This window comes from Leptodactylus fuscus, chromosome 4 (assembly GCF_031893055.1).
Source record: "Leptodactylus fuscus isolate aLepFus1 chromosome 4, aLepFus1.hap2, whole genome shotgun sequence".
NCBI classification, from domain to species: domain Eukaryota; kingdom Metazoa; phylum Chordata; class Amphibia; order Anura; family Leptodactylidae; genus Leptodactylus; species Leptodactylus fuscus.
This window is the reverse complement of record NC_134268.1, coordinates 168,476,828-168,598,723: the sequence shown is the minus strand read 5'-3', so window position 1 is coordinate 168,598,723 and position 121,896 is coordinate 168,476,828. Positions and strand designations below refer to the sequence as shown.

Below are 121,896 nucleotides of genomic sequence, written 5' to 3'. Positions count from 1 at the left end.
TTTCAGTATTTCACTACACATATAACTAATGGCTGCTGCTTGGTCATTATACAATGTGCCTCATCCCCGCAGCCTGTGAAAATATTACAAATCAGCAGCTTCAATTAATCTGCCACATCATCTCTTTGTAGCAAATTTGGCAAAAAAATGATTATAGGTCATGAAGTCGGACCTATAAAGCACAGATGTGGCTTATTGCACAAACATCCTGAGTTCACAGACTCACATTGGGAGACGGCAGATACTACCTAGTATTTGTGGAGGCCACACAGCCCAGAAAAAAAAAAAGACAGGTTATTTTAGTAGAGGCATATATCATATATCTCAATATTGTATGTGGCATTTTACAAAGGCAGGAAACTAGTGAACAAGAAAACTGTATATTCTACAACTAAAATACTTCTTATGGCACTAGTACACGGTGTGACCATGTAGTCAATTGTGGTAGCTGAGGTAACTCATGTGTTGTATGAAGGGATATTGAACGCCAAAGCATGTAACAGCAATGGCAAGGAAGGATTTTTTGTTGTGCTGTCAATTGAACAGAAAAAAAATAAAAAAAAAAATACAGGTTTCCTATTATGATGGTGCTACTTGTGGGTTTGGCTAAAGTAGTAATTAATCCCCAAAAAATACTGGCTTAAAAAAAAATAAAAAATAAAATAAAAAGCAGATTTGCATCATACAGCGATATCGTAAAAGTGGGTTCTTCATGGAACGTATGGGAATGACAAATGGAGAACTGTCCGATGGTTTGGTTCTAATACTATTGCTTGATGGCAAGTTATTAAATATACAATAAAATCAATTAAAACAAGATCTATAAAAATTTCTATTGAATAAATAATTGCTGAGTGATCATTCTGTGCCATATTACAATTGAGACCGCCTGCTTTAGACCCTATACAGTATTTACAGTGCTAATAATTTATGAGGTGCATGTACAGTATTCTGGAAATGTTTTCACGCTCTGATGGTCTGATATTTATATCGGGTACATTCACACACGTTACATACACCCTCACGCATGATTCAACAACATTCTTCTTCTCGACGCGGTTTTATAGGGAGGTTTCGGCATCCACGTATTTTCGGAAACTGTCATCTTCGAGGGTGATTTTCACACTAACTGGTTTGTCAGGACTGAAAAGAATAAGCACATGTTCAATATTAATACTAAGAAAACTTCCGTAACAAAAAAAGCGTCTATAAACGGTTAATAAAATAAAGCGTATGAGCACAGATCATATCCTTATCCTCCACACACACACACACACACAACAAATGGCGCACTTAATGCATCACAGTAAGCAGAAAGCCAATGCATTTGCTAGGGAAGACAACGCCGCTGTCCCTGTCTGTGGTTTGGGTTTGTCTCACTAGTTTCATTAAAAGGTATCCATAACATCCTAAAGAATTATTCATTCCAAATTTTTGGCAACCTGTTGGTGAAGCCTCTTTCCTTCACCTATGGCAGGGTATTACAGCCGCACAGACCGCTCTATGCCTAGCGTGTACTGTAGAGTTATTTTCCTGTACAAGAGGATTTATGGCCACAGAAGTCATGAATATTAATAACACTATTATGATAGCCGACAATGAGGATGTACCCCAGGGGTCGGACCACTTTTTGCTCAAGCTTTGCAAATGATCTACGTAAATTATCTTGTGTATGTTCCTGAAAGAGAAAAATAGCCAAAGCACTCCATATATCATGTAGGTGTTATAACTAAAGCCAGCCGAGTGAAATACATGAATGACATAACATGCTGCAATAAGAATAGGCATCAGTATAACAAGAATACATATGGAAAGTGAAATAGAAATTCATTTACACAGACAGTTGGCAGCGTGTGCAAATACCTGGTGTGATGGGATGATACAGATTTCGCAGTATGGAAAATTGAGTTGCCCTTTTTTCAGCCACAGGCAGACATATATATATAGAATTCCTAGCTACAAACATTATAATACTTATACTGCACTGGCCCAGTCTTCGTTTTCATCCTGTTTCCCTAAGGCTAGTGTAAGACTGCCATCATAGGACTATTTTACATCCACATTAGGACAAGACACTGATCCTTCATCTGTTCTGACCTGAAGTTATATCACCATATGATTCTCTGCTGAAGTATGGATCAGTGTGGCTGTGGGAATATTTACAATGACACAAAGCCATACTAGAGATCATCACCTTCCTCAGATAGGAGGAACATATGATTTTAAATGTTGTCTAAGTGGCTTTCAAACTACTCATACTTTGCATAGTTAAAGAGAACCTTTCATCAGATTGGGCACAGGCAGTTCTATATACTGCTGGAAAGCCGACAGTGTGCTGAACGCCCCCTCCCCTCCTGATAATACTTTTCTATGGATGAGCACTGTGAGCAGACAGAGGAGGCGTTCCTCCCCGCTCACACTGTACAGCGCGATAGGTGCTACTGTGCAGAAGGACGTTCCTGACTGTCAGAAACGCCCTTCTGACTGTAAAGCGCTACGGTATGGGGACCAATAGCACTTTACCCGGGGCACAGATCGGGAAAGCCGACAGTGTGCTGAATTCAGCACACTGTCGGCTTTCCAGCAGTATATGGAACTGCCTGTGCCCAATCTGATGAAAGGTCCTCTTTAAAGGTTTTGTATGATGGAAACAAAAATCTGATAAACTGCATAACTGGAAAGAAAAAAAAAAAAAGTCCTAGAAAGTTATATCTACAGCTAATGAACATGTGATAAAGATTTGTTAGGTGAGAGGAACACTTGTCATGCAGATTATGTTACTGTCTATAGCAGGGGTGGGCAATTAATTTTCCCATGGGGCCACATGAGAAATTGAAACTGTTCTAGAGGGCCATGCCCGCCACTGCAAATTTAGCTCCACCCACTTCTATGCTGACTCCGCCCATTCTCAATCATTTTTCCATGTGCCCCCTACAAAGTATAATCCTCCTACAGTCACCCTAACATTATACACCCCCACATTATAATGTTCCCCTCCAAATGTCCCACAGTATTAAGTCCCTCTCCTGGTGCCCCAGTTTATACTAGAGGGGGACATTAAACAGTGGGGATAGTTGGAGGTGAACATTAAACTGGGTGCAAAGAGAGGCAGACATGTCCCCCTCCAGCTACCCCCCACGGTTTAATATGCTCCTCCAGCTGCCCCTTAATGTCCCCCCCTCCACCTACCCCCTAGTTTAAGGTCATCCTCCATCTGCCCCCTAGTTTAATGCCCCTCTCCATCTGCCTTCAGTGTAACTGCCCCAAGTTCCCTCCTCTTACTCACACATACTGTCTCTTCTCTCCTTATCTTCCTTCAGTCTCCATTCCCGGCAGCTTGTTCTTTCTGTGTAACAGCAACCACACTGCCCTGTGTGACTCCGCCCACTAACGAGTCTTAGCCTATCCTAGTGAGTTAAAGGACCTGTGATTATGTCATCACAGGTTCTTTAGCGGACTTCCTATTCAGCATCTACTTTTATCCCACTAGCTATACGGGCTGGACAGAACCAGTCAGAGGGCCGGATGTGGCCCACGGGCCGTATATTGCCCAGGTCTGGTCTACAGGGTTAAGGCCCCAGGAAGCGGGCTACAGCAAAAAAGCACTGTGGGAAAAATTCTATAAAAACACATCACTGATTTTCCCACAGCACTTTTCACAGAAAGTCCGCAGAGGAACTTTCTGCCTCCAATATACCTACTGGGTGAACCACTGGCGTTTCTGTAGGTACAATTAACATGCTGCGATTTTGAAAATCACAGCATTTCTGCTGTGCGTATTTTTCTGCAATGTGTGGATGGAATTCTCTAGAATCACTAACCACTTTGTAGTGACCGTAAAACGCATGCATTTACGTCACGGAGGACCCCGGATTAAAATAGGTTTTCCATAGACAATTGGCTGTTAACAAATGTAACAAACAGATGTATTTCCTTTCAATAACTTCATGCGAGAACAAACAGGTACTCTGCATGCTGAGAGTCATTGTGTCTAGGATGTAGGACACCGAGGGACATGTATAAAGTTTCCTATAGATTAAATAAAGGTAATAGACCTTACATTATAGAATATTGTATTGGGGCTATTTATCAAGTAATTTACATGCCTGCAATACAGGATTTTACAAAACTTTAAAAGGGGTTTCCAGGATTTAGGTCATCAATATCAGCTCACTGGTGGTCCAACTCCTAGTACTCCCATAGATCAGCAAACTAAAGGGATCATGGCACTACCGTACATTATCTGGTGGCAGTGAATGGTACTGCAGCTTTCTCCCATTGACTTGAATAAGAGCTGCAGCACCGTTCACAGCCTCTACACAGTGTACAGAGCTGTGTCTGCTGCACCAATCAGCTCATTGGTGGAGGTGCTGGGAGTTGAACACATAGCCATCAAAATTACATTGATGACCTATCGTAAGCATACACCATAATTATTACAAAAAAATACCCCTTTAAAGCTTCTCTCTCTATTTTAAGGAGGATCTGTCAAGCTCTCCTGACATGTCTGTTTCAGGAAATACTTGGTATCACCTAAGTATTCATCATGAAACAATCGTGATCCTCAAATTATTCATATACTTCGAGTTCTAATGAAAGATTCCCCAGGAAGTTTATACCATATCAGAAGAGATTACCAGAGATTACCACAGGATTTAACAAGATCCTCAGCCAGTCCTGTTTATAGATGTCCCTCTATGTTCTTCAATAAACTGTTTCACTTACCCATACTTTACATCACTGACAAAAAATGAAGATTTTACATTACTTTGACAACCTGCCAGAGACAATTTGGTGTTAGCCCAACTGCAGGGGTCAAAATTAAGACTAATTACATTAGGTCAATAGGAACCAAACCGGTCAATAATACATGTATGTATACACTGTAACTGTCTTATGTGATACTTCATAATGTAAAATCTTGTCCAAACCAGTATCATCCTTCATTTATTGTTCTTCATCTTTATCAGATATACTCCTGTATGTAAACTTTGTCAATTGTTTCAAAAATATTTCATTAAAAGGGTTTTCTGGGCCAAGGATAAGTCATCAATACCAGATCAGAGGGGCCCAATACCAGAAACCCACACCAATTTGTGACAGACCCGCACAGTTCTGATATTAATGACTTATCTTTAGAATACACATTAATATTTGTAGCCTGGAAAGCCCCTTTAAAATGGGTTGGCCAAATTCTAAGTATTTACTCTAAAGTCCCTCAACTATTTATAGTGTTGCATACATCCATATAAGACATCATATTAACCTCGCCTCTCAGAAGAAAGGCCCTGGGTTCCCACCTATCGGCTACATAAATATGATTCAATTGTATGACCACTTTCTAAGTTGTCCCTGGACTGGTCCTCTTCCACACAGGTGCTGAATGGTAACGGAATTCTTACTGCGCCCGCACAGAAGAGGATCAGTCTAAGTATAGCCATGAAAGCAATCAGGTGGGTGAATTACATGACTGTCTATCTTGCACCTTATGGATGCCATGTTCTAGGCTTGCTGTACTTTATAGACCATAGATGGGGAGGGCAAGGGTAATGTATGATGTGACACACCAATACAATAATAATTTAGGGCTCTACGTAAATATTTTTAGAAAGTGACCAACCCCTTTAAATAAGGTGTGTCTAAATAATCCACAGAATGAACACTACTCCATAACTGGGCAGTCACACGCTATACTTTCAATGCAATGTGCATGCAGAGAAGCAGGTTTTGTGACTACGTCTTCAGTAGTCAAATATAGTTAGTTATACTAAATCATAAAAGGCATAAAAAAGCAGCAAAATATGAATTAAAAGTATTGCACATTATATATATATATATATATATATATATATATATATATATATATATATGACTTCTATATGAACTACCCCGAAGTGCTATTAGACAATGGATACGTGAACTGGTGATAGCTACCTCTGGTTAGACTTGGTTACTTTGGCATTTTCGGGGTTCATTGAGAGAGCCTTCCACTGAGCAGTTTTTGCCATCTCATCTGATATGTTTACAACTGATGGGTCAAGGCTAGAGAATAAACATAGGTTGTGGTTAGTAGCCGCTTCTGCAAAAGCATTAATGTAGAAGTATGTGGCAGCAAAATGCAGGCAAATGCCAGAAAATTATTATGCAAAAATAAAACCATTGCTTAGTAGTTAGTCAACCTGAATGTCGGAACTTTCCAATGAAGTTACTTGAATTTTATGATTGCATCATCAAAGGAAGTCAAGCCGTAGAAAACGTGTAGTCAGAATTATTAGACAAGGCCAATGTTGTTGCAAGTTGGACATTTCGGTCCCAATGGGCTTCCTCGGCATACGTGTAGTGAGGCCAAGCAGCTGAAAACGTGTGCCTGTGCTCCCAGTCTAATAAATCTACTGCCTGTCAATAATAAAAGTTAAGTAACTTCATTTGTTGTGTATTAACATTAGGCTACAAGGGCTACAAGGATCATCACTCCTTAAAGAGGACCTTTCACCATTTTGCACACAGGCAGTTCTATATACTGCCGGAAAGCTGACAGTGCGCTGACTTCAGCGCACTGTCGGCTTTCCCGATATGGGCCCGGTGTGAAAAGCTTACGGCCCGGTACCGTAGCTCTTCTATGGTCAGAAGGGCGTTTCTGACAGTTAGCCAGAGACGTCCTTCACAGCACAGCCAATCGCGCTGTGCTGTGAGAGCCGGGAGGAACGCCTCCTCCCTCCCTGATGATGCTTGTCTATGGACGAGTACTGCGAGCAGAGGGAGGGGGCGTTCCTCCCCGCTCCACAGCACAGCGCGATTGGCTGTGCTGTGAAGAAGGACGTCTCTGGCTAATGGTCAGAAACGCCCTTCTGACCATAGAAGAGCTACGGTACCGGGCCGTAAGCTCTTCACACCGGGCCCACATCGGGAAAGCCGACAGTGTGCTGAATTCAGCGCACTGTCAGCTTTCCGGCAGTATATAGAACTGCCTGTGTGCAAAATGGTGAAAGGTCCTCTTTAAGGAGTGATGATCCCATTAATTTCTACTTAATGAACCATAGGGCCCCATCTATGAAAGAAGTGTAAAAGCTGGCACGACGTCAGGTCTCTGCCTCCACAGCATTTGGTGATCTGCACAAAACCATATCAATTGGAATCTGCTTACTGGGAAATAAACATGCACATGATATGAAACGTTCGCATAAAAAGCTGGATAATACAAAGAATGTCCTCCGCCTGTTACCTTGGAAATGAGAACAGGTCTCTACTTTTCTAGGGTGAACTCATTTGTGTGGGATGCTATAAACAGAATTCAGAGACAATATGGCAGCAGAATGAAAAGGGATGATCAATGAACAACTAGAAGTTGTAGTAATATCAGCCATCTTTAGATAAAACAAAGACTTCACCACCCGCCAAGTCACAATAAGCTCATGACACTGACAGTTCACAACTCCATAGGAAAGAGAATTTTACCCACATTGTGAATGGCCATTGTTAAAACAAATTGTCTATATACTCCCTCTACACTGCCATGCATGTTACTACCTAGGGCCTAGAAAGAAATATTAAAACACATACATGCTCACTATATCATCACAGTAGTAAAGAATGCTTTAGAAAGTTTTAATAACTCCTTTGTTGTATGCAAATTATTTTTCAAGTCTCCGCTAGCAATGTCTTTGATAGAATAATAAGCTGCGATCTTGGCAGCAATCTCTCCCATCCTGGCTTCATTGGCATCACTGACGCCTCCAGCGTCATCCACTGATTCCTTGCAAAATCAAATCAAGTGCACCACCACCCCTAAAAACAGCATTGTCTTAAAGGGGACATTTGAGTCCCAAGGGTATTACATTATTAGACACCAAGCAGCTGACGGGGCTGAAAGCTGTATACATGGTAAATGGCAGGAACTGCAGCTTGACGATAATGTAGTGAATCCGAGCATAGGTGCACATCCCCACCACTGTCACTTTGGTGTATACTGTAGCAGTGGCCCCAGGGGAAATAGAGTAGAGCTGCTTATGGCCATATACAGCCTCGGAAACCCGGAGGAAGCCAGATCAGTGCGGGACCCAGGGGTCAGACCCCCATTGATCAGATATTGACGGCCTATCTTGTGGACAGATCATCTGTATCTAATACCCCAGAGTCTTGGACAATTACTTTAACTTGTAGAAAATACTACATAGTAAAACTTACTGGCACCAAAACCGGTTTTTATTTGCAGTCTTACTAATAAAATACATGCTCACAAGAATAACCTCATTTCATACCTGTATTTCAAGCTCTTTACAGGAATCTGAAGAAGGTTCCTGCCCTCGTAGGCAAGCTGCACACTTTCACGGTCCTCTGCTTGGAGCATTCGTTCAGCTTCCTAAAAAACCAGGGACATAGAAGTCACCACAGGACAGAGCACTGACATAACATACAATTTAACCAGAATGAGATTTGCATCACAATGTTTCAGTTTGCCTATCATGGCCTATTTTGACATGCTTTCAGCCAAAATTGCAAAAAAACACATGCTTAAAAGAACATGGACATTAAAATAGGTAAAACATCTAAAACATACAATACTCAAAGCAACCACGGAAGAATCACTACTTATAGGCTCATAGTATACAAAGCAGGTTAAATAGATCACAAGAGTCATTCAGAAAGAGATTTGTGCCAATATTGAAATTAAATTATTTGGCTAGTGGCTCCAAACACCAGGGAACAGTTATACCATAAGCAACTCAAAAAGCTGGGGTATTTGTGGTTTATTATAACCCCCCCCCCCCCCCCCCATGCCCTGGACTAGTTCCTATTCTTCTAAATATAGCAAATATGATCTTCCATGAAACCACTTTATGCTTTCAAGTCGCCTGTCTGGTTCAAAGCACAAAGTACCATAGCTGCTTATTTTCACTTGCAGCCCATTAAATGGGTTGTACCGTGAATAAAACGGATCCCCTATCCCCTTATCCACATGAACCATGACAATAAGCGCCCAGAGTCTCCCTGTTGGAATGGAGCGGTGGTTGCATAAGCATGCTGTCTCACATTCAATATTTTGGGACTGCCACAAGCAGTCAGAGAAAAACTTCCAGCTACAGGTGCCAAGCACAACTGTCCATCAATTTAACCAGGGGGATTAGGGATAAATTGACATATATATACACACAATATAATTGAAAACGTGTTTTTTTTTTTTAATAAATATTATATTAAAATTATTAAATATAATAATGATTATTGTAATATATAATATTATATATTAGTCTGTTCTTTAAAGTAAATAAATGACCCTACTAATAAAAGATGCATTTGTCAATGCCAGCTATACACTATTGCACGCATATAATAATCTCTAGATGCATTATCATATGCATGGCAAATTTTCCCAATGAATCAAGTAAACAGAATGAAAAAAAAAACTATGGTCTGAAAGTCGCCTTATGTAGTGCATTTACGTACAAAGAAAGCTGCCAAAGCTGGGCACCATTTTTATCAAAGGCTTTCGCCATTTTGTTCCCTACAATAAGGAGGAGTGGTCTACAAATCACACCCTGCTACTACTTTTCTGCACAATAGGTACTATGTACGGTACTTGTTGATTATTACACCACGTGCTGCATTAAAATCTCATATTTTCATACTTGGCATGTACATTAAAATTAGTAAATAAGCATCACTGCACCTATGTGAAACTTAATACAAATACAGCTTACCCAGAAACCAACAGGCACCTCAAAATAACACTAAAGTCACATTTATCATGGCAAACTACAATAATCTGCATTTTCAATGGAAAACACATTAAGGATGCAAGTTAATTGATCCATCTCTAGATAGCAGAATACGTCTGTGCACCTCACACTTTACAAGGCCATCCATGTTACATACCTCATGTGAATCATCTTCAATCTTCTCGTTTTGTAAAGGAGAAATGAAGAGGAAGGTCAAAGCCAAATCACTCCTTTGCAAAACTAATACAATGAGCTGAGCATACCTACAGTATATGCAGCAAGCTAGAAAGCACAATAACCTAAGGAATTCAAGCTAACCTTTCCGAGACACGTCCAAGTTCTAGCACACACAACGACTTTCACAATCTAACGTTCTAGACACATACCTCCTTCTCTTGTTTCTTCTTATCATCCTCTTTCTTTTTCTTACTTTCAGGCATCAGATCATCCAGCCAGCTCAATTCACGCTTGGTAAAACAGAAATCTAACAGTTTGCGGATAAATACCAGTGCGAGAACCTTAAAGACAAGAATATAATTTGTGATCATTATAAATCTTCTTTAAGAAAACCATTGAAAACCATTTCAATAATTCTTGAAAGCAACATTTACCATCATGGGGAAGACAACAGCCGCCTGAGATGCTTTGATCACCCATAATAGCACAAGACAGGTGAGCTGTATAACCGTGAACACATGGACTTTCCAGAGGGGGACATAACGGAGATAGATAAGGTCTGGCTGATGTTTGGCAGGCATCCCGAACAGTTTGATACGGTCAAAAAACTGCAAGGCACAGGTTGAAAGATTGGTTTAGAGTTTAGCAGAAAAAGAAAAGAGGACTTAGACATAACTGAACCTTATCAGATGATTTATTCTGCTAAGTACAGTATGGCAGAGAGAAGATGAGTTACGATGTATAGATTTGATGAAAAATTTCTTGGTGAGAATCAGAGTAAATTCTGACATGACTCCTAAGGGCTCATTCACACAGGCAAGTGGGGGTGGATTTTGGCGCTAAATCCACGTCAGAATCCGCCCCCTCACAATAGAGGTCTATGCAGACCACTAGCTTCCTTTTTTCCGTGAGAGGTATGTTGCCGCTCATGGAAAAAAAGAAGTGAGTTGCCCTTTCTTCAGGCGGATTCTGCGGCTGATTCAGCCCCGGCGTCCGCCTCGCGGCAGCACCCTCCGGTCTGGGCCCATTCGTTTGGGCCCACTCCGCAGTGGGAAGCTGCGATAGCCGCAGCAGGTGCATTTTGGTCCTATTCGGACATGGCTTCCCACATCAAAATCAGGACCAAAATACGCCATCCCGTGCACTTCCTGATGACCCTGCTCATGCAAAGTCATTGATAATTTTCCCTGTATCAGTGTGTAAAGAGAATGTGTCTCTTAGGATTTACACAGATGACCTGATCAAATCTATCTATCTATCTATCTATCTATCTATCTATCTATCTATCTATCTATCACAAAGCTACGCTTCTTCTCTCTCTTGGATTGGGTAGCAGAAATTATATAGTAGATTCACTTTTTATGGCTATAATGGGACCTAGATGTTACTGTTGCATTTTGACATAAGTAGTAATGACACATAAGGCATAAAACACTTTACCAATCTGGTACATTTCCAGTGCACATACCCATTGCAGCCAATGTGACAACATCACTGCTGCCAAGTAGACAAGGACCATCAAATAGGGTAGTGGTAATAGAGTTGGCAATTCAACGGCAAGTATTGCTTATTTTATGCCCAATTTGTGCTAACCTCAAACAACCCCTTTAAACACAACGGCAGAAGGAGCATAGAGCATTCCAGGAACTACTGACAGAGGAACAGAAGCTTCACAAAATTACTGTACATCAACAATGCTGTTAACTCTTAAAGAAGATGCTTTGTAAAGGACTTGGTTTATATAGACTATATTGCAGAAAATAAGCACATCCATGTACAGGATTGGGGGAGGGAAGGAGGACTAACCTGGATACCCTTTAGTGAGGAAGCGCCCATATACAGGAACACGCCATACAGAACCGGCATTGGAATAAACTGGAAACACATACATTATATCATTGTATTAGTTGAATACATCTATTTTTTACTTGTCAAAAGCAGTTAACACAACATATTGAGACCATGAAATCTTGAAAACTTTAAGCCGTCTTATGTGCACTGGTATAATCACATCTCCTCATAACACGTGATATAGCCATGTAAGACACTCAGATTTTTTTCTTTTTATGGAGATTGTGAGCCCCACATAGGGATCACAATGTACTTTTTTTTCTCCTACCAGTATGTCTTATAGAATGGGAGGAAATCCATGCAAACATGGGGAGAACATACAAACTCCTTGCAGATGTTGTTCCTGGTGGGATTCAAACCCAGGACTCAAGCGCTGCAAGGTTGCAGTGCTAACCACTGAGCCACAGTGTTGCCCCGACATTTGTTAAGCCGTCAATACTTGTGTGCCTCTTCTTACCTTCAATACAGAGGTCATGAATACAGACAGTCCCATCAGAACAAAGATCAGAAGACCTGTCACTCGCTGCTCTCTGATGCCCAGGAATTTTGGCTGTTCTCCTGGAGCAGAACATTCAGATTCTACTTTTAAGCTGTTAACATGGCTGATGGACAGAACAGTTGCAGCTACAAACCAGGGTAAGCCCATGATTGAACAGATGCCCAGCATGATCGCGACCATGAACAAGTCAAGATGATAGCCGCACCCTTTCTGGAAAACCAAACAGCATACAGAACCCATCAGAGACAGTATTCCTAAGACATCGAGCTGCCACATCATCACGATAAAATGTAGCGTGTGACAAAAATGTTAGGGCCCAATGTATTGTAACTTGCATTCAATCTATCTAATTGAAAAAGGTCGCCTTGGCCCTCACAGACGGGCTTACACTATTTAATCAAACTGTTAGCCAAGAACCTAGTTTTTATGTATTTTTATGTAGGATTTAACAGTAATGCTCTTGGTGCAACTTTTTCTGTTCAAATTTCTATCACAGCCAGGGCAACTTGCTCCTGCATAGTCCATATTGTTTGCAAGCGCCGACTGCTTTTGTCCATTTGTTCTATGTAATAATCACTAACTATGGACCAGCCATATTAGTATGATACGCAACAAGGTTACAGTAGCTTAACATCTACTAGGGCAGTGTGGTACTGTTTTTGGAATCCAATACATCTAAGTCATTTGGACGTCATACATCCAACCTATGAGATAAATACCTTTAGCTTGTGTTCCTTCCGGTTAATAATGACAGCAGTGATTTGCTGATCCATGAAGATAAGAATAGTGCACAGCAAGGCTGGGATGGCAGCAGCTAGTAATGTCCACCATGGATTTTTCCCAAGGGGATCTATGATCCATCCTCTGTCTTTTAGAGTGGGCTTAATAAGGAAAAATCATCATTTGTAATAAAGAGAAAGGAAACAAGCTACTACATATAATGTATTGAAGATGCAATGACTCTTATTGTAAAGTAGAAAATGTGATTTATTTACCTCAAACTTTTCAGGAACGTGGAGCTTTGGTGATGGAACACCCACAAGGTAATCGATGAGGACCATAATGACTATAGTCAGGAAGACGGCAAAATCACTAATTGTAGAACGTACCTAATGGAAACATAGTTATAAATTCGCTATATAATCGCTTAAATTGTAATCCTTATGAAAGTCATCAGTTTACAGGCAATACACACAGGGAAGGGAGCTGACTTAGCCATTCTGGCTAGACTACTCCATCTTTTAGCTTTTTCTGAGATTCCTTTTACACAGTGACCTTTGGATCTCCTAAGACGTATCATGCCTTATCATGACCATGTCATAGTTTTACTGTATATAGTATTTTGATTGAATGGTTTTGACTTGAACAAAACCCTGTTTTGATTGAATTTCATTATGTGATGTACATTTTCTCTCTGCCCTCTTTATGTACCCACCCGTCTTTTTTGTTTTGCTACTGCAGTATCTTCTTTACTACTTACAAATTACGGATCTGTCTTTAAGGGATACTATCACTGGATAACCTTTTTTTTCCTCAATAACACATAGGAATAGCCTTAAGAAAGACTATTCGTCTCCTACCTTAAGTTGTCTTCTCTGTGCCGCCGTTCGGTAGAAAACCAGCTTTTCTTCAGTATGCAAATTAGTTCTCTTGCAGCACTGGGGGTGGGCCCCAGCACTCAAACAGCACTGGAGCGTCCCCAATGCTGCAAGAGAACTCTCCAGCGCCGCCTCCATCATCTTCAGGAACCCACCTCTCTGCACGTCTTCTTCTGTCCTCAATTTTCAATTATCTAGGCCTTGGGCAGAGCAGACTGCGCATGCCCGGGCCTCAAGTAAATGGCCGCTTACACAGCTTACAATGTAAGCGGCCATTTTCTTGTGGCCCGGGCATGCGCAGTCGGCTCTGCCCGAGGCCTAGATAATTGAAAACCCGGGACAGAAGAAGACGCGCAGAGAGGCGGGTTCCTGAAGGAGATGGAGGCGTCACTGGAGAGTTCTCTTTCATCATTGGGGATGTCCCCAGTGCTGCGTGGGAGCTCATTTGCATACCAAAGAATACCCGGTTTTCTACCGAATGGCGGCGTGGAGAAGACAACTAAAGGTAGGAGACGAATAGCCTTTCTTAAGGTCATTCTGACGAGTTATCGAGAACAAAAAAAAAAAAGGGGTATCCAATGATAGTATCCCCATAAGGTGGCTGAGGAATTTCTCATTTCTCAATTTGACAGGCTGCAAGTCACAACTCAACCACTGGGTGGCAATATATTCACATATAGTACAGATATTTTGTGACAGGATATCACAAAAACATGTTTTAGAAAGCTGGTCATCTCATGATACACATATTTGGTCTTGTCTAGCCAGGATGTAAGGTAAAGAAGAACAGAAATGTATTCAAATCAACCATGCTTATAGGGTAACGTGTAGTTACTAAAATGCTGACAATTGTGTATTTTATGCAGAATATCGGTTTTCTTACTGCTACAGCGGTGGTTCACCCATGTACCCATGACAACTGTTGCAAGATAAAGCAGTTATTACAATGGTGTAAAAACATGCCATACACATTACACTAGGTTCACACTCCTATTCAGCTCTCTGTCGTTCGGGTCATGTCTGTTCAGTTACCCGCGGAACCCATTGACTATAATGGGGTCGACCTTGCAGGAATTTTCTCTCCGACGATTTGAAGATGGTCCTACAGCGACTCCAATACAGATAAGAACCTAGCCTTAGATAAGTGTTCGCTAAAACCACTCAACCATCTACGTTTCTGGACTCTTCTCCAATGGCAGATTTGAGGGGCAAAAGGGCTAAGCAAGCTGGATTTCAATATACCTGATTGTTTTGTTCTTAAGGTCTGGCAGCAGTTTATTTCCCTCCCCCATTGAAAACATATGTGCACTGCACTAACTTCAGCTTGCATGTGTAAGGGGACACCATAAGGTTACCCACTTTCTGAACGAATGTGTGGCTGTCATCTACTTAAGGTTAAGGGTCACCGTAATTTATATACATATATGCAATCCAAATGAATTAGTTAATTTCTATAAAATTTAAAAAAAAAAAAAAAAAAAAAAAAAAACACAAGCAAAAAGTCTGTTATTACCTTGGTTGGAAAATAATTCTTAGTCTTGAATTGTTTCAGGAAGGATGAAAGGAAGAATGTTGTGAAAAATAAGATGACACACCAGAAGAAAACATCTGGTATATATGGACCATGTTCACCACAAGCTGTCCCCTCAAATGAACCATGATGTGCGATACAATCCTAGGAGGAATGGACATCAAAATGTATAAATAAAAAAAAATCTGAAAAAGGGTTTTGTGTGTCGCCCCTGTTGATCCTCCCAAACCACAGACATTGCCGAATGGGGGTGACAAATCTAGTCTAGACAATTCCATCCTGTCCAAAAGATGCGGGCACTGGAGGGTTGTATGTATTCAACTCTTGTTCTACAAATAGGTGGTAATCCTTTACTTTATCAAAAAGATCAGGGGTATGGCAGCAATCACATGATGTACATCATTTTACATTTTGTACAAGGTGACGGGTCCTCTTTAAAGGAATCTTCCAATAGTCTGGTGGGGGTCCAACCTCTAATATGATCACTGAACTCAAGAACTCAAGTCCCTTTTAGCAGTGCCAAAGATATGAATGGAGGATCTGTGCTCATGCTCAGACTGTTGCTCCATTTAAATAGGGATACAGAGGTCCCCATTTTGCATTTGGTGATTCTTTATTAGGACACACAGGGAGAATCAACATGCAAAGTCTTCTGTTAAATTTAGGAGACTACAGGAAAGCAGATCTGCCCTTGTAATCTATAGGCTAGCGAATCAAGTAACAAGATCTGCTCATTGCTATCCACCCTAGTATAATGTTATCAGACTGACTACACAATACATTTGTATGCACACTTACAGAGACTGTCAGATTACTCCAGGGTACTTCGCTGGCAGTAATATTTTTCGTCTTCCACACAGATAGGGTATGATTGCTGGGCATGGATGGCTCTGCGCAGACACACCTGGATGACAAAGAAAGGTAGATGTGGGGTTATATTTTTTTCATATTGAACTACAGTATTACTATTGGACAGGCAGAACAATCCTGAGTATCACCCCCTCCCCATAGTACACTTCTTTTTCACTCCCTTTGAGTCTAGGGCAGACTGTTTTCCAACTTTGTTTGCTGGAAGGAGAAGTACAGCAGCCCTAAGATGGCAATAGACATATAACAAAAGTCAGCCAGTACTGGCCAACTAACTCAGCCAATTGCCCCCTGACAGCAGATTCAAGGGTGGCATCAGGTGGCATGTGGGATATGTCCAATGCTTTTCCAGATCTGAACAATCTAAACTTTAAACCTTAATGAGAGTTCTAACATATTAACATAGATTGTAACATTGAAGAACGGCCGTCAGACAGGCCAAAGAACCTAGGGAAAAAGCACATAAAGTCTAACAAGTATTTTGCAAAAGGAAATCCTGCCAATGGGTGGGAGTGTGTTGTTTTCCCGGCCATACATTAAATCTACAATGATTTATGTGACTTGAGGCACTGGGTTCATTCACAGCACAAGAATGTGTAATCGATGTCACACAAGCCATAAACTCCGCGCATGACCAAAAGTCTGGACTAAAATAAAATACTTACGAGTATTTTGTAAGCAACTCAATATCGTTGTGCATATTAAAAGCATATTTTTCTCCTAAATGGTAGAGTTTCTCCAATGCTTCATAAATAAATATAATACAAATAAGAGCAGCAAATGCTTCTTCTGTAAACCGCGTGATGTAGCAGACTAGACTACTTGCATCTGTGGCCACCAGCAGTAAGCACAAGAAGGCTGTCCACAGACCAATGCTGGTTCGTAGGGACAGATAGGACAGGCCATAGTCCCTAGAAGGAAAAAAAAACAAACATGATCACAAAATATCCCATGACATCTCAGAATAAAAACTGAAAAAAAAAATCTGTATAAAATCCAAGGCCATGTAGTCAGGAAAAAGTTGGCGTTGGAAAATGAATTACTAACTTTAGCTTTAAAATAAAATGATTATTTTCAATGATGTACAATTATTAAAGGGGTTTTCCAGGCAGAAAATCTTTTTCTGCCTGGAAAACAGCCCCGAGATCGATTATCTGTATGGAGCCACTTTCGGAGCCTATCCTGTAAACAATACAAGGGCAAAAGGAGAAGCCTCATCCGCTGTAGTTCAGCTCCCATGAACTTCAAATGGAGCTGAGCAGAAGTTAAGGCCCTAGGGCTGTTGGGACAGCTCTGTACAGATGATCGGTCTAGGGGGAGGGGTATGTGTCAGCCTCCTATCGATCATAGAATTATGGCCTATACTAAGGATAGTCCATAAATAAATAACAGACAAACCCTTCAAATTAGTTCATTTGGTTTAGTTCTGGGGTAAAAAAAAAAAAAGTTTTAAATTTCGCAAGGTGACAAGGCTTCCTCACTGTAAGGACTATGAATCTGTGGAATAGCCTACCCCTGAAGCTGATCACAGCAGTAACAGCTGATGCCTTTTCAGAGAAAAATAGCATTTATGGTTATGGAAAGAAAACTTATTTCCTTCACTTGTCCCTTCAGTCACGCCCTTTGCCGTTCCCTTGGTAGAACTTGGTGGACACAAGTCTTGCTTCAACCGTACTATGTAAATTTGTTCCTCTTGCGTAAAGCCTCATTATTTTAATAAACGTCTGAGAATTTCCTGAAAACCTGTATTTAAAGTTAATTCCCTTAAGAACTGTATGGTTTTACTCATTGACAAAACAATGCAGGGAAACTGGTTTGTGAAGAAGAACACTGAGTCATACACACTTGCAGAATTTAAACAGGATCTTCTCAAACACCAAGACGGGTCCGGTGCTTCCCAATATCGTGAGAGGTTGTCCAGCAAAGAGAGAGTAGGCAATGCCCGTTAATGATGCTCCAAAAAGAGACTCTATTGCACTCTGAGAAAAACAAAAGGAAAATTATGTTGTGTATATAGTAAAAGCCTGACACACAGCGGTAACAAAAAAACCCCATAAACAACAAATCCAACCACAATTCAAGCTAGACAAAATACACAAGTGTCAACCTGAAAACAAGACAAATACTCTTTTTTGTTCTGAACTACAGATCACAAAATACCACAATTAAATATAATACATGAAAGAAATAATACATGAAAGAATTTAAGGTAATTTTATACTACAAGTTGGCTAATACCTCACCATCAGTTTTCTATTATTTTTAGTTTTTCTTAGCTCTGATCTGGAGACATTTTTAATATTTTACCAACTACATGAAATACACAACAGAAAACATTTGTCTCACAACAACCTAACAAATTACTATATGTATTTCAACTTTTTACATCTCAGTCTCCTTCACTTATGAGCTGCGTCTACACAACTGAAGGCACCTACTAAGATTGTGCATAAAATTACCTTATGGCTGGCACATAGATCACATTTTCTGTTAAGATTTTGACTTTTTTTCTTTTTTTTTTTTAATCCAGTCCTTCTCATACCAATAAATTTAACAAGTCTTTACCATGAAAACATATCATGGGTGTCACTACTTGACTATACATACCCTTACTGTATAGCACTATTAGAATTTCAGGCTATCACATATCACCATAAGCTATCCATAAATTCAGCAGTATGAGAATCATGAGCTCACTGTATATAAATGTATCACATTACAGTTAATAGTGATACAGCAGTTTGTATTCTCCTTTCTGATAAGTGCAACTTCCCAGCATGCAAGTGCAGCTCTCCACCTCATGTGGCGGGACGTCTGGACAACCCTCCTGGCCACTTTCACACAATCAGTATTTGTAATCCCAAACCATATTTAGGTTGAGGCCCCACGTTGCAAAAACGCAGCTTTTTTTGTTGTTGTTGCAGATCTGTTTGCAGTTTTTGGAGCCAAGGCCAGGCGTGGATTGAGCAGAAGGAAGGTGTATAAGGCCTAGTTCACATGGGGCAGTGGGGGCGTATTTTGGTCCCGATTTTGACACGGGAAGCCACGTCAGAATAGAACCAAAATATGCCTGGTGCGACTGTTGTGGCTTCCCGCTTCGGAGTAGGCCCAAATGAATGGGCCCAGACCGGAGCGTGCAGCCGCAAGGCGGACGCTGCAGTTCAATCAGCCGCGGAATCCGCTTGAAGAAAAGGCAGCTCGCTTTTTTTTCCCCGTGAGCGGGAACAAACCGCTCATGGAAAAAAAGGAAGCTGGTGGTCTGCATAGACCTCTATTGTGAGGGGGTGGATTCTGACGTGGATTTAGCGCCAAAATCCGCCTCCTCTTGCCCCGTGTGAATGAGCCCTAAGAGCATCCTTTGTATTTCCCATTCCTTTTGTAGCCAATCTTGACTTTGGCTCAAGAAAATGCAGCAAAATCTGTAACAAAAAACAAAAAAACAACTGCGTTTCTGTAACTTAAGGCCTCAGCCTAAAGCTCACCACCATTTATAAACCTTCATACATACAACTCAATGTGAAATCCTTGTGTTCCTATCTGTCACTTTTAGGGCAGGCCCTATTCATATCTGTTAGGGAAAGGGAAATATCAGAATGGAACCAAACATCGGCTTGCACACTCAGTCATATGCGTGAAGGAAAGAGGAAAGATTTGCACAAATACTGACTATGAGGAAGTAGCCTTAATATAAGCAACTGATTTTGCTGTGGTTTTTTTTTTTTTTTAATAAAAAAAAGCCAAAGTCAATAATGGCTACAAAAGAAATGAAAAATATCTAGAAGTCTCTTATACTTAACGCTGCAAAATCCTCAACAAAACCTCAAAAGCCAAGGCCACACGTTGTGGAAATGCAGCTTTTTTTGTTACAGATTTTGCTGCGTTTTTTTGAGCCAAAGCCTGGAGTGTATTAAGCAGAAGATAGAAGTATAAGAACTTGCTATATATTTCTGATTTCTCTTGTAGCCATTCTTGGCTTTGGCTCAAAAAATTGCAACAATAAAAAAGCTGCATTTAAGCAACATGGGACCTTAGCCTAAACCAGATTTTGCACAGCCATAATATGGCATCTCTATTATAGCCATAATACCTAGACCACACAGCTCTACTTGAACTAGGTTCAACTAGGTGATCTACAGCTAAGAAAACGTGGGCGCATTATGTCCACTGTGTGTAGATAGCTTATACCTGAAACAAAAAGCTGTGTGGGGGAAAATACCTGTACAAGTTAGCTTATTAGTTAGAACAGAAATATCCAAAAAAAATTACACAATCCAAACAACAAACATGACCTGGTTGTAAAGAAATATTTCAAGAAAAACTTTGCCTGGTGTGGTACTCTCTGCAGATCGCTGTTGCCCCATTTCTTGTTTATGGACTCTCTGACGTCAGGGATAAAAAAAAAAACTTTTACCTTAAACCTTGCATCTTCTGTTCACTTGGTCTCCCCCAAACTGTGTCAGAGCTGTAAGCAGGGGGAAGGTCAAATACTGTGGGGTAGACTCTTTGGATCAAGCATGAACACGTGAGACAAATGCACAAGGACACCTTCCTGAGAAGGCCTAATAAAAAGCCTGGGCACTACCAATCTTTCTTTTGTACTCACTATTCTGTTTTGTGTGGCTTCTCCCAGAAGACCTCCAAAAGTGATTACAGGAGACATACAGGCACAGTATAGGAAAAGAACGGAGGCCAGGCACTGCAGGCTTAATGCATCCTTGAAGTCACTCAAGAAAAAAGGTGCTTTCCTTTTGATGTCAAGCATCAAACCACCAAAAAGCCTAAATAGGTGAGATGAAACTTGTCAAACTGTACACTGCAGGAGGCTAACTACTTGCTTAGTTATGCTTCTGCTTTCCTTTCTAATGGAGGAGATGTCTACCCATATGAATGATATTAACTACACCCTGGAACCCAAGGGTCTGATGTTCTGTATAACTTCAGGTCAGGAGATACTCCATCTTGGAAATATAGGATTCAACCAATGCAACACAAAGTTATATTCAATGCGTCCCACACAAGAGAAGGAGGCCTTCGATATAACAGTGCAAAACATAAGAAAAGAGTATAACCCGAGTGAAGTCTCCAGTTATGGTAACCCTTGCTGATGGTTGCCAACCCTCTAGGGTATCCCTTCTCCTATGGGAGGTGAGCAGGTAATTTTAATATGGGTATACGTCTCCATAAGTCTTGCTTGCTTTCCTCATTTCACACCATTAGTTTAGCATTTTTGGGATGTCACTGTATTTAAAACCGGCAAAAGCCACAGTATTCCCACAATTTACTATACTGACTGCAAAAAGGAAAATATATGCAACATGAAATTACACAATATTACACAACATGCAAGAGTTGCCAATGAGTATCATGGAAGCTATTAAGTAACAAAATGCATCAAAACCATACAACGTGTTCACCGGAAAAGTCATGTGATGTTCTGAGAAGGAATAATACAGAAAAAGTCTTCCTACAGCTTACTATAGGCAGCCAAACCCACCATTTTTAGGAGGGGCTGGTCAATTATCTTACATGTATGGGGGGCTCCCCAACCACGTGAGCCTTTTGTTATCAGTTTAGCAAAGCCAAAAGCTTACTCCCGTGGAAGACACAAGTGTACATGCACATACACGTGTACAAGGGTATTTGTAGTGGAATACGCTATAGATAGTATAGCGGAGGGTGAGATACTCAGCAGAATTCACATCCACAATCTGATGTACCTGAATATTTACGGTTATTCTAACTGTTCCTCATTGTAATCTAATGTATAGTGTTTAGTATAGGACAATCCAATTTGTCCTAAGTGAATTCTTATGAATTCTTAAGATGTCTAGATAGATAAATGCTGCTGCCATTCTGATGCTGAATAGATCCTTCATGGGCTCTCCACACATAGGAAGTGACCACCCAGCTAAAGACTGGACCACACCTGAGGCTACGGAGTGGTCATGACTCATTTCCTATGTGTGGAGAGGTCAGGATCGCTTTTTTTTTCATGCCATTCTGATCCTTCTTTAAAAAACACTAACTGGTCAGACAACCCTTTAAAAATGAAACCTTGCTTTTTTTTTTTTTTTTTTTAATTTCCCTGTCAGAAGTGAAAAACGCTTTTCTGTAACTCTGGTTGTCCATTTTATTCCTTTAAAAACAAGCCATGACCTTTTCCCATTGACATAGTTTTTATGGCAAACAACATGTGCCCTTTGTGAAGCAGAATATACAAAATGTGCAGAAGAACCTGAAAAGCTTGTTTCCTAAACTGGGAAGAACCAACTAAGCTCCATTAGAAATACTTAATGGAGACTTTCAGAATAGTAAAGTCTCAAAGAAAAGACCATTTCCGCCATCTTATTTTTACCCTTGTCTTTTCCACCCTCCCGCTATTAAAGTAATAAGTACAATTTTGTACTTAATGCCAAAACCTGAGAGACTCTTGTTATGGGTTTACTTGACGGTCATTACATAGAAATGCTGGAAAGGAAAACCTTCCTGCCATAATATCAACTGAGAAAAATCAGTTTGGAAGAATGGAAAATTCTGAATATCCATTACCCTTGGGTCTAGTGCTCTCAATGTAACGGATGGCATAGCATCTTTTATGTGTAGACATATTTTGTATATTGTGTGCTGAATTTTTGCATTTTGTTATAATAGTTCCATCAATTCTTTATATTTGCTTATTATTGGCACTAGATACATTATACACACTTCTTGACACCAGTTATAACTACTGCAATAGAAAAATCCTATGGGGTTTCTCAAATAGGGCCACAATTAAAACAGAAGGCTAACGCTCACTTCTCCTGTGATGGGATTGGGAACCAGCACGTATTTGAGAAATCCTTAACGCATTGACTCCTCACACTAGGACAACACACAATGGTAGTAAGGTATCTGAAGAGAAGCAGGTTATAGATACACACCTTCCAGTTCTCTGAAGCTCAGGGCCAGCATGATGCTGCTCCTCCTTTATCGTCTCACCTGTTGGGGTAGAACCATTTGGTATAGTTGGGATCTTGCGCTTTTCCTAAAGGAGCACAGAGAAAAAGGTCAACTGGTGCTCACAGCAAATATATGGAAAAATATACACAAAGGATGATGTTCTAAAACCATAACAATATGATTGACTAGAAAATAGACTTTCAGATACAGTACATGAAGAAACCGGAAAATTAAATCTTTTGCTTTCTATAACATTTTTATTTCAAAATCCTAATTTAGAATGAGGAAAATATTTCAGTTCCAAGATGGCAGAGAACAGAGAGTTCCTACCTGTGAAGGAACACTTTTGGGTGGCTCAATACGAATGGATGGATCCCACTCTCCTGGAGGTAGGACTGTTACTTGGTCTAAAAATTCATCTATCCCTGCAAGTAGATCATTTCTATCTTTTGCCTTGTAGGCTACATCATGGAATATCTGTAACAGATGGACACAAATGGTCAGACTTGTTCAAGTACTTAGAGGTAAAGAACACCATAGAAATTCATGAAGTTATGTCCTTAGAAGAGTTAAAAACACATTCAGTTTTTTATTACGCAGTTTTTCAATCCTAAACCTAAATCCGCAACGGTTTTTGGAAAATGTAGTGTGCCCGCAGCACGTATTTTTTCACAAGGTGTGGATGGGAAGCTGTGACTGTAAAACGCTGTGTGGGGGCCTGAACATAAAGGGGTTGGCCACTTTCAGACCAATATTGACAAACAAATGTACAATAAAAAGATATACAATTTTCCAATATACTTTCTGTATCAATTCCTCACAGTTTTCTAGATTTCGGCTTGCTGTCATTCATTCTGTTAGGGCTAGTTCACACGTGGGCAAAGGGGAGGTTTTTGACAGCGGAATTCGCTTCAAAAACCTCTCCTTTAACATGGTGGTCTATGTAGACCACTAGCTTTTTTTTTTCCTCCTAGCGTTTTCCGCCTGAAGAAGCGACATGACCTTTCTTCAGGCGGAAAACGCCTGAAGAATTGCATAGAAGTGAATGGGAGGCGAAAACCGTGCGGTAAAAAACCGCGCGGTTTTTTGCACACAAAACCGCGCGTTTTTTTGCAAAAAACCGCGCGGTTTTCGCCTGCAGTTTCTATAGCACATATAGGAAAAAAAAAACCTAGCGAAAACCGCTAGTGAAAACCGCGTCAAAAACCTCGTCAAAAACCACGTGGAATGCAAAAAACAGCGTCAAAAAAACTCCTCGAGGTTTTTTACCTCGCACAAATAAGCTAGGCGGTTTTCACGTGTGAACTGACCCTTACTTCTAGAGGATAAAACTCTGACCATGGTCATGTGATTTACGGTCCATGGTCATGTGATGAGCACACAGGTGCACAGCTGATTACCAGGCAGATGTCTGATTATTGTGCTGTGACTATAACGAGCGGCAGCTGTGTACTCATCACATGACCATGGACCGTAAATCACATGACCATGGTCAGAGTTTTATCCTCTAGAAGTAACAGAATGAATGACAGCAAGCCGAAATCTGGAAAACCATGAGGAATTGATACAGAAAGTATATTGGAAAATTGTACATCTTTTTCTTGTACACTTGTTTGTCAATATTGGTCTAAAAGTGGCCAACCCCTTTAATGGTGTAGAGCAGATGTTCCCAACCACCGGGCCGTAGACCAGTACTGAGTCGTTTATCAATTGGTCCCGGGCCGGCCTGATCATCGGGAATCTCTGTCTGGTTACTAGGTGTCCCTGATGCTCCTATGCTGAGTGTAATACATAGCATAGGAGAAGTGGCAGACATCTGGTACACAACCTATTTTAGACACTGAATTGCTGGTGTAGCCTACACCAGCAGATCACTTTCCATTTACTTAGTATTAAGGCAGCTGCCGGGATCTGTTCTGACTCACAAGATGTGTGCATATTCTAAGTTACTGCCAGAACCTTCACTTTGGTGATGCTCGTAGCTGGGGAACAGAGTAGAAGATGCACACAGGTAATAGCCCCCATCCCTACATGTAACGGGGCACTATTATAGTAATACTGACCCCCAGTCAATAACATTAGCTGTGTGTGGGGGGACTGTTATTAAATGTTATAGTAACCCTAATAGTGCCAATCACTGCCCTGCCAAAACCCCTCCCCATGCTTGGCCACAGGAAAACTGACCTACTATACATGTAAGTGGTCATTTGTAGAAAAAAAGGTTGGGGACTGCTGTTGTAGAGAGGGCCTCATTTCAGTCTTTCTCCTCTTACTCTCCTCTTACTCCACTCTGCATAGGTTACTATGTGTCCAGGGAGAGCTCAATCAATAAGTGCTCCACTTCCTGGAGAGTGGCTTGGAACACGGCAACACCCTAGATTAGCATTTAACACATTCCCTCATTCTAGAGTTTCATAAGAAAGCCCCTTCCCACATCATTTAATGTCCCTTCAATGGCCCACACCTAAGGAAGCAGATAAAGTAGAATCTCCCTGTCACCCTGAACAACACCCAAAATGTGGCACTCTATTATCCCACACATCCCAAAAATAAACACACAAATAAATACTAGGTACGGGGTTGGCCTAAATTTTAATGTTATCTCCTACTGTTGTGTCCTGACCAATCAGCATGTCATCCTCTGGATAAGGAATACAATTAAAATAGGACAACCCCTTTAAAAGGAATTTTTCAAAAAAAGAGAAAAGCTAAAAATCACTTACTTCATCTGTCATTAATGTAGCAATTGATCTTCCTATTTCATGGTATTGTGCGGCCTTTCCAGTTGGACCCAATAATACGAACAGGAACCTGATGGGAAAAGGGAATTCATAAAGAATGGCCTACTTATCTACAATCAATCTGTTGCATACTTCACCTCAATATTAATACTTAGAGATGTTCGTCCAGGAAAAAATTTATTTATTTTATATATTAGACCAGAGAAGATGAATAAAACAAAACCAAAACACATACTCCCTTGTCCGGTCCAGTCCTGAGGCTCCGCAGTCTTGTTTTCCGCGAAGTCCCTGCCGCACTGATGTCCTGTGTCCCTTTCCTTAGGCCGCTGAGTTCAATCAGCAGCCTATGGAAAGAACATGGGATGTCACAGGCGATGTCCTGCGTCCTTCACAGAGGCCACTGACTTGCCATTCAGCAGCCAAAGTGGTCACATGCAGCGGGGAACTCTGCCAGAAGATAACACCGGAGCAGCCGGACCAGATCGTGTTGGTAGACACCTGAACACCGTGGATGGGCGATGAGGTTTTTTGCTTTTTTTTTGCCACCTTCCCTGGCCTAATATAAAATTATTTTTTACACTAGACAAATTGTTTAAGCGCAGAATAGTTAATGCTAATAAAAGAGAACCCGTCGCCTCCCCCGACAAGTCTATTTTAATAAATATTTGTATAGTAGTATACTAGTAACAGCAAGGTGTCAATTTATTAAGAAAAGTTTGTGAAGAATAACAGAAGCAGCATCGCAGAGTTACGACAAAGGATCCTCCAGAATTGTTCTTTTCCAGGTAATACAAGTATTTACTAAAACTAAAGACATTAGGAAAGGTGACAGGTCTGCTTAAAATAAGTAGGCACATCTAAACCAACCCAAAAGAGGGTGGCAAAACAATTCTTCTTGTCATGTGTAATATACAACTGTATGGTTGTAGGGATGGTTCTACAATCAGAGGGAGCCAATACATGCATATGAAAGGGAAAGTATCACCTATCCGCTAAGACTAAGTATAACCAGATATTGCCACGCTATTTCATAGTATGGGTTTATTTTCTAATGGTTTTTATTTATTTGTTTTCAGTAAATGACCATGGGGGGCAGCGATCAGAGATCAGATCTACAGCGGTGACATGAACCCCAGAAAGTTAGAGACTGGATATGTTCTCAGAGGTCTATGGGAGAGTTTTCTGTGTATAGTCTGTATAGTGTAGGTGAACTGGGACTATCTATATATAGAGGACTCCTGCCATTGTATTTCTGCCTGTAATGATAATGCAATGATTATTGAAAAGTTATCTCTATAGAACAGGAAATGTCAGACTACTATGAAACTGGTGAAACATTTCTAAATTTAAAGATGACCTTTCAAGTCCTTGGTTACACGCTGTTTTATATACTGCTAGAAAGCAGACAGTGCACTGAATTCATTGCACTGTCGGCTGTCCCGTTATGTGCCCCAGGGCAAGAGATATCAGTGCAGTTACCGATATCTCTTCACTGTCAGAAGGGCGTTTCTGACAGTCTAGCTGTGAGGAATGCCTCTACTGACAGTACTGTCCATACACCGTATTCCTCACAGCCCTGCTAGACTGTCAGAAACGCCCTTCTGACAGTGAAGAGATATCGGTAACTGCACTGATATCTCTTGCCCCAGGGCACATAACGGGAAAGCCAACAGTGCACTGAATTCATCGCATTCATCGGCTTTCTAGCGGTATATAAAACCCCGTGTGCCCAAGGACATGAAAGGTCTTCTATAACATAAAAGCTTGATTGAAACAAGGGTTCATTTTTTAATGACAACAGATCAGGATCTTTCTGCACTTTTATACTTAGCTCAGGGTATTGCATGTTGTGTGACCAAACGGTGGCAGTGAGAAGTCTATCAAAGTACATTCAGCAAGCAAAAAAAAACATTAAAAGTAAAGTACACTTTAACCTCATAGACGTGTCCTGACTAAACAAACTGTGTGGATAGAAACATTATTTCGGCACTACTCAGCAGTATCCAAAGGCAGTGTATCCCGCTGTACGGGGGCTATGAGCACAAGACAAATTGCTTTTGATTTAATTAGTTTATTGCTTGGACACTTTGCATACATAAAAGGCAGAGTAACATAGATTTATGGATTACAGCTGCTGATAAAAGTCCACTTGGCTGGGAAGGCGCATAATACAAATGTGAAATGCTCAATTGATTTTACATCACATGGATTCCTTCAGCGCTGGAGCGGAAGTATCCAACTTCTTTCCCACAGAAAACATCTGAAGGTTTGCTACTGTTCTAATAAAACTGAAGCAGCCTCAGCTCACTCACACAAACACACATTTGTAAAGAGTAACACTAACCATATACAGTGGAGCAAAAAAGTATTTAGTCAGTCACCAATAGTGCAAGTTCCACCACTTAAAAAGATGAGAGGCGTCTGTAATTTACATCATAGGTAGACCTCAACTATGAGAGACAAAATGAGAAAACAAATCCAGAAAATCACATTGTCTGATTTTGTAAGAATTTTTTTGCAAATTATGGTGGAAAATAAGTATTTGGTCACCTACAAACAATCACGATTTCTGGCTCTCACAGACCTGTAACTTCTTCTTTAAGAGTCTCCTCTTTCCTCCACTCATTACCTGTAGTAATGGCACCTGTTTAAACTTGTTCTCAGTATAAAAAGACACCTGTGCACACCCTCAAACAGTCAGACTCCAAACTCCACTATGGTGAAGACCAAAGAGCTGTCAAAGGACACCAGAAACAAAATTGTAGCCCTGCACCAGGCTGGGAAGATTGAATCTGCAATAGGCAACCAGCTTGGATTGAAGAAATCAACTGTGGGAGCAATAATTAGAAAATGGAAGACATACAAGACCACTGATAATCTCCCTCGATCTGGGGCTCCACGCAAAATTTCACCCCGTGGGGTCAAAATTATCACAAGAACAGTGAGCAAAAATCCCAGAACCACGCGGGGGGACCTAGTGAATGAACTGCAGAGAGCTGGGACCAATGTTACAAAGCCTACCATCAGTAACACACTACGCCGCCAGGGACTCAGATCCTGCAGTGCCAGACGTGTCCCACTGCTTAAGCCACTACATGTCCGGGCCCGTCTGAAGTTTGCTAGAGAGCATTTGGATGATCCAGAAGAGTATTGGGAGAATGTCCTATGGTCTGATGAAACCAAACTGGAACTGTTTGGTAGAAACACAACTTTACGTGTTTGGAGGAAAAAGAATACTGAGTTGCATCCATCAAACACCATACCTACTGTAAAGCATGGGGGTGGAAACATCATGCTTTGGGGCTGTTTCTCTGCAAAGGGGCCAGGACGACTGATCCGGGTACATGAAAGAATGAATGGGGCCATGTATCGTGAGATTTTGAGTGCAAACCTCCTTCCATCAGCAAGGGCATTGAAGATGAAACGTGGCTGGGTCTTTCAACATGACAATGATCCAAAGCACACCGCCAGGGAAACGAAGGAGTGGCTTTGTAAGAAGCATTTCAAGGTCCAGGAGTGGCCTAGCCAGTCTCCAGATCTCAACCCTATAGAAAACCTTTGGAGGGAGTTGAAAGTCTGTGTTGCCAAGCGACAGCCCCAAAACATCACTGCTCTAGAGGAGATCTGCATGGAGGAATGGGCCAACATACCAACAACAGTGTGTGCCAACCTTGTGAAGACTTACAGAAAACGTTTGACCTCTGTCATTGCCAACAAAGGATATATAACAAAGTATTGAGATGAAATTTTGTTACTGACCAAATACTTATTTTCCACCATAATTTGCAAATAAATTCTTACAAAATCAGACAATGTGATTTTCTGGATTTGTTTTCTCATTTTGTCTCTCATAGTTGAGGTCTACCTATGATGTAAATTACAGACGCCTCTCATCTTTTTAAGTGGTGGAACTTGCACTATTGGTGACTGACTAAATACTTTTTTGCTCCACTATATATATATATATATATATATATATATATATATATATATATATATATATTTATTTATTTATTTATTAGATAGCAGTCGGCCCCACCAACCCCTCTTTCATACACACCCATCTCAGCCCAAGTGTGCATCTGCAGTGAATGAGGAGAGGGGGTGAGTCAATCCAACAGAAATCCCTGGACCCTTTTCTGCCCCAAGTAGTCAACAAGTGCCATTGGGCAAGAGTCAGGAGTCCCCCATGCACATTAGATGGATGTCTGGTCCTCCAGTAATCAGGGGGGTTATCCGATATGCATCTAATACCATCCACCCCACTCCCCTGCCATTTTGGAGCTTCCAGAGTTCCCAGCTGGTCACTGGTCTTCCAATGATGAAGTGTAAGGGTGCATTCACAAGGAGGAAAATGGCGCTGAATTTGGGGTGGAAGTGGCGTCAGATTTAGCGCTAAAAAAAAAAAAAAAAAAGTCTCCCATTGACTTCAATGAGTTGCCTTTTAGAAAAAGAACCCATTGACGTCAATGGGAGGCTTTTTTTCAACGCTGAATCTGATGCAGATTCCACACTAAATTCAGCGCCATTTTTATCTGTGTGAATGCACACTTAACCTGACGTATTACCACTGCAGCCAGTCATTTGCTGTAGCAGTGATGTATGTACACCACTAAGGTTACCAATATGTTTAGTAAAAGAAAGACTGGCACTTCTGCTTATCACTACGGATCAATTGTTACAATCTTTATTGGACCCAATCAAAAACTTTGAGCTGCTCTGTGACCCAAGAGTTAAAGGGCATAAAAATGTCCAATATCATGACTATCCACTATAATGGGACCAATTTAAAATGGTTGTCCAACATGTGAACATCAAAAACAGTGACAGGACAGTCAGAGGAAGCAGCAAATCTGTCTCTGTCAAGCACGTTTGACAGATTTGGCACGTTAGACTTTGATAGATTTGATCTTTAGTTCACTTGGAGGTTGATATTATTTAGACTAGTTATTTGTGCAGGTATAAATACGGACACTCACAACCCTGGCTGCATTCATGTCAAGTCTTTCACATCCGTTTAGCAGATCCATTTAACACATGTAAATAACGGAAAGAGGTCATGCTGAGCTTGTTGTACCCATGCTCCCTGTATTACATTGAAAGTGATAGGGAACCTTGCAGTAAGGACTGTCGCAGCCGATCTGTTATGTGAATTGCGAAACTCGAAGCAAATCATATAGTTGTGCATGCTAGGATGGAGACATAACCCTCTGTGGTTTAAGGGCCTTACTACATAATTGGCCATGCAATTGCTTGCACAAATTTTCATTCCAATTTGCTGCCCAGGTAAACATGTCTAGCAATAAAACAATAAACTATTATTCACTTGTATGAAGCGGATCAAATCTTTTATGATGACATAAAATCATCACTTACTGACATCACATCCCCAGGATGACGACAGTGGAATCTGCATGAGAGTTCAGAGATCATTTGTATGATCATGACCATAGAAATGTAAACTAACAGTCAACCTACTGCATCATCCACCGGCACTTGTTATCAGGCCCATGTAAAGGGACCCGTACAGAGGAGGAAATCTAGTCTGCCATGCATGTAGCAAATGAGGCAACAGCCTATTAACTAAATTATCTAGTAGCTATATACTAAAGAACAGTGCACCAATATCAGTGTAATATATACAGTCATGGCCAAAAGTTTTGAGAATGATACAAATAATTTTTACAAAGCCTACCGCTTCAGTTTTTCTAATGGCAATTTGCATAGACTCCAGAATGTTATAAAGAGTGATCAGCTTAACAGCAATTACTTGCAAAGTCAATATTTGCCTAGAAAATGAACTTTATCCCCCAAAACACATTTCAACATCATTGCAGCCCTGCCTTAAAAGGACCAGCTAACATTGTTTCAGTGATTGTTCCATTAACATAGGTGTGGGTGTTGATGAGGACAGGGCTGGAGATCAATCTGTCATGATTAAGTAAGAATGACACCAATGGACACTTTAAAAGGAGGCTGGTGCTTGGCATCATTGTTTCTCTTCTGTTAACCATGGCTATCTCTAAAGAAACACGTGCAGTCATCATTGCACTGCACAAAAATGGCCTAACAGGGAAGAGTATCGCAGCTAGAAAGATTGCACCTCAGTCAACAATCTATCGCATCATCAAGAACTTCAAGGAGAGAGGTTCCATTGTTGGCAAAAAGGCTCCAGGGCGCCCAAGAAAGACCAGCAAGCGCCAGGACCATCTCTTAAAAGTGTTTCAGCTACGGGATCGGGCTACTTTTGGCCATGACTGTACAGTAAGTGTCTCAGGTACCTTGTTGGGATCGGGACTTCTGTTAGACCAGTGAGCAGAACTGCTGGACTTAGTCTCACAAAGGCAATAATCGGCCGATCCAAAAATTCCACTTCTCCCACCAAGACATTTGATGCCTCAGCTCCTGGAGGGATTTTCTTCATGAAGTTCATGTCAACCTAAAAGGTAAAAAATAACATACTGTAATTGGTACATGAATAATACACAACACCTAATACCTATGGCGGGAGGAACACATCCCATATCTAGCCCCATATATAAAGACCAGGTGGATTTGAAGTGGAGAGCAATTTCCATAGTGGACATATCTGTCAGCCATAAATCTTTTAAATCATTTTTAAGGTTTTTCTACAGTAAAGATTTGAAATGTCAAATAAAATATTAAATAGATCATTATTTCTAGGCATAAATATTACTCAATTTGTATCTGATAAAGAAAGGAACAGGTTTTGTGGTCATGACTAAAAAGATACTACAGTGACAGACATACTCACCAATCACATATGGTAAAATACACTTACTATACATAACATAAAATACTTAAGAAATAATACAAAGTGTTGGTATTATACACAATATGCATACTAATATTGATAGTTTTGCCACTGAAGAATGTGACTAAAAAAAATGGATTTCATGGTTTACATTTGTTGAAAATGACAAGAAACATACAAATTGAATGAATGGATTTGTCACATGTGTATAATAACAGGGGCTACAGCACAAATGAGTCTTCACCAGCGGACAATGTGACATGATTTGCACTGTAGACTAGAAATTACTGACATGGTTATCTGCGGAAACTTACAGCGGACCTCTTGCGTCCCATAACAAACGTGCCACAATTACACGGCCAGGAGTTATAATCCTGCTAGTTGAGGGGAAGAAAGAAAGGGCCAAGCAAAAAAATCAACACTATTATAAATGTATTGTCAACTCATGGACAATACAAGAATCCAACCCATAAACAGAATATACTTTATTTTACACAGGACTAAGAGCTAGTTCACACCGGGCTCGTGTTGGTGTATTTTGGTACTGATTTTGACGCGAGAAGCCGCGTCAGAATAGGACTAAAATGCGCCTTCTGCAACTGTCGCGGCTTCCGGCTCTGGAGTAGACCCAAATGAATGGGCCTAGTCCGGAGCTGTCAGACACTCACTGAGTCCAGTGTGCAGTCCCTATTAGCCCTAGAAATAGAAAGAACAGAGAAATAAATGGACAGAGCAGGAAGACTGGAGCAGATCGTGTGAGAAGGTGACAGGCAGTGTCGGAGTCCCAGTAGTTCTCCCCCAGATTCCAGACTTGTGTGGTCCAGGGCAGATCTTGAATAATGTACAGCCCAGGTCTGGGTTATAGGCGCATTACTGGGCCATAAAAGGCTGCAGAGCCTGCACTTCAGGCCTGATCCTGGGAGGAGAGGAAGTGGCTGGGTCTGTCCTGACACTGAGAGCCTTGTGCTACGGTACAGTGTTGTTTTGGTTGATTCCTGTGGCTGGTAGTAAGCCCCACGTACAGTTAGTATTTTCTGTTTAGTTAGCGCTCAGACGAGCAGGTTTTTTTTTTGCCTGAAATTAAGGCTGTATTTTATGTTGCTTATCCTGTGCCTGACGTAAAGTTTTACTTATTTTGCTGTTTTTTTGTTAAATAAACCAGTTTTTGCTGCAAGATTTGGGCCCCTGTCTCTGACTGGTTGGGTCCACACCACTGCTTCCACCAAGGTATCTTCCCCACAACTGATACATATAGTTTTCTAGGAAAAGATTCAGTAGAACTGGACATCTGCATACACATATCTATCTATCTATCTATCTATCTATCTATCTATCTATCTATCTATCTATCTATCCATCTATTCTATGTCTTTATCCATCTATTTCAATATATTTTCTCAATCCCCATTGTTGAAAGTTGACAGTTTAGTTGCATGCCGAATGTAAGTTGGTATATGGGATCTTCATACAAATTATTCGGATTGTCCACATTCTAGCTGATCAGAAGCTTATGTGCCAACTTTATACTGCATACAGCTGACATCTGATAGATAACCAGGAGGTATATAACAACTCTTGTATCTAGCTTATCATAGGGTAATTCCCATTTACTATTAATCATTTACCTACATATACACTTCTATGTGTGTAGTTATTGAATATGAATATAGTCATTTTAATTAAAAGAAGCAGTTCTCATGAAATCACTGTTTTTTATGCAAAGTTTATAAAAATTAAGATTTATGCTTAAATAGTACCTTTCACCACCTTTTCCAACTATCGGAATACTTCAGTAGATGCCCCTCTATTGATTCCAATACTGTGATTTTTTTTTTTTTTTTTTCTAGAACGTTCACCATTCCCAAGCAATGAAACATTGTGCTTACTTTCTCCACAAGCATGCTCTCTGCTGTCAGGTGGGCAGTTCTTAGCTGAAGAAGACAGAAAGGAACCGCCCACCTGACAGTGGAGTACAAAATTGTGCTTAAACTAACCAAATGATTGCTCAGGAATGAAGGCTATAAAAAAAAAAATAAAAAAATTCTAACTGTGCCAGAATCAGCGAAGTTGCATTTATTGAAGGATGCAAAGAATTGTGATGAAAGGTCCTGTTTAATAAGGGTGAATTCACAAGTGAAGCTTGTTGCAGAAGGTTCTGATCATCTAAATGCCAAAAGTCATGCGCTCGCTTCCATTCAGGAAAATGTAATGTAGTCTTTCAGTTACAGGTATTTCTGTCACAAACTTGCCGCAAGCGAACATGCCCCTATTGTTTCCAGATGAAGATTCGGATTACTAAACGTGAATCCCATACTCCATACCCAACACATAACTATTTAGAAAAGGCAGACCCTGTGAATGCAGCTGTAATACACTATGTAAGTCAGAATCAGTACAATATAGGTAATGCAAAACATTGACCAAATTACTCAAATTTGAGAGTAAACTATATGTAAGGGGGCATTCCCACTTGTGCCGCTATCTGCCCCCGTGATTCTGCCGAAATTCCAGGAAAAACAGCTCAGGGACGACTTGCCAGTGGTCAGTTTAAAAACCTGTTCAATTCAATGGGTTTTTAAAGCAAACTGCCGGTGTCCGTATGCAGTCTCTACACTGTGAAAGTTTTTTTTGTTTTTTTTTTTTTACAAGGAAACAAAAAAAAAACAAAAAAAAAAAAACCACACACTGAGTCCATGCAGAAAAAAAGGGTTTTACGGCGGGGAGGCTGAATACAGACGTCAGTGGTTTGCTTTCTATCATTAATAACTATATCTAAGCTAGTCATCTAAAAAGGATGGATACCTTATAAAGGTGTGTAATGAAAGTATTAGACATACCTTGCTAAAGTCCACCGTGCTGTTCTCCTGACTGCCCCCAGTTCCGTTCCGTTTCAGTTCTGATGATTTAGTAACATCTAAATTTCCTGGTGTTGACTGTGGTGAGGTCAGAAGCCCTAAGAGTAAACACATGCGATTAGACAGCGATTCATCTTGTCCGGCTCCTTTTGTAGAGGTAACGGGTGGTGTGGTAGGTTATATGATAATAGATTAACCGTTAGTAGTTATCCAGAGACAATTGAATGTTTCCGTATTACTTCTAATCGTTAGCTTGGCATTCTTTTATGCTCACTTCCATTAACTCAAATATGTTACTAGCAATACGTTAAAAAATGACAAAATATGACGTATGCAACTGCAATATCCAAGACCATGATTGGTCTACTAAACTGCATAAGTTGGTCCTAAAATACACACCCGTAAAAATAACATGGTCTTCTGAAGCGCCCACTTTGCACGTAATAGGTATTGCAGCAAGTTCTGACTAAAACACTAACTATTTCCACCATTGCAGAGCAAAATCGCTTGCTTATAACCTGATTCAATGGCAGGTGTAATCTAATACACAGTCTATGACCGGGTTCAGATGGGTTTTTTTGGTCAGGATTTTGACGCAGAATCAGTGTCAAAATCCTGGTCAAAAAAACCACCTCCCATTGAAATCAGTGGGAGCCGGTCATTTCCTTTTTCCACGAGCGGTTTGTTCCTGCTCGCGGGAAATAGAAGCAACATGCCCTTCTTCAGGCAGATTCCGCCTCGCGACACCTCCCTCCTGACTAGGCCCATTCATTTGGGCCTAATCCGGAGTGGAATGCCGCGACTGGATGCCAATGCACTGCACGGGCATCCAGGCGTGATTAGCTGTTTTCTGGTTCAGAATCTGAGGCGGCCTCCACATCAAATTCCGGACCAAAAAACCCCATCTGAACCCGGCCTACATCTGCCACAATGCTATATTAATCTATAGGGTGCCCCTGGCAGGTATTTAACTAATACGGTCAACTGTGATACACTGAATTTTTCCTAAATACATGGGCAGATTTGTAATACTTACTTTCTGTTCTGCATCAGCACTGCCCTGGATTGCTAGTTACACACATGAATTGGATATTGAATGTTGTACAGTCATGACATGCATTTCACTGTGGACACCGTAAGCAGTGCTGCATTTGCACGTATAACCAGTGGTCCTCTCACGTAGAAGATAAATGCTTTAGAACTACTCAGTCTTACCACCATAGGTCAAGGACACATAGATTGCATACTTGACATCAGTAATATTAGAAAGTGATCTAGCGTTTGCTGCAGCACATTCTTAGAGACAGGTTGTGCATGTATGTACATCTGGTACAGTCGTTCCTAGCATTCCTGAGTATTACCTGAGAGGAGCACATACCGAATACAGCATAGCAGCTGCATGACCCGTGATGACAGCTCAGTGAGATCTCCACACAAATGCAATGTGGTTAGGACAGCAAGCAGAGAAACCACACATACATTCCAACATTAGCCAAGATATAGAAAACATACTGTGGTGTCAGATATGAGGTGGCTGTACCTGTATCAGACAAACAATACAAAGGAACCATGCCGCAGGCAATGTACACGCCATGTTTATGTTGTCTGCCTCTTTTCAATGCAGCACCAACACCCCCACCCAGAGTACCGTATTGACAGGATACAAGCTGCCATAAATGGCTGCCAGGGTCATCATGGTGAAGTTGCCTGTATCATAATCACTGAAGAAAAACTGAGCGCTACCTTCCTTATGTACCCCAACCACAAGCTAAACTTCAGGTGTACATACTGCTCACCCAGTGAAGGCAGGGTGTTTTAATAGGGGTGGATAGAGGACTATGGCAAAAATCCATGTCATAACTAGAGGAGACTGAAAAAGGCTGGATGGTGGAGATGCGCTGATATCACCCAATGCTAGCGTGAACTACTGGATTATATCAAAGTGTCATGTAAATTTTATATATATATATATATATATATATATATATATATATATATATATATATATATATATATATATATATATATCCATCCATCCACCTGGCAACATGTTAACGTCCCTGGAAAGTTAGATGTACATTAGCTCTTATTCTCAGAGTGGGCGGGTGACATGTCTCAGTTTTTTCCAGTGGGATCTCTTGATCTAGATCAGGGGTCAGCAACCTTCAACTCTTCAGCTGCTGTGAAACTACAACTCCCAACATGCTTCATTCACTTCTATAGGAGTTCCAAGAACAGCAGAGCAAGTATGCATGCTGGGAGTTGTAGTTTTACAACAGCTGGCGTGCCGGAGGTTGCCTATCCCTGATCTAGGCCTGTGAAGGAAGGCTGCAATATATCCCACTATATAGACAGTGGGATAGTTACCACATACTTACATAGGGTATGCCAAGACGACACTCTACATGTCATTTGGGGCCCATGTACATACTCAGTGTATGCATGAAACTTGGGGTCAAAAGAAGATATGACCATGCCCCAAGTACATCATAAATACTATCACATAAAGGATAAGAGTACTCCGCATCTCCTGCTTCATGGCGGTCACTATATCTTAGCTTACGGTTGTTACAGGTACACTTACTTATGATGAAATGGGCTACACTTCAAGATCAGTATTTGATCGAAGTAGTGGAGGAATAAAAACAAAAACGCATGCACATTGAAGCAACCTTGTAAGTTGTACATGAATAAAGCCAATTACGTATGCTCAAGCAATCAATGTGACCAAAGGCATTCCATTGTGAGAGCCAGCGGCAGGTGCACCACACAGGGAGAGGAACAATAGTTGCCTGGATAGATATCACCATGATCTTCCTTCATAACGGAGTCTTCAGGATTTTCGTCATCATCCTCTGGTGGATGAACTACTACCATAGGAATAATGTCACCAGTAAAAGGTGGTATCCCTGGGACCCACTGCACACTCTGCTGAGAGCTTGAGGATTCCAGCCGACTCAGTTTAGGGCTGGAGGGTGGTGTGTTTTGGGGGGTTGGTACAGGGGTGGTTTGCCTGGAGCCAGCTGGGGTTCCCACTCTCGAAGGAGTAAGAAGATAATTGAGGAGGAGGGAAAGGCGAGATTCTGCTCGCAGAGAGTTACGGGAGGCGGAAAGGCCTTCCCCTGAGGTAAAACAAGAGAAGAAAAAAAAAAAAAGTTTTTGCTTTTGTCGGTTACAGAATTCTTACTTTTGCATGTTGGTATAATGTTCATTTTATAGGTCACAATATTGGAGTATTATAACAGTCATGCATCATTGTGCCTCAGGTATCAAAACTGTCTCAAAGGGATCTTCAAGTCTTCAGAAACCAAAGATTCACCTTTTAGTTCAAGGAATAACTTAAAGCTTAACTGGTTGAGATGAGCAACAAGGAAATGGCTTCCCTTGAGAAATGCTTCATACATAAGGCTCAATGACTAAACCATATTTTACATGCAAAGGATACGAATAACTCACAGTCGCTGATTTATGAAAGTGAGAAACTAATACAGAAAGAGGATTGCTACATCCTTACAAGGAACCTCTTATTTGTATGAAACTACAAACCATGGAGCAATGTCCTATTTACATGGACTTTTGGATAAAATAGGGGAATAGGGGTCACATTACATTTTACTTGTCTATGTTCAGGAAAATACACCTCAAGTTTTGCAAGCGGGCTGGATGCCGACCTCAAAAATACAATAGAAATATTCACAGAATGACAGCAAGTTGTATTCAAGGAATCTTGTTCACAGGCTAAAAGAAAGGGTGAAATCTGTGGGCTTGGCGGAGGTCACACAACTGGAGTTGTAATCTAGCCATGTCCCGATTTACGGTATAGGAGGAGATAAACCTACATAACCAGCTTTGCTATATACCTGCTATATCAGTCAGATTACAGATATACAGAACGTCCAGGTTCCCAAGATGGTGCAGCTGAAAGTGTTCAACACCAATATGTTAGAGGAAAGCGCTGCAGGCAACATGGAAAGCCATAGGCGCTGTGTTTTCATATCTTTGACCATTAGTACCGGGAGCTTCAGAGTCCAGCGAGGGCAAGTTGTGAAGCAAATTTGTTTCTTGTTCCATTTAGAACATTAATAGTAAATCTAATATTAAGTTATTAGTAGAGATGAGCGAGTACTGTTTGGATCAGCCGATCCGAACAGCACGCTCGCATATAAATGAATGGACGTAGCCGGCACGCGGGGGGTTAAGCGGCCGGCCGCCGTCAAAGCGGAAGTAACAGGTGCATCCATTCATTTCTATGGAGCGTGCTGTTCGGATCGGCTGATCCGAACAGTACTCGTTCATCTCTAGTTATTAGCACAATTATCATCTATACTACTTTTTTTTTTTTTTTTTCACAAGGTTTCATTGTATCTAGTATTTTTAACGCTTTTAGCTGGCTGCAATGTTTTACTGCACCTGAACCACTGATCCAACCACTGGTAGAAGAAGCAAATCTCAGGCTCAGTTCACACAGAGTTTTTTTGGTCAGGGTTTTGGCAGATATCCGCCTCCAAACCCTGAACCAAAAAACGCCTCATCATTCAAAGTATACAAAACGCTAGCGGTAAAAAAGAAGCGAGATGTTCATTCTTTTTTGAAGCCTGAGCGTTTTTTGGCTCACAGCTTCAATGCAAGTCAACGCGAGCCGGTTTTTCCTGCTCACGTTTTTTTGGTCAGAAACCTGAAGCGGAACCTGAAGCGTTTTTAGCAAAAAACCTGATCAGGAAAATGCCAGGTGGTTTTTTAAAATATAATTCATGACCACATCCCAAGAGGAAACGGATCAGGAAACTCCTCAAAAAACGCTTCGAGAAACGCTTCAAATGGCAAAAAACGTCTCAGGAAACGGCTCACGCGGTTTCCGGTCCGGTTTTGAAAATGCCAAAACCCTGACCCAAAAAACTCTGTGTGAACGTAGCCTAAGAGCACTCAATAGCATCACAGTGTCCTGGACATGCTCAGAGATGCTCAAGGCTAATAACTGGCCGACTTCACACAGATGGGTCTGGGGGCATTGACTGACATTGCTCCCCGGGTCAGGACATCAGTGGCAGGGCACTGGAACAATCTAATATTCATTTAAAGCATTTCTGCCAGAGGGGCTTACAGCAGACTATACGCACATATCCTAACTGGGAGAATCAGATAAATGGCATCATATCAGTACTGAGAAGTTAGGAACATTACGACATGTTCTTGCTGGTAATCTGACTGAGTGACTACTGCGCTGGTGGTCACATACCATCTATGAATTAGGCGGGTGGCCATTGATATAAATGCAGATTGCCTAAGTGATAAGAATAGATTCCAGGGTTTACAAAAAGTCATTTCTACTGCAATAAGCTGATCAGCACATTGGCTTAATTACATGTGAAGCCATTATTCTGTGCTTATAGGTTTACTTCCATCTTTATGATGTCCTACTGATTTCTGTATTATATGAACACAGGTAAATGCAAAATCACTGATGTAGTCATTAATATAGTCACATCTGACATCTGTTTCCCCATCACTGATAAGTACAATTCTAGAATATGCATATTGCCTAATATTGCCTTACAATGGGGAAGCTCTTTAAAGCTGAGGCCACACATTGTCGAAAAGTCTTTTTTTTTCCTGTGGCATCTTTTGGTGAGTTTTTGTGCCAAAGCCAAGAGAGGCTTCAAAGGAAATGTTAAATATTAGGGAATACTTCTCCCCTCTGTTAAATTCATTCCTGGCTTTGACTCAAAAAGTACACTAAAATCTGCAACGAAAAACACAGTTATTGATCGCAGGTATGCTCAGGGTTTGCTTCTAGTTTTTTGGCAGCACCTACAATATTAAATAATAGCAAGTTCAGGTGCAGCCTAAGGCCTAGTTCACATGGGGCAAGGGGGGCCTATTTTGGTCCTGATTTTGACACGGGAAGCAACGTCAGAATGGTACCAAAATGGGGGCCACACGGTGGCTCAGTGGTTAGCACTGCAGCCTTGCAGCGCTGGAGTCCTGGTGTTCAAATCCCGCCAAGGGCAAAAAACCATCTGCAAGGAGTTTGTATGTTCTCCCCGTGTTTGCAAGGATTTCCATCCCATATTCCAAAAAAAGACATACTGATAGGGAAAAATGTACATTGTGAGCTCTATATGGGGCTCACAATCTACATAAAAAAAAAAAAAAAAAAAAAAGAATGGTACCATAATACGCCTGCCGCGACTGTCTCGGCTTCCCGCTCCAGAGTAGGCCCAAATGAATGGGTCTAATCTGAAGCGCGGTGCTGTGAGGCGGATGCTTAGGCTGAATCATCCACGGAATCCGCCTGAAGAAAGGGCAGCTCGCTCCTCTTTTCCGTGAGCAGCAACAATGCCACTCATGGAAAAAGTAAGCTAGCGGTCTACATAGACCGCTATTGTGAGGGGGCGGATTATGACGTGAATTCAGCGCCAAAATCCGCCCCCTCTTGCCCCTCTAACAAAGCTGCAAGTGTTACAAGTGCTGCTAACATAGCTGTATATACCACCATGAAGCAAGCGACAGACATATATTTACCAGCTGAAGCAGATTCCAAAAGGTATCTACTGAATCTTTGTCGCATAAGGGAAAGACCGAAAGGTCCAAACCTGCGCACATCAGAGTCCCCTAACAAAGTTTCAAAGGAAAATACTCACAAAACTGACCATGTGCTGCAGATTGACCTTGTGGTCTTACCCTTAAAGGAGTTGTCCAGAAATATGGATGATATGGCCTATGAGCTGTACAGGCCACCTACCTGTGCCAATACAATACACAATACAAGGCCAATAGCAGTTGGCCTTGTGCCGTGATCAGGTGTTGGTATTGCAGCTCAGCTCCCTTAGACGTCAGATATTTATTTAACCACAAAATCCTTATTCCTGGACAACCCCTTTAAGCTGTCCCTGATGCATGTTGGTCTTCAATGTTGAATATAATATGAGTTTTATGGTACAAATAGATATTTGTGGTTATTTTGGCAGTTGTCACTTATCCGGCTTTAAGAACTGATATGCTAGAAAAACAAAACCCTGAAATGAACAATCCTGCAAGTATATACAAATGGTCATATCACTGACACGTAGTAGGCATAAAGTCTACTATATGGGAGAGATTCTATAGTAGACTGCACATATAGAAGTACACAACTATAAGCAAGTATAGAGTTGTGTCTTCTAAAGCACTATTAATTGTCAGTCACACAAACTTGGCCGTAAACTGTAAGGAAAAGAAAAATCACATCCAATAAAAAGAAAAGTTCATAGAACAAAATAAAACATATAACTGAATACAAGCTAAAAAGTCAGGGGAAAGTAAAGCAGTAGCCAATGACTGAATTGATGTAAGACAGACAATACCCCAATACAGATTAATTGCAAACCACGCAATGCGTAAAACTACTGATTTTGGTGGAAGAGTCTCAATTTTTGAATTCTAGAAATACAGATAAAAAGTGAGTGGCCGCAGACAGGTTAATTTTGCAAGCAATTGTGCAAATTATAGTCCAGAAAAAGTTTAAGAAGCAGGCTTCTGCTTTACGAGAGAAAAGAAATAGCGAAATAGGTTAGAATAAGCTGCTTGTGACAACTTATCTCACCGTTTCGTTCAAGCAAGTGAGGATCAGAATGTTTCTTGCCTATGTCAGCGAAGGACCGCACCAGAGGGATACGGTTACTTAGTTTCTTCTCGTTCTGGTGGTGATGCCGCTTCAAGAGAGCTTCTCTGACCAGTTCCCTCATGGAGTCATCCAGCTGACCTGATGCAGTCATGTTATCCAATACCATATCTGTGGAGAATGGATTACAAAGGATTTAGGTATGCAATGATGAAACGGAAATATATGTACCAATCAACAAGTTTCCGACCACATCTAAGAGTTGTTCTTGTAAGTTTAAGCTGGGATAATAGGGGGTGGACACATTGATCAATCTCCATTGATGAAACTCGGCTGCAAATTTTCCTGAAAGCCGCCACTGCAAAAATGGTTAATGTAAAGGATGAAAGTTGCATCAAAAACCTGTAACTTGTCCACTCCACTATGCCGCCACTGTACACTGCAGCAAGTTATCCACAGAAAAATCAGAGATGGCTGACCCACTCCAGGTATGCTTCATGAGACACAAGCCTTAAAAGGGTTGTCCGGGATAAACTACAAATCTTCCCCTAAACTAAAGCCCCTCCTCCTGCCTAACTTCTAATTTACTTGTATAAAAAAAAAAAAAAAAAAAAAAAAAAAAAAAAAAAATTAAATAAAATGTATAATTACCTATACACTTTCTGATAATCTGGTGATGTTCCGTTTCACAGCTTCCATAAGAGCTTCACAGCGCTCACCCCCAACCCCATCAATATTTACAAGTGTTCCTGTGTCCGGGACAGCTCCTCCTCTCGAATCGCCGGTGAAGTCTGGAGGTGACTACAAGACAGGCATTGTAACGATGGACTGGGCAATCCATCGCTACTACGCAGGGCTCACAGGTACTTCCGGTCTGTGCGCAGCGAAGAGGAAAGGAGGAGCCGTCACACAGATTGGAAGCTAGGTAAGTATGATGTAGTAGGGGGTAGGCTTAGTTATTTGAGAAGGGCTAGCAGCGGTCAGGATAGCTTAGCTAAGGAGACCGGGAGGGAGGAGGGGCCTAGTAGTGAGCGGGATGGCTTAGTGTAGCTTGGTTAGGGAGACAGGGATAAAGTGTAACACAGTGAGGGGGGCAGTAACAGGGTGATAGCGTGAAAGGTACACAGGAAGTTACATAGTAGGAAACTACACCTTGTAAACAAATGCAGAAGATACCACGGACATTTAGAAATCACTCAAAACACTGTTAAAAGTATATGGGTGCACTTTTAACTCACTAATAGCACTAAGAGACCTTTGTACATCTAAAAAAAAAAAAAAAAAAAAAAGCCTGGAAAACCCCTTTTAAGTGGAGAAAGTAGGAGGGATATTAAAGGGCCTGAATATTTCACTAATTTGAACTCTCTCATTGAAATAAATTTCATTTAAAAGCAATCAATACGGTTTTGCTTGGATGTATATGTATTTGCAGAATGCTGAACTTTATGTTCAAAGAAGGAAGTTGGTTAAGTCAACAAGAGGACAGGTGGAAAGCTATAGACGAATAACACAGCAAACACCTACAGCCGCACACCCTGAAAGAACAATGAAGTCGTTGCCAGATGCTTACTCAGTAGAGGAAATGAGCTGAAATTTACTACACCCACTTTACATGTTGTACAGTACTTCCCTATATTCATAGCAACCAACATTGCTCTCCCCATCTCTCTTACACACACAGGCCCTCAGTGAAATCCTCTGAGCACCCAAGAGTCACAATTTGTACAAAAATCCACTTTCTGCGCTATGCTTAGCACAAGTCTAATACAGGGGTGTGACTTACCAGATAGGGCAGGGACAATTTCTTTTGGTCTGATTTATGAAACATAAAAGCCAGAAATCGACACACATTTTGGGAGTAAATCCATGTCGGCTTATAGCAGGAATAGACTTCATTTTCTGTCTTAGGACAGTCCGAAATGCAAAAAAATGATTTGGTTTTCTTTTAACAGGGGAAGTTATGGATGGATGTTTGTATATAGGGTATATGGAAAGGTGTTCTCATGGGATTTCATCTTACGGGTATGGACACACACTGCAGCAAGACCCACATCCAAAGCCCTGGCCACCATTCCAACAGTCTGAGATGGTCCTTGTATACCTAGCTGCAACAATGAAGTCCACAGCTACTCACATGACTGCTAAAGCCAAACACTTGCCTCAGTGGTCTCATGCTGTACACCACAGAGGTCAATGGCTGGCTCCAGCAGTCACATAGTAGAGTGGAAGAGAACATCATCGGGGGTAACATGGTGGCTCAGTGGTTAGCACTGCAGCCTTGCAGAGCCTGAGTCCTGGGTTTGAATCCCGCCAGCAACAACATCTGCAAGGGGTTTGTACGTTCTCCCCGTGTTTACGTGGATTTCCTCCCATTCTACAAAGACATACGGATAGGAAAAAAAATGTACATTGTGATCCTTATATGGGGCTCACAATCTACATAGATTTTTTTTTAAAAAAAATCATCATCATGCTGGTAAAGACCAGCAGAAAGCTTGGCAATTTAATAGACGAGTATTAGTCTATGTTATTTTATACTATCACAAGACCAGAAAGGGGTATCCCCACAGCAACAAGAATCAAGATTAAAACCTAACTTTTATTAAAGTCATTTAAAATAAGTCTATAAAGTTCATGTGTACCTCCTTCTACCACCTAGTGCAATAAAATCACTATTCCTCACTGAGTGGCAAATCTTTTTTATGCAGGCGTGTGTTCTGTGATACCTAATCCGTATGTCGGGTGTTCACCCTGAATCTAGGTACTAGTTCACACCACTCTCTATAGCTCACCTAAGCTGACAGGTGCTCGTTCTGACCGCTCCCTCTCCCCTCCTCAAACAATTGGGTTTCAAATTGACCGTGCTGGGAGTCTCTGCCTGAGCCTAGACACTTCTGAGAACCTGCAGCTCTGGACCCTGCTAGTTATTATGCCTGTATCTGTGAGAACAGATGATATTCTAGGACATCAGATATGTTCGTCCCTTATATTATAGCGTCTCTACGCATTTCATCAAGCTCATCAGGAGACGATTAAAATTTTTGCAGGCTGCCCGATTAACTATAGCCTGCCATCTAGCCTATTGCAATACCAGCGATATGGCATGTGGTAAAAACCACAGTTGAGACTGGGACCCTGATGGTGGATCCCGGTTGTAGTAAAGAGGCTGACCATGGTCAGGTATTTTATACTATCCCCTCTGTCTAGCACAGTGTACAAAATCGTTTTACATGTCATACACTTCCCTTTCCTAACAAGATAGAAAATAATGACCTTTCCTGTCCATGTGTGGCAGGACCAAGCATGGGCCATTGATGCAGGACACAGTATATGGCGGCCTCTCCAGGACATATAAATTAAAATCCATCCTCCAGGGGACCTTGTAGACCTCAACAAAACAGAGCACTTGCTTTTCTTGTAGTTTTCAAATGTTTATGTACCAAGCAGAGTCATTCATACAGCTGGGAAATAACAAACCTTTACATTAGTTTAATAATTATTTACTTAGATTTTATTACAATAAAGCCACTAAGAATCTGCTGGTTATAACAGAATGTTCTGTGCTCGTGTAGTAAATGTAGGGCATGGTGCATCCTCATGTAGTTTATTAGTTTCAGCTGCCTGAGGCCTTTCATCATACTAGACTTTCCAGATGCATACAGTGCTTACAATCATGAAAAAAAACTAAATACCTTCCATCACTTTTAATGACAGCCAGAACACTACTTGGATGTGGATGAAACCCAGTAATATACAGCATACTAGAACAGATGGTTATACCCGACTAAATACGTTATGGGTTAAGGAGTAAGTGTTAGATCTTAGAAGGACACTTCGCTTTTTTTGCCTTGTGCCCCAGATGCTAAGTCCAATCCGTGGAAACGGTCCTGTGTTTGGGGCGGAAGTACCCGGACTGAACGGAGTCATTTCCATAAAAGTCAATGCATCATAGTCAGTTATCATTCAGTAAACTGACATCACGCTATTTGCGTGATAACCGACTATGATACCTATGATACAGTGACTCCTATGAACACGGCCCAGTTCTGTCTGGGTATTACAGCCCATGAACAGAGCTACGGCCCACACACAAGAGTCATGTGTAAGAGTCCTAAGGGTAAGCTCACACTGAGCAGAAAATGGACGTGATGTAATGGACGTCTCAGAATTCTAAGCCACATCCTCACACAATAGCATACGTCTTTTCATGCAGCGCCTAAAACACTTGATAAATGAAGCGCAAGGCATGTTAGACCATTTTATGGAGCAAATTGCACAAGCATTATGGCGCATATTACTTAGTAATCTCCCCCAATTAATGTTACCAGGTTTATACAAATGACATGGGATCTGCAGATTGCAGCACTATCCCCATCTTTCATATACAGTCATTTACCTGCTATTTCCTCTATGGTGCTGGCTCTCATGTCCAACATCACTGTGCCATTCAGTATGCAGCTTCGCAGCTCAAAGAGGCTGTGTAGAGAGAGGGTGGCCACATAAGGCTTACTCCACCTGTCTCCACCATCTTCAACATCCTCCTCAAATTTAAGCCACCTTTACCAAAGAAAAGAAGAGCCAGTAAAGCAAAAACCACATTGCATATACAGTGCAATAACGAATACAAACCAGTAAGCATTTGGAACAATCCTGCACAAGTTACACTAAGAAGGATTAAAAAACAGGGTAGTACTTACCTGCTGGATCTCCTGCCACTCTGCACAGTCTCTGTGGCTTTCCGCCAGTGTTTGCCGACAGAGCTTCAGTGGTCAAGTCAGGACCGTAGAGGACTCGGTACTGCTGAGGACACTGATGGACTGCAGTGGTCACGTGTCCCTCACGTAACATCAAACACTGGCAGGGAGCAGTGGAAAGGGATCCAGGAGCGGAGTACCACTGTTTATTTTAACCCCTGCCTTTTTTTTTTTTTTTTTTTTTTTTTTTAATAATGAAAGTGGACAACTTTTTCGGCTTTGTCCACATGTTTGGAATATGTACAACCCCAGTGACATACACTCATAGAGCAATCTAAAACCACAAGGGACATGACTAAAACTTCTATTACAATATATAATCCGCTGTATTGATACAGATACATTTATGGGAAAGAGAATATCATATCAAAATATTATAAACCCTTTATTAAACTCATATTAGCCCAGGGATAACGTATAAGCTCTACGCAAATATTGTCCAGGTCAGCTGACCAACGCAGAACCATTACCCACCCAATCTGACTATTAACCTAGAAGTTTTTGTAATTTCATTCTCCCCTTAGTCTTTTTTTTTATTACTATTATATGAATTATTTGGATGTACAAATGGGTTTTGAGACTATATAGTAAAACCTATTGAAACAGAATACAGTTTTCTACAAAGTGTACTTGACGCACACAATCCATTTTCTGAAAGTGGGTGGTTGTCTGGACCTTTGTCACTTTTACACACAAGTACATGCAGGTCTTTGGCACGTATCCTGCCCAAAAATTTCAGCTTCTGGAAATCACTGAAACATACAAAGGAAAAGACTCATTTCAATGGGCCGTTATTGAGGATGTTGTGTCAGATTTCTAGTGATGGAAATCTGAGCTGGGTGCTTAGACGCTGAGGAAATCGGCAGGTCAGCGAGTTCAGCACTTGGCCCCCACGCTTAGAGGGGGCACCTCATTTGCCTGGTCTTCCCAGTTAACTCGATATGTACAGAAATTTTCTGAGGAGGGGTCTGCTTTCAAAGTTCACGTTACCAATTGTCATAGTTTATTAACAGCTTTCTAGGAACACTACAGTATAGGACTAGAAATAAGAGAACACTCATTCAACCCATTCTATACTGTTCTTTGCCATTGCTTGATCCTATATATTTTTCTTCCCTGTAGGTTATATTATACTAGAGATGTATCTGCAGATAGGTTACACTGGAGCCTATTAATAGAGAAAGCAGAGAATCATGGGAAGCCTTTTTGCTGTTACATTATCTGGTAGCATGCAGACCTTAAAGAACACAGTCATCTCGTCTGACTGGTCTATTAACTACTTAAATTTCCCATGAGAACAATTTTGGGACATTTTTTCTTGTTATTTTGCATTGTGGCACTCCTTTGTTACTCCTCCTAATAATGTATCAATAAACTGACAGAAGGGGGAGCCGTCCCTCCCCGTATGTCACTGTCCAATAAAAGCAGACACTGTAGGACACTCCCCTTAGACAGCTTAGGATATCCCTTATCTTGTCAAAGAGGAATGCCACAACACAGATTTCTGGAGAAACATTTTTTTGGGGATGTTTTAATTCCAATAGAGAAGTAATGGACCAGCAGTGAGCACTCGGCCTACCACACCATCAGGATCAGGGATCCATGTGGGTCTCAGCAGTTGGATCATGAATTTATACCCCATCCTATAGTTATAATCGGGGATAACTTCAACACTTGGTACAACCTCTTTAAAGGGATTCAATCATTAAAATGAAAATTTTTTCTCCCTAACATGTAGGAATAGCCTTTGTTAAAGGGATTCTACCATTGAAATGAATGTTTTTGGCGATCACACGTCAGAATAGCCTTTAGAAAGGCTATTTGTCTCTTACCTTTAGACGTGGTCTCCACTGCGCCATTCCTTAGAAATACCGGTTTTTATCGGTATGCTAATTAGTTCTTTCACAGCGATGGGGGCGGGCCCCAGTGCTGAAAATGCAATGAGGGCGTCCCCACTGCTGCTCGAGAAGACGATCCTGCGACACCTCTATCTTCGGCTGGATCCTCCCCTTCTCTGTCGTCTTCCTCCTGCGTCACCTCCGACGCCTGCGCAGTTGGCTCTGCCAGTGAGACACCTGCAGAGCCGAATGCACATGCCGGCCAGCGGCCATTTTTGGGAGGCTGCTCCTGCACTGAACTACAAGAGCAAGAGCGGCCTCCCAATAATGGCCGCTGGCCGGCATGCGCAGTCGGCTCTACTAGTGTCTCACTGGCAGAGCCAACTGCGCAGGTGTTGGAGGTGATGCAGGAGGAAGACGACGAAAGAAGGGGAGGATCCAGCTGAAGATAGAGGCGTCGTTGGAGCATGCTCTCGAACAGCAGTGGGGACGCCCCCATCACATTTTCAGCGCTGGGAGCCCGCCCCCATCGCTGTGAGAGAACTAATTTGCATACTGGTAAAAATCGGTATTTCTAAGGAACGGCGCAGCAGAGACCACGTCTAAAGGTAAGAGACGAATAGCCTTGCCAAAAAAAAATTCATTTCAATGGTAGAATCCCTTTAAGAAAGGCTATTCTTCTCCAACCTTTAGATGTCTTCTCCGCGCCGCCGTTTGGTAGAAATCCCAGTTTTCTTCTGTATGCAAATGAGTTCTCTCGCAGCACTGGGTGTGCCCCTAATGCTGCGAGAGAACTCTCCAGCGCCGCCTCCATCTTCGCCTGGAACGGCCTGCGTCTTCTTCTGGTGCTGGCTTCATACTTCTAGGCATACACAGCAGGCCACATGAAAATTCAACAGCAGGGAGAAGCCGTTCCAGGTGAAGAGAGAGGCGGTGCTGGAGAGTTCTCTCACAGTATTGGGGATGCCGCCAGTGCTGTTTGAGAGCTGGGGCCCACCACCAGTGCTGCGAGAGAGCTCATTTGCTTACAGAAGAAAACTGGGATTTCTACCAAACGGTGGCATGGAAAAGAAATCTAAAGGTAGGAGACGAATAGCCTTTCTTAAGGCTATTCCTACGTCTTAGGGAGAAAAAAAAAAGCATTTTAATGATTGAATCCCTCTAATAAAGTAGACATGACAAGAGAACTGAGCGGTCGAGAATATCCCACATTGAGATCGAGACAAGATGTGGAAAGTGTTCAGAAAAGGCAATTTCCATCAAGTCTGCAAGTAGTCAACTTTTCCAGTGAAAAATGCAGAGTGGAAAAAGTTTACTATACAAGATTTTATGTCATGTGAAAGGAAGACTCCTGAGCTGAACCTTCCCTGGAAAGTAAAAAGAATAAAGCCCCTCACCTTGCAGTCTCCTTCCACTCACATTCCTCTCCATCCCGAAAGCATAGCTCATCCATTTCTGTAAAGAGGTCATGTGGGATGTGTTCTTCATCATCATCCTCGGTGCCCAGAATAAACTGAACACGCTGTGATGGGGTGTCTGCACAAGGTCAAAGCAACAAAAAGGCAGCTTAGAATCGGATTACAAATGAAGTCTTTATGTAGAAAGAGGAAAATCTCCCCTGGGTAACAACATATTTATTTGTGGGTTATATTTATTGACTTGTCTTTCAATGGGTTACAGAGGTTTACAGAAATTGCCAAGAGAGGTCTCATTGCAAGATGAAGCGCATATAAAAAAAAAAGACCAAAAAAAAAAAAAAAACCCCTTACATCTGCAAGAATGAACTAAAGCAAGTGATCTTATACATGTAAGACTTTTCATAATATTTGAGCAGACTGGGGCATCGCTGTCATTTCTTAAAACTCATGTACACAGAAGTGGGACCCTTACTCAGGATCTCAATCTACCTGTCGTGGCGAGTTCTCTGAAACAGTTAAGGAAAGGCTGCCTGAGCAGTAATATTACAGATTATACTTATTAGATTTCTGGTGTTATCAGGGGATTTATTAGGATTTTCAAATCAGTATTTTCAGGAAGGATTTCTTCACCTAAAAATTGGCTTAGACCTTGTGGAGCTTTTGCCTTCTTTCAGCACAACATTGCAGGGTAAAAGGCAATGGATGGACATAGGTCTTTCTTCACCCTTAGGGCTAGTTCACATGTGAATAGGGTGTGGAGGAATTTGGTCCAGAAAAAAAAACGCTTCAGGAGTTAGGAAGCGGTTTTTGACATTGAGGCGGTTTTTCTCTCCAGCACAGCGAATCGACCTTAAAAAACCGTGATGTGGTTTTCCACCTCCCATTCACTTGTATTGATTTTCTGAGGCGGAATCCGGCTCAAGAAAGGGCAGCTTGCTTCTTTTTTCCGCTTGCGGAAAAAAAGACCACTAGCAGTCTACATAGACCTCTATTGTGAGGGGGCAGATTTTGAGGAGGATTCCGTGCCAAAATCAGCCCCCTCTTGCCCTGTGTGAATGGGGCCTTACTCCATGTGAATGCCCCCTATGGCTCCAGGCGGTCGCTATGATAGCTGTGTTTTTCACAGCTAGCACACACCCTGTTCATTTCTATGGCCATACACAACCGCATGCATTATCATAAGCCTGTGGATGCAGCCTCATGGGCAAAAACTCAGAACAGGTCCTATGCCTGTCCGTTTTGTGGCCCGGGCTCACTGACAGCAGCAGACAGAAAGTCATGTTTCATCACAGCCCAGCTACATGCACATGTAAGTTATTTAATAGGACCGTCCGCCGGGCTTTTAGGCACAGAACACACAGTGTATTAAAGGGATAAATGGCAAGTTATACTGAATATTTTCTCACAATTAGATGTTGCTCAGCTTCTCCTGCTCTATAACCTGCTGCTCACAGTATGTGAGCATTCCCATAAAACTGACAAGGATTTTCTCATCTACAGTTCTACGTCAAATGAATAGGGTTATCATAATGAAGTGCCTTTCTATTGTTAGGCTTTGGGGCACAAATGATTTACCTATTCTCTTGATCTGACAGATATTATAAGCAAGTGAGAAAACAATATCACAAGACATAGACTAAACATGGCATTTGCCCCAAGGCATGTTCACATTGGTATTATGTGTGAAACTAGACTGTAGAAAGTACATGGCATGCCCACATGAAGGCTGTATGATGTGTAGAAGAAGTACATTGCAAGTCTGACAATACAAAACCTTTGTGTTGCAGAAAGAACGGAATTTAAAAAATTGCAATTCATTTTATGCAAAAGACTGATCTACTAAATATGTATTAAAATGCATGACAAATGGATTCAGTCTAAGGGAAAAAAACCTAGTGAGAAAAAAAACAAAACAGCCCCAGTCTATTGCCTTACACAGCACTGACCGGCAGTAAATCTGCAGCAGAATCCCAAGTGAACTCATTTCCATCAGACATAATGGGTCACATGTCAAAGGGCGAGAGTCTCAGTGCTGTCTAGAAATAGTTATACTGGGAGAGCGCACATCAGGCATCAATGATACTAAAATAACTCGGCTTTATTTGTTATACCAATGTACATACATTCATGGGTACACAGTTATATTCTACCTGTGAAACAGGCTGGTGTACAGGGGGCTTTGGCCGCCATCTATATACGTAACTAAAGCATTATGGTATGCCTCAAAGATGGATAATCCACCCATAACCATTCATTTAATAAGTAAACTTGAAATGCATTTCAGTATGTAGAAAAGCATTAGTGTACCATTTCTATACAATGAGGTAATCCTGACTATTTAGTCTCCAGCAGTGCAGTCATTATAAACCCATCCACTAGCAATAATAGGATAGTCCCTCTGATAACATTCAGTCTGGGTAGCAACTCTGAAAAGAGAAGCATAACAGATCAGGAGTGCTGCGGTGGTTGCTGTGACTGCTAATATTACACGGTATTATTCGCATAGTCACAAGGAAAGCAAAAGAAACATGGCTTTGATAGATTTACACAGTCTTTTTGGAAAAAACTGATGTTTTCTGGCATTTTTTGAAGTACTATGGTGCACGCAGCTGAAATAGGTGGAGTGGCCTACAATGCAACAACGTGCGCACACAAGTATTAGGGTACATTCACACAAGGGAATTTGCATTCCGTGCGGCTAGCTGTGACAGGATACCAGTGCAGTGCACAGACATCCAGTCGCGGCATCCCACTCCGGATTAAGCCCGGATGAATGGGCCTTACTCCGTGGACGAATCAACCGCGGAATCTGCAGCAAGATAGGGCAACTCTATTCTTTTTTCTGCTACTAGCTAGCGGAAAAAAGTAGTGAGCGGCTCCCATTGAGGTCAACGGGAGCCTTTTTCAGCGGCGGCTTTTGAGGTGGATTCCATGTCAAAATCCGCTGCCAAAAAACTTTATGTGAACAGATCCTAAAATAGCGTAGCACAGTGTCCCAAAGTAAACCAACTAATAGGCAGTATAACAGATGCATCAGATTTATCATCTAGCATGAGACACTACTAGTGTTGAGCGAATAGTAGATTCAAATACTTCACTCCCATGGGAATGTGTGTTAGCAGCCGGCGCTTAACCCCTTGGTGTTCGGCTGCTTACATGCATTCCTATGGGAGCGAAGGTATTTGAAACTATTTGTTAAATACCATTCGCTCATCTCTAGACACTACTAACTCTGGGGCATTCTCAGACTGTAAAACCATTAATAAATACAGATCTGCATCCTTATAGTACATGTTCGAATTAGGAAACTGTAATATACAGTATTATAGCAATTATTACTTTACTATTAATTAATATAGTAATTATTATTATTTTTAATGTGCATATCGGTTGTTGGAGTCCACTTTGTTTTTGCACATCGCAGTAAACTCTGGGTATGTAACTTTTCAGCTGACATGCTCTTCTAATCCCTTTGCATAAAATAACCAATCCATGCCTTGGTTACTTTATACAAGAATAAATGCTGGGATTCCTAAGAAGAGCAACCAGCCGGAAAACCATTAGGGTTCATTTACCCACCATTGTCCATAAATAGGGGCAGTTGGCAGAGCTTTTAGAAGCGCTCACATGACCTAACTTGTACTGAACAGAGTAATTGTGTAGGAATATGAGCTACTGGAAACATGTACGCTCTGGGAGTCTGGTGGTCATTTCCACTGGAGACAAAAATAAGTCAGCTAGCAAGGATGGAGTCAACAGGAGCCATAGCTCAGGGGAGGTTGTAATGTATGTTCTCCCAAAAGAAGATTCCTGTATAAAGGACTTATTCAATATGACTTAATTCTTGGACAATCTTCTTAGATGTTTCATAGTACATCAAGTGCAATGTCACGCAATGTCTAATACTAAATTGATGGTTTCGCAGAAGGGGAAAAAAAAATAAAAAAAATCATATATGGGAATAAAAATAAATGCTGTATACATAAACTGACAACTGGGTGTTACCATTCTCCTTGTCAAAGCCCTAATACCCCCCATAACTGGTAACACCCATTTATCAATTTACTCATACATTTCTAAAGAGTTCGAACAGAAACAACGAAATGTAAAGTTCAAAGAAAAAGGTGCTCATAGGCCCAGTTCACATCTGTGCAAGGGTTTCTGTTTGGGAAGTCCGCTTGGGGCCCCTCCCCAATGGAAACGTAATCCATATAAAAAAAAAGTGGTTACCTAAGCAAACCTGCTGACCTCAGACTATAATGAGGTCGGTGTAGTTTCCGCTTGAAAAATGCGTAGAGAAAAGTGCTGCTTGCACGACTTTTCTCTCAGCGTTTTTCATGTGGATAGGGGAATGGAATGGTCTGAACACAGATATGAACCAGACCTTAGCTGCAAATACTGCAGTTCCATATCATATCATGAGAGTGCACAGGTCCCCTTTAAAAAAAACTCACAAAAAAACAAACACAAAAACACAACTAAATGTAAAGAAGAATCACGTTGGAGCATTTTAGAAATCAATTGTTTACCATAGTTTGGAGACTCCCGGCCATCATCTTTATCATTTTCTTTCTCTCTTCGTCTCCGGTGATGTCTGTGCCCACGATGTCTGTGGCGTCTACGGCTCTGTCTGCCTAGGGGTACATGAACCCCAATATAAACTGCTCTGTGACCTAAATTAAAAACAAAAAGGAGCATTTAATAAAGACTATGTGCAGAAAAACATATTAAACCTTAAAAATGAATATTATAGCAAAGTTTATAAGATGATCTGTAAATGACAGCATGACTGTATCTCATGGCAGTACGTGCAGTCCGAGGGTCTTCCAGTTCTCCATTCTAGGACCTGCTCTAAAAATACTGGAATGGATCAGAGCTCCAGAACACACGTCGGAAAACTGCACATTTGGTTATGTGCATGAAGCGTTCCTAGTAGTCGTCTGTATAAGAATGGCAATCCAATGTTTCTAGAATATTCCTTTATTACACCCATAGACTCAACATCACTGGTTAGTCACAGAGTTCTATGGACAAATAACAGGAACTTAAAAAGGAGAACCTTGGAAGTCCTTGGGCTATAAAGTGACCCAGATTCTGTCCCGTACACCTAATGTAAAGAACTTCTACAATATCATTCACTCTCATGACAGACTTCCATATACAAGTACACAGAGTCTCCTGCCATATACCGCGTTGTCTGCAGAACAGCCTTGGGTTGAAATGTGACAGACATGAACCACAATACAAATCATGGGGGCAGCCATTATTCTGAACTGTCAGTGACCCCACTAAGGAGCACAACCGTCTCACCCCAGTCTGAATGCAAACAATAGTTTGCATTCAGCAGCTCAGTAAGTAGAGACAAGAGAAGATTTTGTGCCCTTGTAATAGGGTCAGCCAATAACCCAATTCATTTTTGCATGTATGCGACACCAGATGTTCCTGATCTCCATCACATCAGACATAACCAATGCATTTGGCCTGGCTGTTTAGAGATATTAATGGCAGTGCTGAAGAAGTGAATTGACCAATAACTGACCACATGACCCGCTTAAGGGCGTCCTTACACAGGGTGACCGCCACATGGGATTGCGGTAATTTGCCCGATTGCATTTGTTCTGTTTGCCTAAAGCAATAAAAAGTACGGACACAGGCCGGCGATTTGTTGCCATGGTAATTGCCAGGCTGTGCCTGTACATCGCATATGTAGCTAACAAATGACTGCAATCTCATAAGGCTGGGCCGCACTATGTAAGTATGGCCTTCAAAGGATTGTCCTGGTTCAGACAAACATTGACATAAAGGTTATTGTTTGTACAATTACATTTTCCAATATACTTTCTGTAACAATTCCTCACAGTTTTCTAGATCTCTGCTGCTTGTTGTCTTTCATTCTGGAAAACTCTCAGTGGATAGAAATCAGTCCATGTCATGTGATGGTCTGTCCATGGTCATGTGATGTCGTCTATGGCCATGACCCCATCCAGACTCTCTGATTACTCACGATTAACGGATTTCCCAGCAATCGCTTCTCTCAGCTGTATGTGCACACTGAAGAAAGAAGACGCTGCTTATCTGCTCTTCATGGGAGCATATTATACTGTGTGCAGGCCCACTGTGGAGCGTATAATACTGTGTGGGGTCCCACTGAGGAGCATATTGTGTGGGGCTACCCTGGAGCACATTGTATCATCTGGAGGCCACTCTGGAGTAGACTGTACAGTCTTCAGACCACTGTGGAGCACATTGTATCGTGTGGGGGCCTGTCACTATTTATGTCACACAAGTATCTGTTTTATAGCGGACATGATATTAGTACAGGCTAGAATATCAGCACAATCACTATAAAACAGATCATGTGTGATGTATGATGAACATTAATTGCTCAAAAGTATTAAATACAAACTTTTACCTTTCAGTACAAAAGTTGTTTTGTATCATTGGTAGCTTTGTAAGACCCCATTCACACGACCGTATTTTGGAGGTCTGCAATTGTGGATCCACACAGTATTAAGGTTAAATTACCATGTTAGCACTTTGTGATAAATTAGTGGATTTAGTGTTCCAATTTAAGCACTCAGTCTCTAAAAGGTTTCACCATCACTGATCTACGGTCATGTGATATACAGTCCATGGTCATGTGATGGACACACGGGTGCAAAGCTCGTTATAGTCACAGCACAGTAATCAGAGGACTGCCTGGTAACGAGCTGTGCACCTGTGTACTCATCACATGACTATGGACTGATTTTTATCCACTAGAAGTAAGCAGAATGAATGACAGCAAGCAGAGATCTAGAAAACCCTGAGGAATTGATACAGGAAGTATTTTGAAAAATTTCATTGTACATACAATACAATTTACTTCTCTGTATTGGTCTGAAACTGGACAACCCCTTTAAGGTATGGGCACACATTCAGGATGAGAAACTATAAAGGACACTTTTTTTTTTTTTTTTTTTTTTTTTTTTTAACCCCACTCCTGGTTTTAGCTTAAAAAAACTGCATACACAAAACCTGAATTTCATAATCTTTGGCACCTGTAGTATTATATACCGCTAGAATGCTGACAATACACCGAATTCAATGTACCGTCAGCTTTCCAACATGCACCCGGTCTGCAGTAGATATTGGTGCTGTTAGTTTCGGCACCGATATCTCCCCACTGTCAGAAGGTCAGGGCTTACTGCCTAGCGTCATTACTGAGCGGTAAGGCATGCCTCCCAGACAGTACTCTTCCATAGCATTGTACTGTCAGTGGGGGCATTCCTTACCATCCAGCAATGATGAAACTAACGTCACTGATATCTCCAGCACCTAGGCGCATTCTGTCAAAGTTTTCCAGTGGTATCTAAAACTGCCAGTGCCAGAAGATGTGAAAGATTTTGTTTAAGTGAACCCACAAAACAAGCAATAACCGATAAATTTAATAGTAAACACTGGCTGCACATTGTGTGTTGCCCTTACACAGGATTATGATCAGGAATCAATGTTTGTACAAAAGATCATTTTGGTGTTTTTCGCCCCTTATAAATGGGTCTCAAGAAAAGTGGTTACCATTGTGACAATATCTAGAGCTTAGGAGACTCAAACTGACAATGTCCACCTGCAATTGGTGGACAAATATGTCCTGCACATATGGTTTTTTCAGCCACAGTTTTCAGTTTTAAAACAATAGACACCTGACAGACCCCATTATAGTCAGTGGGGTCTCCATTCTCCATATGTAATTGCTGTATTAGCGGTCCACCTGTCTGTTGTTCTGCTTCCCTGTGATCCTAGCATCAGGTGATGTTTATCATAGTCTAAAAGCGATCAATAAATACACACTTACATGGAAAGATTTCTCTAAGGGATTTGTGGAAACACTTTCACTACTTTACTTTAGTAACTTAACAAATCACCATAAATCCAAAGGAAAACAATTATAGGAAGACTTGTAAAAGGGCGTGCAACAAGGCTATGGTCCAAGGCAGATTACAAGAAGAATGACTGGCAGGCCAGGAAGTAGCCGGCATGTGGAGTGAGATAACCTCACCCTAAGAAGATGACTGCTTAGACTTGCATGGATTGTGTTCAGAGATGATAAATGCTAACTAGAATAATGATGGATTATTAATACTCCACTGGTCAGGCAGTACATTCCACAGAGAACGGTTGCAGGGAGGTCTCTGGCTCCCTATATCCCCAAATAAGCATAATCAGAGTGAGCGCATATCATTAGGACAATACATGGACAACAAATAAGTAAAGCTATGTTCAGACATAGAAACTTACAGCACTTGCAAGTTGAGAAATCCACTGCAAAATTCTGCAATAAAATCCATACAACACAAACCATACTGTACATTTGCCAGTCTGGGCCCAGCTCTAAACGCCTCAGACCTTTCACCACATGTGAATTGTTTCTTGTTAAACCCATTCACTTGCACTGTACGGATAGTCCGTTTCAAATTTTTTATTATGGAGCCAACATATGGAATTTGGAAATTATTATTTTCTAACCATAGATAAAGGATTATTATAACAAAGCAGCCAAAACCTCCATTGCCAACAAGTGACATACATGTGGGAAAGTAATACATTGTGTGTACAGCATAATAGATAGTATAGCAAATATCTATAGTGGTCACTCAAACTCCAATGCCGATTTGATCCAGGATGACCATTCTATATTGAAACTATTAATATTTGGGATCATACTGAAGTAGCAAACATTAAAGGGAATGTGGTGAGATTGTAAAACATTTTCCATATTATTGAGATTTAAATAAAAAAAAAGAAAAAAAAAAAAGAAAATGATTACATATATATATATAATTATATCCTAAAAACCCTGCAGTTAGGCCTCTGGCCACTAAACCAAATAAGCTGAGACTTTCTTGTTTTCTGTAGATTTCTATGCATACTGATAACATCTACCATGTAGGCAATTTGTCATCTGTGCACTATGACGTCTGCCCAGGTCATGGAGCATGTCTAGAAAACTCTCCCATACAAGGATCTACTCCAGACCATTGTATCCATGGCCCTTGGTCCATTTCCAGGAGAAAGGAAGTCCAACTATTTTAGGCTCAGTAGCAAAAGTTGTAAATTTTTAAGGACTTTTTACTTTTATTTATTTTTTTTAATAGGGAGTCTGTGAGCAAAAAAAAAAAAAAAATAATTGGTATCAAACAAATAACAGCACCTTATAGAGCATTTTGCAATCATTGTAAAGTGGATGGGATTTTAGCAAAATCTAGAAAAACACCCTCAACGGAAATGCTGCAATTTCCCAAACCATCCCGTTTTTTGGAAATCACAGTATTGTCAATTATAGACACAGAGACCACCAGGGTATAATAGAAGCAGAAAGCGCATGCAGAGAAAAGCTCTGCGTACTTTCTATGAAAAGTGCTGTGGCAAAAACCGCAATGCATTTCTTGCGCGGTTTATTCTGCAGAGCTTTTCAGCTGCTGCTCATTATGTGGGGCCTTAGCCCAAGACTTGGTAGATCTGATCATTTCTAGGTGGTGTCCACATCCGTATCAGACACACTATCGCCTACAAAGTGCCTTTTATAATCATTGGAGTCTAATGCTTGGTACAAGTGTCCATCGTGTAATGGATACAGTATTGTGTTACAGCTTCAGTCTAAAATAAAAAACATGTCCCAATGTAAACACTGCCATACATGTGATCCGAGTGATAAGCACCAAAGATCTTCACACTACAGCGATCATAATGCTATTGAAAGTTTCTGTATCATTTGGTAGATCATCACTAGGTATAAAAGCAGGTTTGCCTAATAAAAATAACCAAGGATGACTGCACAGCACATTGTGACCAGCTGATCATCCAGGCACACATGGAAACCTACCACATATCCCAAAATGTTTTATGGGGTTTTATTACACTACGCCATATAGTTTGATAAGGGTCATGAGGTTTTGTTTGTAGAGTATTTGGCTTATTGTGAAGAGGGTGAAGTCTTTTTGTATTCTTGCCATTTCTTTTCCATACACCTTATAGAGTCTCTCGCTCCACAAGGTGTAAAGAGCAGTCACAAAAAGCACAAAGGTTATGTGTAAACAAGGTCTTTACCCTTAACAGAACATATTCCATTTGTTAGCACAGGTCAATGATCCCAACACTACTGATCAGACTACTGAAAGGGAAAAATAGCAGACGAAATCCCGCCATCTCCATTACCCCACATCCCTCTCAATCAGAACCACACTGACCAAAGCTTACATTGTACTTGTCTACTGATACCAAAAAGCATATAAAAGAGACCCCTAGCATCCTTCATCTTCCTGCTATTATTCCATAAGAATGTATTATGTAACCACTTTCCTGATACAGTAGAACATATAAAGACTCTTAAACAAAAACACATGGTTGTAAGTCTGACCTAATCCACGGTAGTGTTCAGTATCAGATCTCAACCATGTGCCAAAAAGATAAGTCTGCTGACTGCTGTATAAATGAAGACACTCGGCTCGATTACAATTTCATGGCCAACAAAGTCTAACATGTCCACGATGAAAACACTAAAGGGGACAAGAAAAAAAAACAAAAAAAAAAAACACTTTTTGGTGACCTATAGGGCAAAACTACAAATCTATAAATTGTAAAATGCAATTCCCAATTATGCCACAGTTGTATGTCGGAGTTAATCATGTATCTTTTTCCCTTAAAAAAATAGATATTGTCAATGCTGAAGTGTTATCCAGTGTCTTGTCTATGGTGTTCTGAGTCTTCAAGTGGAACAAACAAACCTTTGGTGTGATCAGAAGTCACCAAAGTTAAATCTTTGATCACACCAAAGATTTAACAGTTGTTCATTCCACTTGAAGACTCAATACACCCTATACAATATACATGATATAAATAATGAAAAAAAATTGCAGAGTTTTAAAGATTTTCTCTTTAACCATCTTAGTGGTGTCAGTCTGTTATCTTGCTCAGTTCCCAATAGATAGGACCATGAATGCAGGAACTTTCTGGGATTTTGCACTTTTCTTACATCCAGTCATAATTTCCTTATTCCACACACAAGCAGACAGGGACAGTGCATGCACAAAGAGGTAACCCGACCACAATAAGGAAGTCATGGTGGAGTTTCCCAGCATAGAGAGTTCCTGACTACAGTCGTATCCACTGACAACCGGGCAAAACAAAAGAATGTCACTGCTGTGGCAAAACGGCCATTTTCTGTCATGTGATAGAAAATCTGACAAATCCCATTTTTGGCTGAAAACCTTGCCTGTTTAAGTTCATGAGCTAAGGGTAAAATCTATGCTAGTAATAGTACTGGAGTTCAGTGCAGTTAGCCTTGGTCATAAGAAGAAATGTGTATTTGTGCTTATTGATACTGTATTTATCATAAAGGCCCCATTAATATGACACAGCGTGCTATCTGAGGGGCTTCCAATGCTCTGTTCATTATAGAGCAGGTCCTATTCTCCTCTGTGACAATGAAGTGGAGAGACACCCCCCCCCCCCAACTGAAATCAATGGGGGATGGAAGGCATTCTGATCTCATCAGAGTACATTCCACTATATAATAGGCCCCCCCTCAACCTGCACACTTGGTCATGCTTCAACTACAAACTGGAGGATGGGAGGCTCAGAGAACTCTTTTGATTATTTGAGACTATTTTGATGGATCTTACACTGATGAGCTGCAATTCATTACGATATTACGCTTAAAGGGGTATTCCCAACTCGCCTGTTCACCATCTTGCAGGCTTTATGCTCTGTTCACTTCCTGGTTTTCTTGGTAAATTGGTGGGTGGGGATTCATTTGCTGTCTCACAGACAAAGCCAGCTCTGCTATCTCTCTTCATAGCAATGCACGTTTGCAGTCAGTAATGAGGGATGGTTGTAAATAAATTAGCACAGTATCACTGGAAGATGCATAATCTGAAGCTGATGTAGAGCTAGATTTGTTAGGTGAGGAGAATCCCAAATTTACATGCTACAGGACCACAAGTCAGCTTTCAATATACTCACTTTTAGATCTGTGTTTAATAGACTCCCTGTCTCAGCCCTTATCAGCAAAATTCAATTAGCCGACTGATAACTGGAAGAGTCGGAGATAAACAGCTCAGAAATACAAGCACAGAGCACTCAGCTCCCCTCCCTCTCTGAGAGAGGAAGCTTGTCACTTGTCCTGGGCGGATAGATAAGACCATCCCCGGGTCCGTGGTTATGGAAATGCAATGTAAACAATGAAGTGAATAATCTCAGCAGTTTTGCTGAAGTATTTGCTGAATGTATTTAGGAAAAGTCTTAAATCCACATAAACTAGCAGTATAGATAGGATCCTTGAGATGGGACAACCCCTTTAAGGACTAAGCAGCCATTTTTGTTATTTGGAATACAGCCATGACTTAATATCTTCTACTGTTTTATATATATCTAGCATATAAACAGACCGATGGGTCTCCATGTTACAGACCACAAGCAAACCCTGCGTAGTCTGACCTTATCATACTCCCTCCAGTATCTTCCCTACTACTTGTTGACATACATAAATAGGTTAGCAAGTCAGATCAGATGTAAGGGAGTCTACAAAGGACTGCTTGTAGTATGTGACCATGGAGAAACATGTATGAATAGGAGATGTAGCCACAAGAGCATGCAATTTCAAGGCAAGATATTCTGAGAATTTGCACTATAGTTTTAATGCACTGGAACAATATGCATACATTGAATAACAAGGGCACATGTACTACATTACACACAGATCATTTATTTTTATGTATTTTATATATACACACAAATATTCAATGACTGCCTGCTATCATTGGCTTCAGATTTATGTATCTATTGATTGATTGATCTGATGATGAGGCCATTGATAGATTGTTACATTCTGCTTTATCTTTCCTTGTGGGCCTGTTCCATTCAGGATGTTTTTCCAAATAAATAAAAGGTAGTATCCTATAAAATTGCAGGAACTGCACATCTCAAGGAGCAAAATGGAGGTTACCGAATTATAAATATTAAAAAAGGTGATCTAAAACAGTTAAATACACATGAAATGAATACAAGTTGCACAGCAAGTCTCATAGCAGATCTGAAGCTCCTAATTCCAGGGCTGGAGAAGAGATCGTACACTTCCAAGGGTATGGCATCAAGACAGAGGACAATTCATATTACACTTGTTGGTAAGCAGCTTTAAAGGAACGGTGCTTGTGTTCTCACATGGCTGCTGTATTATCCACACATTTCATACACAATCACTTTAAGGATTAGAGCCTGTACAAGGCACATACACGGAAGCAGCTGCGATCACGGACACTTACTTTCTAGTTCCTCCTTCTCAAAATTTGTGTTAACCGTAGAGCTGGTTTTCCCCAAATCAACCACTGCTTCTTCATCGTGACCCTTTGAAAGAAAAATAAACAAAAAAAAAAAAAAATTAAAAACAAAACAGGTGCTCTAAAACCAGATTCTCCAAATACTCAAACAAAAAGTTGCTTTCTGATGACGATTTATGGTACATTGAGACATTCATGCCATTGTCAATCTCCAACAAAATCTTCAAGTGCTAACTCAGGATTTTTGTCACCGATCTCACTCTATGCATTGTGATAGGTGACATCTGCAGCAATATTTCACAGGTTCTTCCTAGAAAGAACTTGCTACAGATTTCAAAATACACAACGTCCCAATGTCTACTCAAAAATCCACACAAATTTTGTAACATCTGATGACAACTTCAGCCTAAATGTACATCTATAGAAGAATCTCTAAAACTGGCATGAAGACAAAAGAAAAGGTTACACATCAGGCAATCGCATTGCCATATTTCATTTGTATCACACATAACTGCTATACAGGGAGATGGAGTTTTATTCTAGCCCATGATCTTTAGAGAACTTTACGCCCCCGTGCAATGGCCGTATCACCTTGTGCCCTGGAGAGCAGCCAGTGCAACAAATTGGCTGCGATTGTGGGAACAAACTTTCAGAAGTTTCAGATCTTGATAGATTATTCCATTCACAGAAATACTACAAAGGACCTCAACACAATGTGATCAACCTGATAAAATTTAGGGCTGTGGTTGGCACGACTGAAAGTGTATAAGCACATAGCACAAGAAACAACCACAATTTTTTATGAGTTTCCAATGTGGTTGCATTTTATTTATTTATTTATAGGCGTAAATGACAAAAAAAAACAAAAAAAAACAAAAACACAGAAACGCCTCCCTCATTTGTAATGTGTAATTCCAGATGGTTTATGGGTAAATATTGCAAATGTGTGATTACTAGATCAAAGCAGGTCTCACTATTAGGGTCGAGCCGATCTTGAAATTTCAGGATCGTTTTTAAAAGCCGATTTCCGATCCCAATGCAAGTCCGTGGGATTTTTTAAAATTAATTATCGAAGATCGGATTTTAAAAACGATCCTATTCACTACACAGCATGGAGTCCAAAAATAGTTTCAATTTTGGACTCCATGCTGTGTAGTGTTTACCTGCACAGATCCGCTGCCACTCCCCCCGTCCCTCTCTCATTCACATGCCTTCAGAGCGCCGTGCGCGCCCCCACCTCCCTAGGCTAGTGTTAGAGATGATGGGAGTAGTCTGGGCTTGTTGTGGCTTAGGAGAGTGTGTACCCGCCCACACTCTCCTAAGCCACGCCTTCTCCCACCATCTCTAACAATAGTCTAGGGAGGTGGGGGCGCACAGGGCGCTCTGAAGGCATGTGAAGGAGAAAGAAGAGCGAGAAGAACAAGGAGCAGCAGTGGCAGCACTTCTGTGCAGGTAAGTTGACCGATCGGGATCGGAATTCCGGTCCCGATCCTTTTTTAGGCGGGATCGTAGCCCGATCGTGATCATAGTCTGATCATAATCATGAAATTTACTTGATCGCCAATCGGGATCCAATCCCTATCACTCAACCCTACTCACCATTCAAAAAATAGAAAAAGAATGTGGTAAAAGTGGCACATTCACAATAAAAATTTAAGGCTGAGGTCCCGGGCTGAGGAAATACAGCTTTTTTTGTTGCTGATTTTGCTGCATTTCTTGAGCACAACTGAATTGAAGACAAGGTAAAAGTAGAAGAGCTTTCTATATATTTCCCATTCCTTTTGCAGCCATTCTTGGCTTTGGATTTAAAAAAAAAAAAAAAAAAAAAAAAGCACTTGGTCTGCAACTCAAAACAGTATTTCCACAATGTGGTTGTAGATTTTGTTGCAGTTCTTTTTAGCCAAAGCCAAGCATGGCTACAAAAGGAATGTGACATATATAGGAAGTTCTCCCTTCTGCTCAATCCACTCCTGGCCTTGGCTCATAAAACCACAGCAAAATCTGCAAAAAAAATAAAAAAAGCCGTGTTTCTGAAACGTGGGGCCTCAGCCTAAGGCCGGTGCGAAAACACTGCAATTTGCCTGCGGAGGAAACATTGCGGCGTTTTACAGTAAGATCCTTGCTGGATGTCTGACTGCTAGGACCCTCAGATATCACAAGAACAGAGGTCTCCATTAGGACTGAGAGTTACACTGTCATCTACATCAGGAACAAGAAATTAAGGAATAGCTATGCCGGACCTTGTGACTATACCCCAAATCTGAAGCTACGAGCTGAGAGGCCAACAATAATGTCCAGAGAATACACACAATATTGTTATATACAGGTTTAAACTGCACAACAGAGAAATATATTCAGTAAATTTTTTTCTATGAATTGAAGGTCTAGATCAGGAAACATGGAAAAGAACAGAATATTATTATTATGGTGCGGTCTCATGAGCTGCTACATTCTACATTCCCCCCCCAGTTCAGTCCTACTAAAAGTGGCTACCAAGTTACTAAAGCTTAAAAATGAAATAGCCGTAGTTTTATATGCAGAAACAGCAATAAGTGCTGCATATGACTAAAACATGCTCCATCTCTCCTTCTTGCCTCCTCCTGGTGCTAAGCTAATGTTGTGTGACTGTCAGACATGTATGCCGCAGGCTCTTTCCATGTTGGACAGTTTCCACGCGGATTATGAATGTGGACAGTCACATAGTCATACAGCAGGTTTAACGATCGGTTGTTGTCGTCACCAAATACTTAACACGTATCTGTTTCCCAAGTCAATAGTACATGTGAAATTTTTAACATATCTAGTCAAATATGATTTTCACTCAAAGGCTTCTTTCCCACCCCTAACTACTGCCCTGCCTGTACCTGTTTGGAAACTCTACACAGGGAGATCAGTTCCTTGTGAATGGTTTCTGTAATGTGTGGGAATTTCTGTAACAAGTCTGACGCGTTCACATCCTTCTTAATGCAATATGTCCCTCAAGAGGAGAAGAATAGCTGTTGAGTCACTGGAAGTGGAGTCATATCACAGGGCACAGACCAGCAGACAATAGAAGTAGAGGGGATCCTTCAGAGACGTCTTGCTGAATAGATAACCTTTTAGTAAATACAAAGTGAGCTATGTGCTGGAAATGAGGACTGGTCAAAGGTACCCAATAAGTGGTCTGACCACCAATATACCAGACTTATCTGACAGATGGGAGGAGACCTAGGAATGTAAGACAGAGAAGGCCTATACATAGTGGAAAATGACCGAACCTTCATAAATTATAACATGCAGAGGAGGAGGAGAACTGATTCTAGCCCAACACAATCTCATTATCTGTAAGATTAGTATTGACTGGTCAGAATTCTGTGAGCCCAATATACTGTGAGATTATGGCAATTACTGGGAATATGTTACATAGGAACCCTCGCTCCCGAAAATGGACAGTGACATCACTTATATTGACATTTGCGCCCAAAGTTATGGTGTACGGGCTTTCTGAACTATTTTTTCTGGTGCACACAGTTCATAAATATAACTGGCTCGACAATTCTGAAAAATGTGCACCAAAATGGACAAGGCTTAGAAGTACGGTAGCTATAATACCACACATTTATGAGACAGAAAAGTACAGATTTTTTTTGCCAAGTGTAAAGTGGTATAAACTTAGTAAAAAATTCAGTTCAGAAAGAATATTGGTGCACAGGCAATGGAGACTGCAAAAACGGGACAGAATTTTGGCGTGTTGGAAAGGGAAATTTATGAAGGTCCATACGACAGATTTATAAATATTTCTAAAACTATGAACAATATTGCTAAAGGTCAAAAGTATTTCGAAATGTGCACCGGGGTTAACCCCCCCCCCCTTCCCGCCCGATAGGTCCTTAAACTAGGTTTACATACATATTTCTTACAGGATTATGAGATTTTCTTAGGACTGAACCAATTCTTCTCCTCCGAGTTATAGTCAAGAATGATCATTTGCAACTTTCTGTAGACCCACTATGCTTTATGGTCCTAAGCCCCTACAAGTTGATAGACAGCACTCAGTTATGGATAGGGTTGAGCAATCGGGATCAGAAAAGATCGGATTCCGATCACAAATCGAGTAAATTTCACGATTGCGATCGGAATTCCGATCCCGATCTTTTTAGGCGGGATTGAGGTCGGAGGTTATTTCCCACAATGCTTTGCTACTGGCCAAGCATTGTGGGAAAAGATAACACCTCTAGTAGCTAACACTTACCTGCACAGATCGCTGCCCCTCCCCGCTGTTTTCGCTCCTCTTCTCACCTCGCTGCCCCTCACGTCTCCCCGCTCTGTACCTGCCCACACTCTAAGCCACAAGCCCCGCCTTCTTCCTAGGTCTGTAACACTAACCTGGGAGGCGGGGGCAGCGAGAAGAGGAGCGAGAACAGCAGGGAGTGGCAGCGATCTGTGCAGGTAAGTGGACACCAGAGGAGACGTGTAGTCAGAGCATTTTTTTTTTTAATCACTACACAGCGTGGAGTCTTAAAATTAAAGTGTTCAATTCTTAGACTCCATGCTGTGTAGTGAATAGGATCGTTTTTAAAATCCGATCTTCAATTATTAAAAAAAATTCCATCAACTTGCATTGGGATTGGAATTGGGTTCGAATGGAAAATAATCGGAAATCGGATTTTAAAAATGATCCTGAAATCTCAAGATTGGCTCAACCCTAGTTATGGACTGTCCTTGGCACTCGGTAACCTGAAAAACCGCAGGCCTCTGTTCAATTACTTCTTCAGTTATTTTAAAGGGAACTTTTCAACACCTTCAAAACTCTTGTGCATTGTTTACAAGGCTCCGCTCTACTAAATTTTTCCTCTAGCCCCCAACCTTCCTGAGCAATTATTTCTGTTATTTCCAGCACAGTCATGGTCTCTTCTGTCAGGTAGGTGGTTCTGGGGTGGAAACTAACAGCACCAATTGCTTAGAAACCGCAGTGGCTAGAGGAAAAATTCCAACTGTGCCAGAATCAGCAGAGCAGTGTCTATTGAAGTATGCAAAGAACTGAGGTTGGAGGAGGTGCCGATATGTCCCCCTTAAGTGAAAGCATTATGGCCCATCATGGAATGCGGCTACAGCGTTGCATGGTACAGTGTATAGTATTACCCTTAAAGGTTATCAGCAAAATTATTGGCAACACTTCACCATATGCAAACAGTGATGTGCTGCAAAGAGTTAAACAGTATGGGGAAAGGAATGATCGCAGATGCTAAATGTATCACTGATCGTCGCTCAACTGCTGCATTGGCAGGTGTAAATGTACGCTCAGATGGACACCAATTCATTGGATAGGTACTAGAAAGAAATCTGAACATGTAAAGATGGAATATGCAGGCTGGCTGCCAACATTGTGGTCTGGGGGAAAAGATGCAGTTCTTGTATATGGGATTATATCACAGCAGGTTACCACCAACCCATTCTGGAGCGAAGCAAAATGCAGAGTGGGGAAACTGCTGAAGATACAGAATACAGAGGGGGAAACGGATGGGAAGAATAAGTTAAAAAAATAAAAATAAAAAACACAAACCACCACAACAACACCACGGAATGTAGATGGCCATAAATACTGAAAGACAGCTGTAGAGGGTTTACTATAAGTGAATATGCACCAAAAGATACATAATAATAAATAATAATATTTCCGCTATTGGACTAGTGACTAAAGCAGCCACAACAGACTAGTGCTCACTGGTTAACTTTGCAGAGTACAAAGGGATAAACAGAGTCATTTCATGATTAACATGTGACCGCCCCAGGCACATTTTCTGATTTCCTGGTGATGTTCCGTTTCGCTGTTTCTGCAGACAGGAGGTCACCAGTACTCCTTCTCCCCCCTTCCCCGCCATATTCACCATTGCTCACATCCTCTTCTTCTGCTGGTTGTCGCTTCCTTTACAAGGGAGCTGGATGTGACGCCTGCGCAATAAAACGCTGGCAGAAGCAAAGAGAAACAGCGTTCTATTGCACATGCTTCTCTTCGTTTCTGTGGGCGTTCTATTGTACAGGTGCGGGCAGAAGAAGGGACTGCGGCACGAAAGTCATGTCCTGGATGAGAAGACAGGCAAGTATGATGGGGTGGGGAGTGGGTAGGGGGGAATGAATTAGTTAGCTAGGTAGGGCTTGTAGTCTGCGGGCTAGCTAGGGAAACAGGGAGGGGGAGGGAATTGTGCGGGAGATCTGAATGAACTGCAATGCATCATAGTAGTTGTAGGCTAAGGCTTAGTTCACACGTAAATCCACGTGTGCGTATTCCATCGCAGCTTTCCGCTCCGGATTAGGCCCAAATGAATGGGCCTACTCTAGAGGCGGACGCCGTGGCTGATTCAGCCTGAAGAAAGGGCAGCTCGCTAGCGGAATAAAAAAAAAGCGAACACTAGCGGTCTCCGTAGACCACCATTGTGAGGGGCGGATTATGACTTGCATTCCGCGCCATAATCAGCCCCCTCTGTGCTCGTGTGAACGAGCCCTAAGATAGCAGTAAGCTACCCAAGTACACAAATGCAGAGGATACTAGGCGCTCCCAGTAAAAGTCAGAAATCACTTAAAACACTGCTAAAGGTATTTGGGTGCACTTATTAACCCACTGATAGCACTAACACACCTTTTTTTTTAAAGAAAGAAAAAAAAGTTTTTGCCTGGAACACACACCTTGCTGTATAGAGAGACACAATACAGTACGAAGAATGTATCTCCAATATGGTAGACGCCAAGTACCTCACATACTATATATAATTTATAGCTACAACAACAACAAAAGAAGTCGTAATCATATGAAGAGGTCTTATACATATGGTGCTACAGCAGAAAAGACAACAAACATATCCGAAGAGTTTAACAAGTCATTAACCCAAAGCAAGTGTTAACATGAAGTCCTGTGACCAGTTTATCTACAAAAGCAGCTATAGGATAGGTTAAACAAGTATGAACATATCCTAAAGGTAGAAATGTATAAGACTACATCTCCAACAGAAAACCAATCTATACGTGCCATCACCCACATAATCTATAATAAGACAGTAAATCATTATTCTAGATCCTGGGCATCCGATAATAGGCCCCATAGCCCAGATAGGAAAGCCACAGACCGGACAGAGCTTTCACCCCCCCCCCCCACCCCACTGCCATAATAAAAGGGGGTAAGAAATCCTCTCAGTCCAATATAAAATCCTTTTAATATCAAGGAAGGAAGACACAAAATGCAATGTGTATCCAAATATTACAATATGCTTTTTTAATCCACAAGCGGTACCAATATAATGGGAATGTCCGTGCCCCGTTCCAAGCAGAAACCTCCATTCACGTGGAAGCTGCATGTCTGTTTGGATAGAGTTACAGACAGGCATGCCCTTGTAAATCTTCATGTCACTTTATATTGCAGTTAACTTAATGGAATGCAGGACCCGATCCAGGAATAAACCACTGGCAATCACAAAGTATCTCTCAACGTAGAGAATGAGACCATTCATAAGTGGGACATGATAACATCCCGACACTAAGTGCAATAATAAAATAACATAACTGTACCGTCTCTGCTGGCAACGCAGAAGGTTACAGCAGGATGAACGATGTGGACATAGCATTGAGTGACGCTGGTCTAATCTCTTGCAAATGGGATGAATGTCACATGTCACATCCTACTTGTACTGTCCATGCATTGGGAGTCCTGAGCTCTGGGCCCGATGCTCTTCACCAGTCCCATAGATGAATGGAGTGGCAGCGTGCGTGTTCAACCACTACTCCATTCAGACAGTGGGACGTGGGCCCCACATTCTGGTGATGCCAGATGGCAGACCCACAGCAGTTACTTATCCCTGCAAATAACTGATGTGTAAAACTAGCCAAATAAGAGATTTTTTGCAAGATTTAATCATATCAGGGAGATTCTTTATGGTGGGGACAATGTTAGTTTTGCTGGTGTCTGTGTTGTTGTAATTTGCACGGTATAAGCAGAAAAGGGTTAATCTTACAGCCCTGAAAAATACTGGAACATGGTAGAAATCTGATCTATGAATGGACAACGTATGGTTATGTTCACACTAGGGTGACGGCTACCATTTACATTGTAAGACATTACAGTGTGCTGGACCCATCCTAGGCCAAATACCAGCAGAGACCGAGGGAATTTGTATGTTACTTAGTGGCTTACAATGGCTGTCAACAAGGTTTTAAACATTTTATATAGCAAGAACAGTGAGGATATTGTACGGTGTATTGTATTGTACAGTGTATTGTATTGTGTTGTATTGTATACGGTGTATTGTACTGTACAGTATATTGTACGGTGTATTGTACAGTGTATGGTATTGTACAGTGTATAGTATTGTACAGTGTATTGTGTTGTATTGTATTTACAGTGTATTGTGTTGTATTGTACAGTGTATTTTATTGTATTGTATTGTACAGTGTATTGTGTTGTATTGCATTGTACGGTGTATTGTATTGTATATTGTATGGTGTACTGTATTGTACGGTGTATTGTATTGTGTTATGTTGTATTGTACAGTGTATTGTATAGTACGGTGTATTGTATTGTGTTGTACGGTGTATTGTATGGTGTATTGTATTGTGTTATATTGTATTGTACGGTGTATTGTATTGTGTACTGTATTGTACGGTGTACTGTATTGTATTTTGCTTTTACAGTTGTCAGTTATAGAACAAATACAACTGCTTGAGAGAAGACAATACTCTTATCCAATTCTTGGAACAAATAGTTTTGGCCGTGGACCTGTCTCCAAAAGACCCAGCTACTATTATTAACAGTGATTGACATGGACAGGGCTAGCTACATGAGAACAACTGAATATAGGAAGAAGGAAGGGCTAACTAAAAGCGCAGGACATAACTTTACGCAGGTTTTACAGATTATTTAGTAAATATCCGTGTGGTGATCTTAGCGTACGTCATGTAATTCTACCTGTTCTCACAAAAGTGAAGACTCACAAGCAGCTCTTTCACGCAGAAGCTTTGCACCCAGAGCTGTGTGCGAGCCAAGTGTTGGACGAGCCTCTAATCCTTACCAGTGGGAGACAAGGCTGTCTATGCTAGAAATGTAACTTTGATCATTTTATAGACTGGAAAGTAATAAGAAAAATAAAGGCGTTTACTAACCAGGGAAGCAGAGGAACGCCTGTCGTGTCAGAATATTTAGGGGAAGTGCTGCACAGACGACTGATAGTTACAAAAATGATATATGGAATAGAGGAAGGTTACCTAAAATATAGTTAAACTATATACACACAGAAAAACTATAATACATGACTATCGTAATGGATTTTGAGACACTGCAGATTATTTTAAGATACCGTATTTGCTTCAGCCATACTTTACCTACATTCACCATCACCACAGTCCTTGTCGGCCATCTACAATATGAAGGTTGTAGTAGCTTCCTGAATTTTCACTGACCGTTCCCTCACTGCTGTACCATACACACGCCAGATATCTAATGCTACTGCGCTCTATGCAGATGGCGCTCACTGTACGGTCTGCGTGATGATAAAGACATCCCATCATACATTGGATATGACTAGAGATGAGGGAGTACTGTTCGGATCAGCCGACCCGAACAGCACGCTCCATAGAAATGAATGGATGCACCTGGTACTTCCGCTTTGACGGCGGCCGGCCGCTTAACCCCCCGCGTGCCGGCTACGTCCATTCATTTCTATGCGAGTGTGCTGTTCGGATCGGCTGATCCAAACAGTACTCGCTGATCTCTAGATATGACCAATCCAAAGTAGAACACTCAGACTACGGAGAAAGTATGGGGCAAGAAGTCAAAATGAACTATTAAATATGAGTTTAGTAAATAAATTACCTCAGAGATTCGGGAGTAGCAGTACTACTGTTACTAGGTCAGTGTTCTCTCTGAGGCCCCATTCACATCTGCACATGGGTTTCCATTCAGAGGGTCCCCAAGCAGACCCCCGGAAACCTAATCCACATAAAAAAAGCGGATACTTTAGAAACCTGCGAACCCATAGACTGTAATAGGGTCTGTGTGGTTTGCGCATGAAAAATACAGAGAGAAAAGTGCCGCTTGCAGGGGAACAGAACGGCCCGAACACAAATGTATACCGGGCTTGAGCTTCAGTAGTTCCTTAGCAGAGTGGTTATGGAGCTGGGCTCGGTCCCAAGGAAGGCAGGTATTCCAGGCAACTTTTAGAAAATGAACTCAAGGCGAAAAGAAAAATTTCAGGTCTTAGGTGCCTTGTTGTCCCCCTTAAACAGTATAATGCCCACTTACACCCCTCACAGTCTAATGGCCCATTATACTGTGTATAATGTTCAGACAGCAAGCAGGGAGCTAGATTCACATCTCACCATTCTGCTACCTGTCTCTTCTCTGCTCCTGGGTCTGATGTGACATTTGCGCTAGAAGTCTGGAGCCCCTCCCCCCCCCCCCCCCACACACATTATAATGTCCAAGGAGCGAGTGCTGCATCGAATTCATTACTCCCCAGTCCGCTACCTTCTCTGCACCCTGCTCCCTCTCTGCTCCAGGCCCCAAGTGTGGATGTCACAGCAGACCCCGGAGCAGATTGATGAATAATAAATCCAGCTCATCTTCCCTACTGCAGGGTTCCTGTGATGCCAGCAAACGCCTCCATCTGTACTGATGCACGTAAAGATAGGAGAAGTCTGGAAGGGGCACAGTCACAAAACTACGCATCTTATTCAGAACACTGGCATGTTCTTGTAAATACATTCACAAATCCAGCACAGTACACGTTGTTATACGGTATACAGACAGGCTCAGGACAGTGCTAATATTATCAAGGTCCCATAATGCTATTGCTTCCCCTAAAGAAAGCCCCACTATGATCAGAAGATCTTTTTAGGTTTAGCTATGGAAACCCTGGCGGTCAGCTGTGATTACGCAAGGAGGACCTATGACCTATATTGACGTGTGCATTTTAGGAAATACTAAAAATTCTGTAGTATTTTGTTCTACATTGTGCCCTAGATTGGTTAACCTTCCTAGAAATTTAGGAATAAATTGACCGCTGGCTAAATTTATGGGAAGAATACCAGAGGAACAGCGCAACATAAGAATAAAGAGAAAGCTGTATAGTATTAAAAGAAAATAGATATGTCAGGAGACGGCACAAAAATCTAGTGTTACCTGGCTGCCTCCGGGGTGTGAGAGTTAAAGGGATCCTATCATTGGATACCCTTTTTACTGACTAACGCTTAGGAATAGCCTTAAGAAAGGCTATTCTTCTCCCACCTTTAGAAGTTTTCTCCGCATCGCCGTTCAGTAGAAATCCAAGTTTTCTTTGGTATGCAAATTCTAGGCCTTGGTCAGAGCCAACTGCACATGCGCACGGCCACAGTAAGCTGTGTAAGCGGCCATTTTCTTGTGACCAGCTTACATTTTCTTGTGGCTGTGGGCAGGTGCAGTCTGCTCTGCCCGAGGCCTAGAAGACTGAAACCCAGGACGGAAGAAGACACAGGGAGAGCGCGTTCCAGAGGAAGATAGAAGCGTTGCTGGAGAGTTCTCTCGCAGCATTGGGGACGCCCCCAGTGCTGCGAGAACTCATTTGCATACCGAAGAAAACCAGGATTTCTACTGAACGGCGGCACAGAGAAGACATCTAAAGGTAGAAGAAGAATAGCCTTTATTAAGGCTATTCCTAAGCGTTAGTCAGAAAAAAAAAAGGTATCCAATAGAGATGAGCGAACGGCGTTCGATCAAAATGGTATTCGATCGAATATCAGGATATTAAAGATATTCGATTCCAATCTAATACTACGCGGCAAACGCACTAAAAATTCGTATCCCCTCCCACCTTTCCTGGTGCTTTTTTTGCACCAATAACTGTGCAGGGGAGGTGAGACAGTAACTACGACAACGTAGGCATCGAAAAAAATAAATAAAAAAAATTATCGGAAAAAGTAATTGGCTGGCTAAATCAGGTGACTTCCACTTTATACGAATGGTGGATTTCAGATTCGGTTCATATCAGACTGTGAACTATTGGATATAATGATCAGTCACTCGGTATGAGGGAATTAGGTGCTCAGAAAAGGCATCTCACCGCCATAGTCCATAAAGAAAAGAATTTTCTGGCACTCAAATTGGAAGTATTATATATTTATTACAAGCATCAAAAGTTACACTAATAGACGTTTCGGTCCAAAGACCTTCATCAGTATAACAGATGCAGATAAAGTGAACACATGGTGTATGGAGAAAGTCCAATAGGGAGAAAGTCTCTCACTTTATCTGCATCTGTTATACTGATGAAGGTCTTTGGACGGAAATGTCTATTAGTGTAACTTTTGATGCTTGTAATAAATATATAATACTTCCAATTTGAGTGCCAGAAAAATCTTTTCTTTATAGACTGTGAACTCTGTGACTGTGAGACAGGGATAGATGTACTGGCAGGGTTAGCTAGGGATTACCTTTATTTAGGTGAGAATGTTACTCAAACAGCTCTTTGGGGCTCTATCTCGTGGGAGCCCATTATATGCTGGTCGGGATTCCTGTCAGCTTGCTTTATGCGGGAGCTGAATTTCTCATAGGAATGCATTGACCAGCGTTGATTGGCCGAATGCCATACAGTGTACAGCATTCGACCAATCAACGCTGGTTCTGCCGGAGGAGGCGGAGTCTAAGATTGGTCTACAGCAGTCTCCATTGTGGTCCGATCTCAAATGTAGTAGAGTTGATACAGCTCTGCTACATCTCAGGTATAGCAGAGCTGACACAGCGCTGCTACGTCTCAGGTATAGCAGAGTTGACACAGCGCTGCTACATCTCAATCATTTTCAAGATTTCCCTTTAAGGCTAAGGCCCCACGTAGCGGCCACAGTGAAAAAGTGCTGCAGAAAAAAATGCAGCGGAAATGCATCATGTTTTTTCCCGCAGTACTTTTCACGAAAAATCTGTAGAGTTTTCCTCTTCAATTATACACATAGGGAAACATCTAGCGTTTCTGAAGGTATAATGGACATTCTGCAACTTCCGGAAACGCAACATTTATGCTGCAGGTATTTTCCTGCAATGTTCGGAAGGGATTTGATAGAATTTTGCTGGGACTGTAAAACGCAGCATTTTTTGCCATGTTGGATCTCGGCCTTAGGCTAAGACCTCACGGGCCGGGAATACTGCGCTAAAGTGCTGCGGAAACAACCGCGGCGTGACCGCATCGCAGTTCTTCCCGCAGTGCTTTGAACAGAAAGTTCAGAGTTTTGCTCCACGGACTTTCCTTTACAATTATATCTACAGGAAAGCCGCCAGCGTTTCAGTAGATATAATTGACATGCATCGATTTTCAAAACTGCAACGTTTTTGGAAATCGCAGCATGTCCACGCTGCGATTTTTTCCGCAAAGTGGGCATGGGATTCGCATGAATCCCATCCACCTTGCAAGTACTGTAAAAAGCCACGATTTTTCCCACGGCACAAATCGCGGTGTTTCTGCCCTGTGGGACCCCAGCCTTACAAGGGTTTTCCAGGTTAAGAAAAACAGATGACCTATCCCAAGGATCAACTATAGATTGGCAGGGGTCTGACATCCGGGTGCCCAGCAGATCAGCTGCTTGAAGAGGCTACAGCGTGAACACTGAAGCCTCTTCAATACTTACCAAACACCATGCCATATATTTGGGCAGCGGATGTGCTTGACACCAGAACTTAGCGCATTCACTTGAGTGTAACGGAGCTGCTTTACAGGCCATGTCCCTGATCTATAGGATATCAGACTGAAGTATACATACAGTATTCAAAGGTTCTCTTTGCCTAAAGTATATAGCTATATGACGTCACACGGCTGCAATAACTACAGATACATGTGCGCTGACATGCTCTTTGTACCGCCATGTATTTCTTTTGATGACACACATACAAACTTTTCCTAGCAGCCTTGACTGAAGAAGCTGAGCACTGACTGCAGCCAGACGTGGCTTTTCTCTAGCACTAGCTCAACTCGTGCTCTCCCACAACAGTATTGTACGGGGAAGGTTTACATAAAAAGCATCAAATGGGGGAGGTCAGAAGGATACAGCGCCCAGAAAGACAGACATTTAGCTGTAAACTGCTTACCTTCAGGCATGAAATCAGCTTAGCTTAAACCTAAAGCGGATCAGTGTCATTCTGCAGCACATTTACATGACGGTGACAGCTCGCCGCTGTAGTCTACGCTTTCTCTTAACACTTCCTTTATTTTTAAGCGTTATTGTAAGAAACAAATAACAAAAAGGATTATTCATTTTTTTTGTCCAATGAGATAAAGCGGCGGATTGTTTTGATACAAATGGTATTACATCATACTACAACCACCACTACAATTTGCTTTCTATCGGACGTGATCAGAGATCGCTCCAGGTATCCACCTGCACTGCAAGCAAGCAATAGCTGCAGTCAGACAAGAACGTGGAATGGAAAAGACCTGAAAACGTGCGTACACATAGCTGGCCAGAAAAAGCAACGCCTTCTGTCAGTACACAACAGGCTACACAGAAGATTTTCTATATGGACTTACAGCTATCATATCCTTGCGGGCTCGACTTCTTTCCATGCTGATTTCCTAAGTGCAAAGCATGTCCTTGACTTGAAGCTGTGTAATGTAATCCAGCCCGAGCTGTTGTGTGAGCAGAGTACGTGACTGCTTTATGATGGTGCTGTCACACAGACACTCTCCAGCTCCCATCCAATCCGCACAGAGGGCAGGCACTCGCTCCGCATCACACATACACACTACTCACAGATTTGGGGAACATGGCTGCTCTTTAACTTTTCACTTCTGCAAATACCAAAAAAAGGAGCCTGCCCCTATCTGGTTATTACACACTGGAAACTAAGGGGGTAGCGGGTTCAGGTTTATTACAAGAACTTTCTCAGATTGGTTCATTTTTGGATAGTCTGTAATCCAAGGGTACATCTCAAATATAGCAGCGAAGCTATTTCATGAGAAAACACACAGCAGGGATATTCAGGGCCGCTTCCAACTCAAAGTGACAGCATCTGCCATGCCCAGGAAAAATGAAGAAAAATCATATTTATAGCACAGAGGGAAAAAGCTACGTGGTGAACGTGGTGCCATCTACTTTATTCTCAAAAACTTCCCAGGAAAGCATTAATATCAAACATTACCCCATACAAGCAGTGCGCCTTACCACATTCAAAATATGGGCCTCTACAGACACCCCTAGCAGTGTACCCCACAGCAGCAACATTTGGGAGTCTAAAATTAGATCCATCAACTCACTGGCCATTTCTGTTTCAACATAGAATGGCATAATAGATCTCTGAGTTGTATTGTTCCTCTGTCACTACTCCTGGAAATGTATAACTAGACTGACAACTAGGCGGTGCCATTTACCGTGTCAGTAAATAGACAGGGCAGATTTATTAAGACTGGTGTATCATATGCCAGTCTTAATAAACGCCACTACTGGTGGAGGGAACAAGTGACTTATGAAGAGGCTCCGACCACGTCCCAGTAACAGGATGGAAACCTACGCCAGTGAGGAACGAGAACGGATTTCCATAATAACGCACACCAATATAAATGAATATGTCAGGCCGAGGTGTCCCTGCACATTCACACAATGTGGCAAGAAAGGCACAGAATGGGGGTTGTGGTGCACATGTGGCCCAACAAAGGGCCGTGTCCCAAACATGCACTGTCATAGAAGCATTGATAAATCAGGACGTATGGGGACATGCTGATCTGTTTATGAACATATAAAGATCTTTCTGTCCCATGACAGGAGCAAGGTGCGTGCTTCAGCTACACAAGGATATGGGTGACCTTTCAGGCTTCGCTGTCCTCTTAAAGGGTTTTGCACACTTACACACTATCAGCTGTTCTGCTCGCAACAGCAGACAACAGAAAAGGCCTGACGAGAGGGAAGCAAAGCATCTACGAAATGGAGCAGGTGGAAAACCCCATGTCAAACTAGAAACTAATGCACAAATCCAAATTGAGAAGGCAGGTACATGGGCTACTCAAGACCCCATCCTCATTTAGGCAAAGCTACATGGGCAATACAAGACCCCAGCCTTATGTACTCAAAGCTACACAAGACCTCATCCTTATTTACACAAATCTATATGGACTGTACAAGACCCCATCCTGATTTACACATGAATAGTTACTGCACTGAGGGTACGTACACTCATATGACGTAATCTGGTGCAGGTTAGGAGGGGAAATCTTCCTGTATTTAATCGGAAAATGAGAACAAAGCAGGAGGCTGGAAAAAGCAAAAAAAAAAAAAAAAAGCGTTTTGTTGATCTTGCCGCAGACGATACATCCGCCGAACCGGTGGTGTGAGCCGCTTCAATGTATAGTCCAATTCATCTCAGGCTGATCAGCAAGTGAAAGCCACAAGTGCAGAATGTAGAAAGGAATTTGAGGCAGAAGTCTGCCACAAATTCTGTCTCCTTTTACACTATGTGAATAGCTCCTTAGTCTTCAAAGGGATCCTGGATAAAGTTGTACTTAAATAAATGTTTCTGTAAATCCAATGAACAGCTTCTACTTAACAGAACTGTGCAATGGCCAAAACAAAACATAAAGAAGTACTATTAAAAGGGGTTGCCCAGGCAAAATTGGAAAACCCCTTTAATTTTAAAACAGCTCAGGGCAGTGAAAAATCAATCACATGAATGCTGGGGCCAATCAGCAGTGTCAGCAAAAGACCTGTAATGTCACAGGTAGTGACATTGCATGCCCTGTGCTGATTGGCCTCAGTGGTCACGTGACCACTGAGACCAATCAGCAGCTTCAGCGGAACTAAAGAAGAGACTCGTTGAGCAGAAGGACCTGAACAAACCGGGATGACACCGGAGCATCGGGGAAGGGAGAGTATACATTTTTCTTTATTATTATTTTCACTGCCCCCAACTGATTTAGAAATTAAAGGGGTTGTCCATTTTTGCCTGGGCAACCCCCTGTAACAGCATAATTTAATTTTTTATACAAAGTGTATTTATTATGCGAAAGTAGTTAAACCTTCAAAAAACACAAAAAAAATAAAATCCCATAAATATATGGTATACCTGGAATTGTGTCTAACGGCATTTATACTGCACCCTGACCCTCAAATACAGTTTTTCCCCCTTCCAGGAGTTCATACATTTTCTATATACAATATGTGTATCCCAAGCAAGTCGCAGCATGACACTTATACCTACGGAGACGCTGGCTTTTTCGGTTTAGGTATAGCAGAAAAAAAATCTGCGTTTTTAGGCTGTGACTTGCTTCGTTGAGCCTTAGCCTGAAGCTCAAGTAAGGGCTTGTTCACACAAGGCAAGAGGGGGCAGATTTTGATGCCAAATCCACCTCAAAATCCGTCCCCTCACAATAGAGGTCTATGTACACCACTAGTGTCCTTTTTTCTATGAGCGGTTTGTTCCCGCTCACAGAAAAAAAACAAGCGAGCTGCCCTGTATTCTGGCGGATTCTGTGACTGATTGAGACGCGGCGTCCGCCTTGTGACAGCACCCTCTGGAGTAGGCCCATTCATTTGGGCCTAAGTCAGTGCGTCATGCGGCAAAATCAGGACCAAAATGCGTGGTCACTAGCCCTGTGTGAACTAGCCTTAAGATTATGCTTGATGTCCACTAATATGCATCGTAACCACTGTCATGTAGCGGATATCGGAAACATCCCGAATACTATTCCTTTTTTTGAGTTTCCATTTAAAGCTTACAGGAAACATTGAAGATTTCTGAAGCTTTTATATAATAATTTTGGTGTAAAAAGTGTCAAACCAGTGACTTTCAACTAAACGAGTTTTTGCACCACTATTGCCACTTTTCTCAATGAGGGTGATGTTGCAGATACTATGATAAATGACACAAATCAATGCCAGATATTAACTAGTGTAGATTTCTGTTGAGGTGCACAATCCGCCCAGTGTACAATCTACCGGTCTTGAGAAATTTGTCCAGATGTGAGTAGAGCCCTACAGAGGTCACAACATGATCACTTCTTCCCAAGTGAGTCAACAGACAATAAGCTGATGCGAGACGTGACATTACGTGCAAGGTCACAAGGCTACCCCTAGGAGGGCGCTCTCTGGGTGAAGGAGTACCTGCTGGGTTGTTTTCTTCCTGTATTAGGCTAAAGGGTCTGTCTCAATGACAGATTCTCTTTAATGATTTACAGATTTAGGAAATGTTAGACTAAAGTGGATTCTAAGAACAGGTATAGAGGTTAAAAAACATCTGGAAAAAAAAAAAAGTTGAAAAGCCTCAAAGCACAAAACTGGCCACAGAGTCCAGTGGACAACCCACCCTCATGGACTTCTCTACAAGTTCAATGGTCACAACTATTGTAGATAAACAGTATCCATGAACCCTGTGCTCACCACAGCATTAGGTAGGTAAAAGGCACTTACCACACGACTGCCCCCCAGGGCAATTGGTAATATCACGGTTAATGATTTAAACAATACTTTATTCATATGCACATGCTGGAGAACAATCCATAGGAGAAGACAACTACAAGTCAGTTCATCCACTAACGATATTGTCTGGTATTTCTCCAAGTTTCCCAATTTCACTTAATAAGGCTAAGTTCACACCTGCACTTGATTTACGCTCTGGGTTTCCACCCCGAATCCGCTTAAAAATGTGAAAGCCAATTGGAAACCTGGTGGACCCCATTATAGTCTATGGGGTCTTCAGGATTCCCCTTTTTTAAGTGAATTAGGGTTCCATTTGTGGGGTCCCAAAGCAGACCCCACAAACAGAAACCCGAATACAGGTGGGAACCTAGCATAAGTCTATTTAAAATTATCACTTTTTTTCTTAGTATTTTACTATGTAAAATACACTTGCAATAATAAACATGCAAGGGTATCTCATCAATTTCTTATAAGTCAGAAGGGGTAATGTCTTATTAGGGAGATACTGGTATATGCATACCCTGCTAAGAATTCTGGGTAAGAAATATGTAATAGGAGTAAAAAGAGGAATTCGCATATGGCGCCACCTTCTAGAAGGTTGCATACTTAAAGGGGTATTCCCAACTCGCCTGTTCACCAACTAGCAGGATGTATGCGCTGTTCACTTCCTGGTTTTCTCAGTGAATTGGTAGGCGGGGTTTCACTTGCTCTGCTTAGCACTCTTCATAGCAGTACATTTTTGCAGTCAGTAATGAGGGATAATTGTAAGTAAATTAGCATAGTATCACTGGAAGATGCACAATATGAAGCTGATGTAGCAGAGCTGGATTTGATAGGTGACGAGAATCCCAAATTTACATGCTACAGGGCCAAGAGTCAGCTTGCAATAAACTCAGTTTTAGGTCTGTGTTTACATACAGAGATAGACTCCCTGTTTCAGCAAAAATTAATTAGCAGACCTGATAAATGGAAGAGGGAGATAAACAGCTCAGAAATACAAGCTCGCTCCATGCACTCAGCTCCCCCTCCCCTCCTGAGGTCACTTGTCCTGGGCGGAGAGATAAGGCCATCCCCAGGCCGTGGTTACGGAAACGCAGTGTAAACAATGAAGTGAAGAATCTCAGATGGTGGCCAAACAAAGCAGTTTTGCTGAAGCAATGTATTTAGGAAAAGTCTTAAATCTGCTTAGCTAGCAGTATAGATAGGATCGTAGAGATGGGACAATCCCTTTAATTTCATACTTGCCTCTTTTTCCTGCAAAGCACTGATATGGTGCCTGGCTGTGCAGCTCTTCTATTGTCCTCCCAGCTACCCTGTCTACTGCACTATGGTGCCACAAGAAGTACTATAAAGTAGGAGACAGCATGGCTAGAAGGACAGTTCATTGCAGGAAGAAGAGGCAAGTATGAAATTCCCTACAATTGTAAACAGTAGTGTGGCAAGGGGACCTATGATGCCTCCAGGCTTAGGGGCCCAGTCACAAGTGCACCGATGTGACCCTTTTAGCCGTTTGTTCTGTATTTGGCCAGAAGGCTATAGAGTGGTGAGGACCTTCTGGCAGAAGACAAAACAAACTCAGTGAGGCAGCTTAAGAGGTCCCAATGCAGCTACTCCATCAAAGCAGTCATGGGCCGGGCCTCATGTTTCACACCTGTGCTATAGATTAATACCTGGTTTTCAAAGAAAGCTAAGTGCATAATCTGGGAATAATAGCCAAGTAGTAACCTCTTCTTTCTGGAGGAGTTATACTGACTTGGCTCTTATTCAAAGATGGCGGCATTAGGTTTCTTTGAAAACTAGGTATTAATCTTGCTAAAGGTGGTGCTAGAAGCAAGTTCACATTTTTTCACCAATGAGGTCTTAGATGCATATTCCTTACTTAATTTCTAATAGGTATTTATAGTCTAAAGACTAGATCAAGCAGTCGTGTGACTATCAGCACCGCTGTATGTAGCTTTAGAACTAAAGATACAAGACAAATATATTTTCTCATATGTTAATGAGGTGTTTGTTGCAGTGAGGGCATCACCATTGCTCTCACTGCACCAAAGAGCTACCCCCATACTAAAACTAACAGGGCCAGGCAAAGTATATGTCAATCATAGAGACAGATGCTGGGTAGAGAGGAACCAAAAAAAGAAGGATATCTTGTGCTTCCTTTTGGAAATATTGTATTGGGTCACATTTGGAAACTTGTCCTCCAGAAAGTCCCATACGTTTCCTTGGACTATTGTCCTCTAGAATAGGGTAGGATAAGAGATGACTTGTGTCCAGACAATGGTTCGCCACTTTGAGATTGAACAGCTCTCCTGGTGGAAAGGGCTGTTAGGAAGATACTGGAAATACAGCAGAATCCAATGGATTGAAGCCCAAGAAAAACACCCCGATGGCGCTCACAAGGTCTTCAGACAACACTCAAGTGAATGAAAATAGTACAGTTTATTGATTATGCGGTTCGAGGTTTTTTTTGTGTTTAGATACAAATACGACCTCTTCATCAGATCTGATAAAATTCTCGCAGCCAATTTTTGAAGGTTTTCTGAAGAAGCCAAATTCTGCCCCCAGGTGGTGCTACAGCTCTGTTGCCTTGTAAAACCTTTGCTTGGCTTTACATTACTTGCAGCTCCTTGTATTGTATTATTTACATGCAATGAATCTGTGGACAAAATTAATTTCCCATGATGCATCTGCCTGCTCTCAATCTGTGTGCCCCTCCTATCTGAAGGCATTGTGACCGCCATCGGGGTGTTTTTCTTGGGCTTCACTCTATTGGATCCCGCTCTACTTCAAGAATCAGAGACAGAGGAAGGGAGTGGGCGCTAGAAAGCACAACTCTTTGGTGCATAGAAGGAAATTGTGATGCCCTCATTGCACCAAACAGCATGTTAGCATATCAGGGGGGAAAAAAACCTAATAGCTCAGCAACACAGGCACAAATTGGGAAGGAAAAAAAAAAAAAAAAAAAAAAAAAAAAACACACACAACAAACAAAAACATTTTATTCCCATGAACCCTGGCTAGCTGACAGTTTAACAGGGTCTGTTCTGGGGCCTTTAACTAGAGAATGAGCATGCTTGAAATTAAATATGTCTGACCATTCTTCCCCTCCCCCATTGTCATCATGTTCCATCAGGGCTAGTGCCAGGGCATCCTCTTACATGTCCAGTTGAAGCCAGCCAAGATTCATGGACCGTGTATGGGCACCTCAAGAACAGCCTTGCCAAGCAAAGTTAACACAACAAGGTTCATCTGCAACCAAAAATGACATGAGGACATGGAAACAAAGGTTTATTAGAAATCGATTAGGTGTTGCCCAGATGGGTACTGGGCTCTTACTGGTAGGATTACACCTGTAACACAGGAAGCTGCAACAGTGCCATCTCCTGGCTGAAAGCAGGTATTACATCATCTTCACAAATATTAAATACACTCAGCCTATACGAAAACGGAAAATAAACGTGTTTTTTGCAAACGCTATGATGAAAAACATAGAATAACTTTGCCGACGATCCCTATTTAAACCTAGGCTAACTTCTCTCACATGTAGGGCTTTCTAAGACATCACATCAGGATCACGTGCTCCTTTCTGAGTTTCTAGCCAGACAAATAGCCATCATCCCTATACCTATCGCTAAAGTGGATTTCAGCACAGGATTTCACAGAAAGGAACAAAAATCTGTTAAACCGTGCAAATGGTGCCAGGGAGTAAGAAGGTTGCTTGAACATTTAGGTAGGCTTTGCAGATAGGCTGTCACCAGAACCCAGCCCAGCAGAAATAGGAGAGGATCACCTCAAATAGGGTTTCCCCCTTGTGAATTGGTATTTTCATTGCTGAGATATCACCGTGTCTTATCAATATGCAAATAAGATCTTTGGAGCAACAAAGGGGATTGCCGCGTGTCTCTTTAGGGGCAATGATGACTCTCTTGTTGCTCCAAATAGCTAATTTGACTATTGACAAAAACAAGAATCTCTCAGCAATAGAGGAATTGATTTACAAGGGGAAACACGGATTCGGGCAACTCTAACCTTTCTGTGGTGCTGAGTTGATATGTTCAGTTCTGGTGGGAGCTCAGGGATAAGCAAATGACATGATGAGAAGTTAGGGTGCTATGTGCAGCTATTTAAGTGTATTTTTATTCCCCTGGAAAAGCCCTTTAAATGCTTTCCATTAGTTTAGAGGAAAGTTTTCCTTTTCAATGACACAGATATCAAGATTAGCACAAGTTCCCTGCAGCAGTCCATGTGCAATGTACAGTCACTTGTGGACAGCCATAAGCAGAGGTTCACGATGTCCTGCAAACATGAGCAGAAATACTGTGTCTGGTGATACTTGCAGGATGGCCGTCTTCCTTGCATCTTATTTTAGGAGTTTTATGAAGTTCACATTTAAAGTGCTGACAAGTGTCTACGGGTGTCTCAGCCCATGTGACAAGGACACGATGGGAACTAAAAGCAAGACAGATTGAAACCGCAAGTATCTGAACTTCTGAAGACACCCCATGTGCAAAGGGATGACATGCGAGCAGGACCGGGTTACACAGCCTTTATAGGACTGCTGATCCCTAGAAATACACAGCAGCGGTCACAGTATGGTTATAAATGTAACACTACACAATGGGATTTTCCAGTATATAAGATCGATGTGTATGTGGTTGGCTGTTAACCAGTTGTTAGACAATCAGTGTGGGAATACTCAGCTACAATGTGGAAATTACTATTTTCCACTAATTTAATGGATTACTTTAGGCTGAAAAGTAGGTTAACCCCTATGTCATGTACAAAGGCCTACAGTACAGTCAGAAATGGAAATCACATATACTGCACCAAAATTATAAGAAGTGGATGAGGATTTACAAAACCCCATTCACATGTCTGCAGATCGGAAAAGGTTTTCTGATCCGATCAATCTTTATTTGTTAGGGGATGTTCACACTACCATTAGTAAAGTCCATTGCTCTCATCAGTCATGGGACCAGGACGTGTATAGAGGATGGCTTCCATCATGTTCTTTTTTCACATTACAGTGAATGGAAATGAATGTGGATAAGGAGAGCACCTTGTGGAGCAGTCACTCCATCTGACTTCAAGTTTCTGACTGATCCTAAGACAGAAGAAAGCAATGTACTTTACTAATGGTAGTGTGAAGATACTTTTAGAAGGGTGGATTGACAATAAGCAGATTAAAGTGTCCCAATACTGGAAACTCCAGGGTTCAGCTGCTTTCTGTTGTGTAACCTGACAGTAAGTGTCCAATGTCCCTACAGTGCCTCCAAAAGGGCAAATCACACATTACACCGCACCTAAACCAATCGCATGTGGTCTATGTAATGCAAAGCAGAACAGGCCCTCAAGAGTAAGGCCGATGCCCCACATGGCGTAAAAGCCGCGATTTGCCCACGGTGGAAACACTGCAGGAAAAATTGTGGTGTTTTACAGTCAGGGCAAAGTGGATGAACTCTTGCAAATCCCATGCCCACTTTAAGGTTAAAAGCTGTGGGGCGGACAGGCCACGATTTCTAAAACTGCGCAGTTTTGGGAATCACAGCATGTCAATTATACCTACGGAAACGCCAGGGGTTTCCCTATAGGTATAACTGAAACAAAGTCCGCAGGGGAAACCTCTGTGAACTTTCTGTCTAAAGCGCTGTGGGAAGAACCGCAATGCCGCCATGGTTTTTCCCGCAGCGCTTTTTTGCTGTGGAATGCCACATGGGGCCTTAGCTTAAAAGACACTCTCCACATGGCTGCTGTAAAATCCTATTGGGATGTTTATTTAGCTGATGTGTATGTAGACTAGAGGGTTAGTACAAACCAAAAACTGCTTTTATAGGATTTTCCGCGTATATTTATATATATCACACACACACACACACACACACATATATAAATCAATGATGCTTCATAATTCATAGAGGATGGATTTCTTTGGGAAACCAAAATGTGTTATTTATAAACTAAAAGAGAAATTGTATTATTAACTTACAATAGATAATTTTAGGATAGAAGTCATCCTAAAAACGTGTGTAGTCACATTATGTTAAGAAACAGAATCCCAAAGTGTGAACCATGTGAAACAAGCCAGCTCAGCCCCAACAGATGTCAGAGGAAAAAAGAACATCCTGAAGGTTAGTTATGGAGAAGGAAGGCCTAATATCACAGTCTGTTTTGTGGACTTCTCTGCCCCCATGCTTGACAGTGTATTTGTTTGTACTAATAGTGGATACAGGAAACAACAAACTCCATTTTCGATTCTAATTTCAGAACACAGAATATGAAAAACAAATTAAATTACAAAAATACAATGAAACAGATGTCCACTTTGCATATCCCGTATAAACCCTGATAGAAAAACACAGAAACTACAGAGAAAATGCTGCTTTATTGGTTTTCCAGGAAAGGAGGGTGCATGATGCAGACACCTCAGTACATTTATGCAACACAGCCATCCTACAGCAGGAAGGAAATAGGCTCTGTACTGCCACCTGTAGGCAGCTACCCATACTGGCCAACCTCTTAAACAGTCTAGAGCTGTGTTAGATGCATCTCACCCTCCTAACCAGAACCCTAGTGAGGAGAACCAGAACCTCTGAGACAGTCGGTGGATACCCCAGTTTTGCTTTAGGGAGAACCTGGAGCATGGAAAGGATGAAATTATGGAAGGATTTCATTAACATAATGTTAGATTATGTCCTCCACATTTTATTTATTTGTGCTTACTTATACAGCACCATCATATTCTGCAGCTCTTTACAGAGATTGAATGGGACTGACCTACAGTACAGCCATGTGACCAATGGAAGCGAGTTCACTCTCAGAAGGGGAAAATAAAAAAAATAAAGTCATGTGTTCTAATCCTGGATAACCCCTTGAATGGAGAGAGTGACCTTATCTGGCACTACCAGAACAGAGAGCAGCTACAAACCATGTAATGTCATTACTTCCATGATATGAAAGGGTTGTCAGACCTCAGACCTAGCCAAGCATCAGAACTAATGCTCCTTTATAGATTATGGGCGATATATGAACAGCCAGGACCTTCAACAACAACAACATTCCTCATTCTAGGAAATCCAGCATCACAGAAGATGAATAAAGTTATTATGCCACAAGTGTCTTTGACAGCAAGCACCCTCTAAAGCCCCACGTTGTGGAAATGCAGCTTTTTTTTTTCCCCGCAACATGGGGTCTGAGCCTTAGACCCTGTTCCCATGCAGTAACGCGCCGCTCATTTAGACACATAAACACCTGTCAGAGCGAGGCGCTTCCAAACAGGTCCCATTGACTTCAATGGGTGCCGGCTTAAGCGCGCTACACATTGAAATCAATGGAAGGCTTTATAACCCATTGATTTCAATGTGTAGCACGTGTAAGCCGGCACCCATTGAAGAAGTTAATGGGATCTGTTTTGAAGTGCCTTGCTCTGACATGTGTTTACGTGACTAAATGAGCGGCGCGTTACTCCGTGGGAATGGAGCCTCAGGGAGCCTTCACACGGAGTATACGCTCCGCTCATTCTGAACGTAAAACTCGTTCAGAATGAGCGTGTAAAAACCAGCTCCCATTGATTTCTATGGGGGCCGGCATACGTGCGCTACCCATTGAAATCAATGAGAGGGTTTTTTTCCCTATTGCTCAGTCGATTGTAGGCGGAATCTCCAACGCGGATGTGAACCAAGCCTTAGCCTTAAAGAGGGCCTTTCATGGATTTGGGCACATGCGGTGTTATATACCGCTGGAAAGCCAACAGAGCGCTGAATTCAGCACTGTAGTGTGTGAGCAGGTAGGAACACACTACAGCACTATTGGCGCTGCTGTGCAGAAGGACATTCCTGACAGACTGTTAGAAACACCCTTCTGACTGTGAAGAGCTACAGTACCGGTACCGATAGCTCTTCACCAGGGGCACAGATCGGGAAAGCCGACAGTGTGCTGAATTCAGCGCACTGTCGGCTTTCCAGTGGTATTTAACACCACATGAGCCCAAATCCATGAAAGGTCCTCTCTAAAAGGTGCAAATTTACATAATGCTAGGTTCACACCTGCGTTCTTCTTTCCGTTCTGTGCTTTCCGTCTTCTCCCTGCCAGAAGACGCAAAGCACAGACCGGGTCCGGCCGTGAGCGTTTTATGCTCTCCACCGCGAAACCGGATTTTTTAATCCGGACACAGGAGTACTGCATGTCCGACTCTGTGTCCGGATTAAAAAACCCGGTTTCGCGGCGGAGAGCACAAAACGCTCACCGCCGCTCACGGCCGGACATCTCTCTCACCCATTCAAATGAATGGGTGAGAGACTCCTGCAGGTTTCCGTCTCCTGCCTCTGTTTTATGCCGGAAACGGAAACCTGCAGAACGGAGAGGGCAACGCAGATGTGAACGAGCCCTTACATGTACAGCCAAGAAAGGGGGGGGGGGGGGGTTTCACCACGATCACTCGCATTTCCACACACACACAGATGTAACGAAGGAATAAACTAAATATTCTTGGCTAGTTTTACATGTCACGTCTACTTCATTTGCTTGCACACACTAAGCAAGACGTGAACTATGCCAGATGACATTTTCCTTGGAGACAAATGGGGAGGAGGCACAATAGCTACTCCTGCTGACGTAAAACATTCTTCCTACCAGAACTTATCAACAGTTCTGCTCCCTGCCATGTTATATTTAGTTACATGGTGCCATCAATCAATACGGCCATCAGACAACTTCCACTGCCATGATGAAAACAAGCAGGCAAGGCCTAGCTATTATCTAGCAGATGGATCTGCTGGACGCTCTTGTGCTTTCACTCTGTACTTTCATGCATGAACATGCTGAACAGAACAAACCCGAGACTCCTCCAGAGTCCTCAAACACATCTGTGTCTTCATGCTTTACATGCCATGAATACAAAAACTACCATACAAATTACTATCGAATGAAGAGTTGAGTAAATCTCAGTTTGTGGAAACCTGATCTGCAAACTTCATTTCTTCTAGGAAATTGGACAGTCAACTAGCAACAACTCTGGGGTGCGGGGCAGCCGCCTCCTAACACCGCCACTGGAAGAAAAGTGACCACACTGAAGCTCTGTAATGTTGGGGTCATGTTAGATCATTTTGTGCACGCAAGGAATTACATACAAAAGTTTCCATGAGGCTCAGTGGAAAGACCTCATCCCTAAATATCTAGCCGAGAAGGTAAACAATATTCTATAGACTTACAAAGAGAGTTTTTAATAAGCCATCAATGTATACAGTTATTCAGAATTATATTCATTTCATTTTTCAGTATAAACAGAAAAATTCTCCCGTCTTGTAATCCTCTGAAATGCCTAGCAAGGGTTCTCCTCTCCTAATGTAATCTCTCCTTCAAGGCATCACTTCTTTACCTCCGATGTGTTTGGATTACTTCCGATTCCTGGCATTGGCTAGAATAACGTACAATGTGAGCAGTGCTCAAGAGACTACCACAAAACCATCTGGGTTGGGGCGGTGGGTGCCGCTGCGAGGTGGCTGGCCTAGTCCCTAGAATAAATGCAGATCACAAATTCCTGCAAACAGAGTTTCGTTCTTGGGATGTCAGAGATGTCAGCCAGCGAGTGCTTATATTCCTAATGTAATTGAAGGACTGACAAATAACAATGGCCTCCCTGGTAATAGCCAACTCAGAGGAGCGGAATGTGTTCATATTACTATTGCAAGAGATGTAGTTCATAGAAGAATTATTTAATGTCTGTACTCAGCGTTAAAAAGCAAATGGCCAGCTGCATTTGCAACCGAAAACTGAATGCTCTTCAAGTCTCAGGCCCGGTTCACATCTACATTCAGACCTTTCCGTTCCCCTCTCCGCATGACAAATGCAGAGAGAAAACTCCTGTTTTTCATACGGAAACACAGACCCAATTACAGTCTATGGGGTCTGCAGGTTTCCTAAAGGAACCGCTTTTTTCTGCAGATTAGGTTTCCGTTTGGCGGTCCTCAAGCAGACCCCCGAACACAGATGTGAACTAGGCCTCAGTCTATATAGTATATGAACAGCTAGAAGAGCACTCCGACAATGCAGCAAATCTGGTGACACTATCAGACTCCCAGTTAATATTCATGAGGTGTCAGATACATACACTGCTCAAAAAAATAAAGGGAACACTTAAGTAACACAATGTAACTCCAAGAAACACTGATTGACAATAAATTTCACCTGCTGTTGTGCAAATGGAATAGACAACAGATGGAAATTATTGGCAATTATGGAGACACACTCAATAAAGGAGGGTTCTGCAGGTGGGGACCACAGACCACATCTCAGTACCAATGCTTTCTGGCTGAAGTCTGGGTCACTTTTGAATGTTGGTTGTGCCTTCATACTCATGGTAGCATGAGAAGGACTCTACAACCCACACAAGTGGCTCAGGTAGTGCAGCTCATCCAGGATGGGACATCAATGTGAGATAGGCAAGAAGGTTTGCTCTGTGTCAGCGTAGTGTCTAGAGGCGCTACCAGGAGACAGGCCAGTACACCAGGAGACGTAGAGGGGGCTGTAGGAGGGCAACAACCCAGCAGCAGGACCGCTATCTCCGCCTTTGTGCAAGGAGAAACAGGAGGAGCACTGGGGCCACACGGTGGCTCAGTGGTTAGCACTGCAGCCTTGCAGCACTGGAGTCCTGGTGTTCAAATCCCACCAAGGGCAAAAAAAAAAAAAAAAAAAAAACACATCTGCAAGGAGTTTGTATGTTCTCCCCGTGTTTGCATGGATTTCCATCCCATATTCCAAAGACATGCTGATAGGGAAAAAAAAAAAAAAAAAAAAACTGTACATTGTGGGGCTCACAATCTAAATTTAAAAAAAAAAAAAGAGGAGGCGCACTGCCAGAGTCCTGCAAAATGACCTCCAGAAGGCCACAAATGTGCATGTATCTGCACAGTTAGAAACCAACTCCATGAGGATGGTATGAGGGCCCTACATCCACAGATGGGAGTTTTGCTTATAGCCCAACACCGTGCAGGACGCTTGGCATTTGCCACAGAACACCAGGATTGGCAACTTCGCCACTGGTGCCCGATGCTCTTCACAAATGAAAGCAGGTTGACACTGAGCACGTGACAGAGTCTGGGGACGCCGTGGAGAGCTATTAGTTTTGGTGCCTGACATGCTATTTAGACTCTGTACTGTCAAGAGGGCGGCATCAGGCAGGAGCAGACAAGAGGTGCAATTCTGAGCTCTGACAACAGCTGCCTCTGATTGGAGCTCTGAATCACACCCCTTGCCTGAAATTACACAGCTTAGATAACACGTCAGACACTAACAGTACTTATTGCTCAGGAACGGTGGGGACTAGAGTAAAAATTCCAACTGTGCTGGAATCATTGGAGCAGCACCTAGTAACAGAGTTAAACAACTTTAATGGATGGAGGCAGCAAAAGGTCCTCTTTAAGGCTAAGGCCCCACATTGCGGAAACGCAGCTTTTTTTGTTGTAGATTTTGCTGCGGTTTTTTTTGAGCCAAAGCCAGGAGTGGATTAAACAGAAGAAAGAAGTATAAAAGCTTCCTATATAGTTCCAATTCTTTTTGTAGCAAAATCTGCAACAACAAAAAAGCTGCACATCCACAACGTGGGGCCTCAGCCTAAAGGAAGTCTTTATCACAGTGCCCAGACATGAATTCCTGAGTAGGAGGAGTCACAGTAAGACAAATCCATCTGAACTCACTTTTAGTTATTTATTTTAACTACTCCTCGGATTCTTTTCACATTTTTCATAAGTATTGTGTAACATCATGCCAAGAAAAATTTTGAAAACACACACACCATTATAAATAAAAAAATATAAAACCCCACAATATGTCATAAACAGGAAATACTCCTCACATAGACGAGCAAAACACTAGACCTACAGAATCTCAGAATATGGTTATTTTTATGACACACGTTCTTGCATCACTTCTGGATTTTCATTTCAGAAAAAAAACAACATGTATATGTGTTATGTAAAAGTAGAGTAATTGCTGCCATCACTGGTAAAAATAGGTACTACAGCAGCAAAACAAAATTGTAAGATCTTCAGGAAGGGGGTCAGAAAGAGCAAGCTCATGATTTTTTACCAATTCCGGTGTCGTACTTTATATTTCTGCATTAGCAGAGGCAATACTTCCTGTTTCACTACAACGAGCGACAAAAGCAAGTGCGCTGGGGAGGAAGTTAAGTAGGTTAAACGTGCTAGTCTTTCTAACTAGTTTTATTTGAGAAGGAGTAAGTGTCTGATCATTTGGGCTCTGAGGACTGGGACCACCTATGATCACAAGAAGAGATGTCTTTCCCTTGTGTGAATGGTGCAGCAGTACGCATGCATGACCACCAATGCATTCGGTGCTCTAGGACTGACCGAGCGCTGTATTCTCCATCTGTCCATTGCAAGTAACTAGAGTGGTGGTTGGCCATGCAACATGGAAACCTTCATTCTCATGATCGCTGGAGTTTCCTACAATGACATACTTTATTCCTGTGGATAGCAAACAGGTGCTCATAGGAAAGCACTTTTAAAACCTAGGTACTAGAGATGAGCGAGTACTGTTCGGATCAGCCGATCCGAACAGCACGCTTGCATAGAAATGAATGGACGTAGCCGGCACGTGGGGGGTTAAGCAGACGGCCGCCGTCAAAGCGGAAGTACCAGGTGCATCCATTCATTTCTATGGAGCGTGCTGTTCGGATCGGCTGATCCAAACAGTACTCGCTCATCTCTACTAGGTACCAAAAATAGGTAGAGTACCTATGTACATGACACTGACTATAAATACGGTCCTCAATAAATAAATGAACAGAATGATCTAGAAACAAAGTGAGCACATGCAAGTACGTACTGTGCCTAGGATTTAATGATGCTTCCTAATTCTTTAGCTTGTTACTTTCCATACAGGAAATTGGAGAAGAGGAAAAACAGAACATTTTCCCCTAGGTGTATCTGTCTGTATACAAGAAACCTCTGCAGAGTAACAGATCGCTCTTTAACTCCCAGCCTGTATCATTGAGACCTGCGGACACCAAAGGCAATGAAAGAAACATTGCAACAGATCTTTATTTCTTACTCTTATGCACCTAAGGATGCAAATCCTCACATGTGAAGAAGAATTCCCATTCTTAAAGAAGCCTTTGCTACATCAACAGCACAAACACTCAAGAGTGTAAGTTTCCTGCATAAGCCATGAAGTTGATGAACAGTTACTATAATCTCTTCTATGGTGGAATTTCTCTTGCTGCTATAGAAGTCTTACAAGACTGCTAATAAAACCAACATAAGACAGAAGGAGAATGACGCAGGTACCTCAGGTGCACAGGAGATCCTCAGAGCTTCCTCCATAACTACAAGCATGCAGGAGAGCTCATTAAGCAGGAACACAGCAAAGAATGGCACAACAGACCATGAAAGGTGATAGCAGAACAGCTCTCAGATTGGCATGGGAGGTTAGGATCAGAAACTAATTGTTAAGGGGGCTTGTTCAAGATCAGCAAATTTGGTTAAATATAAGTGGGGGGACAAACTGTTAGAAGGGGAAAAACCATTAGAAGGTGCTGGGAAGGGCTGCCTGGAAAAGCACTGACACTCCCACAACCAGCAAGCCTGAAAATATAAGAAATGATAAAAATGATCCAAACACGCATAAAGGTATGTTAGGTTTATTCCTTCATATAACAAACATTTCCTACCTTTAGTCACAACTTCTTGGTCCTGGAAAAAATCCTTTAAAGGGGGTTATCTGTTGTCCAGGTGTTTGGTGCAGCTGGATCTGGGGATGCTGGGCTGGTTCTGATCCAGGACACATGATCGGAACCAATCGTGTGCTCCTCCATCCTATAGGACTTGAACAGCTAATTAACTGTGTTATGGGGACCAAGGTAAAGTCAGTCCCCATAGCACAGGTATCAAGCAGGGCAAACTGGAGAGAAAGGAGGGGGCAAAGTGACCTGAGGACAGGAACTGGTTCCATTCAGTTGACCTGGAGCCAACCTGGAACCCAAAGATCCAGCTGCAACAAATGCCTGGACTAGGTAGGTTCATTCCAAGTCCCTGGATAAACCTTGTGTCATTCGTGGAAGTACCACCACTGATGAAGCAATGGGCACATATGGTCATCACTGCAGAGAAGTAAACAGACTATCAGGGATCACCAAAGTAGTAGCACTAGACAAAAGGGGAAATACGTTTTTTTTGTTCTTTTTTAACAGCTTGCCTGATTTTAACATTTTTCTCTCCATCTTCAGGGGATCTGATAGAAGTCAGTCTCACAATATATAGGGGCGTACTGACTGTCCTCTGACAGCAAATATGGAAACAAGGATTTCAAGATGCCTGATTCTTTTATTCTACCAGGAGAGAAGGCATTAAAATACCTTGTCCTGCTCCCTAACGAAATAAAGAGAAGGAAGAAAAGCTGTAGGCAAAAGCACCCCAGTAACAGCCATCTTATGTATAGGGCCAGCCCAAGTCAACTGCTAGAGATCGACGGTGACAGAAACTGCATCACTACACAGTTATTATAGCTATAGTCCTGTAACCTTGGACAAGGTTCTGCTATGACCTTTCATGTCCTACTCAATTTGAGTTTTTTATAGAGCGCGAGAAAACCAACAGTACGCTGAATTCAGTGCATTGTCTACTTTCCCAGTATGTGCCCTGGGGGTGGAAATATCGTCACCGATATCTCCCCATTACCAGAAGGGCATTCCTCACAGTCCAAAGTCATTGCTGGGCAGTAAGGAACGCCCCCCCCCCCCCCTCTTGACAGTGCCAGACTATGTTAGAGTACAGGCGGGTGGCGGCTTCCTCACAGTCCAGCGACGATGCTAGGCGATGAGGAATGCCCTTCTGACAGTGGGGAGATATCGGTTTCGAAATTAACGGCAACAATATCTCCACCACCAGGGTACATACCGGGAAGACAGACCATGTCGGCTTTCTAGCGGTATCTAAAACCGCACATTCAGGAGGACACGAAAGGTTCACTTTAACACTCACAACTTCTGGAAAGTTTTATCTGTATACATTTTCAGCGTCACACTAAGAGAAGTACTAAGCAATTTACATGACGACTTTTACTGCGATTCTAGGCTGCTAAATTTAGCTGGACTCCTTCAGTAACGTTTCTGGGCTTACAGTTGTGTTTATGATCTCCCTGGTGAGGAGTTCACTCTGAGGTTGCAGCATGTAGTAAAGTCACAACATTCCCTTAAAAGCAAATGAAATGCATAAATTCCCAGAAACCAAATAAAACAGGATCCAGAGAGGAGAAGGAATCTGCAGGCATTCTCTGCCTACCATCACTAAACCGGAAAAAAAAGCTATGGAAGCCAACGCTCATCCTCCAGGATAGAGATTATTTGTATACTCATTGCCTAGTCCAGTGTTACTTAACCTTTCCAAGCAAAGTACCCCTAACCAAGTACTCGCAAAGTAGTGATTCATTGTAAAGGCTGAGAGCAGCAGTTATAATAATGCCCTGTAATTGCCCCCACACAATAATGCGTCCTCACTGACTCCACACACGGTGCCTTACAAAAGTATTCATACCCCATGAACTTTCACATTTTCATATTCACCTTACAACCACAAATTAAGAGCTAGTACACAAAGGGTATATTGGGCCGGAATCCGCGTTAGAATCCGGCTCAAAAAAGCGCCTCCCATTGAAATCAATGGGAGCCAGTCATTTCCTTTTTCCGTGAGCGGGAACAAATAAAAAAGAAGCGACATGCCCTTTCTTCGGGCGGATTCTGCGCCTGATTCAGCCACGGACATCCACCTCGCGACACCTCCATCCCGACCAGGTCCATTCATTTGGGCCTAATCCGGAGCGGAATGGATTTTTTGGACTGGAATCTGAGGCGGCCTCCGCATCAAATTCCGGTCCAAAATAGTCACGTGTGAATTAACCCTTAAATGTATTTTATTGAGATTTTAAGTGATCAACCAACGCAAATAACATATTTGTAAAGTGGCAAGAAAGTGATACATTGTTTTCAAATTTTAAATCAAATAAAAATCTGAAAAGTGTGACGTGCAAAAGTATTCATCCCCCTGTACTCGGATACCCCTAAGTAAAATCCAGTACAATCAACGACCTTCAGAAGTCACTTAATTAATAGAGTTCAGCTATGTGTAATATGGACTCATTATAAATACACCTGTTCTGTGAAGGCCTCAGTGGTTTGTTGGAGAACATTAGTGAACAAACAGCATCATGAAGACCAAGGAGCTAACCAGACAGATCAGAGATAAAGTTGTGAAGAGTTTTAAAGCAGGGTTATGTTATAAAGACATATCCCAAACTTTGAGCATCCCAAGGAGCACTGTTCAATCGATCATCCAAGAATGGAAAAAGTATTATTCAACTGCAAATCTACCAAGACATTGCAGTCCACCTAAACTAACAAATCAAGCAAGGACAGCACTGGTCAAAGAAGCCGCCAAAAGGCCCATGGTCACTCTTGAGGAATTGCAGAAATCCACAGCTCAGGTGGAAGAATCTTTCAACAGGACAACTATAAGTCGTGCACTCCACAAATCTGGTCTTTATGGAAGAGTAGCAAGAAGAAAGCCATTGTTGAAATAAAGACACAAGTAGTGTCGTTTGCAGTTTGCCACAAGCCATATAAGGGACATAGCAAACATAAGGTGACCAAAGAAACTTTTTGGCCTAAATACAAAGTGCTATGTGTGGTGGAAAAGTGACACTGCTCATCACCCTGAACATACCATCCCCACTGTGAAACATGGTGGTGGCAGCATCATGGTTGGGGGAGGCTTTTCAGCAGGGACAGGGATGCTGGAGGGAGCTAAATACAGGACAATCCTGTTGGAGGCTGGGAAGGAGATTCACCTTGCAGCAATACAATAACCCTAAACCTACAATCAGAACTACAGAGGAATGGGATACCAGAAATCAAAGATTATGCATGTTAAAAGCATGTATCATTTTCCTTCCACTTCACCAGTATCTGCTACTTTTTGTTGGTTATCACTTAAAATCTCAATAAAATACATTTAAGTTTGTGGTTATAAGGTCACAAAATATGAAAAAGTTGAAGTGGTATGAATACCTTTGCAAGCCACTGTAGTATAATGGGTTTCTCAGTGTACCCCAACACACAATATAATGACCGCCTCAGTCCCCCCATACACACTGTATAATGCTCATACTCATATACACACACACACACACACACACACACACACACACACACACAGTAATTTCCAGGAAGCGAGTAGCGAGCCACATTCATTACTCACTGCTCTGCTCTGGGGTCTGCTGTGACGTCAGCGATTGTCGCTTGCAGCAGAGAAGAAGAGCACAATGGTGAGTAACAAGATGAGCTCACCGCTCTCCTCTCAAAACATAAATGGGCGCCTACCTCATTGCATTTCTAAACTGCTTGGACAGCTTGCTAAGGCAGGCTTTCCACAGTTAAATGGATGATGGCTGCCGTGGCTGTGTGCAGGGGTTCATAGTTACTGAGCAGGTGGGGAAACAGTGTTCTCCCCCACAGCATGTACCCCTGAGGACCTCTTGATGTGCCCCCTGGGGTACATGTGCCACAGTTTGAGAACCACTGGTCTAGTCTATAAGACTCTCTACACCAAGTTGGCACTCTCCAGTTCCACACCAAAAGGCCTCTGTCCCAGTAATCCACTACCCTGAACTGAAACAGCAGTCTGTAAATGGGTCGCCTTTCTCAAAGTGTGTTAAAGGGTTGGACACTAACATATAGGGTTGCTATAGAGAACTAGATAGCCAGCATGCACCCTCCAGGAGGGGCACTTATTTCCATAAACCTAAACCAGACACACAATAGCCATTCTGATTTATCTGGAATCATTTCTATTTTGTTCTTACATAAACATCCCCTACATACATGTCCAGTTAGTTTAGTGTTTTATTGATTGATCAAACTGCAACGCGAAACACCAAATTACACCACCAGTATAAACCAGTTAGTTGTAGCCGGACGGCCCTACAGAAAAAAAAAAAAAAAAAAAAAAGTGCATGACAGTGTACATAGTGTCTTAAAATAATATTGGTCTGAAGTTGGATGAGAAACAGGCTCAGACACATCAAAGGTTCTTATATGCTAGAGGCAACATAGTAAGAGTGACATCATAAAGTATTCATACCAGACAAAAGTGCATTGACAATTCTGCTTCACAAGCTAGAAGTACAGTACAATGGAGCTACAGAGACCACCTCAACATTTAGGACCACACCACTGTGACAATGTCCTAAAATGAAACTTTGCACTGTGTTTATATCATGTTTATGGCCTCCCTTTAATGTACATGGTGTAAATGGATGCCCTATGACCTATCCCATACACTACCCCTCCTCAATGGGAAGCTTTTTTACCTATTGCTTTTAATGTGATAACAAAGGAGTGGCTTCAGAACAGCTCTGTGACCATTCTTGACTGGCCCAGCCAGAGCCCTGACCTCAATCCAATTGAGCCTCTCTGGAGAGACCTGAAAATGGCTGTCCACCAACGGTCACCATCCAACCTGACGGAACTGGAGAGGATCTGCAAGGAAGAATGGCAGAGGATCCCCAAATCCAGATGTGAAAAACTTGTTTCATCATTCCCAAGAAGACTCATGGCTGTACTAGCTGAAAAGGGTGCAAATCCTCAATACTGAGCAAAGGGTCTGAATACTTATGACCATGTGATATTTCAGTTTTTAATAAATTTGAAAAAATATCTACATTTCTGGTTTACTTCCGTCAAGATGGGGCTGAGTGTACAGTAATGAGAAATAAAATTAACTTTTTTGATTTTAGCAAATGGCTGCAATGAAACAAAGAGTGAAAAATTTATAGGGGTCTGAATACATTCCGTTCCCACTGTGTGTGCGCATATATATATATATATATATATATATATATATATATATATATATATATATATATATCTGTAGAAAAGTTATGTTTTTGTAAAATGCAGTCTGCCCTATATAGAATGAGTAGGGAATAGCCTGAAGTACTAGTAACTATATAGAATGAGTAGGGAATATCCTGCAGTACCAGTCCCTATATAGAATGAGTAGGGAATATCCTGCAGTACCAGTCCCTATATAGAATGATTAGGGGACTGCAGCACTAATCCCTATATATGCACTTCTATACTGGAATGCACTTCTAAAACAGTGTCACAGCTCTCCCGACATGTTTCACCACTTCAGTGGGGCCCTCAGGGGCATGGGGCCCATTTTCTGGATTTCATAAAAGATAGATTTTAAGTTTGAGCAAACATAGGTGAGAAATTAGGATTATTTTGCAATGCAAACAGTTGTAGACTACATAGATTGCTTGACATGGCTCCCAAGCTGCTGGCTGTATACCTCTGCACTAAATCAAAAAGTGGTGAGGGTCAATAAAAAAAAAAAAAAAAAAAAAAAAAAAAAAAATGTATTGTCGCTGATACACAAAGAAAAGCTATCGCCCACCGCCTCTTGACAGACACGTCTGAGACTTCTGGATTATCATTGATGGATTTGCTTCACCTTTCGAAAACTAATCCTTACATACAAAAGGGCTCAAAGCAAAAGGTGGGTCAGCAATCTGACAGACAGCAAAGTCAGATTTCCCAGCCATCCCACACACTTCAAAGCTAGAAGTTAAGCACTGATCAGACATTCGCTCTATACGGATCCCCGCAGATCAGCAAGTTTCTCCTCTATGTTGCATTTTCATAAACCAGCAGATTAAAAAGGCTTCATATGGCTCAGACGGGTTTTCATTCTATGAATACATAAAAGGGTTAATAAAATAACACTAAGGGTGCATTCACACTAAGTATACGCTGAGCTGATTCTGAACGTAAAACACGTTCAGAATCAGCGGGTACAAAGCAGATCCCATTCATTTCAATGGGAGCCGGCATACCAGCGCTCCCCATTGAAATGAATGGGCTGCTTTTTTCCCCTATTGGTTTCAATGTGATACGCGCGTATGTTGGCACTTTATGAAGATTATAACTAACACTGAGATTCAGTAAACTTTGATTTGGCTTTATTTTTTCCTCATGCACCCTTTGACCCTTTACACTAAGGTTGTGCAGGTTATATCTTGTCAAAACTGTGCCCTACAAACCTGTATTAGTGTTCTTTCTTAGACCTCAACAAAACCGGCTACCTAAAATAGGAACGGACACAAAGTTCCACCCAAATGCGTGCATAAATACACATACAGGGACGTGACCTTTCCAATGTTTCTAATCAAATGTCACTAAACGGGCAGGTAATCCTTTAAAGCATGGTAAAAGTCAGTAACAATATCCTAACATGCCCAACAAACACAGTAATCCCAATCCACATAAGATGATCCGTCTTAACTTCTTTGTGACATTATTTTTAGACATCAAAATTGTCTCGTGGTTAAACAAGGCCACTACAGATCACACACCTAAGCAGCAGCCACAGAAGTGATGACGGAGTCACTATGGGAGCAGACACCTGGATTCGGAATTGTTATCACTGGTTGGCACAAGTCACATCTAGGTGGCACTGCCAGTCATCTGCAGTTTTTTTGCTTTAGCAACCAAGAACTCTGAAGTGTTTTTAAGATCTACTGAACAGGAAAGATTTCAGTGTATGGGGTAAAAGATTCTCAAATGCTTGAACCATGGACAAAATGTATGCTGTAGTGCAACACAATAGAGTGGGCAAAGAAAGCTTTGAGTAAGTAGCTATAGTAATATATATATATATATATATATATATATATATATATATATATATATATATATATATATATATATATACATATACACACACACACACACACACACACTATAGAGCAGCTCACTGCAAGCCACCTGCAAGCACACTTTCCAAAATACCCCTTGTATAGACAGGAGCAAGAGGGGCACTCAGCAACCATCACTCCTGTCCTCAAGCATCTCTTCTTTGTACGCAGCACACTATTCCATATATTTTGCCCGACTTAAAGGGGTGGTCGAGGCTAAAATTTTATCAACTCACTTGTCCTGATGCCTCCCCGCAGCCTTGTTGTCTTCCAGCGTTAGTACCTGCTGAGCGTGACCACTAAGGCCAATGAGTGGCCTCAGTGGATAGGATGGATGGGATCCGGCGGGATGTCACAGTCGGCAAGAAATTCCACACCAAAAAGGCAGCTGATCTGCAGGACTGGACCACCCTGGGAGGACACCGGAGCACTCGGCACAGGAGAGTATGTTTTTGGTTTTTTTTTTCTTTTTTTTTAGACTTTCATCCCCCACCCCTTCCAGCCAGCCTAATTAGAAAATGTTATGTTTACCCTGGACAGCCTCATTGAGCTTAATCACTGTATAATTAAGAGTTATAAAGCTATTGCTGTGCAGTTCTATTTGTCACCATTTCAAGACCTCTGTTTGCTGGAAGTGATTAAAACATTCTCGTTTACCCCATAAAGTGAAAATCAACACAGACCGAGTCTTGTATCTCCCCTAACCATTATTTTATAAGGCAATAACTCAACAGTCACAAATCAGTTTTTTGCTACAATGTACAGTATTGGTTTGTAGACAGAGGGCGGCCTGTAATTCTACGCACATATGGAAGGAGGTTATATGATCTCATTTACATATGGTATAGGGAACCCTTTAGATCACATTTAGGGTAAGGTCACACGGCAGAAACCTTTTCCGCCATGTGACTTTTCCATGCGGCTAGCCGCAATGGTATACCGATGCAGTGCACTGGCAACCCATCGCAGCATCCCGCTCCTTAATAGGCCCAAATGAATGGGCCTAAGCAGGAGGGCGTCTGGAACCGCAGACACCACAGATGACTCAGCCACGGAATCCACGGGAAGATAGGGCATGTCACTTCTTTTTCCCGCTAGCTGAAAAAAAAAAAAAAATAAAAGTCGCTAGCTGAAAGGAAAAAGCGAGGGACCCCCATTGAAATGATTGGGAGACTTTTATGCAGGCAGATTTTAAGGCGGATTCCGCGTCAAAATCCGCCTGCACACACCCTTAAAGGGGTTGGCCACTTTCAGACCAATATTGAAAAACAAATGTTATTGTTTGCACAATAAAAAGATATACAATTTTCCAATATACTTTCTGTATCAGTTCCTCACAGTTTTCTAGATTTCGGCTTGCTGTCATTCATTCTGTTACTTCTAGAGGATAAAACTCTGACCATGGTCATGTGATTTACGGTCCATGGTCATGTGATGAGCACACAGGTGCACAGCTGATTACCAGGCAGATGTCTGATTATTGTGCTGTGACTCTAACAGGAGGGGGTGCATCACTGCACTAAGAAAAGCAGAATGCATGTTTTGACCAACAACCCGCCACCTAGGTTGTTCTGATAGGAGGTGGATACATGAGGGTAGGCTCTGACAGCCCAGGCAAACAACCAGTAAAGAGTCCCCTAAGAGTCATCAGCAAGCAAGAGCAGCTCCCACAGTTTCCTTGTCTACATCCAGACACATGTGGCACCTTCATCACACACTATTATATCTACCTGGTTCATTTTGGGAACGTTTCAAATACCTTATAAGGCTAAAGCCCCATGGAGTGTCCCACAGCGGCAACACATCACAGTTCTTGCTAAAGAAATAATGTGTGACTTATTGTCTCGGTAATATTAGTTGATGCTCATGTGCTGTATTAATATAGTATATAGGATGACTCAGTAATATCAGGTGATACTCATGCGCTCCACTATTATCGTATATATGGTGACTTGGTAATCTCGCACGGTGATTCCTATGGTTCACAATCTGTGCTACTCTGCCATTGGCATCTGTATGGCGGTCTAGTATTTAATAACAATAGCAAGTCTACCAGGAATGGCGCCAATAGCATGAAATAGAGCACAAAACCCAATCACATCAGAATAGTACCACTGCCAAAGGTTTATTCAGTCAGCACAGTATAGTAACGGGATATACTTTATTTGGGATCCGCACGCACCACTGTGCAGGATTTGTGGCTGCATGCTAACAGATGCATCTTTATTGACCATATTTGTGTATAAGAGTTAGTTCGGTCCCCTGAAGGTGGGTGTCCATTCACCCTGAAACGTGTAGGGACATTTTTGTTAAGGTCAGCTTGGCACTGCCCTTGTTAGGGCAGGAGCAAATTTGGTGCACGGGGTGAGAACCCTAGGGTGAAGTGGGGAGATCCTGGTGTCCAAGCTCCAGCATACCTTGAACATCAGGTACCTCGATTGTGGGTAAGATCCAACCAACTATTTAACACTATATGCATTTTTTTTTTGTTTGTTTGTTTTGGTATGCATTGTGAAGCTGAGCGGAAACTATGTTGTATAATGTATAATCTATACTGGCTGAATATCCATCGGACATTGATAAGTACCATCTGGCTTCATAATAGTATGTGAAACATGTTTTTTATTGATCCTAAGACGGCTGTTTAGGATATTTTAGGGGTAAATAAATGTTACATTTTATTACTTGACGCATCAGTGCTAGTTTTACCATCTGTGATGTCATTGGGGTTGGCGACTCTACCACGTGTTCTACTATTCAGACGAGATGTGACCCTCTCCATACATGGGATAAATCCACACTGGACGACCTGGCACATGTACAGCCTGGCATCTAAGTCCATGAAACCTGCCAGTGTGTGGCCCCGACCACCACTAATTCACTAATGCATTTCTTGTTGCAGACAGCCACACTGTGCCCCATGGGACATAAGGAACCTTGTGTCAGTCTACACTGCTGCCCCAGCTCCTACAAGTGTATGATGGGGCACTGCCAGTGTGAACACAGCACGAGGCAGCTGAGCAGTCGCCTGTCCCTCATGTAGCAGCGGGGGAGGGAAGAGCCTAAACGGAGATTCACCAGTGTGTGGCGGGGAGGGGCGCGGGGCCGGCACTTCCGTCTGACTCATTTCCACCAGAAGGCACAAACGTTTCACATCGGTAGAAGAGTCACCGGGTAAGAGGAAACCCCGCAACACCATGTGCTCGGGCCGGCGGGCGGCCTGCTCTATACGCGGCTCCCCTCGGCTGGCGCGCACTGTCCGGCTCTGTGACGTGGAGCTGAGGTGATGAGCTCCATAACAAAGGAGCCCGGCTCATGGCACACGGGTACCACAGCCTGAGGAGGACGGGATACGTGGCAGCCAGCTGTCTGGCGTAGGATGGCAGTGTGATACAGTGCCCACCTATCACCTGCCAGTGTACAACAATGACTGATAGGCCATATATCACCTGCCAGTGTACTAGAGAGACTGATACACCACATGCCAGTGTACCACAGGGACTGCTACTGCACCTATCACCTGCCACTCTGCCAGGGTACTAGAGAGACTGATACACCACATGCCAGTGTACCACAGGGACTGCTACTGCACCTATCACCTGCCACTCTGCCAGGGTACTAGAGAGACTGATACACCATATGCCAGTGTACCACAGGGACTGCTACTGCACCTATCACCTGCCACTCTGCCAGGGTACTAGAGAGACTGATACACCACATGCCAGTGTACCACAGGGACTGCTACTGCACCTATCACCTGCCACTCTGCCAGGGTACTAGAGAGACTGATACACCATATGCCAGTGTACCATAGGGATTGCTCACACGTCTTTCTGCAATATATAATGCCAGTATAAGAGTGTATATTAGTATATACTCCATACAGAGAACTGAAAGATCTTGAAGTTGTGATATGCCTCTTAGAGCGGGTTCACACCTGCGCCCGGTCTCCGCTTTGTGGGTTTTCCTCTTCTGCCCGAGAAACTGAACAGGAGATGGAAACCGGAAGTCAGTGACCGCCCGTGAGCGTCTTGTGCCTCTCCGCGGCGAAACAGTTTTTTGGGTTTTTTTTCTGAGTTTGAAAACTGACTGCCGGTTTACAGCTCCTGTCCAGTTTCTCGGGCAGAAGATGGAAACCTGCAAAGCAGAGACCGGGCGCAGGCGTGAACCCGCTCTCACCATCTTCCATCTTTCTGAGCTTTTTGTATGTTGTATTATCCATGCTGCTGTAACACACTAAATTTTCCCATGGTGGGACTATTAAAGGATTATCTTATCTATACTACTACACGACACCAACATACAAGTGCCCATTACTCAGTTAATACAGAAGGCCAGTACACTACAGTGCCCACCAAGCCATGATGTCAGTACACTACAGTGCCCACCAAGCCATGATGCCAGTACACTACAGTGCCCACCAAGCCATGATGTCAGTACACTACAGTGCCCACCAAGCCATGATGCCAGTACACTACAGTGCCCACCAAGCCATGATGCCAGTACACTACAGTGCCCACCAAGCCATGATGCCAGTACACTACAGTGCCCACCAAGCCATGATGCCAGTACACTACAGTGCCCACCAAGCCATGATGTCAGTACACTACAGTGCCCACCAAGCCATGAAGTCAGTACACTACAGTGCCCACCAAGCCATGATGTCAGTACACTACAGTGCCCACCAAGCCATGATGTCAGTACACTACAGTGCCCACCAAGCCATGATGTCAGTACACTACAGTGCCCACCAAGCCATGATGTCAGTACACTACAGTGCCCACCAAGCCATGATGTCAGTACACTACAGTGCCCACCAAGCCATGATGTCAGTACACTACAGTGCCCACCAAGCCATGATGTCAGTACACTACAGTGCCCACCAAGCCATGATGTCAGTACACTACAGTGCCCACCAAGCCATGATGTCAGTACACTACAGTGCCCACCGAGCCATGATGTCAGTACACTACAGTGCCCACCGAGCCATGATGTCAGTACACTACAGTGCCCACCGAGCCATGATGTCAGTACACTACAGTGCCCACCGAGCCATGATGTCAGTACACTACAGTGCCCACCGAGCCATGATGTCAGTACACTACAGTGCCCACCGAGCCATGATGTCAGTACACTACAGTGCCCACCGAGCCATGATGTCAGTACACTACAGTGCCCACCGAGCCATGATGTCAGTACACTACAGTGCCCACCGAGCCATGATGTCAGTACACTACAGTGCCCACCGAGCCATGATGTCAGTACACTACAGTGCCCACCGAGCCATGATGTCAGTACACTACAGTGCCCACCGAGCCATGATGTCAGTACACTACAGTGCCCACCAAGCCATGATGTCAGTACACTACAGTGCCCACCAAGCCATGATGTCAGTACACTACAGTGCCCACCAAGCCATGATGTCAGTACACTACAGTGCCCACCGAGCCATGATGTCAGTACACTACAGTGCCCACCGAGCCATGATGTCAGTACACTACAGTGCCCACCGAGCCATGATGTCAGTACACTACAGTGCCCACCGAGCCATGATGTCAGTACACTACAGTGCCCACCGAGCCATGATGTCAGTACACTACAGTGCCCACCGAGCCATGATGTCAGTACACTACAGTGCCCACCGAGCCATGATGTCAGTACACTACAGTGCCCACCGAGCCATGATGTCAGTACACTACAGTGCCCACCGAGCCATGATGTCAGTACACTACAGTGCCCACCGAGCCATGATGTCAGTACACTACAGTGCCCACCGAGCCATGATGTCAGTACACTACAGTGCCCACCGAGCCATGATGTCAGTACACTACAGTGCCCACCGAGCCATGATGTCAGTACACTACAGTGCCCACCGAGCCATGATGTCAGTACACTACAGTGCCCACCGAGCCATGATGTCAGTACACTACAGTGCCCACCGAGCCATGATGTCAGTACACTACAGTGCCCACCGAGCCATGATGTCAGTACACTACAGTGCCCACCGAGCCATGATGTCAGTACACTACAGTGCCCACCGAGCCATGATGTCAGTACACTACAGTGCCCACCGAGCCATGATGTCAGTACACTACAGTGCCCACCGAGCCATGATGTCAGTACACTACAGTGCCCACCGAGCCATGATGTCAGTACACTACAGTGCCCACCGAGCCATGATGTCAGTACACTACAGTGCCCACCGAGCCATGATGTCAGTACACTACAGTGCCCACCGAGCCATGATGTCAGTACACTACAGTGCCCACCGAGCCATGATGTCAGTACACTACAGTGCTCACCGAGCCATGATATCAGTACACTACAGTGCCCACCAAGCCATGATGTCAGTACACTACAGTGCCCACCAAGCCATGATGTCAGTACACTACAGTGCCCACCAAGCCATGATGTCAGTACACTACAGTGCCCACCAAGCCATGATGTCAGTACACTACAGTGCTCACTGAGTCATGATATCAGTATACTGGTGACTGCTACTCAGTTTCCCAATACACCACCATGATCAATACACTACAGTGCCGGTGTCCTCCATGTACCATATAGTGCCTGTGTATTACATTGCCTGTGTACTACAATGCAAGTACTGTATGATGCCCTTGTACCTCACGGCCATGTGATGCCAGTATACTACATGTAATACAAATGGTACAAGTACATGAACATGTAGTACTCGTCACCACAAAACGGGCACTGTGCAATACTGGCAATATATGCTGCATTAAGTACATGGGCACTACATATGGTGCAGGTTACTGTAATATAAATGCACTGTATAGAATGAGGACACCAAATACTTTCTAAAGGAACATTTACACTCCCATCATAGGATGAGCATTAGCAGCAATAAAGTGATGGACACAAACGTAGCCCCCACCGTCTGCATCCGTCCCCACTGACGCTAAGCTTTCTCCCATCAGGTTTGTTATCTTTAGCAATGGAAAGAAAAGTCCTGGATGCAGGACCTTATCTTCTGTCACAAGAGTTAAAAGCATAACAGGAGAAAGTTTTTGTCATGTGTAACAGGAGAGTGAAGGCAATGCCACTTACTGCCACTATATAGTGTATGAAGTATACGGACACCACATGAATCATAGTGCCAGTATATTACACTGCCATCACATTAGTATACCTGTATTGTGATCCATGTACGGTAGTTCATGACCATACAGTGTTGTGCATTACAATACACGTTAGTGCCATCACTTTGGTGTACATGTATTATTCTTCCTTTTATGTACCACATACTGTAATACACTCACAGTATCATCACATCACTCCAGTATATTAGAGTACTCATGTTTAGCATCAGTATATTACACATCATTAGTATTACAGTACTCCTGTAACATACAGTGCCAGTAGAATGCTATCCCACCGTATACTTCATAACATATGCTAATACATTACAGTTTAAGTGTCCCATATGGCTTCAGTATTACTGTACTCATGTACTAGGGTGTCAGCATGCCACTGTACTCATGTATCATATAGCATCATTATTTCAGTACTAATAGACAATATAGCTTCAGTATTACAGTACTCATATACAACACAGTACTCATGCCAGTATATTACAGTGCCCATGTACCATATAGCGCTAGTATATAACAGTACTCATGCACCATACAGAATCTGTATCACAGTACTCCTGTATCATATAGTGTCATTACAATACTTATGTACCATACATCACCATTACAATGCTCATATACCAAATGACATCATTTTTACAGTACTCATGTATCATATAGCCCATTGTTACAGTATACATGTACCATATATCACCAATATTACAGTACTCAGGTCCCATATATCATTACAGTAGTTGTATCATATGGCACCATTATTACACTGCTCATGTACCATGTAGCGCCATTACACTACACATGTGCCATATAGCACCATTATTACACTACACATATACCATATAGCACCATTATTACACTACACATATACCATATAGCACCATTATTACACTACACATATACCACCATTATTACACTACACATATACCAGTTAGCACCATTATTACACTACACATGTACCAGTTAGCACCATTATTACACTACACATGTACCAGTTAGCACCATTACAATACTAATGCCCACCACAGTACTTCTGTACACTATAATACTAGTATATGTCAGTGCCAGTGTATTAGAGTAGCCGTGTTCTTCATGTCCCATATAGTTGACACTAGTGCCGGTGTAGTTGAGGTACCACACGGTGCTCATGTACAGCCCGGCTGCACAGCACAGCAGTGGCGGCACCTACAATAGACGTGTCCTGGGCATGTGGTGCCCACAGTGGGCGGCATAGGGCACCTCTCTGCTGGGCATCATTCACCAGCCACAGGCTGCGGAGACAATAAGGAAGCGGTGCCGTACCGTGGTGAGCAGAGGTCTCATCTGTTCTCCGGCGCCGTCCTCGTCCATGCTCGGGGATGCTGGCCGGGAGATGTACACGTGGGCTCCCCTCTGCTGCTGCCGGTCCTCACAACATGGGATTAGCTCACACGGTCCCCGGTCGGCAGTAGGATCTTTATCGGAAAGAGAGCGGTGTCGTTGGCTTTCTCCGCCCCTCTTCCTCCCCGCTATCCCGCCCTCCACCTCCACTCTGCCCTGCACTCTTTCTTTTTGCATGGCCCCTTCTATCTCTTCTATTGGCTGGTCCCTCCCCTTCCCTCTCTATCTCTCCCTTCCCCCTCTGTGCTTTGTGCTCTCTCCCCTGAGGTGGTTTCTGCACTGATTGTCAAGTCCTTAGTGATGATGGCCAAGCTATTATTTTCCAGGCATTTTTCTGAGGTGACTCTGTAGTCTCTGAGATGTCTCATCATTCCTGGAGTCATTTCCCATCCAAGAGGTCTTTATGTTAGTCAAGTATCATCCGTTATATAGCGCCTCATATACCATAGCGCAGCACACAGAATGCATTCACTGCCTTATCCTTCGTTTACATCTGCGCTGTCCTGGCAATGGATCCCAAGGGACCACATTGACTACAATCAGGTCCATTGGGTGTCCTTCTTCACTGAAATCACCAGATGAAAAAGTTAGACTTCCAAGGACTTTGGTCATTGGATGTCCAAAATAAACTTAGCCTTAGACGAGGTTCACACTACTGCTATTTAATGTCCTGTGACAGATGAGAGCAACAGACATTGAATGACAGGTGCAGACAGAGCCCCCTCTGTTAAGTTTCCGTCCGCATTCACCCCAATGCAAAAAAAATGACAAAAGTTCAATAAGAAAGGACACCGACTGAGCAGGCTCCTTCTATGTTACCCTGCTATAGTTAATGTCCGCTGCTGTCATCCTATGAGAGATGATAGCAATGGACATTAATAATGTAGTGAGAACATAGGCTTATCAGCTAGTGTTCACAATCCCTCGCACATTTCTGAAACGTTTAGGGCCATGATGGCGAACCTACGGCACGCGTGCCAGAGAGAGCACTCAGAGCCCCCTCTGCTGGCATGCACACCGTCGCCCGAATCGCTCTCTAACAGGGAATCTGGTACAGGATTCCCTGTTAGTGAGCAATCGCTGCTTTCAGCTGGATGTGCAAATGCACATCCAGCTGAAAGCTGTCAGTGTAGCTCGCGGCCGGCACGGTCTATACTGACTGCAGAGTGTGACCTCTGCCCTGGCGCAGGCACGATGACGTAAGTCATCAGTGCCTGCAGTCAACAGAAGAAGGATGTCCGGCAGCTCTTCAGGTAAGTATATTTGTGTGTGTGGGGAGGGGGACTACTGTGGAATATTTAATACTGTGTGGGGAGGGGGACTACTGTGGAACATTTCATACTGTATGGGGAGGGAGAACTACTGTGCAGCATTTAATACTGTGTGGGGAGGGAGAACTACTGTGCAGCATTTAATACTGTGTGGGGAGGGGGGCTACTGTGCAGCATTTAATACTGTGTGGGGAATATATAATACTGTGGAGTATATAATCTTTTGTGGGGGCCACTGTGGGGAAGATTGTATTGTGTGTGAGGGCCACTGTGGCGCAGATTGTACTGTGTGGGGCCACTGTGGGGCAGATTGTACTGTGTGGGGCCACTGTGGGGCAGATTGTACTGTGTTGGGCCACTTTGGGGTAGATCGTTCTGTGTGGGGGCCACTGTGGGGCAGATTGTACTGTGTGGGGCCACTGTGGGGCAGATTGTACTGTGTGGGGGGTCACTGTGGGGCAGATTGTACTGTGTGGGGTCACTGTGGGGCAGATTGTACTGCGTGGGGTCACTGTGGGGCAGATTGTACTGTGTGGGGGCCACTGTGGGGCAGATTGTACTGTGTGGGGGCCACTGTGGGGCAGATTGTACTGTGTGGAGCAGATTGTACTGTGTGTGGGGTCACTGTGGGGCAGATTGTACTGTGTGGGGTCACTGTGGGGCAGATTGTACTGTGTGGGGTCACTGTGGGGCAGATTGTACTGTGTGGGGCAGATTGTACTGTGTGGGGTCATTGTGGGGCAGATTGTACTGTGTGGGGCAGATTGTACTGTGTGGGGCCACTGTGGGGCAGATTGTACTGTGTGGGGTCACTGTGGGGGCAGAGCTTCAGTACAAGCTCTGTAAAGCCCCATTCACACGGCTGTAATTTGTGGGTCCGCAATTGTGGATCCACAGAGTCTTAAGGTTAAATTGCTGTGTTGGCACTCTGCAATAATTTATTGGGTTTTGGGTTGCAGTTTGGGCACTCGGTCTCAAAAAGGTTCGCCATCACTGGTTTAGGGTATCTTGACAGAGAGCAATTTGTAGCTGATCAGCTCGAAATTCCACCTGAAATTTCATTTGTTTTAATGGAAGGCGAATGCAGATTTTTTTGTGCTTGCTCCTTCTTCAGGCAGAATCTGCCTGAAACTCCCATTCAAATGAATGGGAGCCAGTTAGAGCAGATTCAGAATCAGCATCAAAATCTGCTTCAAATTCCTGAAGCATATTTTCACATATCCTCATGAACTTGCTTTCCACTCAGCTGTGAAAAGTAATTTTTTTGTGGCCAAGTTTAAACTGAAGGCTAATCCATTATCTCAGATCACTTATATGTGAAAACGGGTTGGGAAATGGATTGTACTCTTATTCACCAGTTCAGTCACATAGACCATTGCAAAACAGTCGTGTCAATATGTACATTAATGTGTATGGGGCTGTGTGCAGTCTGTTAATATGACAGCTACCACACAGCCGGAGAAACCTGTTGTTGCAAATGCACTAACCAGATTCCTCTGTGTGAACATACCCCACACTACAGCCATTCTTTATATGTAAAAGTGTCACTTTTGGCTAGTTCACACAGAGTTAACGGGCGCGCATTCTGGCACGTATATACATGTCAGAATGTGAGCGCTCAAAACAGATCACATTCATTTCGATGTGTCGTTCCAGGTGTATAACGTGGGTAATTTTGCGCGCGTAATTTTGTGGCTGCAAAATTACACGCAAAATTACGCGCGTTATACGCCGGTAACGACACATTGAAATGAGTGTGATCTGTTTTGAGCGCTCACATTCTGACATGTGTATACATGCCAGGTTTGTAAAGGGATGGTGCTAGACGAGGTTATCTGGAAGGTGGCATGGTACATTATCAGTATGGCTAGGTCCTCATCTATGTTGGAGTCTCCGGAGTCTCTATTGATTCCGTCTAAAGTCAACAGAGTGAAAAGTCCTGCATGTAGGACTATTCTCTCCACCTGTATAAAACTGGTGAACTGCCGACAGACTACATTATAGTCTATGGGGTCCGCGTGTAACCGTTTTTTTAGTGGACAGGATCTTTCTTTCGAGTCCCCATGTGGGATTGAATACTAGTGTGACCCTAACGTTAGATAGCTTACAGAATATATTGGCACATTCCTTTTTCCCATTGGCTGCTGGAAGTTAGACACTCAAATACACTCTCTAACCTCAGTATCGGAAGAATCCACTTTTTTACAGTTTCCAATGTATGCAAGTTCATGGGCCAGTGTGTGTGCATGGATATACACTACTGTTCAAATTTAGCGTCACTTAGAAATGTCCTTATTTTTGAAAGAAAGGCACAGTTTTTTTCAATGAAGATAACATTAAATGAATCAGAAATACACTGTATACATTGTTAATGTGGTAAATGATTATTCTAGCTGCAAACTTCTATTTTTTAATGCAATATCTACATAGGTGTATAGAGTGTTTACACTCCAGCAACCATCACTCCAGTGTTCTAATGATACATTGTGTTTTCTAACTGTGTAAGAAGGCTAATGGATGCTTAGAAAACCCTTGTGCAAGTATGTTAGCAGAGCTGAAAACAGGTTTGCTGGTTAGAGAAACTATAAAACTGACCTTCCTTTGAGCTAGTTGAGAATCTGGAGCATTACATTTGTTGGTTCGATTAAACTCTCAAAATGGCCAGAAAAAGAGAACCTTCATGTGAAACTCGACAGTCTATTCTTGTTCTTAGAAATGAAGACTATTCCGTGTGAGAAATTGCCAAGAAACTCAAGTTTTCCTTCAATGTTGTGTACTACTTCCTTCAGAGGACAGCACAAACAGGCCCTAACCAGAGTAGAAAGAGAAGTGGGAGGCCCCGCTGTACAACTGAGCAACAAGACAAGTACATTAGAGTCTCTAGTGTGAGAAATCGACGCCTCACAGGTCCTCAACTGGCAGCTTCATTAAATAGTACCAGCAAAACACCAGTGTCAATGTCTACAGTGAAGAGGCGACTCAGGGATGCTGGCCTTCAGGGAAGAGTGGCAAAGAAAAAGCCATATCTGAGACTGGCTAATAAAAGGAAAAGAGTAATATGGGCAAAAGAACACAGACATTGGACAGAGGAAGATTGGAAAAAATGTTATGGACAGACTATTCGAAGTTTGAGGTGTTTGGATCACACAGAAGAACATTGCAGTTGCCAACCAATAATGTGCTTGTTTGGAGAGAAGTCCAGAGACTCTGCCGGCCATGGTAGCACATTTGGGCCATGCTGGTTGGTAACAGCAACAGAAGCAACATGTGGCTTGGTGTTGTCAATGTAATGCCAAGCTGTTAGCGTGCCTGAAATGAAGACTACAGGTGTGGATGGCTATTGTACATTATGTCATCCGCACCATAATCCCAGGAGTACGACCATTGGGACTTTCCCTTATGAAGGCTTCTTCATCTCTAACTATCATTGCGTCCAAGATAAATGAGGGATTTATCACAGAAGAGGATGGGCTTCCATTCCAGCTTTCATTGGCATCTTGTTGTGCACTATAATGGTGTTTTTTAGAGGTTTTCTGAGGTTAATGGAGTGTCTGTAGCTGGACGTTTCTGGCTCATAGGCCAGTGTTGGGCAAATGCCTAATGATGTTTTGTGATGACACTGTTTGCTGACCTAGGATTGGGATGTGATGTTCGCCTTGACTTGCAGTACAGAATGGGGCCTTACATACCATTCTTTCAATTGATGATCCATCAGTACAGAGGTTTTCTTCAGTGCAACTCTTGCTGTCATTCCAGTTTGTTCTCCCAACCACCAGGACACGCAGCGTTGAACAGTACTGATATCTTGGGCCAGGTGCGTAGTGAGCTGCTGGAGTGATAAACCAAGGTCTCTCAGTTCAAGGATTCTGTACCTCTCAGCCAATAACAAGCATGTCAATGAATATTAGGTACCGCACACCACTTGATCCAATTTTTCAGGTTTCATATAACAGAAAAAATTGCTTTTAAGCTATAGGCCCATGTTGGGAAAATTACATTTGTTGTTGTTATTGCTGCAGATTTTGCTGCTGTTTTTGAGCAGAAAGGAGAATTCTAAGGGCTTCCCATATTCCCCATTCCTTTTGTAGCCTCTTCTGGGTTTGGCTGAAATAACCCTAGCAAAATCTATTACACAAAAAGCAGCTCTTCTGCAACATCGGGCCTCAGTCTGGTTTTTATGCCTGTTTCACAAACCACAGATTGGAGCTAGATGCTTGAAAATGTGATCATTTGCAGATCTAAGAAATCCCAGCTACTTCCTCAATTTGCATAACATTATCACTTGTCCTTCCTGATGCAATTGCAATGTTGTGAAGTGTGCGTGTATATATATTTATATACACTATGTGATCAAAAGTATCCGGACACCTGGCTGAAAATGACTTACAAGTTAGTGGCGCCCTCCATCGGTAATGCTGGAATTCGATATGGTGTCGGCCCACCCTTGGCCTTGATGACAGCTTCCAGTCTTGCAGGCATACGTTCTATCAGGTGTTGGAAGACTTCTTGGGGAATGGCAGCCCATTCTTCACGGAGTGCTGCACTGAGGAGAGGTATCAATGTAGGTCGGTGAGGCCTGGCACAAAGTCGGCGTTCTAAAACATCCCAAAGGTGTTCTATAGGATTCAAGTCAGGAGTCTGTGCAGGCCAGTCCATAAGGGTGCATTCACACTGAGTAAACGCTAGCTTATTCTGAACGTAAAACACGTTCAGAATAAGCGGCGTCTAAAGCAGCTCCATTCATTTCTATGGGAGCGGGGATACGAGCGCTCCCCATAGAAATGAATGGGCTGCTTCTTTCACTCCGTGCAGTCCCATTGAAGTGAATGGGGAGTGCCGGCATGTACGCTCCGGCATGAGCAGAGCTTGCCGTATACGCCGGCACTCCCCATTCACTTCAATGGGACTGCACGGAGTGAAAGAAGCAGCCCATTCATTTCTATGGGGAGCGCTCGTATCCCCGCTCCCATAGAAATGAATGGAGCTGCTTTAGACGCCGCTTATTCTGAACGTGTTTTACGTTCAGAATAAGCTAGCGTTTACTCAGTGTGAATGCACCCTTACAGAGATATTATTGTGGTTTAACCACTCCGCCACAGGCCCTGCAGTATGAACAGGTGCTCAATCGTGTTGAAAGATGCAGTCGCCATCCCTGAATTGCTCTTCAACAGTGGGAAGCAAGAAGGTGTTTAAAACATCAATGTAGGCCTATGCTGTGATAGTGCCACGCAAAACAACAAGTGGTGCAAGCCCCCTCCATTACCGATGGAGAGCGCCACGAACTTGTAAGTCATTTTCAGCCAAGTGTCTGGATACTTTTGATCACATAGTGTGTGTGTGTGTGTGTGTGTGTGTGTATTTTGCTATATCTTTCTCTATACATAATTATATATAGCTATTTTATTCTATCACTGTCTATCCAGGTTGCACAGAGGTAGCAATCACTACTGGGACCTGGGGAATCATGTGGCCCAAAGGCCTCTCTACAACAGAACAAGACACCATTATTATACATTATATGGCACGTGGTAAGTGGGGGCCCCATTATAGATTCTGCATTGGCTCCCAGAAGCTTCAGGTTACTCCTCCTTCTTTATCTATAGCACTGCATTACACATAGTAGACAGAAAATTCACTCAGCAGGCAGTTAGTGGCTCAGTCAGGTGACAGCAGGGAGGGAGGCAATGAGAGAGCAAAGCAGGCACAGCCCCTCCATCACACTAGTCACTAGCAGCCAGTGAGCGGACACCTTGGAGAGTTTATTTGTGTATCTAGCTTCAAGCAGCCAATGGGAAAACCAGATAGACATACCGAACAAGCTATTGATAGATAGATAGATAGATAGATAGATAGATAGATAGATAGATAGATAGATAGATAGATAGATATGTGCATTTGGTCAGAACAAGGTATCTTGTGTAGGGCAAATTGCGCACCCTCCCAAAACCCCACCCCTGAGTATAAAATCAATCAATTTACTTTAACTATCCTTTTTTATGGTATATTCATACATCAGGGGCATGTCATGATTTTCTATGCATTTTTATGGAACTGGTAGCAAAACTTACAAATTTGTGAATGTAGTCTTATTTATGATGGGTTAATTTTAGTCTTGCTTATACCGAAACACTCCTTATAAAAATTCACTGTTATATACTGAACTATAGATTTACAACCTGCAGTGCTCCTGCTGTTCTGAAAGTTCAGCTCAGATATAGGGCAACAAGTTGCATATCTCTGTTTCCCAGGGCTAGCACAGTGCCTTACAATGTGTGCCTAGGGTCCATTCACACGCAGTAAACGCGCGCTCATTTTGGCAAAATACCCGTGTAAAAAATACACATGGAAAAATAAGACTCCCATTGACTTCAATGACATTTTTTTACACGTGTAAAAAAACGTGTCAAAATACACGTGTAAAATGTAATTGAAGTCAATGGGAGTCTTATTTTTACACGTGTATTCTTTACACGTGTATTTTGCCAACTTAAAGGGGCTCTATCAGCAAAATCATGCTGCTAGAGCCCCACATATGCGTGCATAGCCTTTAAAAAGGCTATTCAGGCATCGGTAATGTTATATTAAACTACCCCCCCAGTTTTAAAATAATGAACCTAAAAAAGAATGTGCTCTACTTATGGATCGTGCACGCTGGGTGGGCATTCTGGGTGTGTCTTCATCTTCATCACCGCCTCTTCTTCCTCCGATGTCCTCCGGTCCCGTCTTCCTCCAGCGCTCACGAACGGCCAGTGATAGCCGGGGCGCATGCGCAGTAGCCGTAGAAGAAGCCGCATGCTACTGCGCATGCGCCCAGGCCAGTTTTGCATATCAGTGTCCGCAAGCGAGCGCTGGAAGAAGACGGGACCGGAGGACATCGGAGGAAGAAGAGGCGTGGATGAAGAAGAAGACACACCCTGAATGCCCGCCCAGCGTGCACGATCCGTAAGTAGAGCACATTCTTTTTTAGGTTATTTTTTTAAAACGGGGGGGTAGTTTAATATAACATTACCGATGCCTGAATAGCCTTTTTAAAGGCTATGCACGCATATGTGGGGCTCTAGCAGCATGATTTTGCTGATAGAGCCCCTTTAAGCACACGTTCACTGCATATGAATGGACCCTTGTTATGAGCAAGCACCCATGTGTGGACTAATGGGCTGTATATGGGAAATCCAGAATCCTCCCCAGACGCAAATGGAAGGTAAGATGTCAATCATAGAGCAACTAACATTAACTGTTCGTGATCCAGAGGGAACTCAGAATACTGGCTGCACTGAAACAAACTCCTAAAACAGAGGCCCAGGAGCAGGGGATGACGCAGAAGTCTGAACAGACAAGGATGTTACACATACAGTCTAACCTATGGATTCTTTCTTCCAGGCTTGTGTCTTTCTATATCTGTGAAATATTTGATTATTTTTGGTTGTGAAAATGAAAACACTGCACTTAAGACAGATTGTTTTCAAAGCTGTTTACAGACTCGACTTCCCCAACCTATTTCAACTTTATTGTACCTAGAAACCTCATGACTGTTTTTGTACTTCTATTACTTCACCCTGTTATATGGAATACATACACAAAGTATAAGAATATTTGAATATATGTGATCATTTATCATGAACTTAAAGGGGTTTGCCCATGAAAGGAGAGGAGATGAAAGTCCCCTATACTTGGAGATCAGTGGGGGTGTGACCAATCTGAAGAATGAGGGACTTTCATCTCTAGTTGTAAACAGAGCAGTGGTCGCGCAGCACATGCACGGCACCATTCATTTCAATTGGACTGCCAAAAATAGCCAAGTGCTGTCCTAACCACTGCTTCATTCATCCCCTGTTCTTCTCATCACTAGGGGTGAGAGTAATTAAATAATTACTTATTATTTTACTTACTTGGGGGGGGGGGGGGGGTATGCAAAAATACAGCAAATTGTGAAGCCCTGTGCAATATAATAAATAACTTACTGTATTTTTCGGACGCACTCCCCCCCCCCCCCTCGTATTTGCCCAGAGTGGTGATTCTGACTGCAGGATGTGGATTGTAACCTCACATCTAACCATTGTTAATGTGATCCCATTGTGACATGTGACACAACAGTCACAAAAATCCAAATCTGCTGTACTTTGCAGATCACAGATCGAATGCAAATTTGCAGCATAAAGTTCAGTATAAGTCGTGTGCAGCTATGACTTGCATTCTTCATTGTTATACATCAATATAAACAATGAAGAGACTGTGGCCCCTTCTACCGGGGTGCCAAGAGTTGCACCCCACCAATCTAAGGCTCCATTTTGAGCAACTTTTGTTACATCCATTTAGCTGATCAATTTAATGGTTGCAATAAATGCAACAAACTAATGCAAATAGACAAAATAATGCAAATGGATACAGAGAGATCAATGTAAAAAAAAAGCTAAATATGTTTTGCTTTTTTTTCATTTTTTAAAATTAACCTCCCTGTTTTTTTGTGTCCGATAAACGGATCTTAATGGATGTAGAAACACATGAAGCCTG

The 121,896-nt window shown here is 42.3% G+C and overlaps 1 protein-coding gene across 16 annotated transcripts; it reads right to left on the bottom strand.

The window, feature by feature from the left end:
- Window positions 1–281: 281 nt before the first annotated feature.
- Window positions 282–112,223, bottom strand: SLC4A7 (solute carrier family 4 member 7). 16 transcript variants are annotated; one of them, XM_075271348.1, is made up of 28 exons: window positions 112,037–112,223; window positions 64,458–64,539; window positions 55,689–55,832; window positions 51,139–51,277; window positions 47,546–47,706; window positions 43,132–43,320; window positions 38,342–38,671; window positions 35,532–35,647; window positions 33,009–33,071; window positions 32,201–32,358; window positions 25,902–25,989; window positions 23,509–23,655; window positions 23,160–23,263; window positions 20,843–21,017; window positions 18,085–18,218; window positions 16,905–17,150; window positions 16,171–16,276; window positions 15,355–15,516; window positions 13,239–13,352; window positions 12,963–13,124; window positions 12,202–12,453; window positions 11,700–11,768; window positions 10,328–10,501; window positions 10,103–10,234; window positions 9,874–9,894; window positions 8,259–8,359; window positions 5,935–6,042; window positions 282–1,143 (listed from the first exon to the last, which is right to left on the bottom strand). In XM_075271348.1, exons 1-28 carry the CDS (start codon window positions 112,082–112,084, stop codon window positions 1,062–1,064), a joined length of 3,807 nt encoding a protein of 1,268 aa, XP_075127449.1. In that variant the 5' UTR covers window positions 112,085–112,223; the 3' UTR covers window positions 282–1,061. The 16 variants fall into 16 exon arrangements, with proteins under 16 accessions (XP_075127449.1, XP_075127450.1, XP_075127452.1 ...); XM_075271349.1 differs by having other exon boundaries at window positions 33,009–33,068; XM_075271351.1 differs by lacking the exon at window positions 112,037–112,223 and adding an exon at window positions 78,983–79,133.
- Window positions 112,224–121,896: the final 9,673 nt, after the last annotated feature.

Bases quoted from the DNA above. Each gene is read 5' to 3' on its own strand.
- SLC4A7 (XM_075271348.1), bottom strand. From the start codon at position 112,084: ATGGACGAGGACGGCGCCGGAGAACAGATGAGACCTCTGCTCACCACG. The intron at 25,990-32,200 runs GTACCTGAGACA...TTTTCCCATCAG, and splicing joins GAAGTCCCGATCCCAACAAG to GTTCCTGTTCGTATTATTGG. The intron at 12,454-12,962 runs GTATTTATCTCA...TTGGTTTTCCAG, and splicing joins GGAAGGAACACAAGCTAAAG to AAAGGGTGCGGCTATCATCT.